The following is a 144,179-nucleotide window of genomic DNA, read 5'->3' on the forward strand; positions in this document are numbered from 1 at the left end:
TCACTTTAACACTCTGTGATGTGTGTAATGTATTTTATTACCCAGATAGATAATCACCCTGTTCTTGATAGAAACTCAGTGCCAAATGAGATGATGGTGACTGGAATCTGGATCCTATGTTTTCCAACCAATTAATTACCAACTCATTTGTAGATAAGTATGAAAATATGTGTGTATTTTTGGATGATTGTTGTAAAAATTGATTTTGATTAAAATTAATTTTAAAATGGTATAATTTATGTTTGGATGTTTTATTATAAAATTAAATTAAAAGTAAAATTTAGTATAAATTTTTTGATTTAACACACAAGATATTCAAAGTTATTTTAACTTAATCAATTTTAAATTCATAATTAATTTTAAAATATTCTATAACCTGTAGAAAAATTGATCTAAAATTACGACCCAAAATTAATTCTCCAATACAAAATCAAATACACATAATAAAAAATCTTGCTAACTTGTTCTAAGAGTGCAGATTAAAAAACTGAAAAATTTATTAAAAATTATATGATAGGATATTTATAATTCATAAAGAAGCATATTTTTATCTATTTTAATAAAAGTAAAAAAAAAAAATCTTCATCTACCTAAGAGAACTGGTTGGTTAACATTTGCATACACCAAAATTAAAATTCCATGTATCGCAAACAAGACAGAAAGATTCTCAAACATACTGTATATAGTTAGATGAAACAGATGTTTTTCTCTTTCCCTTGAACATCGATTTCTGTTGGCCAACCATGTAATAGTCTTGAAAAATACTAAAGTTTATCAAGTTATTTAATCGTTATTAACTTTTTAAATATTTTGAAAGGAGAAAAAATAAGAGAGAAATAAAAGAGTAACAATGAAGAGAGGTGTATTATTGGGAAAAATATGTTTTCCGTCTCTTAAAAATATGAATTAAATTTTTGTCCTATTTTTATCTTTTACCTAAGAAATACTTGACTTTTAATCTTCAAAATGGTTATACTTAATATTTATTGCAGATTATCAAGACAAGAAATGCACTTAGAGGATCAAAATAAAGTATTTCCAAATTAGATAGATAAAAATAGGATAATATTTTTTAGAAGACTAAAACCAAATTTGAAATTTCTTAAGAACAAAAATAATATTTTTATCCTGTATTTGAATAGATAATAATAATAGTAAATAAAAAATATCTTTAGTATTTAATTGAGTAACACAGAAATAAAAAATAATTATACATTATCCTGTAAATAAATTGTTAAAAATATATATACACAAACTTATATTCATAATATTCTTTTGGATTTTATATTGATATTATATGTATCCGTAGGCTGGATTGGTAGAGTAATTTAAGATTTCATTATATTCATTCAAGAAATGATTTATTTAATAGAAGAATTTATATATTTTTTTCTTAAATATAAAATTCTGATCGAGTAAGGATGATCTTACACTCTAAATGAAATTAATTTTTAATTTAATTGATCGAAAAAAATTTGTAACCTCTGAGCAAGACAAAACAAATCTTAATAGATCAAGAATTTCTCCATTTAAATTATTTTAACTTTACCAAATAAATTACATTTTTTACTTCTGCTCTGTGACCATCTACTTTATTACTTTTCACCTTAAACCTAGTAATCTATCAACACGAAAATATTGAGAACGGCAGCTTTTTGAAAAAACAGTGATGCTTGTTAAAAGTAAAGTTAGCAATTAGGAATAAACAAGCAGACATTATCTCGTACTTTGCAAAGTCCAATGGTAATCTTCCATTAATAGGAATTGAAGTGACACGACTAGAAGCTGCATGGAACCAAATTGTTTTTGTGATGGCCCACTAAGAAAATATCGCCCATTGGTATGGGTTTGCTTCGGATTAGGAAAGCGAAGACAAATCCACGAAATCTACGCGTTTCCGCCGAAACGGAAATGAATGCCACCGATTCTGTCATTCTCACTCACTCTTTGTTTTTATTTTATTTTATTGATTCCACGTCCTGTCCCTCTCTTTTGAATCCAAAATCTGCTAATTAAGAGAATAGCCATTTGTAATTATTATACTACTTGTTTATTAATATTGTTTATGAGTTTTTTTCATCAATATTGGTGCATACAATTAGTTATTAAATACTAACAGTTAATGGGTATTTCCCACGTGTAGAATGACTTTTACGAGATTATTTCATTACTTGTGACATTTTTTTAATGGTTGAATGTTGATATATTTTTGAAATACTTATCCCTGGGATTTATTTAAAATACTTGAAGCATATAAGGGTGTAATTAAGAAAATAATGACTAATATTATTTTAAAATTTTAAAACAAAAAATGAATAAGCTAATATATGTTTTCAAAAGTGACATTTTAAAAAACTCAAAATAGTACTAGTATTATACAATAGTTCTGGAAAATGAAACAACGGTTATTAACTGTCAACTGTGTTTTGAACGCGTGGGATGCCATCCAGAAAAGAAGCACAAGTCAAACAAAGCTTGGAAGGTCATTCACTTCTCTTTGTTTTATTAGTCTTTTTTCTCCCTGTTATAAGTCAATCTTATTTTTCTTTTTTGAACTTATACTAATTAATTGACCTATTATTTTCCCATTCTTTGGGCTTGTGTTTTGGGCCAATCTTACAAATTTAATGCATGATCCAGAACCTAAAATTTAAATGAAAATTGGTGTATTAAAATTAGTCTTTATAATTATTTTTAAATATTTAAAATAGTCCAGTCAAAAAGTAAATATTTAAAGGATTTTTTTATAATACTCTTGAATTCTTTTAAGAGTTGTTTAGTTTTCAATTATTAATAATGTTGAATAAAATATAGAGCAACTCGTTAACTGTAAGTAATATTAATTTAGTATTTTTCGTATTATTTATTATCATTATTATTATAGTTTATTTTTATCTGATATTAAAATATTTTAGCTTCTTTATTATTATAGTCAATTTTATGTTAATATTACACTTTTAAATTTTTACTTTTGATAACATGGTATTTATGATTTTTCTTGCATCAAATATTTTATTAATTAATTATCCTTTTAAGATTTTTTTTTCTTCCTTCAAAATCATGTTTTGTATGTCTTTAATATCTTCGTTCTATAGGAAAGTTTATACAGTATAACTTAAACTTGCATTTATTTTTATGTACAGATTTTTCTTGTGATTTTTTCATGCAAAATGTTTTTTATTAAAAAAATCATTTTCTTCTAATTTTTTATGAAAGTTTACTATGATTTTAATAAAAACACAATTATTTCCTTATACTAAACAAATTGTATATAAAATTTTAATATTTTCTATCCATGTGTTCAAATTTTCTTATATAAAAAAACTTAATAAGTCTTACATATTTTTGCCCCTCCAAAAAAATTTATCAAGCTCCACCACTAATTAGGGATGAATGAGTTATCAGTTTATCTAATCAATAATTAATAAAAAGGATTTTGTCATAAATATTAATCAGCATTTTAGCTTGAGGTGAATTGTTTTAAACAATTATAATATTTTAAAGGTTTAATTACCCATTTAATTCATATAATTTCCAAACTTATTTCTTTTAGTCATGAAAATAAATTTTTTAGTTCATAAAATTTACATTTTAATTTTTAAAAGATCTCTATCATTAAATTTTTTTAACTTCGTTAATTAAAAAAATTTAACGATAAAGATTTTTGAGAAATAAGATGTGAACTTCAAAAAGTAAAAAAATTAGTTATTAACTATAGATTAAAAGATATAAATTTAGAAACTATAAAGTATAAATTGATAATTAAACTTATTTTAAATTAAAACTCTTCGGCAAGTAATTATTGAATGGGGGGAGGGGGGACACTAACCACAAAGACCAATAAGAAAAAGCCACTTGAATGAAGTAGCAATAAAGAAACTAGGTCTTGACTGTTTTTTAACATGTGTGTTGTGAAGTTTGAGCAGCAAGCGTGAGGTGTCCATGAACGAAAATGCAAATCCAGTTTGTGAAAACAATGTCATGCAATAAAATAAAACATTGTAGCGTGAGTTGTCTCCTGCTCCATAACACACAAAACTACTTACCAGTCCTAAAGAATCCAGAAAGAATCTAAGGCCAACCCCTTTGACCATGACAAAGGCACACTCCCTCGCTCTCCTTCTCTTCACCTTCCCCTTTCCCTTATCCAATTTCAATTTCAACAAATACTACCCATTTAGGAAACAAAGCCACACGTGTCAAAACCACAGTTCCAGACAAACTAGTCCCTACCCATGCGCCACTTTCAATTCCTTAACCATAGACCATACGCTGGGACGAAACCTCCCACGTCCCCGCCAATTCCGAATTGGCTAAAACCTACCTCAAACTTAGCTGGACACACACAGTGTTGACACTTCCTTCTAGTAACTAAACCTCCATCACCCTCTCCATATATACATCCTTAAACTCACTTTCCCTCCCAAAGCCACAACCACAAACAACGTTAGTTACTACTAACTAGTACGTACCACTTTCTTCTAGTAACTACTAACTACCCCTTTTGCACACCTTGTCTCATTCTCTCATACAACGAAACTTTCGACCAGGTAACATGTTTTCCATCAATCATTTCTCCGCCCCAGATGCGAACTCGCCGGGGTCGGGGTCAGGAACTTCCCGACCGGTACCGGCGCTGTCGGACGAGGATTATTTTCTGGCGGCGAGCAATCCCAAGAAACGCGCCGGGAGGAAGAAGTTCCGGGAGACGCGCCACCCGGTGTACCGCGGCGTGAGGAGGAGGGACTCAGGCAAGTGGGTGTGCGAGGTGCGCGAGCCCAACAAGAAGTCCAGGATTTGGCTCGGGACCTTTCCCACGGCGGAGATGGCGGCGCGTGCGCACGACGTGGCGGCGCTCGCGCTGAGGGGAAGGTCCGCTTGCCTCAACTTCGCCGACTCCGCGTCGCGTCTCCCGGTGCCGGCGACGGCGGAGGCCAGGGACATTCAGAAGGCGGCGGCGGAGGCCGCGGAGGCATTTCGCCCGGGGAAGGATGATGGTGCGGTGGTGGCGACGGCGACGGAGCGTGAAGAAGAAGAAGAAAAGGTTGTACCAGAGTATCTGAGGAACATGGTGCTCATGTCGCCGACGCATTGCTTCGGGAGTGATGAATATGGAAGCGCTGACGTGGAATTCGACGATGCTGAAGTTCGGTTGTGGAGTTACTCCATTTAATTTAACTCAATTATTGGATATTTTTTTTAGTATTTTGGGGAATGAAAAGATTGTTCGTATGCAACTATTTAGAATAGTATCCGTACTTATAATTTTACCAGTACGGATGCTGGTTTCAGGTGTCTAAAATAGATTAGAGTAGAAGGGGCCATCAAAAATATTGGATCAAAAACATGTTAGGTGAGATTTCTTTTTCTTCTTTTTTCTGTATATTTGATCTTTCAAAATAAATATCTGTAATTATTTATTAATTATATTTTTTTTCCAACTTAATGATGCATGTGTCTGATAGGAGAAATAAATTGATAAAAATAATCCATAAACACCTTGTGCTCATATAGACCAAGAGAAAGAAAAAAGCTAGACATATGTAAATGTAATATTAATATAATATTATAATGTCATAAGATAATAGTTGAGAGAAATTAAGAGTTTTAATACTTAATAAAGTGTTTCTGTTGTAACAAATGTACATCTATTACAGTAAATTAATTTGTCACTTATTTGATTATCTTATGTAACAAATAGACATATGTAAATTTAATAGTAATATAATATTATATGTTTGTTTGATGAAATAAGTTTTTTTACAACAAAGCTGTTATGTAACATAGGAGTTTATTTCATTAGTTATAGCGTATTTTAAAATGCTATTTTAATGACATTTTTTTTAAAACAGTACTTCACGTGATGTTTTGACTTCAAAGCTTTTACCTTTTTTTTATCTACACTATTTTAATTTAATAGAATTTCTCCTATATTCCTCTTATATTCAAAAACCAATACCATCCCATACTTTTTTTCTATCATCAAATATCATTTAAATATAATGAACAAAATTATAATATAAATCAATTTATAATATCTCATTTAATTTAAAACGGTGAATGACTTTAAATTTACTATCATATTTTTGATTTAAATGAAATAATTTAAAATGAATCAAAAATATGTAAAGTGATAATTATTTGCAAATTATATATAATTAAGAAACTTTAAATTGTAATCAAGTAACTAAACATATCTTTTAATGTTATTTTATATTGATTAACTAATTTTCCTGCTTTACTAAATACATTTAATTTAGTTAACTAGCGTAACAGATATGAAGCATATTCACTTTTCATGTCACAAGAATTGATCTTCTAAAGTTAAAATTTTAATTTTAAAAAATCAGACTTTCAGTCTGAAGTTTTATCAATTTTGAGCGTTGTAGAAAACATTATATTTGGCATTATCTCAAAGGTTTATCAACACGATGCTATTCTTAATACTGAAAATATAACTGCAACCTCACTATATATATATCATAAAAATCTTATATAAGAAATAAAAATGAAAATAATCAATCTCAATTGTCAAATTAAATAAAAGATCAACATTAAAATATTTTAAATTAGAATCAAAACTTTATTTAACCATAAAATATTTACTAAACAAGAAATCAAATATCTTAAAGATTTATATATATTCAAATTAAAGAGAAAAAATCAACACATATCATCCATATAGAACATGTTTGAATTTCAATTAGGAAAGTTTAAAATCGGAGTCCTTTGTCAACCATAAAAAAAAAGTTAGCAAAATTCTTAGTGAGGACTAAGGATGATCAAACAATTCCCCAAATCCAGAGGCAAAAGATAATTAAAGTTTGTATTGATTTAGCAAAACTAATATTTAGTAAAAGACATGCAATATAGTTTGGCCACAAAAATACCTAGTTCGAACTGTAAATATCCATAATACAAGCATGTAAAGTAAAAAAATTGATCAAACAAGTTCATACTTTGAAGCTAGAGAGTCAGACCAGCCATTTCCCCAAGCAATAACTTAAGGGAATCTAGCTTCTCCTGGTTCTTTTCTCGAATATTTGGCAAAACCTTTTCTTCATAACCTTTAGCATTCATAATCTTCTCTAGTCTTTCTATTTGCCTGCATAGAAAGAAACTCCAGTATTTTAGTTGAGAGCCATTAAGAGAAGAAAAAAAAGACAACAGTTTTTAATAAAATAAAATCGTGTATTCAAATATTTTACGAGCAGCCATTTAAGACTTGAACAACAACAAAGTGAGGTGGCTACATAATAGATAACACAATGGCTAAAAACCAAATTTTTAGGAATATTATTCATAATGAAATCCCTTTTAATAATTTCCTTCAATGTAATGATTTGATCTCTCCTTCTACCTACCCCTTTTCATTGATACCTTAAGACTTGACGTTAAAATGTATTCTAAAAAACAATTGGAGATAAAACATACTTTTTCAGCTCATCTATCTTCTTGATCTTCCCCTCTGCTTCTGCAGAATTAGTTCCTTGAAGCTCTAAATAAACAGAAAGGTTTTCATTTACAACAGCATCAGCATATCCAGATGGAACAGCATCTCTTTCAGTGATTACCTGTGAATCATATAATCATCATTAAAGTGAAAAATATGGCAATTAAGTGGATTGAAAACAGGCTATATGATTAATAACAAAATAGTGAAACAAAATACAAGGGGGATGCATGAGAAGAGAACACAAGCAACCAAGAAACTTACTGTCAAAGAGGATAGATTAGCTAATGTTACAATCTCTAGTTGGTGGCTGTTAATAATCTCAGTAACCACCGGTGCTCGGCAGAGAACAAAAGCTGGTCGCCTAGCAATATATGCATCAATTTTAAAATCAGCATAGCATGTAAAGATTGAATAACAATATTAGATGAGAAGTTAATATTGACAGAAACAGATAAACAAAGTCCTATGCAGAGGTCGTAGTCTCCAAAAATGTTTCATGCTCTGTTTGCTTTGGTTATTTTAGGGTGATTTCTTATGGTCATTTATGCAACTCTAATTTTACTGGAAAATTTTCTCATTTGTCACCACCATCAAAAAGAGAGTTCCAGCTACATTTAGACAAAGCAGAGCAGAAAACCTGAGACTTGTAAAAAAGCAAATGTGGCTAACACATACCTGTCACGACTTTCTTTTGCCAGTGACCTGAGAGACTTAACAGTGGACTCAATAATGTCCATCTCATTCTCCACCCTTTCATTATTCCAGCCCTGAAGTAAAAAATATCATATTATTGAATAGCCAAAGCATGTTAAACACAACACATTATAAAAGCATATGAGGTACCATAAGCTGAGTCATGATCAGTGTTGTTAAATAGCGGTCATGGCAGCACCATGGCCGAATGGCGTGGCAGATTTTTGCCAACTGCCATAGGCAATTTGTGAAGGGAGAACCACCATGGTGGCACCATGAGGCACAATGGCATGTTTATACGGCAAAATTTCAGCCTTCCGCCATGATCCACCATCAATAACACCGGTCATGATTGGCACTTTAAACACACAAAAGGCCTGAATATTACAATATTTTGAAGAGCAAGACTAACCTCTACAGTTGATGGATAATCACATATCATGATAGATTCTGCTCTCTCACATTCCCTGGGTGAAGGAAGGCGCTGCCATAATTCTTCCGTGACAAAAGGCATAAAGGGATGAAGCAATCGAAGGCCATTGTCCAGACAAAACCACAAAGTATCTTGTGCAAAGCGTCTTTTGGAAGCAAACTTAGGATCATTACCAGTAAAGTAAGGCTTAATCACTTCGATAAATACATCACACAATTGATACTGCCACCAAGAATACACAGCAGTGGTAGCTTGTGAGAAATCAAATGATTCAAGTGAATTCACTGTCTTGGATATGGTTTTATTTAACACTGAGAGTATCCACTGGCAGCTAAATGGGAGAACCTCTGGAATCAAATTAGCAGGAGGGATATAATCATCCCCAAGCTTGCTCATAGCAAATCGTACTGCATTCCACAGTTTATTACACCATTGGCGATACCCAACCACCCTTTGAATATCTAGGTTAATTTTGTCAGACTGAAATGAATGAAAACAGCACAATTAAATCACAATAGTTGACATGCTTGGTGAAAAAATCAGCCATATAAACATTGAAAAGAGATTGAAACCTGAGCTGTGTACGAGACCAGTGCAAAACGGAGAGCATCGGCACCACATTCATCAATACCATTTGGAAAGTCCTTCTTCTGACCCTCTAAAGCAGTGGCTAGTTCTCTGGGGTCCAGGTTACCAGCCTCTAACCTCTTATGTAGACCTTCAAGTGATATCCCATTTATCACTTCAATGGGATCAATAACATTCCCTAAGGACTTGGACATCTTGCGTCCATGTGCATCACGAACCATAGGATGCAAATAAATCTGCATAGGATTGTAAGTACATCCATGAGAAGGTCATTGATCAAATTTTCGAAGTTATACATGAGTGCTTGGTTAGCTTTCCTTAAATGATGATTTAATTCTTTACTCTCTCTCTTACAGAGGATCTCTTATATCTCTTTGTAATCTTCATCTGTCTTAATGAATTTTCTTTTAAAAAAAACAAGAAAAAGAAAAATCTTAGGCATGCATGATCAGAATTCACACTTCACATGTGAGAACACCAAGTAACACATTATTCCTTACGCTCAAACAAGGATAAAGTTCTCACAAAATGATCTGCATGAGATAGTAACCTCACCTTCGTAAAAGGCACATCACCACCCAACTTCAATCCTTGCATCACCATTCGGGCAACCCAGAAAAAGAGGATATCATGGCCAGTTTCCAGAACAGAAGTTGGATAGAATGTCTTCAGGTCCTCTGTGTCATCAGGCCATCCCAGCACAGATAATGGGAACAGACCAGAAGAAAACCATGTATCAAGAACGTCAGGATCCTGGCTTAAATGAAACTGCTTTCCATTATACCTCTGGCTAGCCTCTTTCTGAGCTTCCTCTTCATTTTTTGCCACTACCCAATGATCATTATAAGCACCAAATTCCCGAAGAACATCATCCTCCAAAGTGACATACCATGCAGGTATTTGGTGACCCCACCATAGCTGTCGTGAAATGCACCAATCACGTATGTTTTCCAGCCATCTGTAAACAAAATTACCTTCAGTATGACATGGTTATATCATATGATTATAAGAAGAAAAAAAAAGGCACATGAGAAGAAAATTAGATACAGAGCACGCCAAAGAGCCAAGTTCCGACCACAACATGGTGCCATAAATGTAATTTAATGTTCATTACAAGAATTTGCAAAAAGCAAACAAAGATACAAGTACCTCTTCCAATCAGCCAAATATTGTTTTGGAATAATCTCTATCCTTTTGTTTTCCTCATCCACAGCAGCATGAAGAGCTTGTTTTGCCAAATCATTGCAATTGACATACCACTGGGGTTTTATCATGGGCTCCACAACATCATTGCTTCTTGAACAAACCCCAAGGCGCATCTCATTGTTTTCAGATCCTCTATAAAGGTCCTATACAGAAGAGGAAAAAAAATAAAACAAGAAATAGCCGAAATTGCTTGTTTCATCATACACAAACATAAAATATTTCTAAGATAAGAGAGATAAATACTAGTCTAAGGTACTACCCCTTGCAGGAATTTATAAGCTAATGATAGCTAAAAGAAAATCATGTGCAACATATTAAAAATTAAAAATAATGATATAAACTATAATCTTCCCTTCCGGCACCAGAGAAGCAATCACATGTCAGGTCTGGTTCCACAAAAATATAAGTGTACTTTCTAACAGAAGTATTGTAACCTAACATTTGTTATTTCTCATGAAACAAATAATAGTATAACAGCACCTTCTTTTGTAATGCTTCTGCTACTGCCTCTCGAGCTTTAAACCGCAGCATGCCCAAAAAATCAGAGCCACCATTGGAATTTATTTTTCCGTCATCCGTGAAAACATTAATGAATTCAAGGTTGTGACGTTTTCCCACCTCAAAATCATTTGGATCATGGGCAGGTGTAATCTGCAAGGAACAAAGAAAATACCATAATATGTATAATATCACTTGAAAAAGAATTTCAACAGAAATTTTATTCATACATATAGAGAATACCTTAACAGCACCTGTCCCGAACTTTGGATCAACAAGAATAGCATCACAAATTATAGGAAGTTTTCTACCATTAAATGGATGAATAGCATATTTTCCATGAAAATGGCTATATCTGTCATCATTAGGATGTACGGCAATAGCAGTGTCACCAAGCATAGTTTCAATTCTAGTTGTGGCAACAACAATTTCACCTAGGTTCCCTTCCAAAGGATATGCAAACTTTGTTAAAACTCCAAATTCCACTGGTTTGTCATATCCCGGAACCTTTAGTAGACTCCTTTCTTTTATTTCCAAATAATCCACCTGCATGCAGCAAGCAAAGACATTACATATGCAATATAGATACCTCAGATAAGACAATCAAGAACAAGCATTGCATACCTCAATATCAGATATTGCAGTTCGTAAAACACAATCCCAATTCACTAAACGAAGATCCCTGTGAAAAATAACAAATTGAAATATAAATCATGTTGTAAGAGAACTTAAGGAGCACCTAGAGCTTAGTATACAGAATCCCGTCAGCACATTTAATTTAACCTAATTCACCTAGCATTTTTTGCATTAATGTATCTTCATATTTAGAGTCCAACAATTCAACAAAGGATATAGCACATATTTTGTTAAAAATAATAACCTAAGTAAAACTATGATTCAATAGAAACTTCACCGTCAATAAGTATTCAAGTTCACAAGATATATTTCGGTGTGCACTGAGGATTCAAGCACATAAAATCCCAAAAATATAGCTTTTTGACCACTCAATTCTTGTTATCATTTTAGAACCATACATGTGGCAGGTAGTTTATGCAGTAAACTAGTTATAAGACAGTCTTAAAACTAAATTTGCTATGTGTAACTATTATCAGGCATCCTATATTGTTTCCAAATTCCTATAACGCATTAACTAAAGCTTGTCTCCATATTATCAATGATCACTATCAATTTGTTTGAATACAACTAAGAAATTGAAGTCAGTATAAATGAAAAACCTAAAAATCAGTAGCTATGAATAAAAGTATTACATAAAGACAAAACATATTGCAAATGTCCAACCCACCTATAGATAAGGCCTTGTTTGTAAAGCCTTACAAAAGCCTCCGTCACAGCCTTAGATCTTCTTTCATCCATTGTGAAGCACTGGAAACAGAACGTGAGACACAAATAAAAACAAAAGCCATAGTAGGAAATGGCATGAGAAATAACTATCTGAATTGGACAAACTTTGTTTCAATTGTCTTAACTTTGCTGTGAGTTTCTGCCAATGGGTTTAATAAGGGGGCTTCTAGATTGGACATCCCCACCACCACCACCACACCCCAAAAAAATAAAAATAAAACAGAGATATCAACTGATGGACTAAACACAAAACATGTTTCGTATTTACCTCACGAGACCAATCCAAAGAGGCTCCTAATCGGCGTAATTGTTGTAATATTGTGCCCCCATACTTGTGTTTCCACTCCCAAACCTATTTTTGCCAATATTCACCAAAGTAGGTCACAAGAATCAGAATAAACAAATAAAAAGGTGGCAAATTATCAAGAATCTTGACTTCAAAGGTTGTTCTATTAACATACCTCAGAGACAAATTTCTCACGGCCCAGATCATGCCTGGTTAGGTTTTTTTCGCGAAATAGCTTTTTCTCCACAACTACCTGTGTCATAGTGATAATTTACATAATTTAATTCATCTCACACAATAGATATGCTAAAAACAGAAAATGTAGATGTATATTATAAAAAGTATTCCATGGCACATTAGCACTGTAACTAAAAATTGAAATAGGTCTACACTCTACACTTCCATTTAAAGCTAATAATGGTATGACACAATTGCCACATATTGTAGGCATAAAAAATGTCTAAATTGCTCAATGCTGCTGCCTATGTGGCCCTTAAAAGTGTAGCAACAAAACTCTAATTTGTTTCTAGCCATAAATTTGGGATAGAAAGAAATATGACAAAATGGAAAGATAAAAAATGTCATTGTCTCTCAAGCTAAAATTTTACACAAAAATCCCAGTGAGAAAAAACTATTTAAATAAAGCATGGAATTAAATGTGCAGCGGCAATTAAACAACAACAAAGCCCTATCTCACTAGGTTGCATAGGCAATTGAACAAATGGTTTTTAATAATAGAAATACTTCTTAAAAGTTGAATCCAAATGCAAAATAACTTTCCTTTTCTAAAAAAAGTTCTTTTTATCATAAGTTTTATCTAATATCTATATGATCAAATATGTATGCCTAAGTCAAATAACTGGCCCTTCCTCCATCACCCAAGCACAGCATCCACAACAAATGATAAATTACAAAACAGTTATGAACTACACAAAATCTTCTCAATTTAGACATAGAACCTGTGTAGCAATCCCAGCATGATCCATTCCAGGCACCCACAAGGCATTGTATCCAGACATTCTCCGCCATCGAATCATTGTATCCTGCAGGCAATAAATTACATTAGATTAAGTGTTTAGAACAGCTAACCTAAACAGTTACAATGGGGTATAGATATGATACCTCTATTGCGGCTGTTAGAGCATGACCTATATGGAGAGCACCAGTCACATTCGGAGGGGGCAAAACCTAAAATACAGCACAATCAGATTCTCAATAGACAAAAATGGGGAGCAAAATAATGCAACTTTTATATATCATTAGAATTTCTGGTTTGTGCAGCCACTTTGCACATATCTCAAGCAGTGTAATGGCCAAAAAAAAAACAGCATAGCATAAATCTTTTCAAGATTACAGCAAGATCAAGGCACTATATTTCTGTAATTTCAACTGATACCATCAAACAGCAATGTAAATACTATTGAATTTGAGAAATTTCTCAGACTACTAAGATAAATCACTGTAAGATATGGTCCAAAAGATTTCCACATTTTATTAGAAAGATCTCAAATTGAGAAGGATCACTTCCACAGTTTCACTATACAGCAAAAGGTTACTTTACACTCCATATGTAAATCTCCAATTACATCATCCTACTGAGGAAGCAAAATTGCAGTAAAAAACAACTTTGCATAGTATCTGAAACCAACACATATAAGTTCAACAAGCCACTCACAATGACAAAAGGTGGTTTGGAGCTGTTAGCATCTGCCACAAAATACTGTGATTCCTCCCACCACTCATACCACCTACATTATAGCAAACATATAAAAGTTAAGCAATTTCATAAATTTAAAGTGCAATGAGCATAATGATGGAATTAACACCCACGATTTCTCCACGGCAGTTGGACTATATTGCTTGGCCATTTGCCGAGCCATACGCTTCTTCTCACCCGATGGAGTCTCGGGATCAACATAATCTTCAGGATTCTCACCCTCCCCACCACGCTTCACAACTTTCTTTTCACTCTTTTTAGAAGTAGAAGCATTGGATGATTGCTGTGCTTGTTGCTGCCAGCACCAAAAGGAAGAAAGAAAAAATAAGTGGAGATTCTAAACATTATTCACAATATCAAATTGACAAAGACCACATAGGAACAATAAAAAAACACAGCAAAATCAAATCAAATCAAATCAAATGTTGCAATTGTACAGGAAAATCAGGAACCCTAGTCACCTGAGCTTGCTTCTGAAGAAACTTCTCTTTCTTCAATTGCTTCTCTCTAGCCTGAGACAAAGCCACAAAATTGTGACAAGAGAAAGTAAACATCAGCAACTATTGGATAGTATTATAATATTATTCCACCCAAATAAAAGAAACTTGGCAAACGGCAACAGTCTAATAAATCGTTGCAACTAACAAAAGGGCATCAGAAAGCACATTTTTTTCTTGAATCCCATTAATGCAAACCCCGATTAGTAAAACAATAACGATAAGATGATGAAGATGGGAAAACCTTTTCTTCCTTTTTCCTTTTCTTCTCGGGGTCTTCTTCGGGTGTGGGTTGCACTTGCACTTTCTCTTTCTCTTTGTTGTTGGCAGAGGAATCCATTGATGATTTGCAGTGAAGAATGTTCTGCGTATGAAATCTGCGTACCCAAAGCAAAGAACGGTTCTTTTTGAATAGAGAGAGTAAGCAAAGTCAGAATTCCGAAACAAAACTTTAACTGGCGGCTACGACAGATAGCGAGTGCCCTTACCTTAACTGTGTGAAAACCCTCAGAAAACGGGCCTGCTATCTTCATTTGCATACTCGCACACAGCTTGGTTTCGGTTATTTAAAAAAATAATAATAACTAAAATGTTTCAACTTAATTTCTATGGTTAGTGTAAAAAAAATATACTATTAATCAATCAAGATTTATGATAAATATAAATTTTAAGATAATTATCATAAAATTAATAAATTCTAGATATATGATATTATATTTATGATTAAATAATGGTATAAAAATCTTACACAATTGTATATACCATTTACTCAAAATGTTGTATAGAATAAAAAATAAGTAAATTTTCATGTTGTTTGAAGTTTTAAAAAAAATAAAGAAGTTAAAATTTTTTATCCATTTATTTGATTGAATAAAAATGAAAATGTAATTTTATTAAATAATTCTTTCTTTGTATAGAAATAAAATAAGGTAAGGATATTTTGGTTATTATGACAAAATCTCCTGTTTACTCTCATTTTTTCTCTTCAAATTAGATCAGATTAAATGCATGTTGGGATACCCGGCAGAATCAATTCCAGCAGCCAAAATTATGGTGGGTAATTGAACAATCAAAAGCAACAAAGGATTGCTTTAGTGTCACCGTGAAAAAAAAAAATTGATTTTGTGTGATCGCGCTACGTATCCAAACATACCCCAAGATTATGGTCGGACTCAATATTTTCTTTTTTCCTCTTCATTTTTCCACACAATTAGAGAGTTCTTTTTTTTTTTTTTGAGATATATTCTCTCATAGTTAATTCAAACTGTTAGGGTTCGCCTTATAATTACTTCATACGTAGTGTGATAATTTTGAGTCCTTGAAGTTCAAAGAAAATCAGTTAAGGAGCTTGATCGTTCAATCAAGTTTGATCGCCTTATAATGCAAGTTCAATTAATCTCATACTAAACTCAACTCCACGACAAATATGTAGTTGTAAACGGTAAACCCCTTGGCACAACAAATATGTAGTTGTAAACGGTAAACCCCTTGGCACCGGTCTTCTTCGATTCCTTCAGATGAAAAACTATGTAGTGCTACAAGTTGTTTAACAAGAACATGGATATATGCTTCTTTCTCATTATAGTTGTTACACGAGTCCTTTCACACAAGAATAATTTTGTACACAAATAGACAATTATAGGCACATCACTTCACATTTACATAATTATAGCTAGTCTCACCTCATTTTGTGAAAGCTATCACTCATTCTACTACCACATGGTTATGTGAGCAGATGCAAGGCATAGAAATGAGCAACGGGCATTTTGCTTTGAGAATGGCTTGATTTGCCCAGTGGATAGGCATGGTGCTCTTTACTACATATACATATACATATATGCTTCAATGGACTGTACAGTGGACCTCTCATTTCAAGTTAAACTGTTTGTTCCTCACCTCAAAATTGAATCAAAAGTATAATAATTCGACACAATAATTAACAATTCATTTCCAAACATTTTGGAGTACCATCAAGATACAAACTTTACACACCAGGCAGAATTCCTATTACTCGCATTCATGCATGGTAATTAACATGGGAAGCTGAATAAAGAAGAAAGGAACACATTAATAGTGAGCAATTAGAAGCCACCACGTGATTAAACTGACGAGTCCTGAACCACAAACTTGCACCAACCAGACAACATCAACAACAATGTGAATTTGGGAAACACATACAATGTGTTAGGTGAATTTGCATCGGTAAACCAAATTTAATCGCAACATCAGGCTATTCAATTAATCTCTCCAGAAGTTTACCCTTTCAACAGACGAGAGATGATCTTGGTGATGTAGGAAGTTGGGTGCATGATGACCAACGAATGACAGATTCAGTCACCACAAGATCAAGTTGCTCACACTCACCAAGTCCAATTGTCTGGTTTCTCTTGTTGTGGAACCCAAATGCCCCAAGACCAATTGTTCCACCTGCCCTTTTACCCTCTACAGGCTTGCAATCCAACTCTTTAACATCATGTCCAAAGCAAAGGGGAGAATCTGGTTGAAGAAGCAATAATAAACATCAGATTAAAGGTATGAAAAAAATGAAGATAGATTAACTCTAAATGTACCTCCAGCAATTGCATTTACATTTGACGTGTTAGTTAGGCATTCTGAAATACAAACCCTTTGCTCAACAACAGAACTGGAGCTGAGAAATGCAAAGCTAGGCATTGAGGGAATAGTAGAAGAAAATTCCAAATCGGTGGAACCACCTGAGCTTTGAAATGAAAATCCACCCGAAACAGAACAAGGTTTCACTGGTTCCTCAAAAAAGGAAGAAAATGATGATTTGCATGTGAACGTAGGCAATTGAGGACCACATGTAGGAGATTCAGCGCCAAAGCTGATGTCCTTATTCCTGGACATAAACGAGGTAGAGAATGAATTGCTACCAACATCCAACTCTCCACAACCTCTAATTTTATGTTCACTTAGTTGTTCAGGATTTGTTTGGTTGCTTTCCATCCAGTGATGATCTGCAAAGGGAAAGTTCAGTTGAATTTTAGAAAAGAGATTTTTGGGGTCTCATTTGTTTCTTCTTCTTTTGGGTGTTTTGTATTGGACAAGGAAGGGATGCTATATTTTTAGACTAGAACCACTGACTGTCTTAATTAAATCAACATAAGTAGTAATAGCTTATGTGATCATTTAGAACAAGCATGTAACCAAAAGAAGAAGAAAACAAAAAGGCACCATGTTCAGCTAAATACATGACATAAACTGCTCATCATGTTGTAAAAATCAAAATTCTTTATCTTGAGGGTAGTATAATAATAAAACATGGCAAAAGATAAATCTGGGTGTATTTCTGGGTGAGAAATATGGCCAGTATAAAATTCTTTATCTGCCTGAGAAATGTGCTGGGTGATAGCAAAATTAAATCTGAACGTGAGAAGAAGAAACTGGGGGAAAAATCACAGGAAAACAAGATAATAGAAACAACCTTGTTCCTTATGGGGATGATGTGATGAACAAAAAGTTGCATACTAATTTTTTAATACAACAGTTTAGAACAAGCATACCATAAAGGATTGAATAGTATGAATTTCGTACCACAAGACACCCCTTTTAGTTTTAATAATTTTAAGTGTTATAGCACAAATTGATTGGTGAACTGTTTCTCTGTAACAAAGACTAACAGAATAGTCATGCTATAAGTAAGCTAAGCAGAACAAAAATGCACTCCATTACTCCAATATATATATGAGTATATATGTATGTATATGGGATAAGGATCAAATGACACCAAGTGTCAAACTTAGTAAAATATCACTTCCAATAACTTCAATCAAAAGTGAATTTTATCAATATAACCACTAAATTTAAAGTTCTCATAAAGTAGATCAAGTCTACAAAATTTCGCACAATTCAAAATTTAACTGATACTCCATCTCCCCACTTTATTTTAAAATAAAGTAAATAGCTACTTCTGGATTAAATATCTATGAATGCCTGAATTGTGTAAAATTTTATATTATTTTATATACATGATCACAGCAGTAGTATCACATGAATCAATGGTTAGATTGATAAAATTCACTTTTGATAAAAATTTATAGGAGATGTCATTTTACTAAGATCGACGCCTAGTGTAATTTGACCCTATCCCTACATACACACACACACCCCTACACCTACAATTATGAATACGAATCAAATAGCTTCAGTAGATAGGATAGGCATTAACAGCAAAAGAAAAGCAGGTGTAACTTACCCAAAACCTCCTTGGAAGTGAGCCTTTGAGAAGATTCTCTGCAGAGCATTCACATAATCAAATCCTTAGCTGATTCGGAAATGCAATCCAAGGCTCAGGTGGGAACCTCAGGTTAGCAGTCTTAGCAACTTCAAATATTCCTGACTTTGTCTTTCCCCAAAATGGAGGCATCCCACTCAGTAGAATGTAAAGAATAACCCCTGCACTCCAAACATCAGCAGCCTGGTTATATGCACCTGCCAGTACCTCTGGAGCTATATAGAATGGACTCCCAACTAACCCATGCAAACTCTGTCCTGCTTAACCAAACCCCAATTTTGAAGATGAAAACAACATTTTCAGTGGAGCAATGGAAATTGCAAGGAAGATTTAATATCTGCAAAGGAAGCGAAAAAAAGCAAGTACCGGGCTTTATGTAGGTTGCAAGCCCAAAGTCTGCCAATTTAATTGGAGATGAGGAAGATCTAGTTGCCAAGAGAATGTTCTCAGGCTTCAAATCTCTATGAACAACCTCGTTTTCATGACAATACAAAACCATCTGCATGAGATGCCTAAAAAGACCCCTGGCTTCAAATTCAGAAAACCATCCGTGCTTTTCTAACAGATGAAACAACTCTCCTCCAGCACAAAGCTCCATCACTAGATGAACAAAATCCTCTTCTTCATAAACTGCCTTGAGATCTACAACATTTGGGTGCCCAGATAACCTAGTCATTATCTCAATCTCGAGTTTAACACTCTGCCAATCATCTGAAGTAACTAACCTATCTTCTATCTTTAGCAATAGATTTGCAGGCCAAAGCCTCTCCAGTCAGCTTGTTAGAGCATGCTCTTATGACACCAAATTGTCCCCAACCCAACTGCACTCCAAGAACGTATTGATCTTTCAAATTACAGATTTGATTCGTGTCTAATATGGTTTCGGTTAAGCTTGCTACTTTGTAACAATTATATGAAGTTGAATGTCCACTGCCGCTGTTGCTCTTGGCAACAGCCATAACAATGTTCTAATCCCGCTACAAACCCACAAAAATCAGTAGAATATGTTTACCCTAAAAAATCTCTTTCAGAAAGATCTGGTTTGGGAGATAGGGATGATCACTTTGACAAAATAAGATTACTAAACACCAATACCAAATTTGATCTTGTTTACACCGCCATTCACCGAAACCTCACTTCAGGTCAAAATCCCAGAAGGAACTTAACTTGGTTGATAAATATTCGATAAAGACATTTACTACAGCTGTTAGGCACAGAATACCATGAATTTGACAAGTAAAAGACAGAAAAAGCGAAAAATTGACTTAGCCAAGAACACTTCTCCCCTTCCCAAATCAGTTTATCTTCAAAAACAAAGAAAATGAGACTTCTATTGCGAAATAGCTAAATCGCTAATTAAGGTAAACAAAAAAAAAAACTATGTATACACCAAGTAATTACTTCTGAATTAGATCAAAAAGTTAATATAATTAAAGTTTTGAGCTCCCCCAGCTTTAAATTTCATAAAAGACTGAAAACAGATTCTAGCAAATCCCCACAAAATAATTAAACAAAAAAAAAATGAACGGATTAGATTCCTAACAACAAATTTCAATCAGAATGATCAATAAAAACATAAACGACCATTAATAAACTCTAAAGTGACAAAAAAAAATACCCAGAAGGCATGAACAAAAGAAAAAAAAAACTAAAAACAGCACAAACCCATTAAAATTCAGTCGAAACTTGGCAACCCCAGATCAAATAACAGTTGTCAAATTTTAACAATTACCAATAAAAAGTTGAAATTGGAAAACAGAAGCGTGTGCGTGTGTGTGTGTGCGCGTGTGTGTGTGTGTGTGTGTGAGAGAGAGAGAGAGAGGGACCCGAGGAAATGAAGAAAGACAGAAGAGAGGGAATCCGTTGGAGCAGTGGCTCGGGACCCCCAACCCCGACCAAAGCTTTCGCCGAAGCTAAAACCGTTGCTCTCGTTTGTTTGGTTCTGCTCGGTTCTGTCTTTTCAAAATGAGAAGGAGCATTACTCCTTCCTCTGAATTTGGATTATCGTTTTTAATTTGTTGTTTTATCGTTTTTCTTATAAAAAGTAATAAAAAAATATGGTAGAGAAAAACATATAAAGAATAATGTAAATGAACTTTATCAAGTATTTAAATGTGTGTCACATTAGGTACTGGTAGCAAATCATTTCCTGCCTATATACCAAAAAAAGATACTAGCAAATCTTTAATTTTTGCCTAAAATATATAAAAAAAAGTATAGATTTAAAACTGTTTAAAATAATTAGTTTTAATGATAATAAAAATATAATTAAAGTAAACATATAGATGTTTAAAACATTTTATTTAAAAAATTTAAGATTATGTAATTAATAAAATATTATCTTGATGATAATTATAAATATTTACTTATATTTAATGGAAATTAAAATTTAATTATAGTAATTAAGAAAACTAAAGATCTTATTTAATTAAAAAAATTATTTTTAGAGAAATTAAACAAAAAACAAATTATTGACATATTTTAATACAAATTTATAAAATAAGTGTTACAATGTGTGCCCGTATGAAAAGAACTACATATAAAATTTGTGAATATAATTTACCCAATCAACAAAGATTATTTTGGTGGCCATGATATATATGGATGCGTTTATTTAAATTTATTTCTTGAAAACAATACTTATTTTAATAAAATAAATATTTTTTTAGTATGTTTGTTTAAATTGTTTCTGTTTTACAAAAAAGTATTTTTAGCTTATCTTGATAAGTAAATCCTATTTGCTTATTAAAAAAAAATACTCATTTTAATTTTTTTTATTTTAACAAATTAATTTATGATATAAAATATCTACCAATGATCAATTTCTGTTTAAACATTTAACTAGTCATCTTTAATAAAAAAAATTCTTAATTACTTTTTTTTCCATCAAGAGACTCAAAATTGAAACAAGTATGATACTAATATCTGTTAATGGGTCTCCTCTCCCAAACAATTTGTTTCACAATATTGCTTACAAATAAGTCTAACAGATATATTAACTTAAATAGTCATATTAATATAGACAAGACTAATAAAGTCTAGGTCATAAAACATGTAAAAAAAAAACATGATCCACCACACAGATAAATCCTTTTTTTATAGTACACAGATGAACCTATTAGACTTTTTAAGTGACTCAAAGATCTAGAACTAATCTTTTATTTAAACAAGTTAAGTCATGATCTTCTTCATAAATAAATTTGACTTGTCAAACTTATTGCAATTGCAATTTAGATTATAATTAGACGTATTTTTATATCTATCTCTTTTAAGAGAGATTAATTAATCGCTGCATGTACATAAATAAAAGTCGAGCAATGGATCAGGATCTGTATTCCTATCCTAAAAATGGAGCAATGGGTATGTGTTGATTATGTTCCTATATACACGATCTTATCCACTTTTATTTATGGAAAGTCAGATAATATTTACAACTAAGCCATACACCATACAGCTTATAACTGGCGTGACACAAGTGGATATTGCCAGATGAGATACAATTGTCAATTCGATTAATTGGATCAATGCATGGGTGACTCCCAGCAAAGAATGATTCCAAGCCTCATTCAGCAATTAGTAGAAAAGAATTCTCTTCCATGTCGTTTATCGTATGGTACATTAGCTAGCTACATGCCGTGTGAATTGTTTTAGTCTCTGGTTTATATATGCTTCAACTATATCTGAACTCATTCATTGCATGGAGAGAATGTAAGCAAAAATGCTACTTCTAAACGAATAATTTCTTATGGTTAAAAATATAAGTTTAGCTGTTTAGGGGGTTTAGATAACACATTTCTTACATATATCATTTTCTATAACTTTTAAAATAGGGTTTGGGAATTTATCTGAATCCATATTGTGCAATCTCTAATAGTGTTTTTCTTGTTGTTTCTGAAAGAATTTTTCTTCTCTTGCTCCATTTTGAATGTGTCTATATTACATAGAACACTTTCTAATTTGAATATCATTATTTCTTTCTGGCAAAACTCTAAAGCAGAAAGAATTTTTGGAGGGGAGTGAGAAAAGTTGTGAGTTACCTTTTAAATGAAAACTAACTGAGGGAAATTAATTAAATAACTTAACCTCCCTTTCAAATTAACCTTTTATTTCCTTTTCTCTTGTTGATAGAGAAGACAGGCTAGATGTGCTCATTTTCTTGCTAGTATGTACTGGGGCTCATCAAACCCAGTCTATGTTAGTTTGGGATGTTATCCTTCCCTCACCTAGAGTCCTTTCTTCTTAGGAATTATCTAGGTCGAGCCTCTTTTGTAATCTTTTCAGTAAACAAATAAATTAAGAATTTATTTTCAATTGCAAAAATATCTCTTTTATGGAGTGAGAAGAGAGGAAATTAATAATCTTAATAAATCTAAATAACCCTAAAAAAAATCTAAATAACCTCAATAACTTGAATACAATTTTAACTATAACAATCATCACATTAGCTAGGCATTCTTAATTTATTTTAAAGTAATTTCATAATTACATGCTTGAATCATTATCAGATTAAAATAATTTAATATTTTTCCACTTAGCTCATCTGATGACATGAATATTCAAACTATAAATGTGCATCATACATTGAAATTATCAAGTCAGCATCCTTAATTATATATGAAATGATTGGATCATGATGGTTGTAAGTCATCCAACAACTTAATCCCTTTATATGTATAACAAAATCGTTCAACTCTATTATCTTTAATCAATATTGTAATACGTGTTTTTTAAGGTTTCAAGGACAAACTTTGTAATTTCACTAAAGACAATATACAATTTATGTCGTATAATATGAATGACAAATCTTATAATCTTGTAATTGCCAGAAATCACCTTTAGCAATGGTGAACGATGACAAGAGGGATTGCAATAAAGATTTGGTGTGAATAAATATGTGGTAACAAGATTGATCTGGTTGAGAATTATGATTAGAAAAACAGTAATTAAAATTGTGATAAAACATATACTTAATTACATATATAACAGATTATATAATTGTTCAAATATAATATTCTTTTATAGTAAATTTACAAGCATACTTTATGTATTTTTAAAATGCATTCCCCCTTTCTTAAAAGGAGGTAAATTCATTTTTCCAAACTCTTGTTCCTTGTCTTTTTTCTTTTCAGAGATTAAACAACCGTTTCAAATTGCCGTTCAATTGGATGAGAGGAAATCTTTAATTAGGGAAGAACGTATATCTTCAAAACAAATATCATTTGCTCTCTGCACATAAAATTTTGAAAAATAAATTAAATAATAGTCAACAACAAAGTTATTAAAACCTGAACAAATATAATTCAATTCACAAAACAATCTGAATTTGTAAAGAAAAATTAGACTTTAATTCTCATATAATATTCTTTTGAAAAGATATGAAATTTTTTAACTCTTTTTTGAAAAGATATGAAAAATTTTAAATGTGACTGAATTTCAAATAGAATGATTATGGTTATTATTAATAAAAAAAAATTATTAAAAGGATGATGTAAAACCCTATACCTAACACTAATCTCATAGGATATCTAGTTCAGGTTCTAGCTAAACTCTCCTCAAGTTCAACGGCACTTAGCACTAAAAACTAAAAGTACGCATCCTTTTCCCCCAAAGAATCGCCTCTGCTCAGCTACAACTCCTACATCCCTCCTCTCAACAAAAAAAAAAAAAAAACACACACACACACACACAAAAATAACTGTTGTAAACACATATATGATATTTCTAGCTATATATCAAACTTATTACATAGCTATCTTAAGAATTGATGTTTTCTTTGATATTTTAAAGTAATATATAATTCGAGACAGAGAGGGAAAAGAGTGAAAATTAAGTCATCCTGATCCAAAGTTAAAGCATTCTCTCAAGTCTCAACTCTCGAGCTTCAACATAAACTACCAAGACAATTACTCGGATGTCATATAAACGAAGAACTATTTACAACAGCCAATTGTATCCACTTAGTATTGAATGAAAGGTTTGGATAATATGCGTGGAATTCTAAGTTCAAATTTTATTATCATCCTTGTTGCACACTAATATTTTTTACAACAATCAAGCACAAGATCTTTACACTGAATTCGCAGCTAGATGTGCTATCAGTCGACAGTTGAGACAGTTTCATTTTTTACATACAGAAATATCAGTATACCATTGGAGAATCCATGGCTGAACTGAAGTAATCGAAACTGTATATCTTCATAACTTAATTATTCGTCAACGGGTCACAATTCACAAACCCAGTAGTAATAAACTAATAACAATGAAACCCGAAGAAGCGTTATCTACATAACAAGAGATAAATAAGCACAAAAGCTCAAAAACAAAAATTAGGAAGCTAAGCTACCAATTATGAATATATTTTCCTCCTTTTCCTCACTTATATACACTATGATGGTTTCTAGTCAATGTAAAATCTCAAACACAAAACCTCCATGTACCTCTTGAATCGTTTTTTTATTTTTAGTATTGGTGGATGGGGATGATTTTGATGACAAGGCCGGGGAAAACATCATCGGGATCATGGATATGTGGGTTCCGCTCCACGATAAACGGGTCATTGCACATGTCACTGATGGTGTGCAGGGTCTCCCCTTCTCCCACAACGTATATTTCATCACACGGTCGTTGACGGAGGTTGTTCCCTTTTATAGGCTCACCTTCTTCTTCTGCCATGGTGCTTTCCCTTATTGACCCCAACAGTATCATGGCCAGCAATACCATGGCACAGTACCACGATGCTGAATCTGCAGCAGAGGAACCCATGTTCAAGTTAATTATGTTCTATCACAAATGGAATTGAATATGGGTCTGAATAACAAGTACAAGTCTCGACTATATATAGGTATATTATAACAATGTAATGTAATGTGTATGTCTATATTAATTAATTAATTGTGGGTTTAGTTGAAATTTGTGGAGTGGATTAGGGTGTAAATTTCAGCCTCGTGGAAATTTTGGGTTATGTGAAAAAACGGTGTGTGGGAAGGGAAGACTCATTTTTTTATCTGTTTTTTTTTTAACATGCATCATAAGTTTGTTTAGTTTTATAATAATTATATTTGAAAAACTATTTCAAAAGTAATGATTGATTGATTAAAGATATAAACATTTTCTTAAACCCGTTTTTCACTTGTATAATATTATTTTCTAATCTCCCTTCTTTACATCATCTACCATATTAGGTACGTTTCTCTCTATTCGTTTTATTTTATATATAAAAAAAATACTATTGGATAAATATAAATTTAATGTATCATTAATTTTTGTCGTGAGTAAGAGGATGCTAAATTGCGTACACTAGCACTCAGGTAAACTGAATATTTGACGCGTAGGACCTCTCTTTTGTTGCCACCTCCAAGATTCGTTGATCTTAACCTCCCCAGAATCGCTTGGTGTGAATGGTGATGGTGGGTACCGAAAGTGGTTGAAACTTGAACGAGAACATGATATTAAGTTGGATTATACAAATATTAAATATACCTATTTTTCTTCTTTTTTTCGTATTATTTATCATATTTTTTCTTTTCTTTATTTGTCTATTCTTTATAATCCTTACACCCTAAAATAGGGTATACAGATGTCATTTTCCTAAGAAATACTATTAAATTAGGGATCTAGCTAATTATTAATTTATGAAATAACGTTTTCTAAATTAATGTTCAGACGATAGATAATACTTAACATCGGGGCCTAATTAGTTTAGGAAAATAATGGGAGAGGGCTGAATAAAAAATAATAATAACTCCATAGCCATCACCGGTCAATAAAGAACATTCTCGTCTTCAAAGCATTGTTGAGAAGTCATTTTGATACTATTAAGGCATAGTTTAAGACAAATTAACGTCCCTTTGAATGGGTCATTGGAGAATATGTCATAGCCATCCTAGAAAAATAAGATTCTCAGCCCAAACAATGGGAATTAAACATTACTGCATAGGAAATTCTCGATCCAAACAAAGGGATGTTCCAACAATTCCATTAGCACCTAATGCCATTGGAATTCTTGAAGAAGCCCACTCTTTCGGATATAACTCCTTTTCGGTACTGGATTTTTTAAGGTGTAGGTCTCATATTCATTGTATTTTTCTCGTTTTTACTGATCAAATCTAGTGACCGGAAACAATCCAAACCTCACTCCTTAACGTATAAATATAAATAAAAAAGCGTATAGAAGTGGTGAATTATTTTACTTAAAATGTAAATAATATATATATATATATATATATATATATATATATATATATTTAATCTAAATACAAATCGTTATATCATATAAGTTTATTGACTTTTATGTCAATTATATTAAAAATGTGTTATAATCATTCTATACTATATTAATTTTTATACTAACATAATTATTATTCATATAATACTTTTTTAAAGGAAAAAACTTATTAATATATTACTACAATATTATACTATTAACATAAAGTTTCGGTAACTATGATAAAGTTGACTTCAAAATAATAAATTTTAATTATACATAAAGTTGACTTCAAAATATTATATATATATATATATATATATATATATATATATATATATATATATATATTTGTGATCGAGGTTAATTTCAATATACATCGAAATATGTTTAATAGCTTATAATTAGTTTAGATAATTTGTTGTATAAAGTAATTTTATACAGTCATCAAACGATAAATCAACATAATAAATTTATTGATTTTTATAATACTTGTTTTAAAAGTTATATTAATGATTTATGATTACTTCATAATATATATTATGAAGTGCATAATCATTAAATTTATATATTTATTGTGCAAATTAATTTCCTTCATTTTTAACTGTATAAGTTGCCTATGTTAAAAAAATCACAATTAACTAAATCCCTCACATTACTAATGTCAACGAGAACTGGTACGGTGGAAAGTAAGATATAAGTGATTCAAATTGGGTTTAATTTTGTCTAATTTTCAATTCAACCCAAATAAACTTAACTTTCCGTTTTATTTAATTAAAAGAGTACATATTATACACAATCGAATTAAAACATTTGGTAACACTATATAAGATATCATTATTTCTTTTTAAAAAAAATAACAAGCATAACTAAATTAAGAGTTAAGAGAGAACACTAGATAAAATCAATAGAAGATAAAAAATAATGAAAAAACTTTAAACAAATGAATGTTAAAACTGAGCCCCAAAACTGGGTGCAAGACTGAAAACAACTATGCTTTTGGTATCGTTGAAAAGCATTTTTGATGATTTATGGAAATTTGTATTGTAGGAGACGACTTGCTATAAGACCTTGAGGATTGAGGGGTTGGCAGACTTGGAGTAGGAGTTTGGGACAATTTGAACAAGTCATTTGAATTTTGAGTTTATCAATAAATAAATAGCATTAATTAGTTATTTGGCACCGATTTTATTGCGTTTAATGAGCCAAAAGAAAAGATTGATTCTTCCTCGATCACAATTTGTACTTTGAACTTCAGCAGCATATGTTCGGTTGATAAAAAGATCACAGAGACTTTAGTAAGAAGAAAGTACATTATTAGGTTAGATGTGACACTGCAACCTATGATAGGCGGCGCAACGTCTACTTACCAACACACAGAGCATGTGTGGAAGATGTTTTTTTTAAGAAATTATTTTTTATTTGTGATAGTATATGTGGTTGCGGTTAATTTAAGAGAATTTTTTAAATATGCTAATTTAATGTTGTGGGATAGAATTTATTGTTTTGTATCATCCAAATAATAGAGTATTAGTATCTAATATATTCATTCTAATACTGTTTTTATTATTAATTCAAAATTATTAAATATTATAAAATTATGAGAGAGATTATTATTAATTAATAAAGGAAATCTGAAATATTTGTTTTTTAGTTTAATCTGAAATATACGTGAATTCATGTAAAAAAAACATTTGAAATTAAAGTAAATTCATTTAAGGTTTAAATATGTTTTTAATTTGTATAAAATAAATAAAATTTGATTTTGATTTCTATAAAAAAAAATCTTTATTTGTTATCTCTAAATTTAAAAGCACGCACCAGGCTTGCAGATTGTTCTGATCCAAATCAATTAAAACATAAAAGACTTTGCGGTTCCAAAACACCAATATAAGGATTCAAACGAAATATGTAGACCAAAAAGGTTATTCTCATTGTAATTGTTATAGATTATGGATAAAATATATTATAAGTATTTTATTAAAATAACAAACATCAGGAAATATAATAATAAAGTATCATAGAATCTTATTCTCAAAAAAATATATTATAAAATCTAAAAATAACAAATCATATAATAAATGTTAAAAATAAAAATTATCGTTTTATACTAACTTAAATTTAACTCAAGTAATATAATTAAGTTCTTTTAGAAAATAAGGAAAGTATGGTTTTCTTAATTTTATATATATTTAACGTTTTTATTTTTATTTTTATTTTGTGATTACTAGAAACATAATATGTATAAAAAGGCATAACTTAAATTCTAGTTAAATTCAAAACTCAACGATAGAGACTAACCTCAATATTAGATACTTGATTATAAAAGTTCACATTTTTTTTTATATACGAACAAAATAATTTATACAAATGCCAGCAAAACGTTTGAATGGGAATAAAAAATACCAGTGTTATATTATATCATTACCAAAGCCATAAAAAATAAATACAAGTTTTTTTAAAATAAGAAAAATATAGAAATAAAAATCATAACTCATTGTATTTAATTCATTACCTAAACATTGAAATAAAAGCATTTACAAAATACATTTTATAAGAAAATCTAAAAAGAAATAGATTTTTTATTCCATTCTTAATAACGAATAATAATATATATTATTAGTAAAAATTAAATATTAATAATTAGAGTGGCACAACGGAAGCATGGTGGACCCATAATTTATCCATTTTTAGTCTTCATAAAATCATAATATTTAATTTTTTAAGGTTTGATTGTGTTTAAACCTATGGTTATAGTTTTCTACGTTAATTATATACATAGGTTGAAATATCTTTTGAAAAAAAAAATATTGCTTAACATCGATGTAACAACAAAGTAACTTTTTTCTTAGTTAAGACTTAGATATAAGAGCAAGATCTGTTTTTATGTGGATCTCCATGACGAAGAATAAGTTATTGTATGAGAATCCTGGAGATTTATGGACATACCTGGAAACAATTATAAAATCTTCAAAACAGAAACACAAGGGAAGAAGAAGGTTGTTGAAGAAAAAAAAACCAAGAGAAAAGGCAAAGAACAAAAAAAATGGACTTACCTAGAGGCCGCCAACAGTCACAGAGGAGGAGGCCACGAAGGGGGAAGGAGGAAAAGAAGAGGCAGAAGAGAAGGAGGAGAAAAAATTAAAAAAAAAAAGAAAGAAGAAAGAAGTGAAGGGATAAATGAAAGGGAACATTTGTGTACACAGTGACTATTAGTGTGTACGTAGTAACGGTCGAAAAATTGGATGAAGAAAGAAGCATGAACGTTAAAAAAAATGCACAGTAACTGTCGAAATTTTTTTACATTATAAATTAGTTCAAACTGTAAAATTGACTTGTCAATTTTTATTTTTCAAATTTAATCTCAGTTAATTTTTTTATTATCAAATTTATTTATTTTTCATTTGTTTAACCCATCTAATCATAAATAAAAATTAAATTTATGTTTATTTTCCTATTTCTTAATATTTATATATATTTTTGGTTCATTTTAATTAAACTTAATTACTTAATTATATTTAATTTATTAAATATTTAAACATTTAAAAGTGAAGTTGAAACCTATTAAAAATTATTTAAAATCCCAAAATGAAATCTACTACTAAAAATGATAGAAATATTAATACTCTTCAATTCTACGTAACATCGTGGAATTCATAAAAAAGTGATCTACAATTCCAATTTAAAATCTATCCTAAAGATATTCTAATTCATTATCCTTAAATGTATCTTACGTAATTTTCGGATTAACCCACCAGTAAACAATGTCTAAAGTAAGTTTAAATTTATTTATTTATTTATTTATTTTAAATACGAGAGTTATATGTTAACATTTTGTCAACACGTACAATCTTTGTATTTTATAAAATTAATAATAAATAAATATTTTTTATTAATGAACCTAAAACATAATCTTTAACTTAGGATTTGAGGATTTGATATCAGAGAATACTTAGCTTTTAGGCAGGTATAGCACTTTGGGATGAATTAACTCATCATGCGCCTGGGCCTCAACTAAAGTTCAGGAACAGTTGATTATTAAAATATTTTTTCCACGGATAATTTAAACACATGCTAAATAAATGTTTTAGTCTTTTTTAAATGAATTATAATATTTTATTTTTAAAAAATATATATAGAGCATAATAGCCTTAAAGAATAAATAAATATATATATATATAGTAATTTTATTATAATTAATTAACTTTAAATGATTACTGTCATAATAAAAAAATATAAACAAAATTATAAATTTGGTCTCTCGTTTTGTCTTTAATTTCATATTTGATCTCTCATTAAAATTATTGACGAACTTTGTCCTCTTATTTTATCAAATCACACAATGTTGATCTCCTAGTCCAGAATTGGGCGTTGACCATTAGCAACTGACATTGATTGACACATGTCAACGTCAGAGAGGTATGTCAAACGGTTCACGATTTTTAACCCAGTAATATTTTTACCCCAACCCTAAATGGTAATATGAGAGTTATGCTTTAGAAATGCTCCCTAAAAATCCAAAATTGGAATCGCAAATCGTAAATGAAATCTCGTGTGCGTGAGGTGTCACTATTGATTGTTCACGGTGGTGTTCGTGTGCGTGAAGTGTCGTTGTTGATTGTTGTAGGAAGGTAAGTTAGGTTATTTTATTGAAGTTTTGTTTATATTATAATGGCAGATAGTTGTGGTCCATTTGTGGGGTTTGTTTGTTGATGTGATCCACAAAGTGTTTTCCAGTGTGAATTTGTGTTGAGGTTTTGGGGTCCACGAGGTGTTTAGTGCTTTTTTTTTGTTGTGGTGGTCCCTTATATCTTCGTTGGTAGTGTGGTCCCGATTTTGTCTTTGACGGGGTGTGTGCTGATTTTTTTTATCAAAAACCCTTCATTGGTTATCGTTTCACCTAGAAACATGAATGATGCTTTTTTTGTAGTGGTGATCCCGATTTTGGCTTTCATTTTTGTTTTGTTCTGAAAACCTTTGGTGGGTGTTGTTTTTATTCATTTTTTGGGCTTTGTTGTTGTTCATGTTTTTTGTAGGCCAATCGAAGAACAAACAGTGAGGTTAAAGATTCACCATGGATGAATGTTTATTTATAATCCATTTACTGTGTATGTCAATGGTCAGATCGTTGAAGAAAAATGGGGTTGGGATGTGGATACTATGTCGTATATTGACTTCACGAAGGTGATTAGCTCTCTCGGGTACAAATCATTCAAGTGCTTATGGTACAGGGACCCCCAAAAAGCACTTTGCACAGGGTTGAAGCCACTTAATTGTGACTTTGATATTTTGCAATTGGCTGAAGATGTTTCTGGCTTTGATGTGGTTGAAGTGTATGTGGATGAGAGAGTGTTTGAAAAATCTGGAAAAAAAAAGTTGAATGATTTTAAGGGAGATGGGGTTGTTGTAATTGATGGAGTGGAGGCTAAAGCAGTTGTGAAGGGTGAAGATGAGGCTGAGGTTCAGGTTGATGAGCAAGGTTTGGTGGAGGTTCAGGTGCAGGGTGAAGATGAGGCTAGTGTTATAGGTTGTTGTTGAGGGTATGATGGAGGATGATGTTGGGGCTGAGGAAGATGATGATGATAACAATGATTGTAGTGAAGTTTCAGATAATGACTTTGAAGAAAGCTCGGATTGGACAGGATGGTTGGACTCTGAGACATTTAGTTAGAGTAGTGACCCCACATTTGATACTAATAAGGTAGACTCAACAAATTGAAGAGTTTATGACTTTCACCATTCTTATAATATTTGTGTTCAATATTAATAGAACTTGAAGAGACAAACAACATCTCCCACCAATGTTGTAACAAAGAAATAAAAGAATGTTTCATGCACAAGTCATACCACATTTGCAGGAATTCAAGGAGGTGACAGTACCAATGAAACACAATAATCACGAATCAGTTAAAGGAGTCGACTAGGAGGACTTGGGCACAAATGGATTATTAGTTTAAGTTTTTAGGATGCAGAACTTATATATTTTGTGGCTCTGTTCAATGCGGCTTTGTAATGCACTCTTTATGTTATTAATTATTCAGTTTATGTTTAAGTAATTGTTTAAAGAGGCTATGTAATGCACTCTTGTGTAATTATGTTTAAGTTTTTAGGATGCAAAACTTATATATTTGGTGGCTCTGTTCTATGAGGCTTTGTAATGCATTCTTTATCTAAGTAATTATTCAGTTTATGCAGAACTTATATGTTTTGTTGTTTAGTTCAAGTTACTGTTTTGTTTAGTACAAAAAACCAATGAAATTTCAGTGAAAACCAACTGTGATAACTACTAACGAAACATAATTTGTCAAATTTCAGTGAAAACAAATTTCAAGTTATTGTTTTGTTACTGCTTTGTTTAGTTCAAGTTACTGTTTATTTGGGCTTTTGGAACTTGCTTTTAACTTATCTGTACAAAAAACCAACTGCACAAACCACTAACGAAACATAATTTGTCAAATTTCAGTGAAAACAAATTTTAAAGATGAATACCAAATCAATACCAAACTTCAGAAGCAATGAAATCTTATTTCATTAACATAATTCAGCAATTACAGTGGGCGTACAAAAAACCAACTTATCACCATTACAATGGGCAGAGTACAAAAAAACCAAATTACCACCAATAAATCACATTCCCCTGCAACAAAATAAAAGCACCAATAAGCAAACACAGACCCAAGAAAAAATCAATCCAATTCCTAAAATTTTTTCCTTCATCTTCATGTCACTGATCTTGGTTTGCAAATCCCTTTTCCCTCAAGCTCAATTCATTAACCTTATTCATCAATGCTACAATGATTCTCTTCTGACGACTCTTGGCAACTGGATCGTGTCACTAAAAATAATTACACCATTTCCTACCTATAACCTACATGCCCAAAATAACCAAAAATAATCAACAAATAAACCATAACATAACCCCCATAATATACATTATTCCTTACCTTGTATAGACCACAACCATAAAAACGCCTCCCTGGATTATCCTCAGTCCACGATATCACCAGTGGAGCCTCTACGTTACACAAACACATCACGCGACTTCAGGCCTCTGAGGTGTACAACGAAGAACTCATTTCCATTGGAACGACGCTGATGATGTGCTTCAGGGGTTTTAGGGATGACACCCAAACATGACGAGACTCTTGCTTCGATAAACCAACCAAGCGATGACGATGAGGCAACGACGACGAGCAGGCAGCGATGCCAAGGAGGCAGCGACGAACAACAAACGAACCTTCGTGAGCTTCGTCTTTGCCACTGGTCGCAGAACATTTTTAGGAATTTCGTGGTAAGAGGCTTTTAGGTTTTAGGGTTACCGTAAAAAAAAAAAAAACTTTCCACACTCAGTTAAAATCGTGAACTGTTTGATGTACCTCTCAAATGTTGACACGTGTTAGTCAACGCCAGTTGCTAACGGTTAACGTCCAATTCTAGACTGGGGGATCAACATTGCGTGATTTGATAAAATAGGAGGACAAAATTCGTCAATAATTTTAACGGGGGACCAAATCCGAAATTGAAAACAAAATGGGTGACTAAATTTACAATTTTGTATAATCTAGAGTGAAAAATAAGAGGAGATACTCTTATTGTATTTTAAATAAAAATAAAAGATCATCTTTGAGACGTTTCTTGCAAAAGTAACAAACAAAACTACACAATCGGGAGTTAATGAAGTACGAATTCACCATGTTGTGCTATCTTGCTTTATTAATTTTGAGTAATGAGGTGGTAGGATAAGGGTTGGTGTTCAGAGTGAATGCATTTCCAGGTGAGATAAGAGAAAAGGAACGAGGCAAAGAAGCGACCTATATTAAGAAATATTAATATACTTAATTTATTATCTATATATGGATACCTCATGATGGGTAGCTGTGTGATAACTCTTTTTGTACATGCAGAGGATATTGGCACTTCTTGTGACATATTTCTTTTGATTAATAATATTAATATTTTGTCGTAAAAAAAATAATCATCTTATAAATTTTTAAATTTGAAATTATTGGATATTTAAATAAATTAAAATACCTTTTAATCTCTTAATTATTTTAATTTTATTTTCTAAAATTTAAAAAGAGACAAAATATTTTTTAGTCTCTAATCTTTAATTTTTAAAATACTTGTTTTTAGTTCCTCCGGTCGATCCTGTTTGCTATTTTAGTCATCGCCGTTGAGAAACTCCGTTATCTGATAAAAGACAATCGTCTATATACAAATCCCATATGATTGAGACTCCCACACACATATATCTCTTTCTATGCTTGCTGAATCAAACAACTGTCACAGTCACAACACTAGATTTACAACGCCCCTTCCTTATGCACACCATTTATTTGTGATTTTGTAAAAACAAAATTCAATCCCGCATCAGAGCTTTTTCGAACCTCTTTTCAACTTCTGATGAGTTTTCATATATCCATAACACCTTCCCTCCAAATATTCGGTCTTCAATATGATTTTATTCAATACCCCACCAATTCATACCTACTCATGTGGAGTTCAGAGGATTGGTGGTGATTGTTTTTTACCTGGAGATCTGTCGGTCACCTAGTACTTACTTGCTTTGAGATAACGGACGTTTTTAACGGGGAGGACTAAAATAACAAACGGAGACAACTAAGACCGCTCGATATTTATTTCGGGAACTAAAAACAATTATTTCAAAAAGATTACAGAGTACTTCATATGTCTTTATTATATCCTTAAAGTTTTACTCCTATAAATAGCCATCTCAATTCACTTGTTTTCTATCCCAAAATCAAGAGAGAAACACATAAAAGAGTGTTAGTGTATTCTCCTATTTTATAGAGAGAAGTGTAGTGCCATATTACAAGAGATGGTGTAATTATTCTTGTATTTAGAGAGAAATTATAATTTTCTTTCACTTATTAAAAATGTTTCCTTTGTCTTATTTATGATTTTTTTCTCTATATTATTTTTCGTTAAAATATTGTGCGTTAATTTGTATATTTTTCACCTCTTATTTTAGTTGCTAATTATTAATTTTGTTACTTTGGTACCCAACATTAGTGAGTCAGCGACTCCAATTTTCTGGTTATAATATAATATTATATAAAAAGGGCTTTGATTCATTGGGAAGACATGGAGATTATTCAAGCTTCTAACGAGGGAAGACAGACGTCAATGGGTTTGGTGTACGAGCAATTTATATGGGCATTTCTTGTTGGGTGCACGTTCATTAGTGTATTATCTCATCCTGATGAAGGTAACGCTTTGTTCTAACTTCTGAAGTACTTATTACTTTTCATTTTCAAAATTTTTATGAAGTTCCATATTATTACAATTTTTTTATTACTTTCTTCAAAGAATTGAAAACAGAAAAAATGAAAACAACTCGGAAGTTTCTTTTGTTTAGTTGATGTGATTAATAGTTAGTCAGGCTTTGGAACTCTTTCTCACAGCATTCATTTTCTTTGATATCTTCATCCAATGTGTCCATGCAGCAGCTCCAAAGTAGACATTTGTAAGAGAAGCAAAATCTGCTCCACAAATCTTAACTTATGACTACATAGTGATTGGTGGAGGAACATGTGGGTGTCCACTAGCAGCAACTCTTTCACAAGGTGCAAGAGTTTTAGTCCTTGAAAGGAGAGGCTCTCCTTACACAAACCCTGAGCAAATCAACATAAAGAACTTTGTGAATTCCCTCGCTGACATAAGCCCTTCATCATTTTCCCAGCCATTCATATCCAGAGATGGTGTCCTCAATTCGCGGGCTCGTGTCCTGGGTGGTGGCTCTGTCGTGAATGCAGGGTTCTATTCAAGGGCTAGCTCCACCTACATAAGAGATTCTGGTTGGAATGAAACTTTGGCTAAGGACTCATATAAATGGGTTGAAGAAAAGGTGGCCTTTGAGCCCCCTATGCTGCAGTGGCAATCAGCAGTGAAGGATGGTTTGCTTGAAGTAGGTGTGTTGCCTTACAGTGGTTTCACTTTTGATCACTTATATGGGACTAAGGTTGGAGGGACAATTTTTGATAAGGAGGGTAACAGGCACACAGCAGCTGATTTGTTAGAGTATGCTGATCCCAAGAGAATTTCTGTTTATCTCCATGCCACAGTGCAGAAGATACTATTTAAGTATAACACAGGTAAGGTCTGTTTAAATAAACTTTTCTATAAATACTTAAAAGAAAAGAAAGAATAGATTGAACCTTTTCTATAAGTTAAAATCAACTTATACACGTATTGATTTTATTCTTATTTTCTTCTTCTATAACTGTTTATGAAAACGTTTGTCAAAATGGGGATTAGATCATTGTTTTGTTATGAACTTTTAGACGCCTAAGACTGATGATAATGTTTTTGATTATTTTGTTTTACAGAAAAAAGAAGGCCACAAGCTTATGGAGTAATTTTCAAAGATGCATTGGGAGTGATGCATAGAGCATACTTAAGCACAAAAGGAAAGAATGAGTTAATCTTATCAGCTGGTGCAATTGGAAGCCCACAGTTGCTGCTGCTGAGTGGGATTGGTCATGCAAACCATCTTGAGGCTCATGGAATAAAAGTGGTTTTGGATCAGCCCTTGGTGGGTCAAGGGATGGCAGATAATCCATTGAATGTTCTAGTGGTTCCTTCCCCGGTGCCTGTTGAAGCCTCTCTTGTCCAAACATTGGGCATCACTAAGTTTGGTAGCTTCATTGAAGCAGCCAGTGGATTGAGCTTGGGCCATTCTTGGTCTGAAAGGCTTCAAGGGATTTTTGAATTTGTGTCAAACCAGGTCAGTATCCCATTTGCTGCTTGCAGCCTCAAATAACTATTTAGGCTTTATATTGAATTTATCATAGTTTGATAAATTTGGTCCAGTTGAATTCACTGGTTGAGGGAAAAAAATCTTAGATTATTATATCCTTACTACTAAGTTCTTTAATTAAATGATGATATATGAGTATTTACTTAGATTTTGTAACTCATTTAATATGAAAGTTATTTATTATTAAAAGTCCATAGTATCATCATTTTAAATGATGATGAAGAAATAAGGTTGATGGGGGTGGTTAAAAAAGAAGAAAAAATGACATGTTTGGTCCTGCTAACAATTAATATTTATCGATAAAAAATTATTTTAAAAAATAATATATGAGTATTCATTTTCAAGGTGTATTATTACAATTTTGATCCCAAATCAAGATTTTCAGATTTTCTGTAATTACAATTGTGACTGCATTAACTAAATTTGTTTATAACTTTTTATCATGTCAAGAGTCACAACAAAAATCACGATTATGACCGTGATCACTATTTAAAATCTTGGTTTATATTATAAATTAATCATCAAAATGATTGGAATAAATAAAAAATGTATAAAAATTCATGCTGATAAGCTTAAATAAGTTACGTATAAGCTTTTCCAAATACCCTTCAACCCCAAAAAGTTCATTCAATATATTTTGTCAAAAATTTCAACACTTGAAATTGGAATATTTACTTACAAAGCTGACTTACTCTGACATTTGTTCTCATTTGAAGTCTGGCCAGCCTTCAACGTTTCCCCCAGAAGCCAAGGAGAGTGTTGCAGAAACCGTTAGATCTTTAGCCAATCCAATTCTCAAAGGAGGAGTCCTACTTGAAAAGATCATAGGACCACGCTCCACGGGTCATTTGGAGCTCATAAACACAAATCCCAATGATAACCCATCAGTTACCTTCAACTATTTTAAGGGTCCAGAAGACTTGAGGAAGTGTGTTGAAGGCATGAAAACCATCATAGATGTGATAAACTCAAGCATTCTCAAAATTCCGCTACCACAACATGCCAGTCCAAGCTCTAATAGACTTGATGTTGCACTTGCCAGTGAACCTGAGGCCTAAACATGCTAATGCTGCCTTTTCTTTAGAACGGTATTGCCTACACACTGTGCTAACAATTTGGCATTACCCTGGGGGGGTGCCCATCTGGAAAAGTTGTTGATCATAATTATAAGGTAATAGGTGTGGAAGCTTTGAGGGTAATTGATGGATCCACTTTTCATGGCTCACCGGGTACAAACCCTCAAGCTACTGTGATGATGCTTGGAAGGTAAGTATTTATTGGCACATATCAATCAATATAGATACTGTATTTGATAATGATAGTAAATTAAAATACATTTATTGTCTTACTCTTTCTTTAATTATTTTCTGTACAACTTTGATACAGGTATATGCGAGAAAAGATTATAAATAAATGATTCTTCCATGGGCAGAAGTGAAGGGATCAATTGAGTGCATACTTTCTGTTGTGTTCCCTGTTTATCTTGTAATATCTGGTTTGTCACATGGACATTTCTTGATTTTCTTCTGAATGCTGTCTGTTTATAAGAGAAAACTTGCACTGTTTTCTTTTGTAGGATAATTCTGTAATTTCCATAATATATTTGCAGTTTGATATAATACAGTTTTGAAGAGATTACTTTTCTTATACTTTTTAGAGTTGACAATGTAATCACATATATTGACTGTTGACAGATTGAATATAAGATAATATAATGAAACTCGAATCAAATCTAACAATGTTTCACAGTCCACTAAAAGTATAATATGTGAAGAGGTAAATAAAATGGAGCTAAACAATTGATATAATTAAAAAATTTGTACCAACTATCTATTAGAGAATTGCATTAATAATGTACTTCAGAGTTATTTAACTCCATTTTATTTGAGTTAGATAACCCTTTTTTTTTCAAAGGACAAACTCAACAATATAAAATGCTAGTTGGACTTAACAAACGTTGAAAGGAAATCATACTGCATACACAGTATTTATAAAGTAACAGAATAAGACATGAGCATATGCATATGCTCGGCAACATTACAAAATGGAAGAAGCATCAAACTTTCACCAACTTTTCCCCAAAAAGCATGTGAAGATAGAGAAAGAGCAAGAATCTGTTGCCCGGAAAGACTACCCTTAAAGGATATTCACAGCATAAGCCTCAAGCATATGCTTTTGAGTTTATTCCATGTCCTGAGCTTAAGTTGAAGAGCTTATAAATTGTAATGTTCATGGAACGTTGTGTGCAGCAGCAACAAGAGCTGAGCTCGCACATGATATAGTGAATAAGCAAAACAGCTATAGGGCTTCTCTTTATTGGCAGGAAATTATCATGACCACTTCATCAGATATCTTGCCAAAGGAGAGTTGCCCTGTTGCTACTTTAGCTTAATATATTGTAATCTTCTGTGCCATGCTATTTTAATTCAAGAGAAGTAGTATGCAAGGGAATGAAACTAGTTGCATTCATATGTTCATCTTCTTCTTCTTTTTTTCCTTTTTTCTTAAATTTTTTTTTCACAACTTGTTTTAAAGGAAGCAAATAATGTGATTTTTCTGACATTACCGTAATTATTTTTATAATTTAAAAGTCTTAATTGAATGTACAAGATTTTTTATTAATAAAAAGTCTTTTGTAATCCTTTAAAATCCTAATACATCCCCTTAGTCAAATAAGATTTTAAACAAGTGAGGTGTGTTAGAAATTAACTTAAAAACCTTGCCAAACACATTTAGTATCAAAGCAGTCAAATTGTTGAAATTATTGATGATCAAGTGAAGACACTCACAATTTCATCCCCTTTTTGGTTTTCAGCTGAAGCAGACCCAGAAATGGATTGGCTGAGAGAGCAGTGAAACAAGATTAATGAATGGGGATTTTCCTTTAAAGTATTTACTGTTGTCTGTTGAAGATACATTCGATAATGTGAAACTGATTTATTGCATACAAAGAAGCAAACAACAAACAGCTTAAGCTCTCAACAAAATGTGTCTTAAACACCCTTAATTCGAGTATTAGAAAAATTAGTCAAATACATTTATTAACATATTATATATATATATATATATATATATATATATATATATACATTATTTATTATTGACTTAAATTTATTAAAAAAAATAAAATCTTGTAAATATTATCTTTTATTTAATAAGTTTCACTCCTAAACGTATAATTTTCAGTAAAATTTAACTAATGATTAAAAGTAATTAGAAAAAAAAATCTGAGCATGTATCTTCCTATACTCTTCTTCCAATAATGAAAACGCATTGAATAGTCAAACGAGACATTTGTGGTCCCACGGCCCATCATAAGTCTTGTGAGTAAATGAGAACCAATTCCAAAGGGGTAACGATATGAAGTTATGACTTATGAACTCATATTTTTTTTAGCTTAAATATGTTTCTATCTTACTGTTATTTTTAATCTTTTAAAATTAAATTAGTTTTTTCAGTTTCTTAATTTTGCAAAATATTTTTAATCCCTCTTACGATAATCACCCATCACAAAGCCTTGTTTATATATATATATATATATATATATATATATATATATATATATATATATATATTTCGTTCATGTAAATATACCAAGTTCAATTCCAGTTCATGTGTCAAATGTCGGTTCACTAAAAATTAAACAGGTGTAACTTCTATTTTTCTTTCTTCTCTTTCTCTCTCCTCCCACACCACCAGCAGCAGCCAGATCTGACCCCCGGCGAACACCCACCTCCGACCTTCATTTCTGGCTATGGTTATACTAGTGGTTATGGTTTATGATCTGCCAGACTTGAAGGATGAGCAGTGTGGTACGGTGGTTTCTTTGGTGGATGATGGTGGGATTTATTCCAAACAGGTGGTGTGCATGTAGGCTGAGGAGGGTCAAAATATTTGTTTGGTTTCGTAAATTGACAAAAATTTCACCAGACCAATTTCAATCTTGATTTGGGGAGTTTGGTTTTTGGACCTGATACTTGTTTTTTTTCTTCTTTTTTTTTTATATTTGTGGGAGTTTTGAACTGAACCCCCACAATTGTATTCTTACAAAAAAAAATTATTTTTTTCCTGCAACTTTATGAGGTTGAAACCCCTCATAAATCCTATTTAAATTTTAAAATAAAAAAAATATCACTTAAGTTGAGACATAATCGAGCCTAATTTTGGATAAAAAAATAATATTATAGTTTTACAAAAACAAAAAACGAATAAATATTTTTTGCAGGAATTAAAACTGAACTTTAATATATTTACATGAATAAAAATATATTTTAAAAAAAGTAAATTTAAACTTGGGGAAAAAAAACCAAATTTAAGAAGATAAGAAACATATTTAAACTTTTTTTATAATGTTTCATTGAGATTACCAAATTTTTTTAACGCACTTTTGTAGTATTGACATTTTTAAAATATTGGCGGCATATTTTCACTTTTTTTTTTTACAGATGCCGTATATATTTCACTCACTCTAAACATACTCTTGACTGTTTATCTTGCATTTCTTCCATATCAAGTCCCAAGTAAAAATAATAATATATATATTATGATTTTCAACGGATATCTCCTAAAATTGAGAAGGAACAAGAATAAGGATTTTAGATGCAATGAGATGGAGTTCATTCTATCATTTATCATTTCATTACAAATTTACAATTTAAACATCCTAAACAACAGAATAATTTAAATTCTATTTTACTTCATTTTATTCCATCATATTTCACTTACAAAAATACTCTCAAGATAAAGCTGTAAGTATTTTTGTAAGTAAACTTTTTGATGAGCTCTCGATTCAACTCCTTAAACTTTTTTCCAAAAAAAAAAGTTAAGATTGAAAACTAACGAGACACTTCAATTTACATTCAAGGGAGTATATATATGTGGTGAGGATATGCTTCATGTTTGTGACATATCATAGGATCAGAAAAGGGTTTCCATTTAAATTTCTAGATCGGTGAACATTGAGTGAGTACTTTTATCAGATCCATTCTAGAAAGCAAAAGAGATTAATGAAGAACAAGGACAAGATGGACGGGCTTATGAAAATGAGCAGCTTCGAGGGTATCCATAGCATAATTCTGAAGCATATGCTAATAGCTCCACTGGATTATACCATTTCTAGAACAGCCTGAGTTGCCTATAAAGTTTAATTACTAAATTCTCCTCCAAAATATCAGTCATAACCAGCAAAAAGATGCATTCATTCAGTGATAAGGCATCCCTTTATTGGCAGGCAATGGTGATTGGTTCAGCAATGCTAGTCAGTCCACGAAGCTATAGTGATTTGACACAGGTGAGTCGCCCTGTTGGCTGCAGAAACCTAAAGAATATTTTTTTAAAAATTACAAAAGTAGAGACATTGATAACAAATTGCGTACAACTCTTTTAAAACTAAAAAGACCTTGTTAAAAAATATATATGTGATGTGCAAGTCCCACCTTCTTGGATGAGCCAATAGCTATATAAGTGCTTGCTTTTGAATCAACCTGTTTCCAACCAAGTACATATGAGTTCAAACTTTACGTTTAAACTCAATCTAGCAAATAATTTGTGAAGTTTCAGCACTTAAGTTTTAACGAATAACATTTGTATATACTTAATATTGTTCTAACTTAATTATCGGTTTTTATTGGTAGAATAGTGTGTGTGTGGGGGGGTGGGGGGGTCTATGTGATGTCTCTTCCATGCAATGCCTAAAATTCGGTGTGCTGGGTCTTTTAGACTTTTACAGTATTATGATCCGGCTTTTGTTGTCAATCATGTTTGTGAGACAAGATGTGAACCATTTTTGAAATGTTACAATATTACAGAGTTCTCTTTTCTGAGCCACATATGGTATAAAAGATAAGGAATCATGCAGGATAACGATGGAAAAAAAATATTTGCCTTAGCTAGCTGTATTGCAAAAAGAGACACAAGTGCAACAAAAAATCAACTTTGCCAAGGAAATCTTGTAGAAGGTCATTAAAATCTATAAACACGGAATATATATGTTTAAATTAAAGGGCGTGACATAAAAATAGATGTCCCAAACTTGCTGAAGTAGGAAAAGCAAACACAAACATAAAAGAAACAATAAGACATGACACAAGAACTTTGATGTCGGTTTCTTTTCTCCACTTCTCTCATTTAAAGTATCAGGAATCTACAAATTTATGAGCCTCAAGCATGAACAAATGTCAGCAAATGAAAGCAGCATTGATGAGTGGATATTGATGGCATAAACCTCAAGCATATGCCTATGTTATATAGTGGTATATTCCTTCTTCTAAGCTATAAAGACTGCTCAAGGCTCAAGTATCTCAAGCAAATCAGAGGCAGTTCAATGTACAAGCTCCTATTCAAGTTGAAAACTGTTTTAGTGAGCAAATCAGCAATAGGGCTCCTCTCTCCTGGCATGTAAACTGTCATTATTTTGGTAGTTTCCTACCAAAAGTTAGTATTAGCAACATGCCAAGGGAGAGTTGCCCTTTGGCTGCTTTAGCTTAATCTCATGGATTGGTAGCAAATAAGAGGGTAATGCAAGGTTAAAGGAATTGCATATCTTTAGCCTAACATCCTTATGAGTTTATTCTTCAGCAGCATTTTCCTAGTGTCATGTAAAAGCTAATAACATGTTATGAAAGATGCTTGAGAATGTAAGTTTCCACTTTCCACCAATGTGTTTTCCGGGGATTTAGCATTCGCCTCATAAACAGTGAGCACTATTTTATTTCTAAACTTGGTTTTTTTTAAGCACAGGATGCTGGCAAAATTAGTAATTATTATTTTTTAAAGAAGTTGAACTAAATGTGTGTGCAATTTGCACATCCTACATTATTTTCACTCGAATTTCTATAACATATTTCATAAATCATTTTTCTTATTTCTTTTCATTACATCCTTTATATTATTTCACATTTTTCTTTCTTCTCTTCCTACGTCTCTTCTTGTTGTAAGATATGTTGTGAAAAAAAAGTATTGGCAAACTAGCTTTACTCATCACTAATATGATAATTTTTAGTGACTAGTCCTAGATATTTTTAAGAGATCTATATATTCAGTTTTATTTGATGATAAAAAAAATGAGTTAAAAAAGCTTTAACATGAATAATCATTTTTGTGTTTTTTTATTTATCGTTGACATGAGTTTATTTAAAAATACACTAAGAAAAATGCTTTATTACGCAATTCAAGAGCAGAAAAAGGCTTGATGGACCGAGTCGTTAGCAGATCATAAATTCTCAAAATAGGTTATAAACACTTAAAAAATATTTCGCTTACTGTTTTAGTTTTTAAATTTAAGGTGTGTATTTTTTTGTCCCTAAATTTTGAAGATTGTATTTTTTTAGTCCCTAATATAATAAATGATAATTTTTAGTTGTCTTAAATTAAATTTTATTTTTTAATCATTTGAATTTGAAAACTGTCATAAAATATTAAAAAAAATTATCACAAAGTACTTAAAAACTGTTATAAAATGTCTAGGGATTAAAAAAAGTAATATATTGTTAATATAATTATTTTAAACTAATGATGTAAACGTATGGATTCTCTGCTTGAAGCGTGTTGCCTTTGCAGCCAAAAAATACAAAAAGAAAAAGAGAGAGGATAAAAAATTGAAGTTAGATAATAGAGAGATGAAACGGCTGTAGAGGTCTAGAGGGACTGTAGAGAGGATGACCACAGAGGATCCAAACTCAAGATACAATGTGTCATATTCATGAACAATTTTATTCATATAAATTATTAATATATATTATCGGTATATCATACTAAATAGTATAATATATTATACTTAGAAAATAAATTATACATTAGTATAAAATATTTTTATTATGTTATTCAATCACAACAATTCCCTTTAAAAATATGCTGATACAAATGTCAAATTTATACTAATAAACATTTTCCTTATTTAATTAGTAGGATTTTTTTAGAAAATAGATTATACAATGACAATTTAAAACAGTTTTAAATACATCTATATTGAATTCTTTATTTATAAGGGCCAAACATTTTTTTATGAGAAAATAAATTATATACTAAAACAATTTTATATTATTATTCAATTATAATTTATTATATATAATAAATTTACTAACTTTTATAATAATTACTTAAAGTTACATTCGTGATAATTTTGTATTAATTTAATGTGTAGTTTTTTTGTTTTACGATGAACGGTGTAGTTTTTATATTGAGGATATATAACCATTAAATTATTGTTTTATATCCCTCATTTGAAAAGCTTAAGAAGATGAGTAGATGATTAATTAATTAAAGTTAACTTTTGGCTTAATAGTCGGAAAACACTTTTGTTTCAATACACGCCTCAATCTTCACTTTATATAGTGTGAGTTAATCATAGTTAACAATAATTAATAGTACAAAGGCCACTTTAATTTGCAATTTATGAGTTCTTTATTTCTCTCTTTTTCAATCAAAATTAGTTAGGCGCTGATCTTAAAAATAACTAGTTTTCCAATTCAACTACCAGATTTTAAAAAACAGTTCCAATTGGGGACTTCAACCCTTCAAAGTGGACTTAACTAGCTACCATGCAGCTCACTTTATGATATTCAAAGAAAAAGAAGAAGATCTTACACAATTTTATTTTACGAACATCAAACGATCTTTTATAGAAACTATTATCAGTTAACACCTTAAAGTATACCTTGAACAGAATTAAAAAAAAGTATACCTTCGAAACGTTTTGAGATTATTTGTTTTGACAGAAGTTTTGAGAAGTTTATGAAGATTAATAGCCTTAACTGTCAATAATTGGACTTTATTTGATTCCTACATTGTCAGTAGCCGAGGAGGGATGGTGAAAAGTAAATAAATATATAAAAATTGTTAGGTGAAGATGAAAAAGTAATTCAAAGTGATTAAGCCACACATAAGGAGAAATTTAAGGGAGTAAGTGAGGAATTAGAAATAAAAAGAAGATGAGTGGTTAGCGGTGAAGATCCCTTATGCTTAGGGAAGCTTGCATTTCGGACAAGTTTAAATGGAGACAGATACCCCCAAACTCATCTTTTTGTTAAAAAAAAAAAAAAAACTAAGTAGAGGATAAACTCACATAACAAGTAGACCTTGCATTCCTAAATCTAAAAATGATGTCATTAAGCCTTTTTTTTTCTCCCCCTCATAACAATTAGTGATTCGTATGAATAATTAAAAGAGTTAAATATATTTTTAGTATATATAATTTAATGATTTTTTTTATTTTTGTTTCTGTGATTTTTTTTATTTTAGTTCTTTTAAAATGTGTTTATTTTATTTTTTATTTTTAAAGTATTTTAAATAACACTTTAAATAGTAAAAAAATCATTATATGAAACACTTTAATAACAAAAAACAAACAAAATATTTTATAATGACTAAAATGGAAAAAAATTATAAAAATAAAAATGAAAAATTCAACCCAATTAAAAAGAGTTTTTTTATCCACAAAAGACAAATTAATATGAATAAAAAGAGTAAATACAAACCTATACCACTTTTTCTTTTTTTCTTGTACTCCTACCTTATCAAAAACAAAAACTACTTTCTCTTATTGAATCTGATGTAATCTCTTGTCACCTTTCCGGTTAAATATCAGATGACTTCAGTTTTTTTTTTAAAAAAAAAAAACACCCAACTTCGATTTCTGCTTTTAAAACCATGTCCTTGATTTGAAATGGCTTCCCATGCATGATCAAGATGCATGTCTTGTGTACATAATTATCCCCATGCGTAAATATGACTCTTTCGACTTTCATAGGCGATAAACGAGCTTAAATGTTGCACTTATTATGTGATGCTGAGAGACAGAAGAAAACTATATCTGCATCTTTCTAAAATTAGGTGTTTATCATAATTCCACCAAACAAAACTACAGAAGGAAACGAAAACACAAAAGAAATGGAATAAAAATAATTTCCAAAAGTAAGCCCAAGCTGTCCCAATGTCGAATATAATGTCCATCTCCATCCATCGTTCAGAGCATTGTTTTTGCAGTACTCTTTAGTCTTTATTTCTTTATTGGTGCAACTACGTGAAACTTTAGTCTTTAGGATATTTTAAAAATAATTTAATGTTTAAACTTCGGTAAACAAAACTCTTTCGCGTGTCGTACAATAACGGGTCTTCTAAAGTGAATAAATTTTATGATCTTTAACACCTGTCTCCATAATTTTCCTGACAAATACATCAATAGTTTCATTTTTTTATATTTTTTATTATATAAAATTAAAAATAAATTATTTATTTTTTGTGTAAACCTTTTGGGTGCAAAGTTATTGTTATTATTTTAGCATCAACCACGTAAATTAATTAGTCTAGAAAGAAAGAAATTTAGTGTCTATTAGTTTCGATTTAGGGTTTGTTCTAGTACGTAAAAAGTCTCACAAAATCGTGAGCTTCAAACTAATATCAAAGTATATAATACCTTTGACAAACATACCCGGGAGAATTGTTTCATATAGAAAATAACTAGTGTTTATCAAAAGTTATTATTACCAAATTATAATGGATACATATATAAAACTATTTAATCCTAGAAGGCAAACCCTTAATTTCGCAACTAATTTTGCACTCTTCTTTTTCCTCGGTTCCCTGCAAAACACACCAAACCTTCTTTGCGCTGTGCCTGCAGCTTTGCCTTTTCTTTTTCGTTAATTGCAGTCACTTTAATGACAGTCAAATTCACCTCTTTTTTGAATAAAAGGTTTTCCTCATCATAAGCTTGCCTCAAATTTTTTATATGGGTTACTGAGCCCAGTCTCCTCACACATTAAGCATCCTTCCACTAGCAAAAACAAACCAATAATATACTGTAAAATTATTTTAATATAGCAAGAGGCGAGTATTCATTGGAATGAAATTATTTCACTTTAACTAATGTCTTGGATTCGAGCTCTAAATATATAATTGTGTTAAAATTTGAAACAAGAGTTTTGTCAACTCATAGATCCAACTGATCAAATAAAATTGTCATCAATGAAACATACATGTGATTCATACCAAAAGAAAAAAAAAAAAACATTTCAATATACTTATGGACAAGTATGTTCACTCAATATATTCAACGGAGAGAAGCATTAATTTATGGAGGTTCATGAGGACAATATCCCACCTCAGCTCAATCTTTGAAGGGCAAGTAATAATGCATCCACAATCATGGAGCTTTTGTTTTGGATTTATTTTGTAACACTTGAACCTTAAGCAAGCATTGTCCGCAAGTACTTAGAAGATTTCTCAAGAGACTTTTCTTTAGGACCTAATCGATAATGCCGGCTTAGAAAACGACCATTCTGTCCTCCACTCACTATTGCTTTCAAGTACCTGGCTCCACCTTTTACTCTCACAAACGTGTTCATTCTTCACCCATATACCAAAGATTTTTGTACGAGATTTTTCATTAGACCAAACTTAACTACTAACCAACTTTCTAGCTGGCAGAACTTGTGTTCTGCAGTATTTGTGCCTATTTAGATAATCAACTTGGTGACCTTCGAGTGTTGCCTAGGTATATCACTAGCATACATAGTCAACAATTTTTTTTTACCATTTTCAGAAAATTAAATTATTGATTCTATATTAAGTACACTACTTGCATATATGCTGTACTAATTGCACTTAACTCATGAAGACCAAAATTAAATTAGCATCATTATTCTTATATTCTATATGCATGTGCAATGATAAATTATTCATCACTTACATTTGATCACTTTCTATGTAAACTCATGTTTTCTGTTATCACGAATAATCACTGGACAAGTTGAATTGACCAAAAGAACAAAAGAATAAGAAATGGAGAGGAGTCACTAGTTAGTACAAGTAAGCAAAATAATTTAATTAGGTGCAACAATAAATGTTATAAACTTTTTCTTTTTTTTCTATAACGTGTTAGGAAATCTCCCAAAGTATACATCACTACCACCATCACGCCTAGATGCAGATTGATTGGCCTGTGGGACACAGTATTATAAGAGGTCAACTTGACAAACCACCCAAGAAATAGTCCAAATTGTGCTACCTGACCTTGTCAATGAGTTCACACAATACCGTATCAGCGACATAATTACAAATAAACCAACACAAACATTCTGTAATTTTCTCTTTGTGTGTTTCTTATAGAGAAATTAAACCATCAGCAAATCCAAGTGTCAAACAGGTATATATAAACAACCAGAATTGTCTGTGAGTGCAAAGAAGCAAAAAAAGATGCAATCACTTGGTCAAAATGAGGCATCTCTAGCATGCCCTCAAGGGTGTTGCCCTACTTCTTTATTGTTCAACCCTCCACCACCACCACCACAATCTCAGAACACAACAGCCAAACCTAGAAACAGTTCTGCAGAGTGTAGACACAGCTTTGCAGCCACAACAGCATCCTCAATCTTCCCAAACACCAAATTCACCAACCATGAGTCCCTTCCTTCTCTGCATGAATCATTCAGTGAGTTCAAGAAAGTGTATCCTCAATACTCCGAGACTGATCAAGTGGACCATGTGAGAGCCAAAGAATATTACCACCTCTCTTTCTCCAACCAATCATGCCTTGACTACATTGGTATTGGCCTCTTCTCCTATTACCAACGCCAACACCACCATGACACCTCAAAAACCCAACTTGCATCTTCTTCAACACCCCAATATTCTGATAATATTCCCTTCTTTAGCATATCCTACAAGACTGGGAATCTGAAGACACTTTTGCTTCATGGGGGGCAGGAATCAGAGTTTGAGTCTGCAATGAGGAGAAGAATAATGAAGTTCCTCAACATTTCTGACAATGACTACTTCATGGTTTTCACAGCAAACAGAACCTCAGCTTTCAAGCTTGTGGCAGACTCATATCCATTCCAATCTAGCAAGAAGCTTCTGACAGTTTATGACTATGAGAGTGAGGCAGTGGAAGCAATGATTAGTTGCTCAGAGAAGAGAGGAGCCAAGGCCATGTCAGCTGAATTCTCATGGCCAAGGCTGAGGATTCGGTCAACAAAACTGAGGAAGATAATTGTTAGCAAGAGGAAGAAGAACAAGAAGAAAAGGGGTCTCTTTGTGTTCCCACTTCACTCCAGGGTAACAGGAGCAAGATATGCTTACCTGTGGATGAGCATAGCTCAGGAGAATGGGTGGCATGTGTTGCTTGATGCTTGTGCATTGGGACCAAAAGACATGGACAGCTTTGGCCTCTCTCTCTTTCAACCTGATTTTCTCATCTGTTCTTTCTACAAGGTCTTTGGAGAAAATCCATCAGGGTTTGGATGCCTTTTTGTCAAGAAATCTGCTATCTCCACTCTTGAATCCTCATCTTGTGCTGGAATTGTGAACCTTGTGCCAGAAAGGTTGCTACTTCAGCCATCAGAGGATAAGCATTCTTCTAAGCAAAAACCATTGTCTATATTACAAGAACAAGAGTTATCTTCCTTGAGTTCTTTCTCTGGTCGGATACAAACCTCACAAGCTATCAAAGTTGAACAAGAATTATCGGAGCTTCAGATCATAGCGGCACCTGCAAAACCAAAAGAAGGTTCTGGAAGTGTGGAAGCAAAAGGACCAGTTGAGAGCCTTCAAAGTAAGAAAGCACAAGATAGTGGTGAGAATGGGGGTTTTAACATTGAGTGCAGGTGTTTGGATCAAGTGGACTCTTTGGGATTGATAATGATCACCAATAGAACGAGGTACCTTATAAATTGGCTGGTGAACTCCATGATGAAGCTGAAGCACCCTAATGCAGAAGGGGTTCCCCTAGTCAAGATTTATGGTCCTAAGGTGAAATTTGATAGGGGACCTGCTTTGGCTTTCAATGTGTTTGATTGGAAAGGTGAAAAGGTTGAGCCTGTCCTTGTACAGAAGCTTGCTGATAGGAACAATATATCTCTCAGCTATGGATTTCTCCATCATATTTGGTTTGCAGATAAGTATGCAGAAGACAAGGGGAAAGTTCTACAGACCAAAGAAGGAAGAGTCCAAGGAGTAACCACCAACAAGAAGAAAGATAGAGATGAGCTAGGAGTAACTGTGGTTACTGCTGCATTAAGCTTCCTGGCTAATTTTGAAGATGTATATAAACTATGGACTTTTGTTGCCAGGTTCCTTGATGCTGATTTTGTGGAGAAGGAGAGATGGAGATACACAGCTCTCAATCAGAAAACAATTGAAGTTTAATACAATAAATTTCACTTCATTCTTCTGGATTGTGGAACGAAGAAGACTCAAGAGTGTGGATTCGGATGAGGATTTCAAGAGGAGAAAATAGTTTACCTATCCAATCATTTTGTTGATTAGTTCATAAGTCATATAGACAATTCAGCAGTCAAATATATTTGATTTTACTTGCTTCTTCTGTTTTGTCCTTGCATACATATTCAGGCAAAGAAATCACAGCTAGAAAATTGAATATACCCTTCTATTTATTCCCAAACTGACAAAAGTGTAAGTTCCAGCACTAGTATATTGAGCAACTATTCTTCAATGATATGTATGTCTATTTAACAAAAATCAAAATAAACAATAGGCGAGGTTGGTTCTACCTCAGTTTTCTTGTCACTACACTGTCTTTGATCGATTATTGATGGCATGGTTACATTTGAGGACCGATAAATCAAATTTATTATGCTGAAGACCAATGACCAAACTAGAACTTGGTAAATTAAATGAATAGTTTGATTATTTGATTATGGTCCTTCACAATTCACAATAGGTACATTTTCTTTTACAAAGAATGCTAAAAGGTATGAAACTCTTTGAAACAACATTCTCGATCTCTAAACAATCTTTTTCTCTCTCCATTCATATATATACCCCTCTTTTGGTTGATAAAGTCGTTCTTAACACTTTCTTTTACGAAAAGTGTATTAAATAGCATTGCTGTTTTTTTACTTATATACCAGACTGTTCACTACAAAAGAATAAAAAGAAAAAAGAAAAAATATCATACATACCCCTCTTTTTATTGATAAAGTCATTCTAATCACTTTCTTTTATTGTATCAAACAGCATTGTTGTTTTCTGACTTACCAAATTGTTCCCAAAAAAAACATAGCCAAAGATGACTGTTTTTCACTGTACTGAAACTAGAGTTTTTTTGTGTGTGTGTGTGAAAATGATATAAGCTGCAGTAACCGAGAAGAATATATCGTATTCGATTGCTCACAAAAAATATGGGTTAAGGATGAAGCCATACTTGTTAACACACGAGGAGGTTTGAGGTTAATGTTGTATTGGTAGTATTGGTGGTTTCCGAAAAATCTTATGGTTAGAATGAACCAATCAAGAAGAAACAAAAGTTTTTTTTTTTTAAAGGCAGTCAAGAAACAAAAGTAAGTCGATGTTATTATTTTATAAACACCGTTACATGTCCTAATGTTCTATTTAAAAGGTTTGAATCAACACCTTATGGCTTGGACACATTGCAATTTGCAAGGGATAGAAATTCAAATAGAGTTTCTTTTTCTTCAATTTATTTAGATTAATTTCTATACTATGTCAAATTTTACACTATCAAAATATAACTTTTAAAATAATTATTATAAAAATCATTAAATTATTATATATAATGATTTCTTATTGATTCACATAGTAAAAATTCTTTATTCTATAATCATACACTAATCTTTCATCCAAATAAGACAACACTGTTCTGTTGGCATATTAAATAGATTTAGAATGCGCACTAGGGTAAACGAGAATTTAATATTAAAAAAAATGAAGCATAAAGCTCGAAGTTGTTTCGTCACTTAAAAACCAAAATAAAAACAACAAATTCTAAATAGTATTCACAATAGCAATCAATAAGGGATTAAGACTGACTTTGATATTTGTGTCTTAACGACTTGACATTGTTACAAGTCTCCCTTTCTTATTCCCATTATTCAAACACGACCTCCACGGAATGCAGCCGAGTAAGGAGTTTATTCAAACAAGTTATTTCTCCACCAAGAAGTTCACATCATTAATGTATTTTATTTTCTCTCACCTACCAATCTGAGGAGGCTCTTAGTCCTTGTTTGATTTCAGTATGAGTAATAGCCATAAAATCATAATATATACATGTAATTGTGAAACCCCTTCTTTTTCAAACCTTTTCAGTCGTAGCGAGACGTTCCGGAAATGACAAATTCTGAAACCCCTTCTTAAATAACTATGTTAGTACTTGGTGTAGGCTTTTTTACACAGATGGATAAATTTTTTAAAACAAATACATGAAGAGATAGATTTTAAAAATATTACTGATATGAGTATGGGATAAGTTATGTTTTAAAACATGATTTCATATAAAAAATCGTGTTTTAAAACATGATTTTACAAAGTCAAATTAAAAAAAATACTAAAATCGTATTTTAAAATACGACTTCAAGTATTATTTTCTTTTTTAAAAAAAGTTATGAAGTCATAATTCAACTTTAGTCTTTTTTAAAAAAAATATTATAAAAGAGTGGAGTTTTAAAAGACTTCAATATTTAAAAAAGAAAAAAAAGGTTGTGATTATAATTGTGTCTTCATAATTTTTTTTAAAAAAAATAATACTTAAATTCGTGTTTTAAAAGATGACTTCAGTATTTTTTTTAAAAAAAAATTGACTTTATCGTATTTTAAAACAAGACTTACTCACTCCTGTAATTTTTTTAAAAAAATTACCCATTTATGTAAAAAACAAAACCCTACTTGGTAAAACAGCTACTTTAATTTACACAACTAATGTAAATAAAGTTTATTCAAGATTTTCTCGCCTTTAAAATTTGAATCTGACTTAGGAAAAAAATTTGGCATGCTCATGGCCCAGGAAGATCTACTAAAATATTAAATATATGGTGGAGATCTTTCGTTACAAAGACGACATGCATTGCATATGAGTTAACGCATTCCATATCTAAACTTATCCAAGTGGCTTATATTTCTCTGTTTCGGTCTCAATGTCAGAGCTTGAGGCACAGTAACTTAACTACTCTCATCAAAGTTCAGCTGACCATGGACCAATCCCTCACAATCATAAACATGAAACTCGGGCCCCTATAAAAGGCAACTACGTATCCACCTTGCTCTTGAATTGCTTCTCAATGCAAAAGCTAATTAGTTTAATTTGGCATAAGGGTAACATACGGTGGTTTCATGTAACTATTATGAACTTCCAAAACGAGTCCAAATCTGACCACTGAGAGAACATAGATAAACAAGTCTAAAATCATTTAGGCTTGTCAGTTTGATCAAGAAAGGGTATTAATATGCCCCTCAAGGTAGATTTGATTGGCAAGGATGTTTAGTAGTACGTAAATTTCCTCACTTTGAGGATGGCTATTGTCTCCAACTAAAAATTCATGACTCATACCATCCACCCTTATGATGCTAGAACCTGGAGCCTTGCTTATTCCTTTTTGCTTCATCAGTCTCCTAACACTTCTCACTTCAGCCCATTTCTTGTTAGTTGCATACAGATTAGAAAGAAGCACATATATTCCACTATCTTGGAATTCAACATTCGGAAGTGATTTCAACATTTCTTGGGTGAATCCAACATTCCCATACGTATTGCGGGAACTCAAAAGAGCTCCTAGGATCTGCACATCAGGGGGCATAGGCATTGTCTTTATTAACTCCACAGCTTCCCCTACCAGTCCAGCCCTGCAGAGCAAATCAACCATGCATCCATAGTGTTCTAAACAGGGAGAGAGGTTGTAGAGAGGACTTGTCATCTCATTGAAATACTTGCGGCCTTCATCAACCAAACCATTATGGCAGCAAGCTGTAAAAACAGCTAGAAATGTCACCTCATTAGGCCTTGTGCCAGACTCAACCAAATCTTCAAATTGTTTCAATGCTTCCTTCCCGTATCCATTTATTGCTAGACCACCTATATAGGCATTCCAAGTGCGGATATTCTTAGAAGGCATTCCATTGAAGATACGCTGTGCCATATCTATGCAACCACATTTTGCATACATGTCAACCAATGTCGTTCCTATATGAACATCCCACTTGATACGGTGGCAATCAATGTATTCATGGACCCATCTGCCACAATCAAGAAGCCCAAGACTGGCACAAGCAGAAAGCACACTAGTCAGTATAACCCCATCAGGCTCAAAACCTGAGGCCTGCATTTGACTGAACAAGTCCAGTGATTCCCTGGGAGACTGGCACTGCACTAATCCGCCTATCATACTAGTCCATGAAATAATATCCTTTTCAGGCATCTCATCAAACATTTTTCTTGCATCAGTCACAGAGTCACACTTCATATACATATCCAACACAGCATTGCATACCACCAACTCCTCCCCATACAGACATTTGAAAACCAACCCATGAATTCCCTTCCCCAGATTTAAACGACCCAATTTCCCACAGGCTCCAAGTATGCTAACAAAGGTTCCCACATTAGGCTCCACATTCATTCTCAAAAACAACGAAATGGCCTCATTAAACAACCCAGTCTTCACATACCCAGATATCAAACCAGTCCAAGAGACCACATCTCTCACAAGCATGTCCTCAAACACCTTGCCAGCACCAACATTGTCCCCACAAATGCTATAAACATGGACAAGAGTGTTTTGCACATAAATATCACACCACAATCCAGTCTTAACAGACACTGAATGAAACTGTCTAACCTCTCCAATCCCAGAAAACTTAGCACAAGATTTCAAAACTGCTGGAAAAGTGTACACATCAGGCACAAAACCATTCCTAACAGTCCATCTATAAATCAGGATTGCAAGCCAGGGTAACTGGCCCGAGGCATAACCTGAAATCAACAAATTGCAAGGGAAAGAGCTCAAGCTCCAATCAAATTGCTTCAGGAAATTGCAAGGGTAATGAACATCAGTGATATGTTTTCCCAAAAAGTTTGCAGCTTTGGTGACAACCAAATCATTAGTAACAAGGGCAGAAGTCAAAAGATGCGCATGGATTTGCTTGAAGGATCTCAAGTCGTTGCATTTGTGAATCAAATCCAAGAGAACCCATTTCAGAGATTGCCCAGCCTTATTCATGCTAATGATCAATGTTCAAAAATCCATGCAAAATCTTTCACTTGTCTAGTGGTGAAGAGGGAAGGAACGGGAGAATAATCATGGATTCGAATCTTTTACTGATAAAAAGTAACCCTATTAACAATTAATGTTTGTCAATAAAAAGAAATTGTGAACATTCATTGTCACGCTTATTGGCACGTCTATTGAACCGAACGAGTTTCCTATGTTCATCTTCTTCATAATTCCACTCTACCAAAATGGTATACTTTTTTAAAAAATATTGGTTTAACTATTAATTTCATTCTATGCTTGTCCGCTTTTTGTTGTGCGTTGCACCTGCATTTTAAAACTCTTTTACGAAAAAAAAATTATACGAAGATAAAAAAAATTGTAAGAATTTTATTATAAGAGATTTAAAAGTTTTTTTTTATGTTGTCGCTGAACGAGTGTATGATAATTTTATAAGTTTAATGATTATGCATTCATCTAAAAAATGATTATCTACTGATGGTATAATTTTATATTATGATTTAATTATTATAAAAATATAAATTTATTATAGTCTATAGATGATAAATTGTGATTAGATAATAAATTATTTTATTTTATTTTATATTGTTAGTGTATATATAACTTTTTTTCTTCTGATTTTATACTAATTGTTTTATAAGATTTTCTTACACAATGTATAATGTCAATCAAATAGTGCATGGATTATTTTCTCAAAATCTTTACATTTATAATACAAAATTTAAATTCTTTTTTTTGCAATATACTTTAAATGATTTATAACTGGTTAACATTATATAAATGTAATGCGATAAATTTGTTAATATTTATAAAAAAATGAAGAAATGTTAACTTTCATGATAATTGATTTAAAATTAGGATAGTTATTTTAAATATCTTATACCTCTATAATTACAATACATGCAAATTCTCTAAAAGTTTATCTCTATTTTGTTTCCAAAATCCATCTCCCATATGGTTGGATTTCCTGATGTTTGATTTATATAACCGGATTAGCAAGATAAGTGTTACTAAATACAATCACCTCCCATGCAAACAGTGAATTGGGATGCGAACTAGAAGAAGTTGATAAAAGAGGTTACGAGAACAGTGGTGGGTTTGGCAGAAAAAAAGTCAAAGATTACTTATTTCATGATTGGATTAAATTTGAAGGGTTCAAAATTATTTTTTTTCTAAAACAACAAATTTTTCCTTCTCATTTTTTTTATATCTGTGGAGTACTAAACACGGGTTACTAGTATTTGTTGAGAAATTTAATTACCTTTAATAAGATTTTTTCTTCTAATTATATCCTTTTTATCCATCCACATTTTTTTTTATTCATCCATAATATTTAAACTCAACTTTATTTAATGGGATCCACGGAATCTAGATCACTCCATTGGTTCATTCTCATTTTATACCGTGGAACATGTAATTTTACATTAAAATTTACAAACATACTTTTGTCATTAAAATAAAATACTATGAGTTATTTTAAATTTAATTATATATTTATAAAATTATTACTTTTAATTATATATTATTGTTATATTTTAAAATAACCAATTCTTAAAAATATAAATTTTAACATAATTTATATAATTTATAAATCCTTTTACTTCATCATCTCCCGCGAAACTCATTTCTAATTCCCTCCATTTCCATTTTTTTTATAATAGCCTCCATTATCATTAAAATTAAAATCATGTTTGCTCAATTGTCATTTAAAGCTTCCCTACGATTATAAAATAAATAAGTAATATTTATCGTTTCTTAAAATAATGAAACAATTGTCGTCTTGAATATATTATATTTAATTTCTTATAAAATAAAAGAATAAATTTTGAATATATTAAATTTCTTATAATTATATATTCAATCATGAAACAATTAATTACCATCTTGATTTCTTAATTTATGAACATATTGCATCATTTTTGTTTCATTTCCTTTCAAATGATAAAGTTTCAAATTTTAGTTATTTCTTTGCATAATCTATGGAATCAATAAGAGTAAAAAAACGATATATTTTTATTAATGGTTAATATTTAATACAAAAATAATAAATCTTGTAATTGTAATTAATTGAAAATTAATATGCAATTGCTATATTATGGAATATTAAATTTACTAATGCTAAAAATATTAATTTAATAAATTATTTGTTATATTTAAAATAAATAAAAAAACTTATTTGTTCTCTCTATATAGATGGATAGCCAATGTCAGAAAATGGTCTCCTTTGTTAAAGTTTGCCGAAATTCCAAATTTGAGGTTTTTATATTTTCACAAATTCTTTGTTTTGTATTTTTATAAAGTTTGCTACATTTCTTTCCTTATTTCTTGCATAAAAGGTTTTTGTTAGAGTTATGGCACCAAAATTTGCATTCATTTTAAATTTACTTCTTAGAAGGATTGATTCTTGTAATTTGTCTTGAATATTATCAGAATTTAAGAATTCAAATGATATCAGTACTACTTAGTTGTTTCTACTGGATGAAAATATCATCTTAAATTCAAATATTGTATTTATTATGCAACATTTTCTCATTTATATTCGACTAGCATGTGTTTATGTTTATGTGTAGAGTGATTTATGTGTAGAGTGATCGATACAATTCATGCATCTAAAAAAAATAGCAACAATTTTCAAAAATTACTTGAAGAATGAAAAACTTACTTGATTCAAAATTTGATGGTGTCTAAAAATGATCCAAAGCTCAAGTTTATAAATAATAAATACATGCTGATTTTCCTACTTAACATTGTTTGTCCAGATATTGAGATTAAGGAAATTTCATGTTATCATTTTGTTTTTACGTTTTTTACAAACATTCTTACTTCAAATGATGAAGATCTTATGGTTGGTGAGCTCTTTGTGCATTTAAACCTTAAACAAATATTTTTCATATCAAGTATTTTTTATATTTTATCTTTTATTTTATTTGTAGATGTAATTGGTCACATGATTGAGAAAAATGATATAAAGGAAATTGGAAAAAATGGAAAGAAAAACATTCATTGAAATTGTACTGCATGATTTATAGGATATTTTTAATACAGTTGTTATCTCAATTCAAAATGGTTTTTACAAATTATTTATACTTATTTATCTAACACATTTCCTAGAAAAAAATGTTAATCTCTTATGTTGTCACCATGCAACAACCTTTAGGTAAGGAGAGTCAACTAATCATTTCATTGTGATATTGTAACTATGCAAATTGAACATGAAACTACAAGAAACACAATAAAACGGAGAGTTGAATAGTGTGTATCAAAGATATTTTTTTGTTTTTGCAATAACACATATAGTATAGATAATACAAAGATAAGCATCGGCCGTCCACCGAAAGTAAACAGATTATGTAATGAAGAATAAAGTGGTCATCCGGTGACAAATAAAAGATTCTTAAAATAATTTTTCAAATAGGCATTTGGTGTGTAAAGTGATGTTAGAAAACGTAATCAGTATACTCTATAAAACAAATGAAAAGAAGTAAAAACACTTGGTTTATATTGATTCGTTCAACCTGAACTACGTCAAGTTTTCCTTTACTCACAGGTAAAAGGTTTCACTAATCAATTACTAATTACAAACAAGTATTTTTACCCGTCATTCTTGGCTTTACAGGTATTCTTAGTACTATTTCTGATATTTTCTTAGACTCCCCCTGAATCTAAGAATTCAAGTATTTTTTAACACTAAATCACTTTTGACTTTCACTAACGAAAATTTGTTTGAAAACAAGTATTTTTAACACTCAAATAGTGAATATACAATTAAGCACAAATACAAACTACTTTGTTTTGCAAAGGATAACAATGTAAAACTTGTTGTGTGAACAACAAAGTTTCTCTTCAAATATTTTTCGCACTCTTGTTCCTTCTTTTTCTCGTATTTCATCAGATGTTTCATTGAGAGAAACATCTTTTTATAAATTTGAGTTAGATATCCATTGTGGGATTCGTGTTGCTATCTTTATAGAACTATTGTCTCAGAGGAATTGATCGACGTATCAAGCTCTAAATGATGAAGTAACAATTAATTTTACCGAACACTTATAATTTAATAAACAAACTTTTTAACTTTTAACTAATTTTTTTAGTAGATTCTGTCAGACATAGCCAACTAAAAAAATATATCGTCAACTAAAAAATACTAAAAATGAATGAAATAAACTGATCCATCATTTGTCCTATTATATTATTAAACAATATTATAATCCATGTTTAAAAATGCTAAAAAAGGAATGAAATAGTTGATTAAGAATAAAAAATCTAAAAATATAATAAAAAACTGTTATTAAGAATAAAATTTCTAAAAATATAATTATTTATATTTAATAGAATAATAATTAAATATAACTATAGTAGAATGAATAATAAGATAAAATATATATACGTAATAAAATAATATTAATTTGAATTAAAAATTAGATTGATCTGCGAACATTTTAATAGTATTAAAGCTGACATTAATATTAATAAATAAAATTTAATATGCATAAGGAAGGCATTAGAAAGTTTTATATACATTAATGTCATTATTACATATGTATTAATTTATTATTATTATTAGTCCAGTCAACTTTTTTATATTATCATTAGTATATATATTAATGTTAACATTAATGATATTATTATATATTTATTAATTCATCATAATTAGTATACATTTATTAATTCTAACTTTAATATTACTAATATGTAAGAAATATATACTAACTTATTAATTGATATATTTATAAATTTATATTTATTAATATTAATTTTTAAAATAATAGTATATATAACACTAATATTGTTTATTTAGTATTGGTAAGTATATATGTTTAAAAGATAAGATAGTATCAATTTTTTGATATTTTAAATATACATATATATATATATATATATATATATATATATATATATATATATAATTTTTTGGTCTTCGTTAATATGTTCATAAAATATATTAGATTACATTTTAGTCATTTATTTTTAAAAGTTTTGTTGAATTTAGTCCTTTTCACTAATTTAAAATTAACGATGTTAAAATTTTTAACATGATAACAATTAAAAACCACCACAAAACAATAGTTTTGGGGTTGGATGTTTTCTTAATCTGTTAATCAATTAAGTGGTAATTTTTAAACATCACAATAATATTTAAAAATTATAAAATTAAAAGTCCCTTTGCAAGAATGTTAAATTTTTTGTGCTCGATTTATCTCATACAATTCCATGAATCTTAAAAATTGATTAAGGTGTTTTTTATATGGACACATTCCAATCAAAATGACTTATATGTTACTAACAAAGGAGACCTAAATAATAGAATTGAGCGAGTCATGTTGAACCTATGTTGTAAAAAACATCTCACCCAAAAACATTTTTTGAATATGTTGCTTGTATGTGAGAAGTGTTTTAAATCCCTTAATAAATTGTTTGGAATTTGAGCTCAAAACATAGATCAAAATAAATTGATTTTCGTAGAATCTATGACGTAAAAATCCTAATATTTGATTCTCACAAATGCTTCAATGAAATTATTTGATTTTGACTATATTGATCAAAACATATAAGATAGTTCTCTTAATAAATTTTAAGAATCATGGAATCTTACAAGAGAAGTCAGGTACGGAAATTTTGACGTTATTTGTACAACGATTATTTTTTTTTATCATTTTTAAACATTATTTTTGTGGTTAAAAATATACTTAGATTTATAAAAACTATATTAAAAGATAAAATTATATAAATAATTTCAAATAATGATTATTTTTTAGTTATACATTTGTGAGATTCTAAGTTGGAGGTTGTTTTAGTTGAAGTAGAGATAACCGTACATAAGAGGGGGAGAATAAGTCACCTCTACATCGGTTTTAATATTTGTTTTTTGTTTTTCTTCTCACCTTCTTCATTTTCCTATTATATCCTCTTAATTGAATATTACAGTTGCACGAATATGGACGTACAAAATAATCAAGGAACAAAGATGTCTAAGTAAAAAAAATAAAAAATAAAAACAATTACTAAAATTGCATATTACAGTTGCACGAATATGGACATACAAAATAATCAAGGAACAGAGATGTCTAAGGAAAATTTTTTTTTTACTAAAAGACATATCCCCTTATATAATTGTATACATGATAAGGAAACATCATTTTATTCATATTATTACAACTAAAAGCAATTTAAAGCTTTTTGTGTGACGGCTAAGGAACATTTGGATTACTAGTAGGATGAAACAAAGTGGGGTACAAATCTTTTGGTAACATATCAACATTCAATTTTGTATGAGTAGATGCATAAGGTGGATCTGGAGTTTCTCCTCTACTAGGTCCAGATGGAGGAACAGGCCCTTTAGGTAACATACCAAATTTCAAACTTTTAGGAAAAGGATATGGGGTTTTTCCTCTACTAGGCCCAGATGAAGGAATAGACCCTTTAGATAATATACCAAAATTCAAATCACTCCGAATTTTCACAGAAGAACAAGAAACACACAAACATATTACTAATGACAATATGAAATTTACCCTCAACATATTTTCTCTCGTTTTCATGTTCATATTGTTCACTTTTCTCTGGCTAACTCTTTTTGTTGCTATTGTTCAAAGGATTGACCCTTTAAATAGCCACACTAATTGTTCAAAGGATTGACTCTTTCATGTTCAAGTTTTTTTTTTTTTAATATAATTGTGACATATACTAAATAATAAGGGATGTATTCCAACAAGCTGGATTTATTTGATTTTGTTTATTAGTTGTAAACTTTTTATTGGTTGTGTATAAGGAAAAGGTGTTGGATTTTTGTCCAACTAAGAATTTCTCTAAAAAGTTTCTATGTACATTAATGTTATTATTACATATGTATTAATTTACTATTATTAATTTATTATTATTAGTCCAGTCAAATTTTTTATATTATTAATAGTATTTATATTAATATTAATATTAATTATATTATTATATATTTATTAATTCATTATAATTAGTATACATTTATTGATTCTAATTTTATATTGTTTATTTAGTATTAGTAAATTATGTTAAAAAGATAAGATAGTATCAATTGTTTTGATATTTTAATTTTTTCATTTTTTGTCTTTGTTAATATGTTTATATTATATTTTAGTCATTTATTTTTAAAGTTTGGTTCAATATAGTCCTTTTCACTAATTTAAAATTAACGATGTTACTATTTTTAACATGATAACAGTTAAAAACCACCGCATAAGAATAGTTATGGGCTTGAATATTTTCTTATTGGCTTAATCAATAGAGTGGTAATTTTTAACCGTCATAATTATAAAATTGAGAATCCCTTGTAAAGAATGTTAAATTTTTGGTGCTCAATTTATCTCATACAACTCTATGAATCATAAAATTGATTAAGGTGTTTTTGTATATCAACACGTTCGAGCCAAAATGACTTAAATTTTGCAAACAAAAGATGCCTAAATCATTTAATTGAGCGGATCATGTTGAACCTGTGTTGCAAAAGACAAGTTTCTCCATTGTAAAAATAATTTTTGAATACGTTGCTTGCGTGTGGGAAGTGTTTTAAATCCCTTAATCAATTGCTTAGAATTTGAGCTCAAAATAAATTAATTTTTGTAGAATCCATGACATAAAAATACTATTATTTGATTCTCACAAATGCTTCAATGAATATATTGATCAAAACATATAAGGTAGTTCTTTCAATAAATTTTAAGATTCTTGGAGTCTTACATGAAAAGTTAGGCACAAAAATTTTGACGTTCTTTATAAAGAGATTTTTTTTATAATTTTTAAATATTATTTTGGTGGTTAAAAATATACTTAAATTTATAAAAACTATGTTAAACGATAAAATTATATAAATAATTTCAAATAATAATTAGTTATACGATATTAAAGTATATTTTTGTTTTTTCTATTCATAATAATGTAAAATTTAAAATATTTTATATGATTTAATTAATAAGACTTAATGAACTTTTTAATGCTATTTATTTTATAATTGTTCTTATATGCTTTATAATTTATTAAGACTTCAGATATTTTTATTGGTATTTTTAATTATAATAATTATAGAAATTTGATAGTTGAAAACATGAAATGTAAAAAAAAAAAAAGTATTAATATAGATAAAAAATCACAAACAAAATTAATGAAGTAATAAATTTTTAAAAAAAAAACAGAAAAACCTCACAAGTTAATTTCAGTGAAAAAAATTTATTTGATTTTTTTTTCTGATAGATGTTTCATTTTAGTTTGTTTCATGTCTTTACATATATTTATTAATTTATATAATGTAGTTTTAAATATTAAGAATATTGCACACAAAAAATAATATTGAGCAAAATTTATTGAATATTATTAATATTAATCTTTGAGGACGAATCAGATTATTCTAAAAATATTTTTAAAAGAGTTTTGCTCTTTGTGTTTTTTTAGAGGGTTACTCTTCGTCTTTGACTTTTTTTTTTTTTCAATCTAGTGTTCTAATAAGTAAGTCACTTTAATCGTTAGACTAAAAATGAAGAGTGAAAATTGATAAATTTTTTAGAATTACTCTTGAACAAGTATGTTAATCCCTTCTGGATATTTAAATAATGGGTCAAATATATATGTAGTTCCTTTAAAATTTTCAAAATAATAATTTTGTTCTCATAAAACTTCTCATATTAATTTATTATTTATAAAAATAAAACATATTTTTATTGGTTCTCGATAATAATTCCATTAGACAGTTGATTACAAATGAAATAAAATATTACATGACGATTAAACTCTCTAAAAAATGAAATAAATAATTTTTAGCGGTTAAATATTTTTAAAAATTGAATTTTTTTATCAATTCATAGACGATTTTCTGAGATTAGGAATAAATATAAAATAATAGTGGGATTTGATATCTTCTAAGTGTAGTTGAAAAAATAAAAGGATAAAATAAGTAAACGTGTTAGTCATGTTAAGAATCCATCTCATGAATTTACCATTAAAGACTAACAAACATATTTTATTTTTATAGGGATTAAACTAATAAAAAAATTAATATTTTTCACGTCAAATATATTTTACTCTTAATTAATTTACTTTTATCTTTATATAACAAAATATCATTTTTGAATTCATTTTTTTATTATGAGAAAGATATTATTTTTGATTAAGACTTAAGATATTATATTTATTTTTTCCGTAAACAGAGAAATTTAATTAATGTGTTAGGAATATATTCTTTATTATATTATCTTTAAATTATAAATATTAATAACGAAATACTAATTTATATCTTTTAATCAAATCATGAAATATATTTATATCTTTTAATCAAATGATCAAATAAATCTTAATGAGTAAAAAAATTCACCTTTATATACAATTATGATCCTTGACAAAGGCTAAGGAAGAAGATTTCAATTTAATACCATAAAATAAATAAAAATTAAATAACTTTCTTGTTACCCAGCCAAGAATACGGAAATTTTTTATTTTCTTTTTCTTCATTGACAAATTCGCAAATTGTCATCAATTAGGCACAAAAGTGCAACAGGAACAGTGAAGTCATGGTAGAACCTAGACTCCCTACGTGGCACCATCCCAATGGCCAAATTAACGCGAGGAGTGTATCCAGCCATTGATTCAATTTCACTGTGCAAATAAATACAGAGAACACTGAGCGTGAGGGTCCCTCTCTTCCATACGGATAAGTGGGGCTCTCACCATTGTTAGGGTTTGTTTCTCCCTGCGTTCTTTACTGTCCCAATTTTTATTTTATATTTTTTTTGCATTCACAATTTTTTTTAATTACGAAAACCCCTCTTCCAATTCTGAATTAGCCTCTCTAATCCTTCGCAGCGCCAGAAAACTTCAAACTACAGTCAACGTTTCAAAATCCGCTTCTCTGTTCATCTTCTCCCCACCCCTGCCTAACCGACTATAATTTTTTCATAACCCGCTTCTGTAAAACTCTCAAATTTAAAATCTTTTTCCTCGTTTCTCATCTGGGTCTTCATCATATTTTTTCTGGGTCTCTTATTATTATTATTATTTTCTCGTTCAGGAATGGAAGTCAATCCCACCCACGACGGTGGCGATGACACCTCGGAAACGCCACTGCCGCCAATGGTGGACCCATCTCCGTCTCCGTCTCCGCAAATGAAAGAAGAGGTGATGGACGCGGAGCAAGGCGGTGACGTATCGCTTCCAATGAGCGTTGTTCCGGCGTCGTTGACAGTGTCAACTGAGGCAGCGGCGAAACGATCGTCGAAGGACCGGCACACGAAGGTGGAGGGACGCGGCCGGAGAATCCGTATGCCGGCGACGTGCGCGGCGAGGATCTTTCAGCTGACGCGGGAACTGGGACACAAGTCCGACGGAGAAACAATCCGGTGGTTGCTGGAGCACGCAGAGCCGGCGATCATCGAGGCCACCGGAACCGGCACCATACCGGCGATCGCGGTCTCGGTCGGCGGCACACTCAAGATTCCGACATCCTCGGAAGCGAGAGCCCAGGGAGAAGAAGACACTCCGAAAAAGCGAAGGAGAAGAGCATTAAAGAGCGAATTCATCAACCTGAACGAAAACCAGGTTTCGGTGTCTTCAGGGCTGGCACCAATCGCACAAAGCAGCGCATATGGAAGTGGTGGTGGTGGACTTGTTCCTCTGTGGCATGGTAACGGTGCTGCTGCTGGGCCTTTCTTCGTGTTTCCGAACGCTTCAAACCCACCTCAGTATTGGGCCATTCCGGCAACCGCGGCCCCGTTTTTCAACGTCCAGGCCCGGCCCATTTCGGGGTTCGTTTCCGCCTTGCAGATGCAACATGATAACCACCACCACTCTTTAATAAACGCTGCTGCCTCGGGTTCTGTTAAATCTTCGTCCACTGTGAGTGTCACTAGCAGTGCTGCTTCCACTCAAATGCTCAAGGATTTCTCCTTCGAAATTTATGACAAGAAAGAGCTTCAATTTTTAGGTCAACCACCACAACCCTCTTCATAGCCTTGAACTTTAATACAATATTCAAATACTAGTGTCTATTTTTTGTTTTTTCAATTTTAGTTTTAGACATGTTTGTTTGTAATAGTTAGGAGGATTTAGGGACAAATTATATTGTATTTTAATTGAAACCTTTTAATTTAAGCTGTTGATATTTTTTTTAAAGTAAAATTGTATTTTTGATCAGGTGAAGGCTATGAAGATGACATGTGGCATTTTTTAAGTTAAAATTAGGTAAAATTAAAAGAATGTAACATGTGACCATCAACATCAATATTTACACGATTTTATTATTTAATTCATGAATTAAATTAATGAAATTAAATTTGAAACTGAAGATAATTTAAAAGATTAAAAATGTAATTTTATCTTCTTTTTTTTTTAATGCAGTGTTATTGGGAAAGCGTGGTGAGGTGGTGTGTTGTGGGGTCACGTGAGTTGTGCACGTGTTGTATGGATGGGTGGGGAAAGTGAGGTGGTCCGTGGAGTGTGGTGAGTGGTTGAATGGTGGGTTTAAGCACGTGTACGTATGATTTTGTGGGGCCCGCTCATGGGTGGAAGCAGCCTGGCCCTCTCTACACGTGTCGATTCTGGAGGTACATTGTAGCTCCTCAACACAGTGCGACCTTCTCAAGGTAGGTACTTTTTAATTTGGTACAGGTTTCAGTTTTCGGTGTGAATTAGTTTTATCAATGGAAACTCAAAGATTAATCCTTCTTCAAGTATGATTAAGAATCAAATTCATAATTATAAATTTAAGGAATAAAATTATTTATTAATAATCATATATATTATATTATGTCGGTACAGATTTTTAATTTGACAAATGATATACTTATCTTCAAATTCAAAGAAATTAAATCAAAGGAAATCTATGAAAATAAAAGAAAGAAAAATAAGAAAGAATGATTATTGTGATAAAAAAATAAAAAATAATACTTTTTTCCTGGATAAAAAATATTACCTGAATAATATATTTGAAAGAGATAATGTTACAACATTAACAAATAATAATATTTGAATTATAATTTCATACACTAAGCTTGAATTACAAAAAAGGAAAAGTTAAAATGATGGAGCAAACAAATAATATTGGATTATCGGGCTAAAAACGCCAACTTTAACCGGAGTCATGCCTTTATAGTTTGTTTAGATGAAACAATTTAGCAGGAAATTCATTTTTTCAATAAATTTAAAAATATTCATGATAGAATAACTTGTTTGGATAAAGTATTTAAAAGGAAATTTAATTTTTGATATTTTTATGAATAATTTTGATGGACTAAAATAGTGAGATTTCAAATTCTCTAAAAAAATATAAAATTTGAAATTCTTTTTTCAGAAATGCTCATTATAATTCATGTTATTGCTCGCGACTCTTTCTCGCTCAACACTTGTAATTACGGGTGATCAAAGTTTTTACGCCTGATATTGACATAAGTTATTTTTCACTGATGTTGGCCAGAGTTTTTTCTATCATAATTTTTTTGTATGTGTCAACCAAAATTATTTTTTGTCAATATTGGCTAAGATTTATTTTAGATGATGTTAGTTAAGATTATTTTCTCACTGATGTCAGTCATGGGAATTTTTTGCTAACGTCGACCAAGGATTTTTTTTGCCGTTGCCATCTAGGTTTTTCAATTGATGTTGACCAATGATTTTTTTCGCCAATGTTGGCTAGATTTTTTCTACTGACATCATTCATGACTAACTTTTGAGTAGACAGTTGCTATGGTTTTCCAACCAACATCAGTCAAAGCTATTTTTTAGCCAATATCAGCTAGGGTTATTTTTCAATTGATGTTAGCTAAGGTGTTTTGGCTAATGCCAATTAGATTTTCTTAGCTGACGTCGATTAAGACTTTTTTTTTCTGACATCAGCCAGAGTTATTTCTTAACTACATTAGCTAGGTTTTTTTGTTGATGTTGACTATGGTTTTTCTTCTAACACCAGCTAGGTATTTTTGACCGACATCGGACATGACTATTTTTAGTCGACATCAACTAGGTTCTTACAGTCGACATCCACTAGAATTTTTTCGGTCAACATTAGTTAGAGTTATTTTTTAGCCAGTATCAGTCAAGGCTATTTTTATAGCCGGTGTTGGGTAGGGTTTTTGTCCGACATTTGTTAGGGCTATTTTTTTAGCTAACTTCGACTAGGAATTTTTCGACCAACGTTGACAAATGATGTTTGTCAACCGGCATCGGGTAGGTTCTATTGGTCGGCATCGACCAAACTATTTTTTAGTTAATATTGGGTAGATTTTTTTGTCAATACCTACTAGGATTTTTTAGGTCGACGTTGGCTAAAAATATCCTTGGTCAATGTCGTTCGAAAATACCCTAGTCGATGTCGACCTTAAAAAGCCTAGCCAACATTGACTGAAAAATAGAGTCAACCAACGTTAGCCAAAAAATAGTCCCGGCTGACGTTAGCGGACAAATATTTCCAAAATACTTTGACAAAAAAAATCTTATTTGATGTCGATCGAAAAATAGCCTTGATTAATGTCGGTTTAAAAACATCACTGATTGTGGTAAGACAAAACAATCCTAGTTAAAATTATCAATATTTTGTATTTTTAAATTATTAAAAATTGAAAAATATTTTTTTAATTAATATTTCAAAATTAGATTGTGTTTGTTTTCTATAAAGTTTAATATTAAAATTTCATCTATTTAAAATATAAAATTAAAATTTTGCATATGGAAGAAATTAAATTGCCTTACCTAAACAAAAAATTTAAAATTGAAGAAATTTGAATTGATTTATCCAAACAAGATATTTGAAAAATAAAGAAAATTAAAATTAAAACAATTCAAATTTCTTGAAATTTTAAAATTCTTAAACACAAGGTTAAAGTTTAGTACTTAAAGGCTTATGCCTCAAACTCAACATTTGAACTATCCACTTGATTTTATTGAGTGTTTATGCTGAATTATCAAAAGGTTTAATTTTAAATTTTACCATCAAATTTTTATTATTGTGGATTTTATCATATTTTAATTTTTAAATTTTTATGACTCAATTTTAATAATTTTGCGGATTTTATCATTCAAGTTTATTTCTTTAAGAATTTTATCATTCAACTTTTGTTTTTTTTTTTTGTATTGTATCATCATGTTGATAACAAAATGATATAAAAAGTTATTTTTTAGATGTTTGTGCATCAATGACAAGTATAATTGAAACAAAAAGATATTTTTTTACATTGATTATAATTACAACCAATTTCAAAAGATAACATTTTGATAAATAATTTTTAAAATCACTTAATTTGTTATATAATTTTATAAAATCACTTAGTTTGGTATAAAAGTCTATTAGCGGTTGTAAAATACACAAAAATTAAAAATTGAGTGGTAAAATTTGAAAATATACCTTATCAAAATTGAAAAACAAAACCTGAATTTTTCTTTGAAAGTAATTTATGAACACCTAATATGTTATATGACACCTACCTAGTGAGAGAGTGAAAAGAGAAAAATATATAGATATTACAGGTTATATAATATGATAGAAGAAGAGAGGTAGAAAAAGGACTGATGTTTAATTAGGTATTTAAAAAAGATAAATATCCTTTTATCATTACTTATTTTCTTTAGGTATGATTCTTGAATGGAAAAACTTTAAAATACGATAGCACTGTCATAATCAATTATCTTAAAATACCTGCCAAAACTTTTGGATGTGTAAGCACGCATAGCAGAAGGTACACGTATACTAGCTTTTGAGATTGACTGTAATTTTCATTTTTCGATTTTTTAAAATTTAATCTTTTAATTTCTTATTTTTTTTATTGGAACATTTCATCTTTTATTTTTAAAAAGTTCACCATTTTAATCTTTTATTTTTTTAATTTAGATATTTCATTCTTCGGTTAAAAAATTCAAAATTTTAATCTTTATAATCAATTTCAAACATTGATTTATATATTTTTTAAATGTTAACAAGACAACTATTTATTTATCATATGTGACAAATGTTCTTTTTAAATTATTTAATTATTAATAAACTTAATTTATTAAAAAAAGAAGTTAAAAATACACCATCAACCAGTTTGAAATTAATCAACGAAATTAAAATCACATATCTTTAAAAAATAAAAGACGAAATATCTTAATTAAAAATAAAAAAACTAAAATGGTGAATTTATTAAAAGTAAAATATAAAATATCTCGATTAAAAAATAAAGGCTAAATTCATAAATTTTAAAAAATAAGTAGAAAAAAATTATATTTTAATGTTTAATATTTTAAGTACGCAGCACCACCACAAAAAGTATATTATAATGAATATATTAAAAATAATTTATCAATCTATTTTGATTCATTAAAAAATTATTTTAAATTTTTTTCCATTCATTAACAAATTTTTTTATGTCCAGTAAATTTTATTTAAAAATTTCAATCAATCCATAAACAATTTAACAAAAATCATTCAATCTATCCATTAACAATATTTTTATGGATGAATATCTAATCCATCAATAAAATTATTTTTAAAAATTATATCTTATATTATAATAAATCATTTAATAGAATGTCGCTCATCTCTTCCTTTTTTTTTCTTTTTTCTCTCCGCTCTCTCTAACATTTTTAATAAATTTGAACTTTTTTCACTTAGCTCATATTTTGTGTTCAACATGCTTTTCAAACACACAATTATATTACACTACTTTCTCCGTCCTAAAATAAGTATTATCCTAGGTTATCTTACATAGATAAAAAAAAAATTAATAAATAGATAAAAATAAATAGTATTAATATAAATTAAAAAACTAAAGTGACATTTATTAGAAATATTAGTGAAAAAATCAATTAATGTTACATTAAAAATTTAAATGTGACATATTTTAGAATAATTTTTTCCCAGATGCAACACTAAGATGAAGAAAATATTTGTTTTATCATTTCCATCTTAAAAATAAACCACGCAAACACCATACTCAAAAAAGGCTAAAACATAATACTTTTGACCTATCACCTTTTTTTTATATTAAAGTTTATTTTCATCATTTATCTTTGAAAAGATTCAATTTGACATTTTATCTTGTAAATTTGGATTAATATTGTCCTTCTAAAATAAAGATCGTTTTTGATTTTGGTATAAATTTTTGAACTTTTTTTTTATTGACTCAATATGTGAAACTTTTCCATTAGATTCACCTATATAAAAACTACACATCCTAACTAATGTTTGAACCAAAAGAGAGATAAACATGGAGAAAATTACCTAAAAAATAGTCCCACAAGCTGCAAAAATAAAAAATATAACATTTGTTTTTATAAATTTCATTTACTTAAAGGACTCCCTTTTTTCACATGAATTTTGTCATGTTGACTTTTTTTTTTTGAATAAGGACTTTATAATTTTAGTGTAAGTGAATCTAATGAGACAAGTTTCATGTCTCGAATTAATAAAAAGAAAGTTTAAATTTGCATCTCAAAATTGAAAATGATCATTGTTTTGAAATGATAACATTAATTTAAAGTTAAGAGATAAATGACCAAAATAAATCTTTTAAAAGATTAAATACCAAAACAAATCTTCATTAACCTTTGACTGAAATCCAAGTTAATCACATTAGCGTCTTGCATGTCGAGCTCTCTAAATCTATATACAACATTTTTTACTAATAATCTCACCAAACGAAGAACATGTTAAATACTTTTATGTTTTCAACATATTTAAATATATTTACCTTTTTATTTTCTTTATAAGGGAATTAATAAAAAAATACTGTCAAAAGAAACCACATTACTCATTTTGTTATGAGCATATTATTTATAACTTACTGTTTCGATAACTTCAATATTTCAATTAGTGTTAATAAACTTAGTCTGATCATGACTCAACCAAAGTATTGGGTCATTACTCATTAAATCATTGGTTCAACCAATGAATGGCCGGTCAAACCAGTTGTAATTGTGGTAGAGTGGTTGCTCACTTGCTGTTACTTTAAGTATTCAATAGATCTCAAATTACTAGTATCACATTTATTCTAAATATTTTTTGAAAACCGGTTGAGCTACAAAAATTGACACCGGTTCAGATTAATTATTTAACTTCAACCTGTCTAATATCAGTTTGCATGCATGATTGGCCTAAAATAAAACGCTACCCTACACTACACTGGTTATTTGCCAGTTCACTGGTTGGTACCGTAACCGACCCGAGTTTTTTAACATTGGGTTCAACCAGAAAAATGAACAGTATTCCATTTTCTTCTTTTCTTTTTGGTCCAAACAATATTCTTTTTATTAGTTTTGATTTCCTTTCTAATTACTCAAGTATCAGATTAAGGGGAACTTCCCAAACAATGGTGCCCATTTGTTAGTGCAGAATCTTGCACTATTCTCATCAACTTTACAACTTAACTAAACTAACATGAGAGGCATATACCAATAGAACTTATGAAATAACATGTTACCTAACAACGATGTTTGAGGAAAAGCTTATTCTTAATTACAAGGAATAAAACCTCTAACATCCCCTTAAGGTCTTACTCAGCAATAATCAATGATAAGTACGATAGTAACCCTCTGTTTGTACTTCTGTTGGTAACAGAAGATGTGTGTAGGTGGTTTGATATAGGTCTTAAGGCAGAAGAGAAGGGAGGTCAAAATCTGTACTTCTAGGCTAATATTCCAACTTTTGAAGTACAGTGATTCAAAATTAAGCATTGTGCCAAATCGTACACTTCTATTCTATATATACCTCAATGCATCTTTTCATGAAGTTCTCATCCAAGCCTCATTTTCAAAGTACAATAATTCTGATTTATCAGATGGCCCCTCTGCCAGCAGAAAACATCTTACCAATCATTTTCCTCCTCTTGATAATATTTTCAGTATCCAAAGCTGAACTTCATGCTCATTACTATGACCAAACATGTCCACAAGTGGAAAAAATAATTTCAGAGACTGTTCTCAAAGCTTCTAAGCATGACCCAAAAGTCCCAGCCCGTATCTTGAGAATGTTCTTCCATGACTGTTTCATAAGGGTATGATCTTTCACTCAATAAAATAAAAAACACTAGCATGCATGCACACACAATATTCATACTGATGAATGATTAAAATGGCTTATGTGTGCTTATGTGTAATACTGTAATTGGTATATGATTATTGATTGATGTTCAATGGTAGGGGTGTGATGCCTCAATATTGCTGGACTCAACAGCCACTAACCAAGCTGAGAAAGATGGCCCTCCTAATATCTCAGTTCGATCATTCTATGTGATTGATGAAGCCAAAGCAAAGCTTGAATTGGCTTGCCCACGCACTGTTTCTTGTGCTGATATAATTGCCATTTCAGCTAGCAATGTGGTAGCCATGGTAATATCTAAGTCTCCAAACTGTTTTAGACCTGCTAAAATCTTGGTACTCTTTAGTAGACATATTCGATGATCTCATAAAATATTCCATTGAAAGAATCTAAATCACATGATAGGTTTGGATAATGCCTAAATAAATTCTAGATAAATATTTAAAATTTCTATACACACTGATCACTCATTCCTGAGAATCTTGAATAGCATATAAATTATTATTCAGGATATTTAGTATGTTGGATATTATTATTGATCTCTACATTTCCATAATGATCACTCCATGAAACATTAGCATATCTTGAGGTAAGTGAAAGTAAGTTACTTATTACAATATCAATATTTCTTATTTACTATGACAGTCTGGAGGTCCATATTGGAATGTACTGAAAGGAAGGAAAGATGGAAGAGTATCAAAGGCATCTGATACCATCAACTTACCCGCTCCAACCTCCAATGTGAGCCAACTAATTCAGAGCTTTGCTAAGAGAGGTTTGACAGTTAAAGATTTAGTAACTTTATCTGGAGGTCACACTCTAGGCTTTTCACATTGTTCTTCCTTTGAGGCACGTCTTCGTAATTTTAGTTCATTGCATGACACTGATCCAAGTATGAACACCGAGTTTGCTTTAGACCTAAGAAAGAAATGTCCAAAACCAAACCACAACCATAATGCAGGACAGTTCCTGGACTCAACGGCATCAGTGTTTGACAATGACTATTATAAACAACTGTTGGCTGGAAAAGGTGTGTTTTTTTCAGATCAATCACTTGTTGGTGATCACAGGACTAGATGGTTTGTTGAAGCATTTGTGAAAGACCAGAGCTTGTTCTTCAAAGAGTTTACAGCTTCAATGTTGAAACTTGGAAATTTAAGAGGCTCTAGAAATGGAGAAGTGAGACTTAATTGCAGGATTGTGAATTGAGAGAGACAGAAAATAGAGAGTAATTTGTCCTGATTCTTTTTTTCTGTCACCTCATTTGTTAATTACAATTTTCAAGGCCATCATAAAGATCTTGTTATTACTCATGTTGAAATAAAATTGATTATGCTTATATACTTCATTTTATGAATGGCATCCCTTAATATCACTCAAGAAAAAGATATAAATACTCATAATGTCTGAGTAATGGGAGGTTAATATTATAGTACCAGGCTGCCCTTAATTTTCTGAGTAGGTAGCTGGTTTAGTTAACCTGATTTTCTTACTATATGAGTTTTTCAAAATGACTTCCCTGTTTTGTTTACACATTACATGTAAAAGTAAATTATCTGTTGCATAAATTTTCATACAGAACAAATTACCAACACCAAAAATTAAGATAACACAGATATTTTTACTTTTGAGCAATATGCTAAGTTCTAACAAAGAAAAAGCCTTCAGGACTCAGGAGATGTATATACCAGGATATTTGGTATAAGACATGAACCATTCTTCAGACTTCATGCAAATACTACATCTGAACGAAACACGTACTTGACACCCTTGGTAACATTTCTGGCTTCATGCAACAAACATTTATCTCCATGAAGGTGCAGTAGGGCTGTCCCTTCAGTAGGAGCCACCTGTAAAATCAATATTGTATTATCAACACCCAAAGCATACATTCCAAAATTTGCATTAAGCAAAAATTCACACTCAATTGAAGTGTAAAGGAAATATTACCAACCCATACTTCACTAGAAGAAAATAAATAGTTTACCTCAGCCACAGTTTTGTTTCTTTGACCATAAAACACTGTTTCTCCTCCAACTAAAGGATCAACAGATGAAACTGAGGGATTGCTGGAATCATTTTTGGGCTTTGATTTAAGTTCACCAGGCCCACCACTCAAATACACTAGCAGAGTATAATAAGTGCGTTTTCCATCTCCAAGATCAACACTTTCATCAATATGCCGTCCAAAGCGCTGACCAACCTTGTACCTGAAATGCAAAAGTACATCATCACTATTCACTAGTGAAGACAAATGCATTTAAATTATCAACATTTTTCTCTCAGAACCAAATTTAAAGAGACCAGTGGTGTATTCTGTTCATGAAGAGGATAGCATAAACTAAAAGGAAAATATTTGATGAACATCAAAGTGGGACAACATTTGATGTGTATATAAGAAAACAAATAAAAAGTAAGTGCCGCATATAGATAATTATATATGGTGTCACATGTAGTGTCAATTTTTTGATGCTCCAATGATGGAATACTAAATGAAAATGCAATGTCCAAAGATATAAGCTTTAGCAAACAGAAAAGCTATACTATTACTAACTAACTAGTAACTACATCAGGAGAAAGTTTAGCCTCAGAAAACAAACGAACCTATAGAATCTAATATTTGGATTGAGGCCTACAGCAACCTTTCCTCGAATTTTAATATCAGAAAATAGTTTGCTAAGTCCAGACTCCCAAATAGTATCTGCAAGGACAGGATCATCCACCAACATTCGATCATTATCTCTGAATGCTTCGCCATAAGTTGGACCTAGACTCCCCTGATGAGTAAAACCAATTTCTTCAGCAATTTTAACGAATGCCTTTGATTCAGCGGAGGAGAAAAAATTCTGGACCTAAAACATGAAATAGAGATTAATTAATGAGCACATAAATACATTTAGCAGACACTATTACCTACTTTTGCACTGTTTAATTTGTTTCGGAAAATTAAAATTTCAACAGAATTTGAAGCAATCAAAATCCCATTATCGAGTTAGATATAAAGAAAAAAAGAACTCAAAATTGAAAGAAGAAGGTGGAATTGTAACCGTGAAGAGATCGAAATCTCGGAGGCGGCTAATCTGAAGATTCTTTTTGGGTTTGATGAGAGGCCATTTTGCCGCGGGTTTCTTCGTAGCTCTCTCCTTTGTGTCTCCCATTTTTCTCTTCCTCGTTGGCCTCTCTGTCATTACATGGCCACCAACGTTTCTCTCTCTTTATTCAGTTTATGTTTACCTGTTCGGCCTAATTTCTGTTCAGTTCATGGTACGTAATTTTTGGACGTCATTCGTTGGGCCCGTGCTATTCCCACCTAACGATTTTGCTTTTTCCACCTCAAATTTTCTTTGTATTTTTTGCTTCTCTGCTGGTTTCGAAACAAAGACTCTTAGCATAGGAATTAAATATAGATGATGGGATAACACAAAATATAAATCAATAAAAAACCCCAAGTTTACTCAACTTCAAACCCTACAAATGTAGGGTGGGAAGAACGAACAATACATAAATACTTAAAGAGTAAAGGGTGAACGGAGAAAAGAAGAGATAGATAGTGACTTCCAATATTTTTATTAACAAAAATTAATAAATTAATAATTGTTGATAAAAAAACATTAAAGAGTAAAGTATAGCCTGAAAAACACATAAGAGTTGATAAAAATGGCACCGAAATAGAAGAGCAGAGACAAATGGTGAATTCCAAGAAAGGAAAAACCAAAAAGAACATGGAAGGGATATTGCTTTATTTTCACACCTTTAAACTGAGGGCATAACTTGGGCAATGATAACAACATCATCTCCAGCCCGCTCCCAGTCATTGTTTTATTCCCAAACAAATGAAAAGAATCCAAATTGGGGTTTACGTCAAACGAAGATCCAGTCGGATTATGAACTAAAATTATTTTTCTTAAAATATTTTTTAAGGAATTAAATATAGTTAAATAATGTTATTTTATTAATTTTATGCTATTATATGTACACTTTCTGATCATGCTCATGTGAATTTTTTCAATTTTAGAAAAGAAAAAGTCGATTCTGTCTAATCCCACCCTGTTAAGAAATATAACAAAATAGAAAATAAGAAGTAAAAAAAAAAGAATATTCAATCCTACAAAAGAACAAACAAAGAACATGGTTCCATTCAAATTCTGGCATCCCCTTCAACCTTTGCAATTTCCTTTTAAAATTTAACGCAGGTTATTTTCAAAATTCCATGCTTTTAAGGTTGATTCTTTCTATGATTTCTTTGATTTCAAGTTTTGTTTAGAACGTAAATAAAATTTTCTTCCTCACTCACTTGCATCGTGCTTGTTCTAGTTTCGTTATTCGTTTTCTTCTATCTTCCGTTTAATTACGTTGCTTGCTATATGTCGTTTAATCTAGTCTTTCGTGTTATATTTATGTTTTTTTTTGCGCTAAATATAATCTGTTTATTTTGGTCAATCTATTATTATTACTTAGTCAAAGTATTCTGTTGATCATCGACTTTATTTCCAATTAATTAGTTTACGTACGTTTTGTTGCTTCCATATTACACCCTTCGTTGTTTTTGCCGGTTAGATATGCAACTTGTTAATCAATCATTTTGTCAAGTTATTTTGACAACACGTAATTCCACAATCTGGAAACTTGCAATTTTCCACGGTGACAGTTCGCACTTGTTCCCAAATAGTAAATTTTGACTACAATCTAGAGTATAGATTATTAGTATAAGCATACAGTGATTATATATATTAATAAATTATTTTTCATTAGACAAAAATCATATTGACATGCTTTTGATGTTTAACATTTTTTTAATCATATAACATTCTTTTAGTGTATTAATTATACTATACTATATCTAAATTTTTATTCTTCATATTCTTAAACTTTTTATTCAAATAGCAAAGGAGGAAGTTTTTTTTTAAAAAAAAACAATTTTTGCCTTAAATAGTTACTTTTATTTTGCCAAAACAAGAGAGACAATTAGGTGATGATAAGAAACCCTCAACGAAAATTCGTTTTCCATATTTCTTTTTCTGATCTCGGTTTCAAGTCAACTGTTGGGCTATCGATTCTCTGGGAGGATGACAAAAATGGATGGAATAAGGAAATACCCTTTTCTGTGGTCTGAGTAACAGCTATCATAAATGCCACTTTACTGGAAGTGGGGATCCTTCTAGCTAGGGTTTCTGGAATATTTGCCACTTCTTTCTACCACTCCCTACACTTTCTCTTCTCTTCTTTAACTTTAACCTCAAAATATTTGGTAAGTTTTGCTCTTCTCTATGTTCCTCGACCTATATATGCTGAAAGCCAGAGCTCTTTTATTTAACTTTTCTATGCTCAGATTGGAATGCTTTAATTTTAACCATTTTGGGAGGTCAATATTTCCCACCACATTAATTTATTTAATATGTCTAAAATAATCTAAAACGAATATTTCTCTGTAAGATCCATTTTGGAGCTCGCGGATCAATAATTATTATTTCTGATAAAACTGAATCATTTTTACTCATGTTCTTCTATTGACTATTATTTCCAAGACAGTATCATTCTGAGTTAGATTGTGGGCTTTAACTTTTAACTCTTTCTTGTTTCAAAATCTTACATTTTCCAGCTTTAGAAAGAACACAAATTAAAGGGAAATTCTTCTTGAAGACGTCTCTTGCTAATTTTTGGTAATATTTTGTTCCTTACTCTTTCTGATTTGTTTTTCTTATTTTATCTTGTTCTTCCATCTAGGGCTTGACTAGAAATTTAACCTCTTTATTGGGGGGGTTTATGTCTTCTTGATTATATATGTATATATAGGAGATGGTGAGGGGAAAGGTTCAATTGAAGAAGATTGAGGATACAACAAGCCGTCAAGTGACGTTTTCAAAGCGTCGAAGTGGTCTTCTAAAGAAAGCTTACGAGTTATCCGTTCTTTGTGATGCAGAAGTGGCTGTGATAGTCTTCTCACAGAACGGAAGGCTCTATGAGTTCTCAAGTTCTGAGTACGTTTTCCTTCACTATTCCAATTTTTCTGCTTAATTAAGAAATAGTAATCCAATAGATATATGCTATGATTGCTCAGAGATATTTATGTACCTGTGATACTGATGTGGAAAAAAAGTGTAGATGGGTTGCTTAATTTGCTGGTTCTGTTGGTAAACTTTGTTAATTTAATTTGTTTCCCTACCTTACATTTTTTGGGTTTGTTGCAGTCTGCAGAAAAAATAAACGAGTTTGTGTGACTTCATATATTTGTGAAATTTTCTACTACTATCTGTGACTAAGTTGTATCGATGATGGGCACTATACTAAAAATTCAATAATTTTCCTGCTTAATTTGTAAAGACTAGTCATTCATTGTACTGGGTTTGGTACCCTTTTGAATTCTAGTCAATTAGTCATTTCAATATTTTCAAGTGATGACAAGTCTATTTTGGTGATGTTCTTCTTCCAGAATACACGAGAGTGATCGAGTGCCTGGTTGAATTTGTAGTTCAAAAACTTGGCACTCCAATTTTTGGTTGTTTGTTCCAATTAATAGTTAGCGTTGTTATAGATATGAAAGTATAAAACCAATCTATCAAGTCCAATTCTCTCAAAGCTTAGTTAATTAAGATGTCAGATATCGATGAAGGCTTCAACTACCCCTTAAACAGTTAATGTAGATCACTAGAACCTATGTAGAGTTTGATATGCAGTATCTTATAGGACGATTTGTTGACATAATCTCTTTTACTAAAATCACTTTAAATTTAAATGTTAAAGCAACTTCATTCAACTTAAATTCACATCTAACTACTTAAAGAAACTTCATTCTTACTACTTTTTTGAACCGTGAGACGTGGAAGTTTTTGGCTTTTGTGGAACAAGGTGTGGACATTTTCATCAAGTGCAGTGTGCAGGCATGTGTTTATGTATGTGGTTTTCCTTTTCCAATAAGCAGTGTTGAGAAGAATATAACTTTTTTCCCATCTTGGAAAGAGGGATTTTACCTAGTATTTACGAACAGTTCTATTTCGTGCATTCCGTACATATTTCTTTCTATTTTAATAAGAATTCCGTACACATTTCTTAATTACCCCATTTTTCTAACATGTCAACAGCTTGGTTTTGGGACTATATATATATATAATATATAACAATTATACATAATTTTTGTGTCGAATAAAATCTGGTCGAATAGTAAGTTATATTTTTTTATAAGGAGAAAACCTGTGGGTTTTGTTCCCGTGTTGAATATCATGGTGCTGTGTGGGCCATTAGCATTGATCAATTTGATTTAACACGTAGGATTATGAGAAGTGACGAGAACGGCACAATATATAGATGCTTTGAAAGACAGCAGAAAACTTTCCCATTCTAGGGTTTAACAGTTATGTACTATTTCACCCATCATCACCTGTAGACTGGGCTATAGCAATGCCATCTCCTTATTTCATTCAAGATCAATAATGTGGTCAATCCTATAACTTAATAACTTATACTAATAGGTTTGGTAAAAAAAAAACTTATAACAGTTCAAATTCTTTTTTTTATTTTTTATAATGGAAGCTGGTCATCAAATTCTTAGTATCTGTTTTATTTTTTTCTTACATTAGGATGGATGGATGCATTTATATTGAATAACGTTGCATGAGGATTTAAGTTAAATCCTCTTGCAGCTATTGTTGTAAAAAAAAAGTTGTGAATACATCTTAATCAATTGTATGTGGGTACGTACATCTTTGTTTTCCTTTTGAAATGTCTCAAATCAAAAAGTTAATTAATTTTCAGTACACTGTAGAGTAGACAATATGCGTGGCTAAATTATTACCTTCGGGCTTCGTCATCTAATATAATTTTAAGGATGAATCTTATTTATGAAGAATTTTTTGTGAGATTATTTGTAGAGATTTAAGTTCTGAAATTTCATAGTTGTTTTTCTAATTTTTGTTTATAAGTAGAAAAGATTCCAACCCTTATGCACTTAGTCACTTAGATAACCAACTACACTGATACAAAGATTTTTTTTTCCCATTTCTATACGTATAGATGGAAAATACATACATCCTTTAATCTAATTTTGCTGAGCTAATTAATGATATTTGTCCTACTTCTAAATAATTTTAGCTTTTAAGTATTTTTTGAAATTTTTTATAGACTGCATGTTAACACAATAAAAGTGTGAAAACAAAGTTCAAGAGCCATTTAGGGTATGTTTGTTTTGCTTTTATATTCCTTTTCAACTGATATGTTGATTAATAATAAAATTTTACTGTTTTTACCTTTTTTCTTCGAAATTTTAAAAAAGGAGCTAAAGTAAAAGCAGTGAGACATTTTTATATTATGAATAAAAACTTATCAATTAAAATTTAAAAGAAAAACAGAAAACAAATAAACACATGCCTAATTAATTAGATATCTAGTTATTATCATAATACTTTAACAGCTTAGGTATCGAGAACATATGCCAGCTGATTGAGTTTTACTAGCTAAAACTTACTGTATATACACAGCTCTATATTAATTTTAGAGTATAATTTTGATTCATGAGTGCAAATTTTTTTCAGTATAAACTAAAAAATCAATCTAAATATGACTTAAAAAAATTATTACAAAGAATTAATAATCTTATATCATATATAACAATTGATAAATAAATAATAGTATTAAAAATATTTACACTATAAATATATTTTAATTAAATTCTTAATTTTAACAACAATTTGTTTTAAATATTTCAGCATGACAAAGATTTTGGAACGATACCGTGAACATACCAAAGATGTTCCTGCCAGTAAGTTTGGAGACGATTATATCCAGGTTTTACTCTCATCTTACACATTTAGAACAATCACAAATAAATTGTATATAACTCTAATGTTTTGTTTGTACCAATCATAATGATCCGACCCACGAAGAATGGCTTAATAAATGGGAGATTGAGATAAATGCATGAAGAATTTAGTTCCATTATTAGGGTTTAATTTTTTTTTTTATATTGATCCCAAAATTGACTTGCACTTCATTCGTAAACCAGTTTTCATGTTTTCGAATATGTATTCCTCCATTTTTCTTAGTAGTACTTTTTACAGGTATCTTTCATAACTATTATTGAGAGAAAATGTTAAACATTGGTAGTAAATTTTGATGGAGAGCATCCATTTCTAGATCTTTCAAAGAAAATTCTATGAATTTAAGTACGAGAAAAAACCATAGATATTTAGGCAGTCAATGTTTTTTTTTTCTAGTTTTTAATTTGTTTTTTTTGGCAAGCAAAGTAATAATATTAAGAAATAAAGTATACAGGGTACTCTAACCCATATGCAAAATTCTTACGAGTCTAGATTATAAGGATAAAGAAAAACAAGCTATAGAGTCAATACGCTAATCAGAAAATTAAGGACGAATGAGCACTACCCAACTCAACTTGACCTTGAATCAAGTCTACAATCTGACCTACACGAACTCTAGAGTACCATGTAAAAGTTAAAAGAAAGGAAGCACCCTGAAACACAATATTATTACTCATGAAACACAATATTATTACTCATGAAACACAATATTATTACTCATGATTCTGGCAGTCGGTAGACCATATCACAATACGCCAAATAAGATGTCAAATAGAACACATCTTTTTCCTTCTAGATAAAAAGCTAATATGGACATAAGAGCAGAAATATCACTAGGCAAAACTCCAGTAACAGCCATGCATAGATTGCATTCCAAATTCGTTTTTTCACTAGATAGATCAAACAAAGGTGGTGACTATCTTCCTCAGTGGAGAAACAAAACACACGAGACAATACTTCTCTTTTACACAAATTATCATGAGTTAATAACCTATCTAGAATAATCCTTCAAGACAATGCAAGCAATTTGAGAAGAACAAAACTCTTCTATTTTTTTTTTTTTGAAAAGTGAGTTCCTTAACACCAGTTGAGACTGCTTAAGAATATACAGGATGATTTAATTATCTATAATATTCCTATACGTATCCTTCTTCCAAATCGAGTGGCCCCACAGTAAGGCAAAGCTCAAGATATTACTGGATCTACCAATAGCTCTTTTCCCACACAAATAGACCTCTCATCCACCTCCATAACCAACACCAAGTATTATTGATCCACTCATCCGATCCATTGCGATCACACAGGCATCCTTATAAAAAGATACTTGATAAAAATGAGGGAAGTCATGTACAAGTTTAACATTGTCAACCCAACATGTGTTGGAGTGTAGTTACGAGAAGCCTCCATATAATTTTATAAATAATATAAATAAAAGAAGTTGGTGTAAATTTAGAGACTGTTGTGGACTGTTAACTCGTTGGCAAGTGTACCAAATCGTTAGAAGTAGTAAAGTTCTCGGAAGTCCGAGTGTCGAATCCAAAGGGACTTTGTTTGTACTTAGATTAATGCAAACCCAATTTAAAAGCAAGAGATAAGAAATTAAAATAATAGATAAAGAAAGATAGAAGATAGAGTAAAGAAAAGATAAGATATTTAAAGATAAAATTAGAAGATAAAAGATTGAAAGATCAAAATAGAAGATAAAATATTTAAATTCTGATATGATAAAGATAACTACTTCTACAAAATTGAAATAAAGGAGAAATAAAATTGCTAAAACCAAACAAGTCTAATCAGCCTAGATATATGGATTCAGGATTTGTCTGTTATCAATAACAGTGAACTAATTCTGCCCCACATCTATCCATCTACTTGCCCCTCATGATGACAAGCCTACCTTAATTACCTATCTTCCAAATGCCCTTTGCAAAGACTCAATAACTAAGATGCTTTAAGATTACATTCTAGATGTTTGCTAAAGCAAGGGCATTGAGGCATTAAGTCATGCTAACCCAATGATTTCTTTCTTTAATTGTTCTATTAAGCGTTACCCTCTCCCGAGTGGCTTAACCCTTAAAACCGATTCACGCATTCATTCCTTATCCTTAATTAGGCTTTACCCTCTCCCGAGTGGCCTAAAGACTAACAGAAAACAAAGCCCGAGATGCAGAATAAGCAAGAAAGAAAAGCAGATAAAAGATACTGGAAGAAAAACCCTCTAAAAGATAACCCGATAATTTCCTCCTTTTAGTGTTCTCTTAAGCGTTACCCTCTCCCGAGTGGCCTAACCCTTAAAACAGATTCAAGTATTCATTCCTTACCCCTAATTAGGCTTTACCCTCTCCCGAGTGGACTAAACCCTAACAGAAAACAGGCCCTAGCTAGGGGGTTTGGCATAGAGGAGGGGTGAAAGAAAGGGAGTAAATGAAACCCCTAGGAGAGGGGATTCTGTGGTGGTGTTTTTTTTCCTAAACTGACCCTCTTATTTATAGGTGCAAACTTGGGCTTGGGCTTTTTCTGATTTTCTTCTTTTTTTCCTTTATTTTTGCTCCTTTTTGCTTGTTGTACCTCCCTTTTTCACATCTGCAATCAAAATTCGAAATTAATTAAATCTTTCTAAATTAAAGCATAAATAATTACTAAATAATTAATTCTAAGTTAATTTTAGACTGATTTTCCACTATTAATTCACTATTATTTAATAGTTATCATGGACTATTCTATGTAGGCATAGATGCGATAAACAAAAATAAAATGTCCTTTAGAAGCTTAGCACGACAATAAAATTCACAAACCAATGCACATACCTCTTCCTTAAGAGTGTCCTAGTCTTTGGCTCTTAATCCCGTCGTAGCTCTATATCGCATCCTTGGTCTCTTCAAAAGATAAAGGAGTTATGATGAACTCATTGTCAACTTGAGACAATTGACTGAACTAAACTCCATCAAGTGTAGGTGATAAAGGTCTAAAAAGGAGGCTTGAGGTTACATTAGAGTCAAACAGTAGATTATGAAATTATGTAATTTCTGTATTGTGCCTTATTTGGGATTTTGTGATTTTTACTATGATTTTGGTAATTAGAACCTTAGCTTGGATTGACTCTCCTTAATGTTGGGTCTTCCTAAGCTTCTAGCTTTTAGTTTAATTAGCTTGTTGGGCCATGGGCCTAATTAGTTAGTAAAGGTATAAATAGGATGTTTTAACTCATTGTGGGAACTTCTGGATGAATTAGGCTATCTAAGAGAGTTAGTTCTCTCTTGATTTTGGATTAGAATTTTTCGTTTCTTATTTTGACGAATACTCCTAAACTTATTAATTGAGTTTTGATTGTGACCTCGTTTCTATTTCTCTCTTTGCCTTTTTGATGTTTTTTCACCTTTTTGGCTCCATTTCTTTGATTACTGATGCTGAATTTGAGATTCTAGAAGGGATATTCATCAGTAGGGCAATCAATAACTGATTTACTGTAGATCTTTTGAAAGTGGTCCTTGGCAGTTCTTCGAATTTCATCCATCTCTTCAAACCAATTGTTGCCTGATTTAAGAGCTAAAATTTGATTTTCCGCCTGCGCCTATTCTTGAGACATGTGAAGAAGGTTGCATTTGCATTGCCTTCTTTCAGCCACAACGCTCAACCTTCTATGAAATTAGGCTTTCCTTTATGCTAAACCAGTGCCATAATTCTACCGTAACGTTCCTCATCCAATCTAGGTCTAATGGAGGCAACATTCCTAAAACCACCACTGCATCCAATGAATTAAGCTCATGAAACGCGCCCTGTAGTTATAGTAGAAACATCATCAAAGCTCTTCTTATTTTAGCTTTTCAAATGATCTTTAAAAAGCTTTAGTTTCTCCTCTAAAGCATCAAGCCATGAACCCTTTCCAACCATCCACCTTAATTGCATTCCATGTACTGTCAGTGCATGGCTTGTGGTTTACAGCTTTTTGGACGTAGTGACAAATCAGACAGTCATAAGTTGATACTTGACACGTAACCGTGTGTTGATAATGTTTCAAATGATATTTATTAGCATTTTTATTGTTTTTGTGATAGTAAGTGATATATTACTAGCTTAATCTTTGTCATCTTTTACATGCAGCAACTGAAGTTAGACTCCGCAAGCTTGGCAAAGAAGATTGAGCTTCTAGAACATTCTAAAAGGTAGCTGAGATTATAGTGCTGTTGCCAGATTAGTTGCTTTATTTCATGAATGCTCTTTTAACATCTCTTTGAGCTATATGTATAGCTGATTTTACATTTGAGTTGTTGTCTGAAATGAGCTGCACTGCTGGCACCTACAGTTTTTGCTTCATTATTTGAAATTGAATATATTCTTCTAGGGAGCTTCTGGGACAAAGCGTGAGTTCTTGTTCTTATGATGAACTCAAAGGAATTGAGGAGCAGCTGCAGATAAGTTTGCAAAGAGTCAGGCAGAGAAAAGTAAGTAACAACACTAACAACCTGAGTAGAGATAACAAAAATTAAGTGTCCAAGTCCTTCTAATTAAATTAATGAGGCAGAGATAAAATTGAGAGATTTTGATCTTGTTTATTCAGACTCAACTATATACGGAACAGATTGATCAACTACGATCCCAGGTAACCTAGCTTATCTTCAGATTTTTATTTTTTTTTTTGGAGAAAAGCTTATCTTCAGTGCTATTTACATGGAGATGCTTACTAGTATTATTGAAATCCTTTACGCCTGACACATTTTCCCCACTGAATTTAGGAGAGTAACTTGCTCAAAGAGAATGCCAAATTAAGTGCAATGGTAAGATTCTGATTTTTCCCTGGTTTTGTCCCATATAGTTAATTATCCCAGATCTTTTATCTTCCAAGAAACAAATAATAAGCAGATCCATTTTAGTTTTTATTACGGTTTACTTATGACGTTTTGTTAAGTGATCATAAGCTGAGGCATGCAATTTGACTTACCGTGTGAAAGTTGTAGTAGTTAACTGGTATATTTTTGTTGTGAAAAATTCCTTAAAAATGGATTTTAAAATTGGCAGAAACCGTTATCCACGAAGGTTTTACTTGCATATTTTTTTTGGCAGAAAAATTTGCAGAAAACCTATTTCTTGCAAATTATTATGTAAAATCCGTAGGAGAATTCCCACGTAATACAGAGATTTCTAGCAGTGTAACTACTTAAATACCAGGCCATTATAGGGACTTATAACGATGATAAGATACTTGTTTTAATGAAATTTGGTGATAACTCCTTGTCAGTCCCTGATCTTTCAGATTTAATTCTGACCTTGTATAATTAATTGAGATTACTTCATTTATAATCTAGTCCTTTACTTTATCTATATCTTTGCAATTATGTCAAAATTCATCAAGTTATTCAATTTATCAAAACATGACCCCAACAGTTGTATAACAAATCAGAAGAATTGTAAGTATTGTTATTTATATTGGTAACATGTCACAAACACATCTTACTTACAAACATCTCTTCAGAGAGAATAAACTAAACCTGTCCTATTTTTCTTTCAAGACATTACTTTTTTTAATAACCTGACTTCTTAAAAATAAACAAGTTTCTCTTATTCTCATGATCATCTTATACACACGATTTGCTTCAATTATCCTCCTTTCCGAAAGATTTCTGGGATTCTTCTTCATTCAACCCATGTACACCTTCTCTTACATGGTGTGATAAAAATAATATAAGAGCTGCATGATCCTCTGACAAATAATGGTTACATTACGTAACTGCTCATCACTTTGTCTAAAATGGGAAAATGGAATCTGTACTTGTGGAAAGGGACACTACCTTTCTAAGCTTTTCTTTTTGATGGCAGTGGCAGAGGGCAGAAAAGTCATCCCAGCAGCAATGGCCTAGACACACACAAGCAGAAGCAGAACCCCACTGTTCAAGTAGCCAGAGTTTAGATGTGGATACAGAACTATTTATTGGATTGCCAAAGCAGCAGTGCTGATTATATGTGTATATTAATCTACTAATCATTTTGCAATATGACAAATCTCAATGTTGTCTCACAAAATATATCCTTTCCTTAGTGTAAAATCTCATAAATCTGTATCCTTCTCTAGCTCATATGTCAATTAATAAATGTTCATATAATTCTTTATTATAATCTGGGCTAGTTTGAATAATTGAGATAAATAAGAACATTGCAAAAGACCAAACGTATCACCGTGATGAATTGAGAATGGAGTCTTTTCAGCATTGATCATTCAAAATCTGTATATTTTTTGTTTACTTAATCGTAGTAATGTTCATTAATTCTCTCTCACTCTCTCTAGCTTTGGGATGTGTAAAGCTTCATAACCGAAAAATTTGAAGCTAGTTAGCGTTAGTGATCTGTATTAGTTCTGATCCCTGTGATTAAAAATGGCTTGAGATGAGTTGCATTGCAGAGCTTTTTGGTTCAGGTCCAAACTTTGGTAGAGAAAATGAGACACCGCATGCAAAACACGAGTTGTTAGTTTCCATAACAAAGCTATCTATTGTTCCTATAAGATGATCCAGCTATTCCTATTTCTGGATTCAAGAGAATTTCTTTAAGAAAGTTCATATGCATGTTACTCCTCGGTTTAGTCTACGCTACACCACACCAAATGGAATGTACCGCTACCTCATCAATTACATGAAGTAAAAGTAAATGGATCCATATTTATAACGACTAAAAAGGTATCTATTTATATTTATAATTTTTTTGACAAAAAGAAAACTCATAATATTTCATTCATAATAATAGATTGAATACAAGATTGAATGAAATCAAAGATATGTTGACTAGTATAAAATCTAGACACTCTAGTTAAAACATGAACAACTTGATTAGAAACTTTACATAAAATTTGAGCTAAGATAATATTTATATTTATAGAGATTTAAAAAATTTTAAAATATAAGGTGAGTTAGATAGTTAAAGGAGAAGAAAAGGAGGAAAAAAAAATTAAATGTTGATTTGACAAAAAAAAAAAATGAAGTGAAAGATAGTTCAGGTGGAAGTGCTCGCTTAGCACATTGTTAACTTGCCAAAGAACTAAAGCTACTAATGAAAAAATCATTAGAGATAAAAGAAAAAGATGGAAAATTTTAATAAAAACTAAAAGCACAAATAATTTTAAGAATAGAAGCTAAAAAAAGGGAGAAAGGATATAAATATCAATTTTATACTATTTGTTTGAAAAGAGAAATAGAAAAGTGTTTTTTTATGAGACCCACAAGAAAAATATTTTCTCCTGCAGATTGGCATGAAACGAAGGGGGAGAGCCAGAAAAAAATCTCTCTTCTTTTTATTTGTTAAAAATATAATTAAAATTTTTATAACATACAAAACTAAACAAATGTTAGGAAAAAACAGCCGACTATAAAATTTAATTTTTTTTAGGTCAAATTATATTTTTAATTAATAATAGAATATTTTCCATGGATATTATTTAAAATTTTCAATTTACATAAACAAGCTGAAAAAATTTTCGTTAATCTTATTTTTATTTATTTAAATGACATATTTTTCATTTTATTTAAATATGATATTTTACTCACTAATTCACTTATAAATTATAATCCATTGAAGATTGGAATTTGGAAGCAACCACTGTTGATATCACAATAATAATTCGATCTCTAAACTGGGTCATCCATCTAGATGCCGTGGGGTTTAGGTAAATTTTTTGTTTGGCCCATTTTTAGATATAGAAGTTTACCTTGTCTCTACCAGTTCTCAATTTGGGCTTTGCTTTTCACCTCACCAGGGAACACACTAGGCCGATATCAACTAGGCCCACATGCATGGTACAAGGTAAATTAGTGAGTCTATATATGTATGTGTATGTATGTCCCACTCCTCTATCTCTCATAATTTCTTGGATAATTTTGCATCAAGAAGGAATGGGGCCTCGGCCATTATTTCATTTTATTTCCCATACTCAATCATGGTTGTTTTAAAAGCTTGAAATTTAAAGTGTAACCTTTTTATATATACCCCGACAGTACTATGAGACATATATATTCTCTATCTATAACTTTGTGCTATGTAAATGTCATGCATCAACAATATGTCCTGTTCTCTGGGATCGTTTGCCCCATTAGGACCCTACCCAGCCTTTAATTTAAGTGTTATAGAGCCATAATAGATGCTCCTCTTTCTATATCTATTTTCCCTCCCTTATCACGTTGAAAGTGTTATAGCATGTACCTCTTCCAGGTAGAGGTGTAAAAATTTCCTCTGATCATAGCTAGATACCCTTTGTCTGTTTTGGCCTCACTCGTGTACGTTTTCCATCGTTTCAAAATGCAAGTCTCAAAGTCTTAACTCTTAATAGAAAGAACAAAAAAAATAATATAAAAAACTGAAAATCTGAGAAAATGACCACTTCAATAGAGTATATGGAATTATATGGTAGGCACGCATGCACAAATATTATTGATTCCAATAGAGTATATAAGTAGTATTTTAGAGTTTTCAAACCCCCCCGCGAAAAATGACCACTTCAAATTTTGAAGCAGGATTCTCTCTCTTCAGATGGATATAATATAACAGAATATGGAGCTGAGCCTACGAGGGTCAGGAATGATGTAAGGGTGGAATCTGCCAAGTTTACGTGCTGTGAAACTGAATCTAGCTCTGAAGATGACATCATGTGCTCAATTAAAAAATGTATTTAATAATATATTAAATGTTCGCATTTCATAATGCACAATAATGCAAATTTATAACGGATATATATAACATGTTCGTTTTCAAAATACCAACATCATTGTTTATTTATTGAGACGTTGGTTGAAATTAGTTTAATGCATGAGTCATGTTCTCATGTCAGTCATCATGCCATATCCAACGATTTGAAATTGTGGAAATAGAACGTACAAGATCGTAGTGGTACTAAAGAAGCATCACTATTCATCTCGATATATTCTACGAAATATGTATAGCTAGTACGTTTTTTGGGCCTCACTTGATATCTCCTTATGGAACCAATGAAATACAGAAAATTATATAGAGTGAACTCCCATTATTTTTTTTTCTCCCCCCAGTTGTTGTATTTAAAGACTATTTTTTTTTTCTTAATGAGATTTTGTAGTCATACAAAAGTTGAGAGTGCATGAAATTTCATGAGTCTTTTTGTAAACAAGTTGAGTATATCAGTGTTGTTTAATTTAGAGGTCAGAGATGGAGAAGTTGAGCACCGAGCTTCTTAATTTGCATCTAATTAAGTTTTGAAGCCAGGTACTGGGGACCACCCTAAAACTAGCCTCGTTCGAAAAAGACACCAAATTCACCTTCCCAGCTATGAGAGAATTATAAGAAACTATTTTCGAATCTATATAGGTAATAGAAACATTTGAAAAGCAAGGGCCTGTGGTCCCTTTTACAATCATGATTACCAGTTGTAAGGTCATCCAAAAATCTAAGTGATGTAAGGTTTTACATAACCGTTCTAGGGCCTGACAGTGAGTGGGTAATTTTCTCAGCAGCAATGACTGGCTTAGATACTGTACACAATGTGTTCCTTAAATGAACTAATTAGGATTAGGATTTGATTGTTGTTTCAAACTGGTTTAGGCTCAATATGACTTTACTCTTAGTGTAATAAGGTGACTTTACTCTTTGATATTAGATTTCTAAGATGAGATCATAAACATATCAATTATCACACCTTCAACAAGACACCTTATTATAAAGATATAAAGAACATTGTCCTCCAAAGGCCTTGAATCTCATACCAAAGAATTCCTGTAATTATAGTGATCACTACTGTGTGAATACACATTTTTCAACATATCATTATTCTAGTGAAATATTTACTAACTTAAGTGTACTTTTTGTTAGTACCTGCCTTTTTTCATAGAGTTTCAACCTTATTGGAGAGTTCAGTGTTACCAAGAGACCTAAAAATTTAGCCAAGACCAAGACATCAACTTAGTCCATCTCATACAAATCATTAATTTCCAAAAGTATCTAGAAAAAAATCTTTATTGAATAAAATAAAATTAACCTTGATAATCTTTACCTAAGATATTAGTCCCGTGGGGGGGTTGACATAAAAAAATAAAAAAACTGTCGGCAAACCTGCATACAACATTGTGGGCACATGGTGTACGAAAGTTAAGGGACTCAGGGGGTCCATCTTCATTTCTGTGTCTGAGCTATTATGACCCATTTTAAGTTCAACACGAGTTGATGCAGATATCAATTATGTTTGTAACTGAATTGGATTGGATTGGAGCAGAGTGAAAGGTACTGAGATGATTTAAATGTTCTTGTTGATCCAACAATTAAAAAAAAAAATATTGAATGGCATTGCATTTTGTTAGGTATTGTAAGAGACGCATGGTACATAGACTCGAGAAGAAGCTTAAAAATTATAAGGGGGTCATTTCTGACATCAATGCTCTGCCACAAATTAACTCAGTCAAATCCCTGCTTCTCTTATTGGCGCTGCAAAATGTTATTGCTCTTATGGATTAGGTGCTCCATAATTCATTTCATTGCTTACTTCCATTGCTCACGTACTTACAGAAATCAAAGTACTACCCTTTCTTTTTCATTTTAATTCACATTTTGCTTGTAAAGAATATGACACTCTATTAATTTGGGATTATTGCAAATCAAGAGTAGGCACAGTTACTTGTACGTCAAAATATATAGCATAATTCTAAAATGTATTTTAAAATATTATAATAGTCTCATTAATTCTGATGCCAACCTGTGTTAAATTTTACGTTAATTGAGATTATTCACTCTATATGATTTTAAGGACATACCTACGTTTTGGCCTGGTACAATTAGGAGCCTTGATTACCAAAAATAGGAGGCAGTGCCCTGAATTATTCTATTTTACTGTTCAAATATTGTAACTCCAATCATTTTACACATCTCAACGTCAAACTTTAGTATCGTCCTAGAAGGTAGATTTTTTGTTCTATCCTCCTTTTGGTAGCCGTCAGTCTCCTTGGCTTGCATCCACCCGTTTTAAGGGTATTTTATTACTGCTTGCATAGCTTTGGACTATCCTACATTCGATCTAAGCATTGATCCTTCACTGCACAAAGTAGGATGCCCCAAGCTATATATACAAGCTAAACGCGAATTATAAAAAAATTAATTGAAATTACTATAGTTAACGTGTATTTATAAAAGAATAAAGTGTTATATATATATATATATATATATATATATATATATATATATATATATATATATATATATATATATATATATATATATATATATATATATATATATATATATATATATATATATATATGAGTATGCTTACTGGTATATTAATTTTTCATTTACATAACTTCTTTTATATTTTTATTTTCAAAAACACTGAAATTTAATTTTTATCACCAAACAAATTAATAAATTAACTAACATTAGGTTATTTAGCCTAACTAGTGGTCTCAAGTTCAATTTTTAAGTATGTAGTTATATAAGTAAAATACTTGGAAAGGACACTTTATTACGCATAATAATTTTATCATGCTTCAGCAAGATTGTCTCTTATAAATGATATATGTGATTTATAAAATAAATTAAAAAAAGAATAAATAATATTTCACATACAATATTTGAAAAGCGTAATAAGAAATTAATATTTTTTAAAGAGTATGGGAAACAATTAAAACCTTTTTAAGCATAAATATAGACTTTCTCATTCATCACATTATTTGGTTGTTTTAGTTTAAATAGTAGAATCGAATTTAAGTTTTGAATATACAAGTTAAATAATTGAGAGAGTTTTATTATTTATAATAATTTTACTTAATTCAAACAAAATTATCTCTCATGTAAAATACTTATAGTCTATAAAATAATTGTCTAGAAGAGAAACCATGTGCACCCGTGTAGGAATAATAAGTGATAATTTGGTAGCTAGAAAAACAAATGATAAGTTTTGACAGAATATTTGTAAAATGATGATGTTCATCACCTTTACTACAGTATTTTTACCAAAATTATTTTTTCTACTATAATATTAGTAAAATATTTTTTTTACCATAATATCGGTGTGAAGTATTATTCTTCTTTGTTGATGATAAATCTTGACTTATTAAAAAATTTAATTGATTACTTTTAGTAAAAAATTTCATTCTAATTAATTTTTTTATTTATAAAATAATTCAAGATCTTACTTGAGATTGAATTTCAACCAACATGGTTTATTAACGTGAGTGTGTGAACTTAATTAGTTATAATATGTAATATAACAAAGAAAACCACAATTAGTAGTAGCAATCTTTGTATGCTCATGAACCTTTTGGTACACACATTGAGTTTCAGATTTTGAGATTATAGGAGATGAATCAAACAAGATTGGTCTGCGGCTATCAAATCTGATCATGAAAGCTAGTGGCGTTTAGATCTAAATAATCACAATGTAAGATCATTAGACACGAGGTTGAAAGTTTGCAGGGCAGGGACACCTCTTAATGATGAGAAGTCATATTCCTCCTAGTGTGTTTTGTGTAACTTTTTAAATATTTAGGAGAAAAATAATTAAGAATAGAAAAACCAAGATGAATAATCTAAATAATAATAAAAGAAATGATCACAAAATATTATAAAAATAGATTAAATTAGCTATATTTTCAAATCCAAATTTGGACGGGGATGCATTTCCATCATTTGGCAGAAAAAGAAAATAACAAAACAGAAACAAAACTCAAACCGGCTTATTATAGAGTTTCTTTGTGTTGGAAGAAGATTCTTTCCAATTAGGTTGAACATTCAATTCGAAGGTGTTATCAAAAGGTCAACAGAAACAGATCTGAAAATCATAAATGTTCGGATTGATACTTGATTAGGATATAAATAAGTCGATACGATCATGAGTGGATTCCGTATGCACATCATTATATAATAAAACATATATTTTTGTATTATTTATTATTAAATAAATTTCCATCACCGCCAATAAAAAAAAAAAGAAATTTCATTTAAACTATCTTAATGTAAAATGTTAATAAAGCTATTAATTAATTATATGGATGTTTATCTACATGATAGTTTTGAAACGGCAACATACCAGCAATATATCACAGATTCCTAATGTAGTGACCCTGGATTAATTACCTCAACGAGATATTATTAATGTAAGAATCACACAGCTCACATCGTATCACGAGCTCACTAGGAGAGGATATTAAGAAATTATTACATGATCATGAAGGTTATAATATAATCTCAAATAATTTCTGCATTATACACCTAAAAATTAGTTAGAATCATAAACTCACTTACATCATTTTGGTCCAAAAATTGTGTGGCAGAGATAATTGACGTTAAATATGAAAAAATTAAATTTAGTCTTAAAATATATAAAAATTATAATAAATTAATCACATGAATAATTTAATATAATAAATTAATTTTTAAATTTTATAATTTAATATCAAATTAATTCTAAAATAATATGAATTATAAGATTCCAAAAATTTATATTTTATCATCAAATTGATAGATGAACATTACAATTTAATAATAAAATTATCTCACAAATTTAATCAATTAATCTATTATATTTTTACAAATTCAAAAATTAAACTTAAATTTTCCATTCTCAGCCACCAATTTATCACCATTTTATAATTTTAAAGACAAAAATAAATACTTATCCTAATTCAAAACTATATAAAGATTGCCCTTATAACTGGTTAGAATCATGTACATATATCTACTGCCACAAATGAAAAGAGAGTAACAGACAGAAAGACACACGGTGAGGAACTAGAAAGAGAGGTGCGTGGTCACATCGTCATCTTCCTCAATTCTTAATTCCTTTACCCATCTCAGTTCCCAATAAGCAGCAGAGTTGGTTCTCTTTGGTTTTAGTTCTCTACCAGCAGGCTTGGGAGTGAGTGCGATTAAGATAAGAACATAGAGAGAGAGTGTGTAATATTCTTCTCAAAAGGTTAAAAACTTCACAGATGTAAAAGGAAAAGGAGAAATTTTTAAAAAAGATTAAAAAAGAAAATAGTTGCATTACATCACCACAGATTCAAGTGTACTTTAATTCTTTTCATCAAATGTGACCGTTTTATGCTTCAAGGATCCGGTTTTTTCGCTTCTTCCCACAAGCCTTTTTTTAGATTATCTTGCCAAGACCTCAAACACTGCACAAACAAACAGTGTGTGTTGCGTCTGAGACCGCTGGCTAGCTACTTATTATATATGTCATTTTCATTATGATTTTATCACTTTGACAAGCCCCTTTACTTTACACAACACCTTCCTTCTTTCGAAACCTTTCAGCAAAGGGCATAAATTTACCAATTATGGGCAAGGAGTGGCATTGGAGTGGAAGGTCCTCCAAGAGAGGTGGAGGTGCTGAAACAGAAATCCCTTCCGGTTGCATGTGTGCAATGTTTCAGGCCTTTGATTTTCATCCTTTTCACTTTTCCATTAACCAGCAACAATCCTCTATCAAGTCTCGCACCCCAGAAGACCACACTGTCCTCAAAGGTACATTATCAATTCTCTCTATACTCCTTTTTATTGTCCAAAATAACCACTTTTCAACAACTCTTGAATAATTTATGGTTTTGTATAATTCAGGAGCAGAAGCACCAAGGAGTAGCTTGGAGTCGGAAACTGGTACTACAGTGTCATCGATTTCAAAAGAAGAAAATTTTAAAATACCAGTAAGTTAATTAACATGCACCCTTTCTTTCACAGTACCTCCTCCAATTTTTCACCAATTTTTATGAGTTTCACATACTTCTATTTGGGTTTGTTTATTCTATAAAGTGAGTACTGATGATAATAATGATGATTTTGAATGTTTCTTGAAACGCAGAAGAACATTCGAATCAAAACAAGAGGGAGCGGCACAAGATCAAGAACAGAAAGTTTTAGTGATCTTTCTTCAGAAATCAGTGCCTCTCCAGGGACCAAGACACCAACTTTGGTTGCAAGATTGATGGGTCTTGATCTTCTTCCTGATGCACATTCCTCTTCTTCCCCATCCCTTTCCACTCCGAACCTTCACAAACCACGGCAACACATCAAAATAATCAAACATAGAAACAGCACAGGCAGTAACACCTTGCCTGAGACTCCTAGAATGTCCTCTGGAAGAAGATCAGAAGTCGAGCATAGACTCTCTCTCCAAATCAACAAGGAGAACAACACAGTCCCCTTTGAGGATTTTGAGTCTCCTCGGTTTTCATTTTCAAAGAGGAAATATTATGAGAACAGTTGCAGGAGTCCAAGCCATTATGCTAGGCAAATTGTCAAACAAGTGAAAGAAAGTGTGAGCAGAAAGGTTGGATTAGACATCACCAACACTGTCAAGAACAGAGAACACGGAAGAGAAGAATCTGTAGGCCAATTCAAATTCAAGAAAACTCCTAAAACTTCAGTGAATGAATCCAGCCCTGGAAAACACTCAAACTCATCTTACTCCCCAAGGCTCAGCAGATTCATTGATACCAAACACAAACCAAGCACAACGCCACCATCACCAACTACTCCAAAAAACCAAAACACACACTCAATACTAAAACCACCATCACCAACTACTTCAAAAAATCAAAACCCACACTCAATACTAAAGCCACCATCACCTCCTCCAGTAGTCAACATTGAAACACAGCTTTCAAGAGTTTTAACAAAGCCAAAGCCTCAAGCATTGCCTGAGAATGATTGGCAGAACCAAAAATCAGCCACAAAAGGCAAGAACACTAGCAGTGGAAAGTTGAGTTCCCGGGTCAACAAGCCTCCACAGACATCAATCAGAAACAAGCAAGAAGAGTCATTTATTACTCGTCCTCCATCAGCCACTAAAGCCAATGACATCAAAACCAAAAGCAAGAGAACTCATCCACTTTCAAGCAATCTTCTTAATAACCTCAACACGGTTCCAAATCTTCTCCCTGTCAAGACAAGACCTTCTCCTCAAAAACAGGTACCCTTTAATTAAGTTTCACAATACAAGTCTTTCTTCTTCCACAATCAATTCTGACTTGAAAGAACACGTTAATTATTGAGTTTTGTTAGTTGAATGTCTCATTTAACATCGTATCAAGTAGCAACTTTTAATATACACAAAACATATAATATTTTAATAAGTAAGATTATAAAATAAATACAGATAACTTTTTTTAAATGTTCATGACTTTTATTTTCAAACATCCACATATGATTATTCGGAGCTCATTCTCTCTATTGATTATTTTCAATCACCTCAAATTCTTTTTTTTATCTTTATTTCTATATTTAATTTTTTTTCTTAATGTTTATCATATTTTGGTTGAACCAAATATCTCTTAACCGAGAATCAAAGATTAATCTATGAAAACATTGATCCCGTGTTTGGTAAATGAGACATTAGGGGAAAGGATAAATGAAAATAATTTAAGATGATGAGAGGAGGAAAAATAAAGTAAATTTTTTTTAAAAAAATGATAAAATCTAGTATATTATTTTTTTTAAAAAAAATGATAAAATCTAGTATATTATTTTTTTTTCTATTTTTCTCTTTGTCTCTTTAAGAAATATCTTTTAATTTAAGTTTTTTTTCACTTATTTTTATTCATCGAAAATCCTCATACATTTAAAGGATTGATAATTTTTAATGTTTATCTCTAAATTTTATTTCAATGGTATTTTTAAATGAAAGTATTGATAATTAAAAAAAATGTATCACATTTTTTTAAACGTTCATTATAAATTTAAAATACGATTTATATAATGAAAAATATTAATTTATTAAGAATTTTATCTATATAAAAGTAGATACTTGTATATAAGATATAAAAAAATGTTGATCTCATTTCTTCCCTGTTTCTGTCTGATTCTGACCACTTGGTTTTATTTTTTGCGTGTGTGTTACGGTAAAAAAAAAAACAGTCACAGGTACGTGATGGTGATGATGATGCTCGAGATGCAAAACGCAGCGCACAGTTATTTAGTAGTTCGGGCCTTTCGTACAAACAAGAAGCGCCACGACCACACTCACCCCGAGGAGGAACCACCAGCAGCGATGACGACAAATCTCACGGCACCTCCGCCACCACCACCGGCGCAGACGACGACGACGAAGGACCAGAATATCAGTACATCACAACCATCCTAACCCGTAGTACTACCACCACTGGGCCCCACAACAGCAACCTACCCCACCTCCAGTTTCAGTGGTTCTCTCCGACACACCCCTTGGACCCTTCCGTATTTCACCGTCTCGAGCACTACACAACATCCAATTCCTTTGTTTCCTTCCCCAGCGACAACAAAGATTGCATCTTTAAGCGGAAACAACATCTGGGTCCGCGCTGCAACCGTAGATTACTGTTCGATTTGGTCGATGAGTTGCTGTCGGAGATTCTTGTTCGGCCGAGGCGTTACAAAGGGGCGTTGTTGGAGACAGTGTGGGAGAGGGTTCGGAGTTTCCCACGTGCGAAGTGCGAGGTTTTGGAGGATATTGATGCGTTGATTGAGATGGAAGAGATGAAGAAAGATGAGGAAGGGGAAGGGTTGGTGAAGGAGATTGAGAGGAGCATGTTTGAGACGTTGGTGCATGAAACGTTTACCGTTATGGTTGGTGGCGTGGATACGAAGGGAAAGTGTTAAGTGGGTGTCACATGGGAAAATGGTTCACGTGATGCCATGGATCCCTCATCCAAGCCGTGAAACGGGAGGGGAGGCACGTGGTTTTGTAAAACTCATTATTTTCTTGCAGAGGTTTTCCATGCCCTCTCTCTCTTGTAAAATTCCTTCTTTCTTGTTAATATTTAGTTTATATCTTGAGGAAATTTAACCAAGGTAGTGGATTTTCATTTTGCTTTACTTTTTTTGTTAATAGTGTTTAGTTGCTATTTTTTTTACAAGAAGGAATTGAATATGTTAACACATCTTATTTAACCAAGTTAAACTTAAACTTCCTTGATGGTGTTGTTAATTAGTTGCTATATTTCTGCTTCCCCAACTTTTCACACCTAAATTCATGAAAAATGACTCTCGAGTCTCGACTAAAGTGAGCAGTCTATTAATTTAAATAATCTTTTCATTTTTAACGAATATCTTTTTAAATGGAATAATGACATAAATATTCTTCTAAAAAATAATGATATATAGATATTTTTTATATATCAATTACCTTATTATTTTTTTTTTATTTTTTATCTATTTTTTCCTTTTCATATTATAACATTTATCATTTTTCTATTTTTCCTAAAAGCTATGGTAAAAGAAAAAAAATCATATCCAATGATCATGATTTATAAGAAACATGAATTTTGGGAATTATGATTTGTAAGAATAATTAAAATTTATTTGGTTGATCATATAAATATTATTGTGAGTATTTATACACATTTTTTAAAAATCAAAGATTTTTCATGTTTGATTTTAATAATATTGCTCTTATTTGTTTTACTCACAAAAAATCCTTATAGAGAAATAAATTCAATAAGATCCATTTATATATGCACAACTTTATTATTTAATTTTTTTAATATTTTTATTTATCATATAGTTTTTATTATTATTTAAATTAAATTTAGTGTTTTTAAATAAGAAAAACTCATGAAAATGTTTTGTTTGACTTAACAAGTGTGTTTATTTACTTCTATGCATCATTGAGTGCAATAATAATTATAAAGTTATCAGGTATCAATCTAGTTGGATCTGTCCCCCTACTATTGTTATATACTTTGCCTCACATTTCATTATTAAAAAAAATAATTTTTTTTTATAATTTAGAAAAGTTAGAGCTTATTGAATTGTCATGATCCACATATTTCCAAAAAAAAAAAAATTCACGATAATCAAATAAGAAATAATATCAAAATTGATCATCACATATAATTTATTAAATATATATTTAATTTTAAAAATATAATAATTAAATTTAAGAATAATGAAATTATAAATTTTAATTTTATTTCTTATTCAAATTATTTAGCATAACTAGTTTTAATCAAAATAATCTATATAAATAACATGTAAAAAACTATAGGAAAATAACATTTAAAAATAATTTATTTCAACATTTTTTTTTAAATTAAATAATATTTTTTTTTGAAAAATGATTCAATCACATTATAGGTTTAGATAAGTATTGCAAAAATATTTTTCATGAATTTTAAAATTACAAGTATGTTGGTCTGATTTTTAATAATTTTCTGTTTAACTTTAACATTACAAAAATTTCCATGCTCTCTACAGTATAATTTTGTTATAATTTCTACAAAATATTTCCTTAATGTTGCAAACATAATATTAGTTGATTTGTTAATTGAAAGCTTGATTTTTAAAGAATTAAAATTTAAAAATAATTTAAAAAGTATAATTACACTCGATAAATTTTAAAAATTAAAACAATATATTTTATAAAAAAATAATTTTATTTTTTTAAATTACAACATTAAAATGATAAATTACTTTTGTTAATATTTTTATTCTTAATCTTAATTACTTAGAAATTTATTTAAAAAAATTATGTAATAGTATTAAATGAGATTATAAGGGTAAGTTGATATTTTTACTGATTAAAACTTTACCTCAATCTGTTAAAATTTGAGGGGGCGTTTACTTAGAATTTTGTTTTCTGTTTTCACTTTTTGATTATAAAATTATCGATCACTTTATTTTTATTTTGTTTCATGTTTTTAAAGATTTGTACAGGAAGTGGATAAAACAAAAAAAAAATATTTTCATTTCATGTCAATTTTTATAGTGTAAGAACCTATTTTGGATTTTTAAATTATTTTTTATGGGACTCATGAGGTTATATAAGATGTAAAATTTTTTGTTAAGATTTGATAGACAAGAGTTGTTGAGTTCAATAATTTAACTAAAAAACCTCTATTAAAGGAACTCTAATATATAATATATATATATATATATATATATATATATAAAAATTAAGATATTTGAGTCATATATATATATATATATAGTTATATTAAATATTTAGATAATATTTTATTATTCATAATGATCTTTTGTAACCTAATGAACAAAATTATTTTCGATGAAAAATAATGTAATCCAGAACAAAATTCAAATATTATATATTCATTAAAATTGAAGAATTTGAATACTTTGGATAAAGTATTAGATTTAACTTCATAGTGTATATACACAAAAATCTATTCTTTCTTACCATCATGTTCCAAATAAATTATCATTTTTCCTTTATTTAAAAACATTTTTTTTATTTTGTAAAGATCGATTTGTACACAGGCACCGGTTTTTTTTTTATTTAAAAAAAACATAGATATAAAGTGGATGGAACAATAGTTTAGTGGGCAGATACTGTTATCGTACCTACAATGAAAAAAAAAGGGGAAGATTATAAAAAGGATGCATCGCTTTTTGAACAAGGATAAAAAGGTGGAATATGCTCAGAGAATCATATTCTCTTTTGTTCTTGCTTCATGGAAGTTAGAGATTGTAATCTAGAGGGCAAGCTTACAATTATTTATAAAAAAAATAAAATTAAAAGGAGATTTTGCATGAAAACGTTCGTGAACTTCAATGCAAGCATTTATCCTTTTCTTTTTTGTAAACAAAAAGTTAAATATATATGAATAGAAAAAAAGTTAAATGCTGAAAAAGAAACCCAAAACAATGAACTTTTTCTTTCCAATGTTAAAGAACTTCCGTCCAAGAGCTGGAGTTAATTATCATATAAGCAAAGGATCCTACTTTTTTAGTTTTTTATCAAACCAAAACTTAAGAAAATAGATACTTTTCGAGTCATAATTTAGACAAAAGACATGGAGTTTTTTTTTTGGGCAAGTTTTTTTTTTCTTTTAATATAATGGGTCTCACTTAATACTTACAATAATATTCTTAATGGATATGATGCACAATGGTTGACAAAAATATATAAGGAATAATTCGATTCTGATATATGAAAGAATATTTATATATTAATAAGAAATATCAATCTCTTATTAAGAGATTACTGATAATATATATTTTTATTGATAGACATTAAAGATAAGTATTAGATATTTACAATAACATGCAACTTTTCCACTAATAAAAAATTAGTATATATCTAACTCTTAACTAAGGAATATCCTAATTAAGTTTAACGAAAAAAATTGTGAAGTACTAACGTATAATATGGCAGCTGAAACCTAAACTATTACTATTAGCCCAAACAAAATAAGCGGGAAATTCAAACAAGAATACATTAAATACTTAATTAATAGGTGACATGTGGAATTAACCATATTGTCTGATCGTAAATGGTGGACACAAGTGAAGAGACTGAGACTGGAGATGGCTGACCGGTGTCCAATTTAATGTTTACCTGTTTAGAGTAACACATGGTTCGCTAATAGATCTGTTTCTTTCTGCGTGTCCTTCAAGGGTTTGTGATCTAAGTTGGTGATTGCAATTTTGCTTTGTTTGGTGTATGGTAGGGTACTGCAATATTATCAATTGTTTTCTCAACATGAACTGAAACTTTGCTGAGATGATGATGATTGTGAATTCAATAATAATGAGTCATTGATTGGGAGAAAAGACTCAGATAGGGAAAGCTGACAACAATGTAACACAAAAAAAGAAAGAAAAGTGCATTAGCCAAACTTTTTGTTAAGGGCAAATGCATTTCAATTATCACTCTATCAGTGCTGAATTTTTTAACACACTGGCTCCCAGACAAAAAAATTAAAAGGAAAAGGGCTTATGAGGGGAAAAGGGAATCTTTCCAAGTTTTTCGAAAACACAAATTGCAACACAACATATGGCAAATCTGATTTTATTCTGTTTCAGTAAGGTAATGCAACTTATAAATGTGTACGAATTGTTCATGAAGCTATCTATAAAGTTTAAGCAACCTTACTTCAGAACATCACATATTGTTCTGCTATTGCCAAAGTAGCTTTACCCGTAGTAGAACATAAAGTTTTAGAGTATGAATTTATAATACTCATATGATATTACATTCTCCAACAATCATTAATGTTGATGAGTTAATTAGATCAGTTCCAATATTGTTTTGGATCACAAAAATTCAAATTACAATGACCAATGAACTAATTGCCAATCTTTAAAATAATCCATCCTTAATTAATTAGTTCGTACAAATACCACAACCATAGAAGCATGAGACTTCTTCCATCACTCCCTCCCACTGACAATAATGTAAAAATTAAACTAAAATTATTAAATACACCGTTAAAATTAAATAATTCAAACATATGGTAGAAATAAAATTAGGTTAAATTAAATTTTATAAAGTGTAAGTCTGACTTTAATTTCCTAATAAAATACTATTTACTAACCTATTTATACGGTAAATGGCTCGTGTTAGTCCTAATATAATACTGACTTAATTTCCTAATCTCAAGTTGTACTTTATGGACCTAAGGAATGGCAATGACATTCTTTCTGATATTGTCTTTTAGATATTTTTTATTCGTTGAAATATATTGAAAATTACTAATTTTAATATGTTTTGTTTTTTATTTAATGTAAATCAGAAAAGAAAAACAATAATTATAAAACAAAACCTACCAAAATTAATAATTTTTAATAAATTTAACCAATCATGAAGAAAATATATGAAAAAGAGTGTATATTGCTAGTCTTCTTCTATGTTTCATTATTCTCCCATCACAAAATAAGTGTAATATATATTTGACTTTTTAATGTAACATTAATTTTTTTTTCAATATTCCTAATAAATGTCATTTTAATTTTTTAATCTAATATTAATATTACTCTCTTTAACCTGTTTAATGAAGTTAGTATTACTGTGGAAGTATTATTTTAAGACTTAATTTCTTCGCCTATAGTGTCTTTCAACTTTTTACTCTATTGTAGACATCAGCTCTTGTGTTGCTAGTTGCTATATGACTTTTGTAGCTTTGTTTTTGTGACCAGTCTAATCACTTGTGGTTTCAGCCGAGCTATTTAATAAAATTGATAAAATTATAAATTTGATCTTTCAATTTATTTTTAGTTTCGGATTTAATTTCTCATTAATTTAATTCATGAATTTGGTCCTTTTATTTTTAAAAAATTGTGTAATATTGATCCTCTGGTCACAATTGAACATTCATGTTTTGATTGGATGTCAACTCTATGAAAGATGAAATATATTGTTGTTTTTATTAACCCATTAGAACACGATACGTGACAGTAATGTGACACGTGATAGTCAACATCACTTGTTAACGGTCAACGTCCAATTGTGGTATGGGGAACCAACATTGCACAATTTTACAAAATAGGAGGATCAAATTCGTGAATTAAATTACTGGAAGACCAAATCTAAAATTGAAGATAAACTGGGATATCAAAAATGCAATTTTGCCAATAAAATTCTTTTCGGCTGTTAAAAAAATTGTCGACAACAGTTCAAAATAATAATAAGGTCTAAGAAAAACAACTTGAGATTATTTTCGATCCCGTGAAAACCTGTTAAGTTAAAAAGTTATATTAAAAGACACTAGTAAAAAATGTTAAAAACTAAAATGAGTTTTTTTTTTTTTTACTGAAAAGTTAGTTAAAACTATAAGATTATAGTATCAATTTTGAAAGAAGAAAAAAATTGAGAAGGATATCTTGAAAGCGGTATAAATTGATCAAATGTTGCGGATTCAGTCAGTAGAAAAATAGAAGTTAATATGTGAAATAATAAGTTGTTAATTTTCTACTCAGTTAGTAGTTTACTACAAATAGAGGTACCATCTTCAAATAACTCTTTGTAGCAGGACTCTGTTGTTACAATTAGAGTATGATAATGATGGTCATGGTTGCAGCAGGTGCAGCCTGACACTGAGTCCTAACACAGTACTTGGAGCCAGACGATCTTAATAGCACGAAGCAGAGTAGAAATACGGAGTTATTTTTTTTTTTTCTGAGAACCTAAACACAGTGGAAATGTAGATGCTATAAAGTTAAAAAGCCATGCCCCACCACTACTTGGTACTTGCCAGAACTGCAGAGCTATTTCCATCTCTTTATTCTTTTTCATTGTAGATGAGTAGATATCTCATCATAAAAATGATGCTTAGTTGGTAATTTCAGCTTCGTCACAAATGCTACTAATGCCACTCATCTTTTTTCAATAGTATATATATGTTTAATTTACTGTATATGCGAGAATACTCATTCTTTTCCATATATATATAGGGCATGTAATAGAATGAATATTCACGTCTGTTATAACTAGCTAGATGGTTTGAACCTTGAATCAGTTGGGATTATTTTATTTTATCCACGTTTCCTTTGAGACTAGCTAGCTTCTCAGATATGTTATTATTTGATGGTTTGGACGTTGGATCTTTTTTAACTAAGAAAGCTAGATGGCGGGAAAAGTTTCACTTGATGCTCTTTAAGACTTGTGTTAGTTTAGGTAAACATTAATTTATGTAAACAAATCTTCATTAGTTTTCTAAGAAAACAAAAGAAATAAAATGTTTATTTTCTTGAAAATTGTTTTCTAGCATGCAACATAAAAAAAATGCAGTGCACTTACTTAAGAATCATTATGTTCCAAAGATTGTGTAATTGTGCTGCTCGTTCAAAAGTATGGTTAATTAGTTAATTATATTTATTTATCAACTTATATACTTGATCAAAAGGAGTTATAACTTATAAGATTGGTTTAATGATTAAAGGGAAAAAAATATCATAGATTTAAATATCTTTCACTAACATTTTAATAAAACTAACAAATAACTGATAAAAAAATTACTCGACCGAATATTGCTCTATTGGAGAGATATAACAAGCAAACACTCGATCCCACCTTCCCAAACTCATCCATGAGCATGTCCTTATCCATGTCGGGATAAGAAAATTGATGCTCAATATCCTGCCCACTGGGAATTGGAGAAACCTACCCATGTACCCCACCCCTTCATCTTGTAATTTTATATTTGTAATTTACACAAATTATATATCAAATATTTTTTGAATCAAATAATGCATAAAAGTGAATGATAGTAAATTTAATATAAAAAATCAAATTATACTACTAATATAAGTATATAATTAAGTTAAAATTTATAAATTGATTGATACTATATAATTTAATTATTATTAGAATAAGTTCAAGAGTCAAGACAGATATTTACATCACTAAGTAAACTAATCCCTACCGTTTCATTTACATGTTGAGAAAAACCTAATCCTAATCATGTTCAAATCTGATATTTCCAAAGTTAGGTCAGACTGAGACAAATATCGGTAGGTATGAATTTTGTTTTAAACCCTGCCAGCAGCCAGCAAACAAAAAATTTGGATCTGGCATAAACACTCTTGCCGCGCCCAAGAACAATGCAGGATAATAATGGATGAGTTAATAATGGTGTCTATGAAGTATTTGCTTTTTAGTTGAAAATTCTCAAACCACGGTTTTGCACAAAAGCTGAAATGACAATTTTTTTGTCTCGTGAATATTTGAGATCTTTCAAATGAAAAACCAATTATACACATTATGGGGTTACATACGAAATTCGTGATAGGGTATTGTTCAATGATTTGTTACGTTATTGAAGGTTGAAAATTTCAATTTTTTATTTTATAATCATTTTATTTTTATTAAATTATATAGTCTTACTAGTTATCATTATATGAACATTTCTTATTTTGAATTGCAAGGAATTTTGTATAAAACTTATATGTAGCCTCTCATAAAAGTCTCAAAGTTTATCTAAATAGATTAGTTTATATTTGATTAATTTTTTCTTGAATTTTTTTTTATTTTTAAATTATAAATACCGTCTTATGCTATTTAGGACTTTTGACGACGTAATTATAAAATAAGATTTTCGTTTTATCAGAAGGCATTAGAATTCTACGAAAAGTACATTCTCTATTTTAAATTTGATTCGTTCAAAACGAAAGGTGTACACTTTTAGATAATACTGTAAAGTACTTTGATCTTAAACATGGATAATAACGAATGTAAGTATAATTCCAAATTATTTAAATTAATCGATCTCAGATTATTTTTTTTAAAAAAGAATAAAACTTATAAGAGGTTTCTTGAGTATTTTTGGTATTGTTCTTTAATTAGAGTTTAGTTTTACTACAGTAACCTATGTTGACTTTTAATGTAAACCTTTAAAATCCAAGTTAGAATCATGGGTTATGTGAAAATATAGAGATCAAAGACGAAGCATGGAATCCATGCTATTCATGAAACATCTCTCCCTCAAACTTACGACAACATCGAAGTGTGCACTTAAGAGGGACAAGAGCAGAGTAAAGACAACAAAAAACCAGGTATTACTCTTGGCTTGTCTACCACATTTGTCACTCATGGTGATGCACAAACTATCTGTATGTTTGGATCTGCATTTCGGAAAAATGGTTCCACGTCTGGCCAGAAACCACTATCAGTGACTTCTGCGTCTTTTTGACACTTAACATGAAAATTCCAAAATACCTGAGTTAAGAGTGTCCAAATATACACGATATTCTAAGGGAGCAGCTGCATTTGGAAGTTGGCAGGATCGATTTTTTTTTTTATAACAAAAATTAGAGGTGGATTTACTTAAATGAATTGTAACCATAATCTTCTGTCCATTGTTAGTTGTTACTATCTGTTTAGATTTCATACTTTATTTTCTAAGTCGGTAAAGTGTATAGTACAATCCGATTTTTTTTTTCTAAAAAAAAACCTACAAAACTAGAAGAAAATTGAAAATTGTTTGATTGGATTTAAAAAAAAAAATTAATTAAAATATACTGTGACTAAGCTCAGTTTGCATAGGAAATACACAGCCATCAAGTTCAGGGGGTGAATCACTATGATTAATATTTTTTTATATTCAGAATCACTATGATTAATATGTGATGAATATATTATAAATTTGAAATTCAAGGATAATTAATAGTTCCGTAACTATTTAAATAATATTTAATAGTCTATATATTATTTTTTAAAAAAAGAAACATTTTTTTAGAGTGAGAAGAATAAATGTTAATCCTTAAATTTTATTATAAATAGGCATGATACATGACAGAAACCTATGTGTGGCTTACTTGGACCTGGGCCCAACAATTGATCTCCACTGACCCATTTACATCTCTCAGCCCAAGATTTCTATCAATACAAGTCATGAGTTTTTTAAAAAGTAGGTGACTTTCAATGTTGCTAATTTAAAATGAGTCAATGATTGTATGTCCTAAATTTATTTACTTCATTTTCATAAAAATATTTTTTCACTATTTTGTATAGGCTAAATTATAATTTTAAACTTCCTAATTTTTCAAATCCTTAGTTTTGGTCCCTAGAAAAAATAATAATAAAAAATTATTAATAATCCTAATTCTCTATAACATTGTAATTCTACTCTTATATGTAAATACCTCTTTTACCTCCCGTGCCGCACACAACTTCAGGTTAGGGTTAATAATCTTTTATTTAAGTTTTTTAATGATTAATAATTACATTTAATTCATAATTTAATATATTTTATAATCACAATTATTAGTTAATAATTTATCAAGTGAAGCAAAATTATCAATTTATAAAACTAAGAGAATCAAATGTTACAATTAAAAATCAAGGAGAACAAAATCATGAATTTAAAAAATTAAGAAGACTAAAATTACAATTTAGCATGTAGTATATACATCCCATATATGCGGTTATCGATCAGGTCAAAAATCTTGACTAGTGTGAGAAAAAGAAAATATTTAATTACAATCATCGGATTAAAATTGAAAGTTCAGATGGTGCATTTAATAATAAATCCAACGTGACTTTCTTCATTTCAAATTAAAGATCAGGTGATATTTTCAAAAAACTAGTCTGCCTCAACCAACTGTCACAGAAATACTCCTTTGGGGAAAGAAGATTACACTTCCAAGTTAATGGGTTACAACTTACAAGAACATAGGACCGAAGGACATATATACCTTGCACAGAAATTATGGACTTCTCACCTAAAATGAATTTAATGCAATAATATCTTACTATAGTATCCTCAGGTTCTGCCATCTACATCGAAGCCAGCCCCAGTCCAGTCAGGAGTTGAAGATCTACCCTTGGCCACAGCACCAATTCCCTTTCCTTTTGGTTGGAAGTTGACTTTCTTTTTACTTCTGCCTTCGCCTTCATTATGAGGCTGCTGATTAGGCCCATTTGTTACTGCAACTTTCTGACCATTACTTTGGTTGGGAATACTCTCGGTTGATCCCTCATTTGATTCCTTGGCATTGGGAACAGAGGAACCAGGTTGGGGTGTACTATTCTGAGAAGAAGCTCCTGATCTCCCATCCTAATATAATTCAAGCGCACGATTTTTACATTTACTGGTGCAGCATAAAGATCAGAAGATGCATATGCAAAAGCATATATTGTGCACGAGACTGTCTAAATGTAGCATCAACAAAATAATGAAACCGTGAAAAAGGCAATATTTTCAGAAGAGAAGTCAGAAAGTGCAAGCAGGTTCCCATTTCTCCTACAACGCATATCCCAATCCCAAAAATTTCAATTCCAAGTTATTCTAGATGAAGCTCAGGACATATAGTTAGAAGTTCTAGAAAACAGTTGATTCATTAATAAGGTCACTAAGCAGTATATTCACCTGAAAATTAGGGGCGTACCTTAGAAGCTACCACTAACTAGATAGATCTAATAATGATGAATACAGTGAGAAAAACATACATGATAAAGATTAGTTGATGGGCGAGTTGGATTCAAAGCTTCCAATCTTCTTTTTAATTCCTCCAGCCTAGCAAACTGAGAGTTACTGCTTTCTTGAACCTATATAAAATCGTCAGTGTCAAACAACTAGCTAAACAGTAGAGCATATTATGTCTTCATTTAACACTATTTACCAGATTACTCAAGTCTTCACATAACTTTTGCTTTAATGCTTCCTCATCTCTTACTACTTTGGATGCTGATTCCCACACCTACAGCACAAACAATTAAGATGTCAACTACTTCCTCCATCCCTAATTATAAGAGTCTTTCAACTAATTCACACCTCTTAAGAAAAATAGTTATCGCATTAAATTTGTCAATTATTTGTATTTTGATTCCAAAATTATCCCTTTCTTCTTTCTCTCTATCCACTTACTTGTTTTTCATTAATGTTTGGAAAGAGAATAATTAAGTAAAGATATATAGAAAAAAAATAATTAATGCATCTAGAAATTAGAAAAGTGTCTTATAAAAAGGAACAAACAATTTTTTTAAAAGAATCTTATAATTAGGGATAGAAAGAGTATATATGAGAAGGTACTAAGCATACCAATTGATATAGTAGATCAACTGATTAAAATTATCTACACTCATACATATCCATATCACTAACCTTCTAAACAGTATTTACTTTAGTGCATTCAACTTGTTAATTTAATCATAAAACAAAACTAAGAGCAAAAGAAAAAGTAAAAAGAATAACAGTCAATTCTTATGTTGTTAACACAAATAATGGTTCAGACTTCAGAGATCTTATAAAATAAACTCTTCTGTTTTCAACAGATACAGAAACAGAAAGAGCGAAAACCATTTATGAAAAACTAAGTATAAATTTCTTTTATTTGCTACGATCAAATTAGTTTTTTTTTTCTCTCAAAAATTTACTTGCACTTGCTGGGTAAAGTGCTTAAATAATGTTATCTCCAAGATCATTACTGAGTAAGAAACTAATATATCTCCAATGCACTGTTTTAACTTTTAACCCTAGAAGCCTATTCAGTACACTATATAGAATATTAAAGTGACAGAGTGACAGAGTAACAGACCTTCTGTGCCTGTTCTTCCTTTAGCTTGGCCACCCGGATTCTTTCTGTTGATTCCTCTATTTTCTTCCTCAAATGTTCAAGAGCTTAAAGTATGCATCATGTATAAAAATTAAAGCAAAGTCATTTCACTATAAAAATCAGGGAAGAACAACCTTTTCAATTTTATGCCAGAAAGGGCGACAATAACATGTAGAAACCTGCTTTTTTCGGCCCAGCTGTTAGTTTCATCTCCAGTGAAAGATTTGCAAGCTCACGCTCCACATCACGAATTTTAGAATAGTTTTCTTGAATGTATCTGAAAATAATAATAGCATGAGGTCTAGATGATCGAGTCCAGTTACTTATTTGTCTACATAAAGTATTCAGTGGCAATCGGCAATAAATAAAGGCCTCATTCAATCTTTAAAGTTTCCCAGTCATCACACCATGCAATAGTGGAGAAAAGGGATCAGAGGACATTCAAAACCACCCAAGATCTTATATTTATCAACACTACAAGACAGCAAATTTGCTTTTTTTCCTATTATTCACATTTCACAAGCTTAATCGCTAAAATCCCAAATGTATGGTATATCCAAACTAGATGTTAGTTCTATAATAGAGAAATTAACTATGATTTCTCTTTCTCGATCTCAACCTATTTATTGGCTTTAAACACAATATGTTAGATTTCATCTTAAAACCAATTGGCATTAAGTGAAGTTGTCCAACAGATATAGACGAGGTCCCAAGGTCAGAACCTGCTCTGATACCATGTTAGATTTCATCTTAAAACCAATTGGCATTAAGTGAAGTTGCCCAACAGATATATAAGCCGCACTCCAAGGATTGAGGCAGCCGATGTGGGACTTGGGTATTTCCCAATACAATATACTATACTAAATTACAAGTTCAGTAATCAGTACAATGCAATCACATTTTTTTTAAAAGAAAAAAAGTATTATATGCATCAGTCCTGCCACCACAAACCATATAGCACATCATCAAAATGGATTAAGCATTACCATCTGCGAAACATTGCAATGAATTCCATTCATTTTAACACTGCCTATTCGCCTTTAATTCCTTCTGCTAGCAACATATTACCACTTCTTCAAGATTTATGAATGTCGCATTTCACAAAATAATGATATTGCTTTATTCCTTCATCAACCCAACTGAATCTCTCACAAGTCACAAGTTACAACCATTGACCTAAAACCACCCACTCTACCATCCCAATTTAAGAACATTCCAGTCTTTTCCTAGGTTCTAGCTTAGTAGATATCAAAATCAACTCTACATCTTCCACAGCAATTGGTTACTTGATATTGCACGGAGAATTGTGTAAATTTATTGTAAAATCTCCAATTTCTCCCAAAACTCTCCATAAGCACATAAAAATAGAACACAGAAAATCCTAAATCATCAAATTCAATTTCGACGTGGGAATAAAATAAACTAAATCCAAACAATGCTGGCTCAAAGCAGAGAACAAAGTCATTGCCAGATCCGAATGAAGAGAAATAGAGAGAGAAGTTACTTCTGCAATTGAAGCTGTTCTGCTTCGATGATCTGAAACGAGAAGAAGAAAAAAAACAATGAAAATAAAAATAAAAAATCAATCCAGTAACGACAAAGCGAAACGAAAACGGCAACGGAGAGAACGAACCTTCTCGGTGTAGCCGATGACGGGAGCTTCTTTAGCGAGACCATCGGGTCCGATCTCAGGGAGAAGCGAAGGGTTCGAAGCCATTTCGGAATCCGATCACTCGCATTCTACAACTCAATCGAGTGCCGCCGCAAGCGCCGCCGCCGCCCGGTTCGAGAAAAAAAGCGGTTTGAAGAACCCAATGCGGAAAATGGTCTGAGTGAGAGTGACGCTGTTACAGTTAGCAGTTATCGTGGATGGATGATTCAATCTTTTTTTACTCGTTTCCACGTGCTTCACACGTTAGCCAGTCACAAATTCACGCAGAAAGTTTATATTATTTCCTTTTTAAAAAAATGGCCACATTGATTTTTTTTTTATTAAAATTTGGTAGTGATTTCAAGCTTTTATCTCGATAAAACAATTCTTTTATAAATAATGATACTAACATTATGATCAAAATTTGTTCACTTTAAATTTTCTAATCTAAACAATTAATTTTAATTACAGTTCAACGAGACTCCTTGGCAAAAACGGAAATTAGTTTAGTTAATTACTACCTAGTTGACGCCAATGCAATTGCACCTGCCGACCGCACCAGCTCGCAGAGTTCTCAACGTTTTAAAAATTAGACCAGTTATTGATAATTTTGTTAAGGCACTTAATTATAGTTTATTGCTTTAATGTCTCACCAAAATAAGTTTATTAACTTTAATGATAATTAAATTATCATATAATATATTAAACAATTAATATAAAAATCGCGTTATCTATCTTTAAATAGTAACAATTTTACATGCACACTTTTATTTATCTCAAAAAATATTTTTGACCTAATTAAAAAAAACAGTTCAAACCTATTATTTGCCACTATTTATTACTTGTTTTGAACTAATTCATGACTTATTTTTCATCCATTTTTTGAATTATTCATATTGTTGACGTACCAGATTCACCAAATTTTTAGTTAAACGGACTAATTTAGTCTGATTTTTAAGTACTATAGAGTTAATCAAACCATCACATAATACATGTTAGCTGAAAATCTTTCTGTCGAAAGCAATTATAACTTAGAAAACATAATGAACTTCACATCATTCAAGCAGTGTGATGCTCATTTTTATTTTTTTTGGAAGAAGTGTGATCCTCGTTAAAACAAGTCATTAACATTTTTTTCATTCTATTAACAATTTACAATACCTTGGATGTTAAGAATAGTCTCACATCGGGTAATTCATGAACATGATAAGTGCTTATATAACCCACCCCCTTAAGAACCGGTTTTTAAGGGGACCTTTCGGATGCCTTTGCTGCACTATAAAATTTAATATTGGATTCATTAAAGCTCTTAGATCTTCAACATTTCAACCAAAACGTAAAATTGTGTGCTCAATGCTACAAGACATTGCATGAGAGAGCAATGCAAATTGAATTGATTATATATAAGGAAAATACAGCCCCAAAGATAAAGAAGATACATGAATCTCAGCAAGACCCAAGCTATAGGTTAAAAACAAATATTACATTTGATGATCAAAGAACTAACTGTGAGTGCTGATGTTATGTTGCAGCGAATTGAAGAACAGCTTCTTTTGTAGGTAATGCAGGAATTGCCCCTCTTTCTGTTACCGTGATCGCACCGCATACATTGGCAAAATATAGAGCTTTTCGGAGATGCTCCTCATTCTATCACGCAAAATAAATGCATAAACTCTCATAAGCGATGAAGACAACATATCAAACTATTGACTGAAACCAACTGTTCTAGTTTCTTGGAAAATATAGAGAATTCAATCCAATAATTATAATTGAATACCAAGAAAGAGACTGGAAAACAAGATTAATAAAGACAAAAAAAAAATAAAGATTAGAAGCATATATTTAGCTGTTATCTCCTCAATTTACATTTACTGATTTAGTAAATCTATTTGCATTTACTGATTTCCGATACCAGTGATAAAAGTCTCTCCAACTTTCTCTTTTCTAAACATTATTCATTCATCAACGTCTGAATTCAGGATAATAAGTGAAAATTTGGAGAGGAATAAGCAAAGGAATGAACACACAGCAAAGAGTACGTACTATATCAGAACTTTCTATGAACTGTAATACACTGGAACATGATGAACAACTCAACGTCATGATTGATCCATAATGCAGTGTCAGGACAGGAGAATTTAATCGACAAATAGACTGTGTAAAAATTTCTGAATTACCTGGAAAAGGCTTTGATCGGAAGCTAAGCTATAGATAATCCCACTAACAAATGCATCACCAGCACCAGTTGTGTCTACGGGTTTAACTTCAACACCAGCAACCCTGCCCTTAAATTCCTGCACAGAAATTAGGCAACCACCATTAGCTTAAAACTGAGCATTCAGAAGAGACAAAAGAAAAAAATGTGAAATGATTGAACATCAAAGAAAACCTAGTATCAGATTTGCATTCAACAAATTATAACTTATAACCATCAATTCAGCTCACTCATTAGAGTAACAAATGTTTATACAAGAACATGCTGGCACAGACAACAAAGAAAATGATGAAATGAGGGACAACACCACCAATTAGACAATTGGCATCACAGTCAAATTACTTCAATACCTTGGTGTAATATCTACAACCTTCTGACCCTTCAGTAACTATTAAAAGCTTGAGATTAGGGTGAAAAAGCTTATTTAATACAACATTATCATCATAAGGATCATCACCACCAGTCAAAAATGTAATCTCTTCCTCACTTATCTGCATAAACATAAAAAAATACCACATCAGGTTTACTAAGGGGAAAATGATTGAATGCTCATTTTCAAAATAAAACAAGAGGAAAAACAACAAAATTAAATGTGAATTGGAATTTATAAAGTAGATCATATAAAAGCCACATATAATATACCTTTATGATATCAGCTTGATCCCATATACTCATTATGCCATCCCTAGCAGCCTCAGCTGATGGCCATAGTGCCAATCTCAAATTTGGATCATATGAAAGAATGCAACCAGATTCTTTAGCAAATCTCATAGCAGCAAGATGAGCAGACTTGCATGGCTCATCAATCAAGCTGATGGAACCATAATGGAAAATTTTAGCCTGCAATCAATATCATGAGTATCTGGACTTAAACCAAAGCTCTTAGGTTAAATTTTTATAAATACAGACAGAAATTCAAAACACCTTCTTTATGAGATTTTCATCAAGTTCTGACTCTTGAAGTAGCATATCAGCACTAGGATTTCGGAAAAACAAGAACTCGCGCTCACCATCAGCTCTAAGTGTAACAAAAGCTAACGCAGTTCTTGCATTAGGGTCAAACTTCATGCCAGATGTCTCAACATTGTTCTTCTTTAAAATATCAACCAACATATACCCAAATTCATCTGCTCCAACCTAAACTTCGGATAACAAGGAATTAAGTTATAATTATCTTATTGAGATTAATTTCACATAACATATAACACTTGACATGGATAGAGAAATACACCTTGCCTACAAAGGCAGATGAACCCCCAAGCCTAGAGATTCCAACAGCCACATTGGCAGGAGCACCACCAGGAGCTTTCTTGAAAGCAGGTGCTTCAGCTAGTGACACTCCACACACTGTTGGCACAAAGTCTATTAAAATTTCACCAAAGCAAACAACCAGCGCACTTTTTCCAATACAGTCTTCTTTGGTGAGATTGTCTGATTTACCTGCACCAATGGAGTAGCTAGGTTACCAGCATGAACTAAGTAAAAATAAATAAATAAAATTGGACATAGGATGACTTCTATTAGTGTATTTGTATGTGGATAGAAGAATCATTTCACATGTGTATCATGACATCCAAATTGGCTAAATTGATATTCCATCTTCTGCTGTGAGCTCTCTGTACAAGATCCATAAAGATAAAAGTATAGGTAAATATTACTTGAATATATACCGATAATAACCTTCAAAGAATTGGCAATGAGCCAAGGCATCTTGTTTCACACATTCAATTCAATAGCCTAAGAGTTAGCTCAGTGCATGGTAAATTTGTTAAGAATAATAATAGCAGTGCTTTGATTTAATATTTGTAATTACTTGAATTTATATTTTGGTATTACCTAGTATAAATATATGTAAAAAATAAAATAAAAATTCGTTTAGTTACAAATTTGAAACTAGTTGAGGTTAAAAAGCTCTTCCATGACCTTGAACCGAATTAGCCAAGAAAATGGCCTCAATTTTTCAATGAGTTCTGCTCCCCAATTCAGTGTCAACAAATATGCTCGGTTTAAATCAGACACAGATCCTAGACACAAAAAAAGAAGAAAAAAAAGACTTATAAATAAAAACTAAATAATCACCCAAGCAATCAGATCTTCACATCAACCACCGTATAGCACACTGCAGAAATGCCTAATATGACTTATGACGACAAGAGCGATTAACATAAAGACAAAACAAAAATAATCTCCAATCTGATTCAGCAAAAGAAATCCAATAAAAGCAAGAACCCAACACCACAAAAATCTCAAAGATGCAATCTTTAGCTCAATAAACACAGTTTCAACGCACATAATAAACAAACCCCTCAACCGAACAAGTAATGTACAACGTAAAATGGAACACCCCAGAAAAGAAAATGCGGGCAGCGAAAGAGAGAGAGAGAGAGGGAGGAAACCTGAGGAGGTAAAGTGGGCCATGAGGGCAAAGAGGTGTGTGATTGAATTGAAACCAAGAAACAGAGTATGGTAAATGCAGAGCCAGAAGAAAAAGGAAATGTGTTTTGGTGGAAGTTAATAGTAGTTTATACGGGTAAGAGAAGAGAGGGAACGCAATGAACTGAATGAAGAGAGAAATCGTTTGGAGTTTGATTTATAAAAGCATGGAGATTTGTATTGTTCTGTTTAAAAGAAATGTTATATGCTATGGTGTGGTGTGGTATCTGACCATATGGAACACCACGACGACAAACTTTATTTTCTTTTTAAAATAAGATGTTTTTTTAAGAAAATATTAATGAATAAATAGTATATGTATTGATAATAAAATAAATTACACTGTAATGTAATCATCATCTAAATCATAATTTTTATATATAATTTTTTTATAATTATAGTGAAAGTCATATTAATGAAACTTTATTTTCTATTTTGTATTAATTAAAACAATACATCTTTTCTATCTAAATACTTGTTAAAAAATTAAGAAAATGTTTTTATATTATTTGCCTATGGCTTGAGCAAGATTGTAATATCTATACTACGATATTAATCAAACCAAAAAGATTTTTTAATGTTATTTAACTATATCTTAAGAGAAGTCGATAAATTAACTACCCTTATCTAAACATAATCAGTCAATTTTTAAGGCCTAACATTCTCTGCCTTGCATTTCAGGAATTCCGAAGAATATTTATAAAGAAGTAGAAGGAGGAATCATATTTTGTATAAGAATCAATTATATTATATACAACCCTTTTTTTTTTTGAAAGGGTATTATATATAACCTTAAAACTATTGTATACCCAACTACTCATAAGCTTCTAGTTACGGTATACATGTTAGAGATAATTACAAATGTTAACATACTTAATAATACATTTCCTTAACACATTTTGTCAACACAATTTTTATTATTCGTTAAAATTTATTACAAGTTACAAAATTTGTTGAGATTCACTTTCTATTTATTGATTCTCACTTGTATTTTTAAAAAAATTAATAATTTTTAATAAATGATAAAAAATATACTAGAAAGAGTATGTCGAATTATTGTTTATACCTTTAAATATAAATAATTATTTATTAGACTTTTAACAACGCTAAAATCTTTAATGTTGTATTATAATTATTGTTTTCATTAACTAATTTTTCTTATTGAGATAAATAAAAACTACAAATATAATCCCTAAGATCATATTTAAATAATCAATATTAAGAGAAAATGTATATGATTTTTTAATGTGATTATGTGCCAACTAATTATTAATTTTGATATTGTATGACCCAAAATTATAGTTTTCTTTTAAACATTCATTATATATAGAGTTTGTGTGGAGGGGAGGGGGGGGGGGGGATTTCTAATCAAATCGCACCAAACATTTTTGCCAAAGACATTTATTAAGTTATTAATGTGTTAATAAATGAGGTATGGAGACGAAAAAATAACCTTGGCACGAAAATATAATTAAATTATGATAAATTAGGTTAACTTGATTGATAATGTGAGGAAAATTATTGATTGAAGATTTATGGTCAATAATGTATGGAAAATTTAATTAGTGGAGATTTTTCATTGAAGATTATATTTATATGGGTACCCATAAAAAAATATTTATGATGGATAGAATAATTATCCACTTAATGAATAGAAGTAAGGGTTATGAGCAATTAGTTGCATAATTTGATGAAAAAAGGTAAAGGTATAAATACCTTATACCTACCCCCACTACATGTGCACACATTTTTATATATATATATATATATAAAATATATATATATATAAAATATAAATGCATGCATATATAACTATGATTATAATAAAAATTTTTTTTTAAGGAAACCTGATAAAAAAATTATTTATCTACTACCACATACCACATTAAAGTTATGTTCTTTCTATGTTAACTTGTACACTTTTGATGGTTTAATCGTGTTATGCATTAATTATTGTTGCTTAGGCTCAAATAAACCAATAAAGCAAACATGTTAATCCAATCTTAAAAACTCAGCTATAAAATCATAGCCCAACATTTCTCCTGACTCGAGAATTCTCCTTCCATGAGTCAAACCTTGTGCAAATGTGAAGCACGATCATGAACGTAATTTGTTAGTATGAAACACCACGAATCAAGGGATTCGCCTTAGTATTCCCTCTCACGCCTTGGGAAGAAGAAAGCACTATTTTATCTCAATAAAAACCTTATAAGTAAGCCTAATATAAAGTACCAAAAACAAGCCTAATATAATTAAGGTAAAAAACCCTCTCTAATTTTATACCCTGTATTTTTTTCTATAAAATATTGACTTGAACATCAGATTATTTGTAAATATGTCTCTCTAATTGGTTTTGTATGATTAGCACTAGTAGTTTTCGTTTGTCATAGGCTCCCAGTCTCTATGGAAAAAGAAATTACATGGTATGCCAAGACTTCCACGTCAGCTGTGATTCAGCCAATGACAACATGACACATGGCAAGGCAAAACAGCTACCTCTCAGCCCGTCAAGTGTTGATGGAGTCGTGCTGTAACCGTGAAGGAACGAAGTCGTGCTATAAGTCTGTAAATGTTAAGAAAATTAAAAATATGGTATCAATCAATTTAAAATCTCATATAACCATATCATATCTTCTACAAATTTAAAATCTGAAATAATTAATCAATTTACCCACTTATCTTTTGTGATTGTGACTTTGTGTTGTACATAGTGTACCTCTTGCTGTCAGTTATTTCGACTGACAATCTCATTGGGAGGAAGATTCAATTGGACAAAGAGAAACGAGCAAAATGCTTGGTTTGGAGAATTGTTAGGGATTTGAAAGTTTTAAATTTGATAGTATGGTAAATGAAAGATATGCTGTTAATTCAGAATTATAAGATTCTAATTTTCTTATATAACCGCATTAACACTAGGCGGGGATAGAACTATTTTACCTTACCACGTCTCATGTCATCATTGATTCAGACTACCGTATAATTTCTCGTGTGGAAACCCTATATTCCCAAGAATAAAATTTAGCATTAATACCTAGCTACTTTTTACCGAGCCTTCCTCTCTTTGTACTTTAAGCCCTTGTTCGATTTGAATCCAATGAAAACTAATGAAAGCATAAAAGAAACTTAGCAGAAAATGGTTAATAATTGTGATGATCAGATTGCATGGGTGCATAAAACATTAATTTATGTTTGTCATTATCGATAGGGAAGAAACAGCTAATTTGGGTGGCACCATCTGCACCGATCAAGTTGAGGCTACTAAACTAGGGAATAGAAATGTTTTCCCTTGTACTCTTGCAATTGTAGGATTTTTCATTTTTTTTGGTCAGCTGCAATTGTAGAAAAATCGTAAAACCAGTATACATAGAGATAGAAAGATCTGATGTACTCCTAGACTTTACAATTCGAACTAGAGAATTTATAGATATCGTTCATACCTGACAGTTTTGAAGTTTAAAATATATTTTTTAAAGATGAAAATTATTTTTTTTCATAAAAAATAAAAATGCCAATCGGTTTAGTTATTTAAGAAACTAAATTTAAATAAGTTTTTAATTATTTTTAGGATTTCATTTCCATCCCTCAAATTAGTTTATTTTTCTCATTTTGGTCCCTAGTCAAAGGACTTAAATAATAATTAACATAAATTTGGAGATTCTTCTAAAAAAATATAAGTTTGGAGACCAAAATAAAAAATTGAGTTAATTTTAAGGACTTAAATGAATTTTTTTTTTTAGTTTCAGATATTAAGATGACATGCATTGAGATATAAATAACATGATTAACTCAATTTAAATTACACGATATTTTTTTTAAAAGCTTTTTAGGAAATCGATAAAAATAAAACTATTAATTCTCTAAATTAAATATCTTGTATCAAACATACACTAAATTAATCAAAGCTACATCAATGGACGCTTAACGTACTATATAGCTAGAATTTTGAGGCTTGGAACTATATATTTGATGGATACACACACGACCACGAACAATATATTTTAACTCTATGAACATTCAAAGTTGCAATATATTAATATTATGACTGCTTTGGCCTCAACCAGTCCTCGATCGTCTCTATTTCTTTTCCTTTGGAAGCAGTAGTTTGCTCTTGCTGAAGCCGAAACGAACTGCGACAAAAAAATATATCTATATTTTTAAATCAAGCATAGTTAGGCTGTATTGCTAGTCTTTTCATTTCATAATGGAGGAATCCAAAATGATATATATATAGTACTAAAATTATATAAACTTTAATAAATAAATTGTGAGTTCAGTATAATATTAATAAAATTTATATATCATTCTTAATTATAAAGATCAACTTGTATCTATGATCACCTGGATGTGCATGTACTAATTGATAAATTACTGCATTATAAAATCTATTAGGTCAGTCAAGTAGTAAGAAATTTGAGTAATTTGTATGAAATCCTAAACTCCTACTTCATTGCTACAAAATTGTACGTACAAATGCATGCTTGCACAATTTCCGTATGTATTATATGTGCATGCATGACGAATGATCATAATTTACGTATTTAAAAGGTAACAAGACTAAAGAGAAATGAAGTACACACCCTGCTGTTCCATATTCAAACTGATTGACTTGTTTATCTTGCAAAATATGGCCATTAGGAGAACCTTCACAAATCTGGGTACATTTACCTCTTTCCTAGAGCATAAAAGGTTGAAAATGCACAATAAGAAAAGGCCATATCACATAAACTATTCCAATTTTATACTATTCCCCTACTATATATATTGGCATGATTAATTATTTAATAAAAAACCTGAGATTCCAAATGCTTGTTAGCCTGCTCCAGGCTATGCACCTGCCAATACGTAGATAATGAGAATTAATGATGTAATTAATAAGTGTGTCGCATCAAAGAAGAAAAATTAAATTGCAGTTATTTCTGTTTTGATATGCATCATGCAGATAAACAGAAGTTGTATAATATTTTTAATCTAATTAAAATATATTGATAATATAATTTTTTTACGCTACCATCTCTAATTATATATTGTTATGTATAATAAGATTATTAAAATTTTGTAATAAATACTTAAAATTATATTTAAGATTATTTTTATTTAATTAATAATATAAAAAATATCACACTGTACTAAAATTAAATTCTATAACTTATTTGTGTACTGTCTAATTGTCCTATTTCTCTTATCCCATCTTACATATATATATATATATATATATATATATATATTCATTCTTTTTTCCCACAAAATTAAACCAAAAAAGGAAGGGAAGATTTTATTCCTTTGACTTTGATGAAACCAGGGATAAATTAATTATTCACTCATTCCTCTTCCTACTTTTATTTTTCTCTCTATCATATTCCCGTAATTTCTTTTCTGATCGGTAAACATGAGAAGATGCCTCACAGGCTCACAGTACAGAAATTAATAACATTTGATGTAATATAATTTATTGCATACCTTTCCATGTAATTCGTCAATTCGTGATACCAGCTTCTGTGTCTGCAATTAATTAAAAGGCAGGATCATGGCTGTTAGATAATCTATATAGTGTTTTGTGATCAAACGATTAAAATTAAAAATACATTATTGTGTCTCACTTACATAAGATTTTAAGTTTAACCTTCTTTGATTCTCTTTTGAGCGAATTTAGCAGCATGCATATGGTTAGAAATGGGGAATACAAAATAGGTTGAATACAAAAGAAAAGAAAAAAAGGATATAGGCACTGATGGGTACCCAAAAAATGTAAAGAAATTGGAAAGTAGTGGCCAACTAATTTAATTTATATATATAGCACCATTTGGATCAAAGTGAGTTGAAGGAAAATGTAAACTTAATTAATTAAGCTGAATCCTTAAATAGTCTAGTTGCTTATGAAGAGCACTTGTCTCTTTTGTATTTCATATGTTTCAATTAGATTTTATATGCATGTTCATTAATTAGATATACTAAAAATAAGTGTCAATTAGTATACCAGGTGCTTCCGAGCTTGTGCAAGCGTTCTATCCAGTTGTTTCTCTAAACTATGCAATTCTTTCATGCTAAGTGGCTCTAGTTCTTCTCCCAGAAGATTCCTTCAAACAACAAAGAGAAACTAAATAAATTAGTGTGTCCTCTCTCTATATGTAACCAGGACTATGCTCTATCTCATCAGAATCTTTACCTTTGAGTCCGCTGGAGTGACTCATGCTTGACTCTTAATACCAAAAGCTCCTGGTATAAGCACTGCAATGTGCAACGTCATTAAAGAGAAAATTGCTAGAAACAAAATTTTGTAAATAAATTTAAGTAGAATCAATATGCATAGTTATATCATGAGTAACTGGAAATTAGCTTCAAGATTTCTAGTTTTCTTTTTTCTCTATTTTTTCAGAAGACAATAGATATTAATGGAGAATTAATTAAAGGTAGTGCAAACCTGCTCCGATTGATGTTCAGCTACATCGCCAGTCTGAGACATGTTGAAGCAGCATTGACGATACTTCTCAATGATTCTGTTAATGCTGAAAAGAAATATTTTAGTAGTGCGTGACTAAAAGAAATATTTGAACCAATCTGTCCCAGTTTACGTACAGTTTTATATGTAGATTTACAGGGAGACCTAATAATAAAATTATTATATGTATAAATAATCAATCAAGAGTTTTTCAGTTGCTTTCCTATCCTGTTTTAACTATCTTGAAACAAAACATGAATTAATATTGTTGAATCATTATATTATGATTATGAACGGGCCGGATACAAGAAAAAAACCAATATATATACATCCCATTTTTTGGTGTATATATAGGTGCAGGAAAATAGAAAGAACAAATCATATTTTGGTTTTTTTCTATCTTCCTCCGCCTATGTGATATGATAAATATAAAAAATAAAGATAGAAATATGAAGGGAAAAAAAGGATGAAAGTGAGCTAGAAGAGAATATGACAATACTAATATGAAAACTTAATTACAAAATAACCCTTAGTTAAAAAAGAGTAAAAAGAAGAAGGAAGCTGTGTGTGTCTTGTACCTACAGGTAGTGACTACTCTACCCCCTAACAAAAGAGCCTTTACCCCTACATGAATGACCTATACTTATCCTAGTGATTTGGGACTTGAGGAGAAAAAAATTAGCCATAATACTGAAATAGTGATTTTACTGTTAATTTTCTCTATAAACGAAACAATCTAAACCTACTAAAAGCATGCAAAACACCTAATTCAAACAAAGAATTACCACCCTCTAAAGAATATTTTTTAATGTTAACTATTCAAATAATATTAGTTATTTAGTTTTAATTTATAAGAAAATACTTATTCTTAAATAAATAATATAATTCTAACAAGCTGGGTAATCATAGTTTCATTCTAATAAACAAACAAATTAAATCATATTGGACAGTGACATGCACTTGAATATAGTATTTTTTTGGTAAAGCTTGTATACTAGTAATTAGATTTATGAGTAAAATATTATGTCTTAAAAAAAGGGAAACGGTACTGTGTTCTTTTTTTTTAGAATTGAAACGAAGTAAGCGACAAACAGATCTGCACAGCTACCAAGTTATTATATGAGTAAAAAAAATGTTTCTTTTAATAGGAAAATACTATTTCTAGAGCTCCCAATTAACATTCTTTTCATGAAAGTTAAACATGGGGTCTCATAGAAAGTTGATATTTTCTACAAGTGACTAATTAGCATAATACTTTTGTTCTGCTGAAAATAGCATCTATTTTTTAATTCTTAATATGGCAAGAGTAATTGATCGGATGACAAATACCGTGGCATAACAGCATGCATGAAAATTGAGATGGAAAAAAGAAAAGAAAGAAAAACTGAGTATTGCTTTCTTTTAGACGTACGAAAAATTACCCTTCACCAAATTACAATACCCCCGGCCACCTCTATTTAATTCATATAAGATACATAATGTTCGTATATGAATAATGAGAGGATATTATCTTTTCTGTTTTAATGACAAATAAATAAATAAAAAGTGGCAAAAAGAGGGGAAAGGGGGTGGATGAAGAATTGGAAAACCCTAGCTACATCCCAATTAATAGAAGAAAACAATCGGAACCACGCAAATTTCAGAGATTTATTGCCTATATATATATATATATATGTGTGTGTGTGTAATACTAAAAAAACAACCCAAACCAACCAGCAATATATGTTGAAAAATCAAAACCTAGGATTATAATGATAAAAAAGATGAGAGATCGAAGAAAAATACTCAGTGCTACTATACTGAAAAAGCTTGCCACGGCTGGAGAAGATGACGAGAGCGATTTCAGCATCGCATAGAACAGATAGCTCGAAAGCTTTCTTGAGCAAACCATTTCTGCGCTTTGAGAAGGTTACTTGGCGATTGATCTTGTTCTGTATTCTCTCCAGAACCACCTTCCCTCTTCCCATGCTTCAATTCCTCTCTCTGCACCTTGATGTTACTTCTCTCTTTAATTAAATATATTGCAGCATATACTTAATATATAAAGGATATAAAGAAAGAAAGAAAGTCACATGCAAAGCGTAAGAGACAACATATATAATAGTGACCACAACCATTCCACATGCTCCCTCTATTTTCACATTCACCACCCTTTTCTTTTCTCCCTCATATCTTGTCTTGCTATGTCTTGCTATATATTTGATACTCAAGAATAGTAAAATAGAGCTCCATGTATATATTGTAAATAAGTAGTCAGAGTTTAAAAATTTACTAATAAATACAGTTTTAAAATTTTATTATATTATAAATTAAAATACATAACTTAAGCATAATTATATATATTTATATATAAAAGAGAGAGAGTTGCAATTTTTTTTAAAATGTGGTTGAATTTGAACCGTTTAAATAGAAATTGAGCCAGCACTGCATATTTTACCAACTATATCAATTATATGATTGTTTTTACTGCGCCAAATCCAAGTAGAGTCTATGTGGTTGTTGTGAAGACAACATCAAGCAATTATACTGCCTGTGAAGGTAAAATTATGAAAAGAAAACACCGATACACGTGTCGAACAGCGTACATAGGATTTTTACCATAAGCTTCGTTTTCAATCATCATAGCCATCGAAAATTTTCAAGCCATCCTTCCCATTTCTCATTGCGGTTAGTCTACGTCCGTTGTGTGGATTCCCATTTCACAGACACGGGGTCAATTCAATCAAGTCAAGTTTTCAACTTTCTCCTTTATGAAAATTTATAATAATACTGCTATTACATTAGAACTATAATAGGTTATTAATTTCTAGGTCCACTCACAGTTAGCATAGCCACGTTTCAGAATCCCAGTGGCTGTTCTAGTTTCTAACCTAGTTAACCATTCGTTTCTGTCGTGGGAAAAAGACGAGGATTCTTTTGAGTGTCGACACGTTGCATGGAGTCACGGCCCAGAGGTGTTGCAGAGATGGAACACACCTTCATGCCAGGCCAAAATTTAACGGTGCTACTGCGTTTAAACTTTCAACATTATTTTTCGATTGAAATTAAAGTTTGATCTTTATGCACGTAAAACAAAGTTGGACATTAAATCTTAGTGTTAATTACTATTAATAACTTAAAGTGAAATTTAAATAATTTTGATTTGGACTCCCACTTTTATTGTCTGTGTGGGGGGGCCACGGGAAAGTTACTGTTTATTCTGATAATACTCCAGTATTTTAATAAAAAATGGTTGAAATTTAATTTCAGTCTTTGGTCGATATTTTTTATTTCAATTTCGCCTTTTTAAGTTTAAAAAATAAAAAAATTTACTATACTTTTTTTTAAGTGTCTCGTGTCAAAATGATTCCTTTATTAATTTTTTTCGGCTATCAAGCAATAATTTTAACTGGCTTTCTTTCAAGCAATTTTAACTCATGTTAAATGTTTATATGATGTGACATATCTAATAGTCTTTATCATGTATTATCAAGTTGTATTATCAAGTGGACCAAATTAATTTACTACAATTGATAAAAAGAATTAACTTAGTCTAACAAAAAATATATTGGTAGACTAAAATGGAACGTGCATGTCATATATTTAAGGGACTAAATTTAAATAAAAAAAATTAAATGAATTGAAGGATCAAAATTATTTAATAGCCAATAAAAATAACTGTTTATTATTTAAGATTATATTGGGAAATAATTATTCTTTTAAGTTTTAAGGAAACTAGTAAACTAAATTATTTTTCTAAAGTATATTAAATTAATAAATACACATTTTTTTAAGGCAAAAAGATGACGATCATAAAAAAAGGCAAAAAATATGAAACAAAGTCATCACAATAACTAAAGGATTCCAAACAGTTAGCATCTCGGGCACTATCCATCATTTGAAGCACCCCAAACAAATATTATTAACAAAAGACAATAGGATCAACATGTACAAATTAAAAAGTATGGGGGACATTGACCAAACCTATAAAATAGCACATTTGAACCAATAGTAGGGAGCTCAATTTTATTGTTATTGAACTCTGTTGAAATAATACTTGGGATTGAATCACAGTAGCAGAGTCCTGACTGTAGTAATATGAAAGGCAAGTCTATTTACACAAGTATTGTCTTTTCTAATAAATAATTTTAACAAATATTGTACTTTTACTTTATTATTTATTGTGTTATTTAGCTTTTAAATAAATTTATTAATGATTAGATTTTATAAATATAAAAGAAAATTAAAATAAAAAAATGCATTACTTTGCAACTCTGAAATAGCGACTCAAATAGAGACCAAGTGTAATTTTTTTATTTCAGATAATTCAGGAAATTTAGCAACCAAAATGACAACCACTCTATTTTTCCTTAAATAATACATTTTTAATTATTGTGTAGCTACCAACACCGCAATCGACAGCATAAATAATTTAAATGAGAATTAGCGCTGTATTAGAGACAGAGATTTTGATTGCTGTTTTTGTCATAGACAAGAAAAGTGACAAAATGCCAGTGACAACTAATTTATAATAGCGACCGAACAGATATCGACCAAAAAGGATTTCAGTCTCCAAAGGTTTTAGAATTGGATTTTTGGGGATATTACTTTGTTGTTGCTAATTCAGTCAGAATCTAAATAGCTCCGATTATCCAAAATATCGGTTGATTTAGTTTGTCGCTAATGACATTTTTTTTAGTCAACTATTTTTTTTAAGCTATCCAATTGATCCATCTATTTCTAAAATTTTAAGAAACAAAATCAACATTAGTGAAAGCTTTAACCACCCACAGTAAATCACAGTCCATCCACACATTGAACCATCCCTTTTCTTGCCCTAGCTCTGTGGCTTAGATTGTATATATAATGTTGTATAAAATGCATGATGTTTACTAAAAGCAAATTATAATAATAAAAATACATTTGTTACACAAGTAAAAAAATTAAACATAAATACTAATAATAATTGATAAGAAAATAATAATTGTCAGTTTGTCACTTAACTAAAGTTTATTGCAAAAAGTATGATCTCTTTTAAATAACATATTTTCAAGCCTTATGAATAAGAAAAAAGAAAGCTAGAGAACTTTATTTCTTTAAGTTTACTTAACTCTTAACCATAGCTAAATTTAACTATCGATTACTAAGAGCTTAAAAATAAAATCATCACTCTAACTTTTTATTCCTTATTAAAAATTCTATTTTCCCCATCTTGGTAGTGACAAATAATACATTTGATATAAACTGTCTAAAAAATCATTAACTTTAGTGGCCAAAACATTTATATGTAATTTTTAAAAAATCCCTTACGAAAATTTTACTGACGCAAATATATATTCGTAACAAAACTTACATTTTCATCATTAAATTTTATTACTGATAAGTTATTTTCTTGTGCATGAATAATTGACATCACATTTCCATTTGCATGTTTCCCCCTTGTTATTTCAATTTAAAAGTGACATAATATTCATTTCAGTTAGTAAGAATCATATTCATACGTTAAAAATGCTTTGTTGGTGGACTCATATCCAAGTCTCCTAAACTTTTCTCAATCAACTTTTCTTTTTCTCTTCTCAGTAGTTATATCTTTTTTCTTTATTTTTTGTTGGGACTTAAATTTTAATTAGAAAAGTAGAGAATGAGACATATAAAGGCAGGCGTTTCGGTATCTTTCAAGTTTCAACGATTTCATCTTTTTTGGCCAGTCTTCTCTCAAGATCTATTTTTTTGGTTAATTATTTTTTAACCCCTCTACTTTTTTATATTTCAGTTTTTAGTCCCTCAATTATTTTACAACTTTTGATCCTTCATTAATTTTGTCAAGATTTTTTATCCCGTTTAATTTTTTTTGTCTATTTTAAGTTCCTCATTTATTTTTATTGCTTAAAATAAATTTTTATTTTATCAATTTTTAGTCCTTTATTTATTTTATATTTGAGACTAATTTTGAACAATAAAAATAAATGAGGGACTAAAAATAGGTAAAAAAAATTAGAAAGATTAAAAACCTTGAAAAAATATTAATGGAGAATTAAAGATTGTTAAAAAAATTTAAAGGACTAAAAATTATTATATGAAAAGGTTAAAGTACTAAAAATTTAATTAACTTTTTTTATTGATAAAAAAGATCTATTCTTTTTTGTTTTCTTTGACCCAATGAACTAGTTAAAGCCCAAACTGCTTAGCCCTATATATCCTTCTATGTAGCCCATTCTCCAAAGTACCCAGAAGCCCATACCATGCCTCAAATCGATTAGGAAAAAAGCAAACTATAAATGTTAGATATTTGGAGTGCTGGAAAAAAAAAAGAAGTATTGAATTTATGTTGTTATATTTATTTAATCTATTTTTGAAAACATTAAAGGTGATCTGATATATAATGACCGATGTCAATGTTATCAAGCATTCAAATAAAATGCTAAACAGTAAATATCCGATTTTGGGAAAACCGTTAACATGGTTTGGTGGTTGTCTTGTACTTCTATGGTGCTTTGTGATTTGTGAACTGCGGACACAGTGGATCTTGCTAGCTTTATTAGATGTCTCAAATTTAACAATTCAATTTCGTTGCAAACTATCTTCATACTATTTATTGGTTAGTGTCGTAAGATCTTTGGTTATTCGTCAATTAATAATTAAGAAAGCCTAGAAAATATCGAATATTTTATAGTGATTTTCTGTACTAACTACTAAGGAGACCTTTGTGTGATATTCAAATGTTACTACTATATCAGTCTCTGTTTTTAAGTGTCATAAATTTAAGCTTCTGATATGCATTAGTTCATGCGAGAGCAAGCATTTGGTCGTTAAGCTTAAATACTCAAGTATGACGAATCGTTCAATCTTGATATTAACCAAAACGGTAACGTCTGTGAAACAATGAATTTTGGAAACAATTGTTTTGACTTTTTGAGTAATTCTCATTAATTCAAGAGTGATACTGATAGGGTACAACAATATATAACTGTCACATTGTATCGAAAAGAAATATATAACTGTCACACAAGGCTAAAATAATTTAAAATTTGATTCATTTTTTTAATTTCAAACAAATTAAAGTAATTTTCACAACATAATCTTAAATAAAGACCTTTTAAATATATTTTTGTCATGGAAGAAGTTCAGACTACCCTGAATGATCTTAAAATAATAATAATCAGAAAGTCGAATTTATTCTTAATCAAATGATTATTTTTATATTCTAAATATAGTTACGTCTTCACAATTTATTTTAACCAGTATTTTAATTTGCACATTACATTATCATGTTTCTTTTTTATATAAATAAATTTTTTTTAATAGATAAATATTTTTAATATTCACAGTATGTTATAATTAAAATTATAATAAATATATTTGAATATATCAATTATATTCTGAATTTATATTATATCGCACAATGAGGAGCCTTCTAACACTAGAGTACGTTAAAAAAATTTAAATTATAATATAAGATTATTTTTAATTATTAATAATTTTTTTAGAAAAATATTAAAATTTAATTTAAAGATAAAGATAATTTTTAAAAAAATAAGAAAATAAAAATATATACAAAAGGAGTTTAGTTCAAAATGATTGAAAAAATATTATTATTTTGGTTAATCACTGTTGCAATGATAATATGTCCACCCCAAAAGTAAAACAAAGAACACATTTCAAATGTCTGATTAAGAAAATAGTGAGAGTAAAAGTCTTGATATTTAAATTGTGAACTGTAATTTATAATCATAAGTTTAGTTTCCTTTCAATTTCTTTTATATAAATATAGTCAAATTAAAATGTTAGTTAGTAGTAAATCATTTTAAAGTAAAAAAAAATCATTAAATTCGGCAAAATAATAGAAAGAAAGTGACAAGCATGGAGATCGGTGAATTTATTTTTTCCACCTGGCGAGAATCAAGAAAAGATTCGAAATAAATAATTCCTAACCGTTCTTTCTGCAACTGAACCTACGATGTTCAGTAACCTTAATATTTCTAAGCAAAAATCATGGGAAGGGCCAAAAAAGCACTTCACAGTTCACATTCACATGTTGTTGAATCTCAAGATAAGTGTCCCTTCGTACATGTGGCATCTGTGTGTTCCCACAACTGCTCCTATCACAAACACAATTAAGAGAGACTCATAACTCATTGATATAAATCATCACACACACAGCATCAGTGTATTACAAAGAGTGATAGATAGAATACAGCATTTCATTTCTCATCATCAATGGCTTTCTCTTGTAAACTTGACAGCTTCATTCTCTCTGCCTATAAACCCCAAAACTCCATTCTCCCACTTTCAATCCAACCTTCCTCCTTCCTTCCATCTCCTTCTTCTTTGAAGCCTCAGAAGCTTCCCTTCAGAATTCGCTATGGTTCTACCATCAGAGCCACGTCATCATCCTCAACCCCTTCCGCAACCATTGCCGAACCTGAAGGCATTAAGGTTTTCTCTTTCTCTCTTCACCCATTTTTCCTTCTGTAACATAGTTCTAAAATTTAACATTTTTTTTTCTTTTGTTGCAAGATTAAATCGATTCCAACCAAGCCCATTGATGGACAAAAGACTGGAACCAGTGGGCTTCGAAAGAAGGTAGCTGGCATGTGGGGTTTTCGTTTCATTGTTGTTTGTCTAGCAATGGAACACCAATTATTGGAAAGCAATGAAATTGAAGCATCTCATTGCTCATTTTCTGTTTATAGTAACTTTTGTTTGAGTTTCGTGTTTGAAATGGACCAAAGTGATCAATTAGACCCTTCTTTGATTGTCTTTATTCGCAATTTGTTTATGCTTGATCAGAAAGCCTGCAGTGTACGGATATTGTTAAGTGTTGATATGGATTGAGGTGAGGTTATGATTGATGATATATTTATGCTTGAAAATGAAATGAAGTTGTAATGTTGGGTGTGTGTCCTTTTTTTTGTTAATTATATAATTAGGATGCTGTATTGCCGTTTCTCTTCACTCCATTTATACATAATTAGTAACTCATGCTAAGCTCTTTAGTAAATTGCTATACCGGTTTGATAGCTGTGTATTCATATTTTTTCTTTTCATCATTGTTTGAAAGTTAATTACTGACTGGACACATGGAAAGCTATCAGTCAAGGAAAACAGTTATAAGGAAGTATTGACAGGTGTAGCACCATGTTGGGAGTGTGAGAGTAGGATTTTCCTTATAATTAAATTAATTATATGCATATTTTGTTTTGTAGGTGAAAGTGTTTATGCAAGACAATTACCTTGCAAATTGGATCCAGGTCTGTAGAATTCCATGCAACGTATGATTGCGTGATTTATGCATTTTGCTTTTCATGTAAGTGAAAATTCTGTGCATCTGTAGGCTCTGTTTAATTCATTGCCACCGGAGGACTACAAGAATGGTTTGTTGGTGTTGGGAGGTGATGGTCGATACTTTAATCAGGAAGCTGCACAGGTCAACCTTTTTGAATGTGTCACAATAGCAATCAGATTTAAATCTTGTATTTAGAGAATCATTTTGTTTCTGATTTTTGCTGCCATTTTTTGTGCATTGCAGATAATAATCAAAATTGCTGCTGGAAATGGTGTTGGAAAAATTCTGGTTGGAAAGTAATTATCTTAATTTGTTGATTTTTCCAATTAAATTTGCTGTAACCAATGGGAGATAATATGTAAGCTCTACTAGTGAATGACATCATTAGGATAAAACATCTTTGTTGTGCTAGTGTATGAGTTATTGTTCAATTCACAATTACTTCTGTGGAGGTATGAACATTGCAGTCTTCTTAATAGAAATTGAGCCTATTTTTTCTTTCCAATGCAGGGAAGGTATTTTGTCAACACCAGCCGTTTCTGCTGTTATAAGAAAGAGAAAGGCATGCCAGTTAGAGTTTTTCTCCTGGAGTATTTTGACATATAGGGATAACATAACCTTTCCAGCTCACTTGCTCCTTTCTTCTGATTTCCTCAAATTTTAACAGGCAAATGGTGGATTTATTATGAGTGCAAGCCATAATCCTGGCGGACCTGAATATGATTGGGGTATTAAGGTGACTTTATCTTTTTCTAGTTATTCTCATCCATTAAATAGTCATTGATCGATTGAGCAATGACCAATGCTGATAGTTGGTGCTCCTGAAGTTACTGTTTTTTAAACTTTGGTGAGGACATTGGTCGATACTGTGAAAAGCCTACGATTCAGAGGTCACCTTGGTTTTCTTCCTTTTTTTTTTTCTTCTTTTTATCATGGGTTTGTCTATGGGTATTACCCTAAGGGATTGATGATTTTTTTTTTCTACTTCATACGCAAGAATGCAGCTTTATTGAAGCATACTTTTTTCTGTAACATGTTTGTGGTCAATTTTTAAGACTTTATGTGGAAATCTGTCAGTCCGTGTTTCTAATAAATGTGTTTGTTGTTGACTCCAGTTTAATTACAGCAGTGGACAACCTGCACCAGAATCCATCACTGACAAGATTTATGGAAATACCCTGTCGGTAAGTGTTCCATTATTATTCAAGTAAGACTTACTATTCCAATCTTACATTATGTTCTTTAAAATGCTTGACTTGTACCTAGGTTGTCTTTTTGTAGGATGAATAATTTAGTGTAATCTTGACCTTACCATATAATATCATTACAAATTTAGTGTTGTCTTCTCATGAAAGAATTAATTTCTTTTAAGCTGTTACGTACCAAATATCAATCGATGATGATTTGTCTTTTACACCTTGTGGCTAGAGCTTGGGAAAAAGAGTTTGACAATCTTGCTGTACATTTTTGCAAAATCTCTGTTAAGTCCTAAAAGCCTTCATTACAGCATGATATTACACAACATAGTTAACCAGTGACACATTGTAGATCATCTGTATTGTGCATATCTCCATATATAAATTGCTCCTGATTAGATAAGTCAAGCAAACTATAACTTCCAATGCAAAGCGTTGCCAGCATGTAATTAGATAAAATTTCTTTCTGAAGTTTATCTGGAACTCTGATAAAGTTGCCTGAGAGCCGTTCAGACTTGGGTTTGTCTGGTGTGAAGTTTTACTTGATGTCAATGTTCATTTCATCTTTATGTTAAAACTGAACCTGAATATCATCCCTCCAACTCTATACTTTTCTTCTCTCTTAATAAAAAAATTTATCACAAAAGGGAAAAAAAGAGAGGAAGAACTAAAACAAGCAGATTCATTCAGGTAATTTTAGACTGATCATCTGATTAAATTAGGTAGGATATATGAAGAATGCAGAGTATATAATAACCATGATTTATTCAATTTCTTTCAAACACTTTACTGTTACATTTCTTCTGTGCTGTATTATTTTTATGGGGTCCTCTCATTAGAAAGTATATAATAAGTGATATGCACGATTTTTCCTGTTATATTACATTTTCCTCCAGGTTTTTATATATTTCTTTTCTTTATGTCAAATGTTAGTATGTTACAATGTTGAGACTTTTGTTCATATGCAAAATTGCTCTAACGAGCCACTGAAATGGACTACCCTTTTGTACTTTTTTTAAGAGTAAAAATGCATTTTAAACCTACGTGTGAAAAAATGATTTGGAAGGACATTATTAGGAATACAATCTCCCAGAGGAGTAGTCCTTTCTTATCAGTAATAAAGTGTTTTAGATATTGTGGTTAAATGTTTTATGTTGACACAGATCTCTGAGATAAAGATAGCTGACATTCCTGATGTTGATTTATCAAAAGTTGGGGTTACAAATTTTGGAAGCTTCAGTGTGGAAGTAATAGACCCAGTTTCTGACTATCTGGAGCTATTGGAGGTGAAAATAATGTTTGCGTCGTTATAATCTTTTGGTTATCCACCATTATAATCTAATAATCTAATATGATATTTCATGTGAACTGGATCTCAGTGTTGCGATTTTTATTTAATTTATTTATTCGTTTATTATATTCCCTGCAGACAGTATTTGATTTTCAGCTAATCAGAGGTCTTCTTTCACGTCCAGATTTTAGGTAGTCATGTTGTTTTCTAAATATTTCAAATATTGAGTTATATTTTGGATGTTGCTTTGGATTTTGTTCCTTTTAGTGTACTTGTTTATTTTGGTCTTAGAGGGCAAAGTCACTGTACAAATAATAGCTTTTTGTACATGGTTTACTTTGTACCACAGCCCTACTCTAGTACTATATAGTCTCTTCACAGTGACATGAACCAAAAAGGTTTTTCTCCTACTCTCTTTACAATTATAATTTGAGATCCCCCTGTGACAAAATATTTAGTTTTTCCAATTATGCATGTTATTTTTCTTAACAGAGAGTAGGGCTATCCCAACTCAAGGGTCATGGCTAGTTATAACATTTAAGGTTCTATGAGAATCCCACAGTCTCTAAATTTACTGTATTTTTTTTATTATGTCAGGTTTATATTTGATGCCATGCATGCAGTTACTGGTGCTTATGCTAAACCCATCTTCGTTGATAAACTCGGTGCTAGTCTGGTATGGTCCTCCTCCTTTAAACTCTTATAAGCAAACTGAAAAAATTACCTCATCTCTTATTATTTCATGAGAAGAAATACATTACATAGAAAATAACAGGAATGAAATAAAAGTATAATAGTTGACTGAAATCTTCCTTCCAATGAATGGGATGCCTTGATTAATTGATTTCCAACAGCTACTTTAGGGACTGGATACAAATTTGTGTGAAGTTACTGATATTGTTGGATGTTAATTATGTAATATAGGATTCAATTTCAAATGGAATCCCTTTGGAAGATTTTGGACATGGCCATCCTGATCCTAATCTAACGTGAGTTTAGTACTTTATTGTTAACATTTTGTTTTCTTCCATAAGAAAATTATTTTTGATAGTAATGTTTACTGAACAGATATGCGAAGGATCTTGTCAACATTCTGTATGCTGAAAATGGACCTGATTTTGGAGCTGCCAGTGATGGTATGTGAGACCAATGCAGTAGCCAGCTTTTTGTTAATATTTTAGCTATTTTTTTTACACACACATATATATAGTGCTCCTTGGCACAACAGTATTGTTCCTGCCTTGTGACCCAGAGGTCATGGGTCCACATCTTGGAAACGCTAGGTTGTCCTTTTATATGTATAGCTATTAAAGCTTAGTTTACTGACATAGGTATGATCCAGCTGTATGTTTTTGGTACTTACCTTGATTTTATTAGATTGATTGTTGATTAGCAAGATAGAGAAAGTGACTCAATGTCTTAATGTCATTAATTTTTTTTAAAAAAAAATTTGATGTCATTCTTTTTCCCTGTTCTGAAGTAGTAATTCAATTATTTCATTTTGTGTTCAGCTCTTCTGTTTTAAGATGCTTCTGTTTTGATTCATCATGAATATATGTGTGTGTGTATATATATATATATACACACACACACACATATATTCATGATACGTTTTATATTTTTTAAGAAAATCATCTCGATCAGTATTTTTGTCAATGTGGGGCAAGCAACATAACATAGGACAGTGGAATGCTTAGGATTTATACGTGTTTGGTTCAGTTTATTTTGGAAAAATAATCTCTCTTTATTTAGGCTTTAATAGGTTTACTTTAGGTGTTTTTGTTGACAGGTTTTTAAGGGTCACTTGGCTGTTGTGAACAGGACATGTGAATTTGTAATTTTAGGTTAGATGGATTCATAGGAAAATTCATGAAACGATGGGATTTAAAAAAAAAAGTATGCTTAATTCTGTCTATCAAATCTGGTAAGGATTGAAAACTGAAGAAAACATAGATTGAGAAGAAGAAATTGAAGGTTTACCTAGGCTTGCCTATGGTTCGTTGCATCACCACCAAGGGTTTGATTGCACAACACAACCTAGAAGATGACAATTTGCTGCATTGTTCATCAGAAACTTGTAACATTGCAAAAAAATAGGGGATTCAATTGGTGAATTAAATTATAGGAGAGCCAAATTGACAAATAGGGGGATTAAATTTGCAATTAAGCCTAATATATATATATATATATATATATATATATATATATATATATATATATATATAAACAACTTACTACACAATGAAGTAAGAAGTCAAAGACAAAGTTGATATCTGATCAGCTTATTTAACAGAATTGGAAAGTTGTTTGTTAAAGTTAGATCTTGTAGCATTCATCACGATAAAAAAAAAAAAATACAAACAACTTACTACACAATGAAATAAGTCAAAGAGTTCAGGTAGGTCCTATGATTTAGTTTATGTATGACAGACTGAAATAGTGCTCTAAAGAAAATCAAAATAACCTGAAAAAGTAATATTATCTATTTTAATTCCTAATATTTTCTAAGAATTAAAAGCTTTAAAAATGTTTTCAATTATGTTTCTGACAGATTGTGATAAACCAGTACTGAAATTTACTACCTAATTCTAGTCTTTGTTTGGGAAATATAAATGGAATGAATGTGTAAATAAGCAATGTCTTAATGAAAATATCAGTCTACATTTATTTCATTTTTTTTTTATCTCTCTTTCCAATTTTTGTTGAATGTAACCAACAATTAAAATTGAACAGTTATGTTGTATTTGTAGTTCAAGTGTTGACATGATATAACATGTTGATATTGCATTCTATCTTGAAACTCTGCATCCATGTAATATTACACCGTCATTTTTAAGCATTTTATTGCAGAAGATGTGGTTGATGTATGCCAGTGTAACAATGTTTTGTTAGTCTGTGTTTGTTTATTTGATGATGTTCATGTATTTCAATCTTTGTTCAGGGGATGGTGATAGAAATATGATTTTAGGAAGAAGTTTCTTTGTAACTCCTTCAGACTCTGTAGCAGTTATTGCAGCCAATGCAAGAGAAGCGATTCCATACTTCAAGAACGGTGTTAAGGTTGAAATTTGTGCACACATTTAGGTATTCATCATTGTAAAATAGAAGTGAAGTGCCATTATTCTGTATTTTAATTGCAGGGTCTTGCTCGATCAATGCCAACAAGCGGTGCTCTGGACCGTGTTGCTAAAAAATTGAACCTCCCTTTCTTTGAGGCATGCTTTATTTTTTTTACAATTCTTTCTTCTTAAAATATTAATATAAATGAAATAGGCTTCACATATTTTTAGACATAGTTCTCAAATAACAAGAGATGGGCCCTGGATTCAGGTCCCCACTGGTTGGAAATTTTTTGGGAATCTTATGGATGCTGGGAATTTGTCCGTTTGCGGGGAAGAGAGTTTTGGAACAGGTTCTGATCACATTCGTGAGAAAGATGGCATCTGGTAGATTTCTATATGTTTTTTAAATTTAAATTAATTTTTTCAATTATATTTTCTAAGCTAGCCACTTTGATGTATCTTGAAATTATTAGAATTCTCAAAGACGTTAAAATTTGAGATCAGCAACGTCAGCATTCTGCCCATATTATTGCCAAGGAGAGAACTTAAATAAATCTCCTTAGACGTTTGTAATGTTGTTGCCATATAAAACATGTATTACATTTTATGCCTCCACTGGGACAACCTCAATAAGGAAGATCACATAAAAAGTAACACACGTTATATTTTTATTGAGAAGCAGCACCACAAGCATTGAAGAAACTTATCTTAGTTCTGTGTTGTTTAATTGTCTGTTTGATTTGAGTGGTTTCCAATTACAGGGCTGTCTTAGCTTGGCTTTCTATTATTGCACATCGCAACAAAGACAAGAATCCCGGGGAGAAATTGATCTCCGTATCTGACGTTGTGATGGAGCACTGGGCAACTTATGGAAGGAATTTCTTCTCTAGATATGACTACGAGGTAGGTATCATTGCTGCAATTGAAGTTTAGTTTTGTAACCTATTCTGAGATACTAGGTTAAGTGTAATGTTTCTTTATTTTAACAAATCAAGTCGTTATATAGGAATGTGAATCTGAAGGTGCCAATAAGATGATAGAATACCTACGAGATATTTTGTCTAAGAGCAAGCCTGGTGATCAGTATGGTAAGTTATTACAGACACTTTCTTTCAATCTTTTTGATCCTCTCCTGAGTATTTTTGAAGTGTGGAAAGTATTCATCTACAGGAAGTTATGTTCTCCAGTTTGCAGATGATTTTACATACACCGATCCTGTGAGTTTTTACATCGTGTACAATTTTATCATCTCCATTTTGTATTTTTTAATTCAAGATCCAGCAATCATAATTCACATTTTCATTGCAATTGCTTGGTTCTGATCCAATTTATATGTGCAGGTAGATGGAAGTGTGGTATCAAAACAAGGTGTTCGGTTTGTTTTTACAGACGGTTCAAGGATTATATATCGTTTATCAGTATGTGGCATTTGTTTGTTTGTCCACCTTGTCGCTTTCAAAGAAGTTGAATCCATCTTGGAAATCTAGGCGTAAAATTAAATTCATTGCTATCTTTTTTCTTTTTCTTTTTCTTTTTTACAGGGAACTGGTTCTGCAGGGGCTACGGTTAGAGTGTACATTGAACAGTTTGAACCAGATGTCTCTAAACATGATGTTGATGCTCAAATTGCCTTAAAACCATTAATAGGTTATTTTCATTTACCAAGATAAAATGTAATAACATAAAATGACTTTGCTTATTTTCTATGCGCGATTGATTGCTCTTACTATTGTGCAGATTTGGCAATATCCGTGTCAAAGCTCAAAGACTTCACAGGGAGGGAGAAGCCTACAGTCATCACATAATGGACAATTCCACAACCACTTGATCAAGTTGTTATATGTTCCAAGGTGTGCTCTAAGTTGAGTGCATACGCAGGTTGTTTATTGCATGCCTATCCATATCTGAGCTCGCTCGAGTTCGGTCACTTTTGGTTGTTCAAGAATTTTGGAGCGATAGGTCCCCTGTAAAATATGCTACTTATATATTTATGTGCAAAGTATGAAGCACCGACGTGCAACAAAATAATAATAAAAAAGAATAGTTTGCTGCTCTAAGGAGCTAGGCCTTTCAAAGTTTTGTCCAATTTTTTCTAAGTTTAGAAACTGGAGTTACTTCTCATCAAGCAGAATACCAATTTCACGTATGTTCCAAAACTTCTTTCTCTGTTATGATTAGTAGTCCTCTTTGATTCCTGATGTCTCTAGGATGCCAAAAGTATGAATGTTATTGTCAAGAATCTATTTTTTAGCACTTGAGATGAAAGCAGAGACAAGGTCCCTTTAGATTTGAAGGTTGTCCATAGCGATATTGATGTCCATTACTGTTTTCTCGGTGTGATGAATTTGCTTCGTATTCTCAGTGGTTTGTGACAATGACAATTCACTGATTTTCACATAGTTGATCCCAGCAAAAGGAAAAATAAAACTATGCATTTTTGGACGACATGCTTATGAACAGATTAACTATGGTGAGCTCTGAAGTACGTTACTTTCTAGCGAAAGTCAAATGCAAAGCTGATTCCGTAAGACCACTTGTTGGAGGAGCCTTTTGAATTTTGTTGGTATACAAATAAGGACAAAATTTAGATTAAGTTTTATAGGAGTTTTTGGTGTTGGTTTTCAATTAGAATTGAAGTTTTGTTTTGATAAATCTATGTTGATATTTAATGGAAAATAATTTACGAAAATAAAACTTCAATTCTAATTATATTATAAAAAAAAACAACATAAAAAATGCTTGTGTAACTGTATCTAAGTTTTGTCTCATTAATAAAGACAATGAACGACAACAACCTATCATCATTCTAGTAAGTTGTCTTTGGTTTAAGCCTATAGGATTGGTTACATTACATTGAGCACATATTATATAGTGGTTATGCCTTTGAAAGACATGATGAGGTGGTGCCATGTGATGAGACAAGGTTCTCACGTGAACATAGCAATCCCATTGGTCATCCTTGATTTGATGATCTGGTCAGCGTTCCATAACATAAAATTAGCCTATGAGAGCTTATGTGGGAACTGAGTGTACGCATAAGAGCTTCATATCAGCATACCTTCAAAGCCAAAGGTAGTAACTATATTAAGAAATTCTATGTATCCAGTTTACATTTACCTTTTACAGTCAAACTGTTTAGAGTTTACA

General features: G+C 30.9%; 14 protein-coding genes, 2 non-coding genes and 2 pseudogenes across 24 annotated transcripts; 10 read left to right on the forward strand and 8 right to left on the reverse strand.

The window, feature by feature from the left end:
• The first annotated feature begins 4,067 nt into the window (after positions 1 to 4,067).
• On the forward strand, positions 4,068 to 5,446 carry LOC100797582 (dehydration-responsive element-binding protein 1E). The gene has a single exon (XM_003536435.5). It carries the CDS (start codon positions 4,556 to 4,558, stop codon positions 5,171 to 5,173), a length of 618 nt encoding a protein of 205 aa, XP_003536483.1. The 5' UTR covers positions 4,068 to 4,555; the 3' UTR covers positions 5,174 to 5,446.
• A 1,368-nt stretch (positions 5,447 to 6,814) lies between these two features.
• On the reverse strand, positions 6,815 to 15,287 carry LOC100798111 (valine--tRNA ligase, mitochondrial 1). 2 transcript variants are annotated; one of them, XM_003536437.4, is made up of 21 exons: positions 15,225 to 15,287; positions 14,981 to 15,113; positions 14,701 to 14,751; positions 14,353 to 14,534; positions 14,198 to 14,270; positions 13,645 to 13,710; positions 13,482 to 13,565; positions 12,698 to 12,775; positions 12,505 to 12,588; positions 12,178 to 12,257; positions 11,499 to 11,556; positions 11,118 to 11,420; positions 10,857 to 11,027; positions 10,320 to 10,519; positions 9,726 to 10,128; positions 9,155 to 9,406; positions 8,562 to 9,062; positions 8,132 to 8,223; positions 7,718 to 7,817; positions 7,435 to 7,574; positions 6,815 to 7,105 (listed from the first exon to the last, which is right to left on the reverse strand). In XM_003536437.4, the coding sequence occupies exons 2-21, from the start codon at positions 15,074 to 15,076 to the stop codon at positions 6,967 to 6,969; spliced, it is 3,153 nt and encodes a 1,050-aa protein (XP_003536485.1). In that variant the 5' UTR covers positions 15,077 to 15,113; positions 15,225 to 15,287; the 3' UTR covers positions 6,815 to 6,966. The 2 variants fall into 2 exon arrangements, with proteins under 2 accessions (XP_003536485.1, XP_006589565.1); XM_006589502.4 differs by having other exon boundaries at positions 14,981 to 15,139; positions 15,225 to 15,286.
• A 1,372-nt stretch (positions 15,288 to 16,659) lies between these two features.
• Positions 16,660 to 20,992, reverse strand: LOC100799002 (calcium-dependent protein kinase 26-like; annotated as a pseudogene). Its single transcript, XR_136899.5, has 4 exons — positions 19,358 to 20,992; positions 18,953 to 19,248; positions 17,307 to 17,714; positions 16,660 to 17,232 (listed from the first exon to the last, which is right to left on the reverse strand). The product of XR_136899.5 is annotated as a calcium-dependent protein kinase 26-like (transcript).
• A 3,990-nt stretch (positions 20,993 to 24,982) lies between these two features.
• LOC100500258 (uncharacterized) lies at positions 24,983 to 25,800 on the reverse strand. Its single transcript, NM_001248525.2, has one exon. The coding sequence runs from the start codon at positions 25,751 to 25,753 to the stop codon at positions 25,451 to 25,453; it is 303 nt and encodes a 100-aa protein (NP_001235454.1). The 5' UTR covers positions 25,754 to 25,800; the 3' UTR covers positions 24,983 to 25,450.
• Positions 25,801 to 36,950: 11,150 nt separating this feature from the next.
• LOC100814104 (protein HOTHEAD-like) lies at positions 36,951 to 39,515 on the forward strand (annotated as a pseudogene).
• Positions 39,516 to 40,265: 750 nt separating this feature from the next.
• MIR399A (microRNA MIR399a) lies at positions 40,266 to 40,359 on the forward strand. Its single transcript, NR_126647.1, has one exon. It is a non-coding gene; the product is annotated as a microRNA MIR399a (primary transcript).
• A 3,981-nt stretch (positions 40,360 to 44,340) lies between these two features.
• Positions 44,341 to 44,451, forward strand: MIR399M (microRNA MIR399m). Its single transcript, NR_161704.1, has one exon. It is a non-coding gene; the product is annotated as a microRNA MIR399m (primary transcript).
• Positions 44,452 to 49,971: 5,520 nt separating this feature from the next.
• LOC100814630 (uncharacterized) lies at positions 49,972 to 52,372 on the forward strand. Its single transcript, XM_003535581.5, has one exon. It carries the CDS (start codon positions 50,167 to 50,169, stop codon positions 52,114 to 52,116), a length of 1,950 nt encoding a protein of 649 aa, XP_003535629.1. The 5' UTR covers positions 49,972 to 50,166; the 3' UTR covers positions 52,117 to 52,372.
• A 2,366-nt stretch (positions 52,373 to 54,738) lies between these two features.
• On the reverse strand, positions 54,739 to 57,167 carry LOC100815155 (pentatricopeptide repeat-containing protein At4g38010). Its single transcript, XM_003535582.5, has one exon. It carries the CDS (start codon positions 56,940 to 56,942, stop codon positions 55,155 to 55,157), a length of 1,788 nt encoding a protein of 595 aa, XP_003535630.1. The 5' UTR covers positions 56,943 to 57,167; the 3' UTR covers positions 54,739 to 55,154.
• A 9,441-nt stretch (positions 57,168 to 66,608) lies between these two features.
• On the forward strand, positions 66,609 to 75,195 carry LOC100816220 (transcription factor TCP19). 4 transcript variants are annotated; one of them, XM_041005927.1, is made up of 4 exons: positions 66,609 to 66,651; positions 66,982 to 67,893; positions 68,307 to 68,551; positions 75,075 to 75,195. In XM_041005927.1, exons 2-3 carry the CDS (start codon positions 66,984 to 66,986, stop codon positions 68,351 to 68,353), a joined length of 957 nt encoding a protein of 318 aa, XP_040861861.1. In that variant the 5' UTR covers positions 66,609 to 66,651; positions 66,982 to 66,983; the 3' UTR covers positions 68,354 to 68,551; positions 75,075 to 75,195. The 4 variants fall into 4 exon arrangements, with proteins under 4 accessions (XP_040861861.1, XP_040861864.1, XP_040861863.1 ...); XM_041005929.1 differs by lacking the exon at positions 66,609 to 66,651 and adding an exon at positions 66,658 to 66,881; XM_041005930.1 differs by lacking the exons at positions 68,307 to 68,551; positions 75,075 to 75,195 and adding an exon at positions 68,104 to 68,159.
• On the forward strand, positions 73,977 to 76,321 carry LOC100799516 (peroxidase 66). The gene is made up of 3 exons (XM_003536438.5): positions 73,977 to 74,929; positions 75,075 to 75,263; positions 75,619 to 76,321. The coding sequence occupies exons 1-3, from the start codon at positions 74,648 to 74,650 to the stop codon at positions 76,180 to 76,182; spliced, it is 1,035 nt and encodes a 344-aa protein (XP_003536486.2). The 5' UTR covers positions 73,977 to 74,647; the 3' UTR covers positions 76,183 to 76,321.
• A 57-nt stretch (positions 76,322 to 76,378) lies between these two features.
• LOC100526938 (uncharacterized) lies at positions 76,379 to 78,173 on the reverse strand. The gene is made up of 4 exons (NM_001249316.2): positions 78,021 to 78,173; positions 77,578 to 77,825; positions 76,961 to 77,183; positions 76,379 to 76,823 (listed from the first exon to the last, which is right to left on the reverse strand). The coding sequence occupies exons 1-4, from the start codon at positions 78,159 to 78,161 to the stop codon at positions 76,701 to 76,703; spliced, it is 735 nt and encodes a 244-aa protein (NP_001236245.2). The 5' UTR covers positions 78,162 to 78,173; the 3' UTR covers positions 76,379 to 76,700.
• Positions 78,174 to 79,938: 1,765 nt separating this feature from the next.
• On the forward strand, positions 79,939 to 89,967 carry LOC100800580 (MADS-box protein AGL42). Its single transcript, XM_003536440.5, has 9 exons — positions 79,939 to 80,221; positions 80,573 to 80,633; positions 80,767 to 80,951; positions 83,673 to 83,751; positions 87,885 to 87,946; positions 88,126 to 88,225; positions 88,342 to 88,383; positions 88,517 to 88,558; positions 89,598 to 89,967. Exons 3-9 carry the CDS (start codon positions 80,770 to 80,772, stop codon positions 89,733 to 89,735), a joined length of 645 nt encoding a protein of 214 aa, XP_003536488.1. The 5' UTR covers positions 79,939 to 80,221; positions 80,573 to 80,633; positions 80,767 to 80,769; the 3' UTR covers positions 89,736 to 89,967.
• A 7,501-nt stretch (positions 89,968 to 97,468) lies between these two features.
• On the forward strand, positions 97,469 to 101,567 carry LOC102659931 (serine/arginine repetitive matrix protein 2). The gene is made up of 4 exons (XM_006589506.4): positions 97,469 to 98,243; positions 98,337 to 98,422; positions 98,578 to 99,687; positions 100,632 to 101,567. The coding sequence occupies exons 1-4, from the start codon at positions 98,057 to 98,059 to the stop codon at positions 101,349 to 101,351; spliced, it is 2,103 nt and encodes a 700-aa protein (XP_006589569.1). The 5' UTR covers positions 97,469 to 98,056; the 3' UTR covers positions 101,352 to 101,567.
• Positions 101,568 to 111,445: 9,878 nt separating this feature from the next.
• On the reverse strand, positions 111,446 to 115,395 carry LOC100801668 (uncharacterized). The gene is made up of 7 exons (XM_003536442.5): positions 115,117 to 115,395; positions 114,988 to 115,019; positions 113,663 to 113,760; positions 113,466 to 113,548; positions 112,551 to 112,628; positions 112,378 to 112,476; positions 111,446 to 111,985 (listed from the first exon to the last, which is right to left on the reverse strand). The coding sequence occupies exons 1-7, from the start codon at positions 115,198 to 115,200 to the stop codon at positions 111,692 to 111,694; spliced, it is 768 nt and encodes a 255-aa protein (XP_003536490.1). The 5' UTR covers positions 115,201 to 115,395; the 3' UTR covers positions 111,446 to 111,691.
• Positions 115,396 to 116,425: 1,030 nt separating this feature from the next.
• On the reverse strand, positions 116,426 to 119,984 carry LOC100816740 (probable fructokinase-7). Its single transcript, XM_006589507.4, has 7 exons — positions 119,746 to 119,984; positions 118,581 to 118,789; positions 118,274 to 118,486; positions 117,992 to 118,189; positions 117,700 to 117,840; positions 117,312 to 117,428; positions 116,426 to 116,781 (listed from the first exon to the last, which is right to left on the reverse strand). Exons 1-7 carry the CDS (start codon positions 119,765 to 119,767, stop codon positions 116,656 to 116,658), a joined length of 1,026 nt encoding a protein of 341 aa, XP_006589570.1. The 5' UTR covers positions 119,768 to 119,984; the 3' UTR covers positions 116,426 to 116,655.
• A 3,639-nt stretch (positions 119,985 to 123,623) lies between these two features.
• On the reverse strand, positions 123,624 to 128,529 carry LOC100802197 (MADS-box transcription factor 17). 4 transcript variants are annotated; one of them, XM_026124167.2, is made up of 8 exons: positions 128,004 to 128,529; positions 126,201 to 126,276; positions 125,946 to 125,995; positions 125,757 to 125,856; positions 125,240 to 125,281; positions 124,573 to 124,614; positions 124,360 to 124,454; positions 123,624 to 123,909 (listed from the first exon to the last, which is right to left on the reverse strand). In XM_026124167.2, exons 1-8 carry the CDS (start codon positions 128,183 to 128,185, stop codon positions 123,819 to 123,821), a joined length of 678 nt encoding a protein of 225 aa, XP_025979952.1. In that variant the 5' UTR covers positions 128,186 to 128,529; the 3' UTR covers positions 123,624 to 123,818. The 4 variants fall into 4 exon arrangements, with proteins under 4 accessions (XP_025979952.1, XP_006589571.1, XP_006589572.1 ...); XM_006589508.4 differs by having other exon boundaries at positions 125,946 to 126,007; positions 128,004 to 128,522; XM_006589509.4 differs by having other exon boundaries at positions 126,201 to 126,285; positions 128,004 to 128,520.
• Positions 128,530 to 134,226: 5,697 nt separating this feature from the next.
• Positions 134,227 to 143,188, forward strand: LOC100802730 (phosphoglucomutase, chloroplastic). Its single transcript, XM_003536444.5, has 22 exons — positions 134,227 to 134,633; positions 134,715 to 134,780; positions 135,404 to 135,448; positions 135,532 to 135,624; positions 135,727 to 135,779; positions 135,994 to 136,045; positions 136,151 to 136,219; positions 136,599 to 136,667; positions 137,843 to 137,965; positions 138,109 to 138,161; positions 138,568 to 138,646; positions 138,895 to 138,959; positions 139,039 to 139,106; positions 140,912 to 141,030; positions 141,111 to 141,185; positions 141,301 to 141,416; positions 141,794 to 141,935; positions 142,039 to 142,120; positions 142,203 to 142,249; positions 142,373 to 142,450; positions 142,574 to 142,679; positions 142,770 to 143,188. The coding sequence occupies exons 1-22, from the start codon at positions 134,415 to 134,417 to the stop codon at positions 142,835 to 142,837; spliced, it is 1,887 nt and encodes a 628-aa protein (XP_003536492.1). The 5' UTR covers positions 134,227 to 134,414; the 3' UTR covers positions 142,838 to 143,188.
• The last annotated feature ends 991 nt before the right edge of the window (positions 143,189 to 144,179 follow it).

The sequence above is a fragment of the Glycine max genome, chromosome 10, assembly GCF_000004515.6.
Source record: "Glycine max cultivar Williams 82 chromosome 10, Glycine_max_v4.0, whole genome shotgun sequence".
NCBI classification, from domain to species: Eukaryota; Viridiplantae; Streptophyta; class Magnoliopsida; order Fabales; family Fabaceae; genus Glycine; species Glycine max.

Coding starts and splice junctions, on each gene's coding strand:
- LOC100797582 (XM_003536435.5), top strand. CDS start 4,556: ATGTTTTCCATCAATCATTTCTCCGCCCCAGATGCGAACTCGCCGGGG.
- LOC100798111 (XM_006589502.4), bottom strand. CDS start 15,275: ATGCAAATGAAGATAGCAGGCCCGTTTTCTGAGGGTTTTCACACAGTT. Junction 11,028..11,117: donor TCGGGACAGGTGCTGTTAAG/GTATTCTCTATA, acceptor TGTTCCTTGCAG/ATTACACCTGCCCATGATCC. Junction 9,407..9,725: donor GTGATGTGCCTTTTACGAAG/GTGAGGTTACTA, acceptor AATCCTATGCAG/ATTTATTTGCATCCTATGGT.
- LOC100500258 (NM_001248525.2), bottom strand. CDS start 25,753: ATGGGTTCCTCTGCTGCAGATTCAGCATCGTGGTACTGTGCCATGGTA.
- LOC100814630 (XM_003535581.5), top strand. CDS start 50,167: ATGCAATCACTTGGTCAAAATGAGGCATCTCTAGCATGCCCTCAAGGG.
- LOC100815155 (XM_003535582.5), bottom strand. CDS start 56,942: ATGAATAAGGCTGGGCAATCTCTGAAATGGGTTCTCTTGGATTTGATT.
- LOC100816220 (XM_041005927.1), top strand. CDS start 66,984: ATGGAAGTCAATCCCACCCACGACGGTGGCGATGACACCTCGGAAACG. Junction 67,894..68,306: donor GAAAGAGCTTCAATTTTTAG/GTCAACCACCAC, acceptor TTTTTAATGCAG/TGTTATTGGGAAAGCGTGGT.
- LOC100799516 (XM_003536438.5), top strand. CDS start 74,648: ATGCATCTTTTCATGAAGTTCTCATCCAAGCCTCATTTTCAAAGTACA. Junction 74,930..75,074: donor TCCATGACTGTTTCATAAGG/GTATGATCTTTC, acceptor GTTCAATGGTAG/GGGTGTGATGCCTCAATATT. Junction 75,264..75,618: donor CTAGCAATGTGGTAGCCATG/GTAATATCTAAG, acceptor TTACTATGACAG/TCTGGAGGTCCATATTGGAA.
- LOC100526938 (NM_001249316.2), bottom strand. CDS start 78,161: ATGACAGAGAGGCCAACGAGGAAGAGAAAAATGGGAGACACAAAGGAG. Junction 77,184..77,577: donor CCAAATATTAGATTCTATAG/GTTCGTTTGTTT, acceptor TTTGCATTTCAG/GTACAAGGTTGGTCAGCGCT. Junction 76,824..76,960: donor GAAACAAAACTGTGGCTGAG/GTAAACTATTTA, acceptor TTGATTTTACAG/GTGGCTCCTACTGAAGGGAC.
- LOC100800580 (XM_003536440.5), top strand. CDS start 80,770: ATGGTGAGGGGAAAGGTTCAATTGAAGAAGATTGAGGATACAACAAGC. Junction 83,752..87,884: donor TTGGAGACGATTATATCCAG/GTTTTACTCTCA, acceptor TTTTACATGCAG/CAACTGAAGTTAGACTCCGC. Junction 88,226..88,341: donor AAAGAGTCAGGCAGAGAAAA/GTAAGTAACAAC, acceptor TTGTTTATTCAG/ACTCAACTATATACGGAACA.
- LOC102659931 (XM_006589506.4), top strand. CDS start 98,057: ATGGGCAAGGAGTGGCATTGGAGTGGAAGGTCCTCCAAGAGAGGTGGA. Junction 98,423..98,577: donor AAGAAAATTTTAAAATACCA/GTAAGTTAATTA, acceptor CTTGAAACGCAG/AAGAACATTCGAATCAAAAC. Junction 99,688..100,631: donor GACCTTCTCCTCAAAAACAG/GTACCCTTTAAT, acceptor AAAAAAAAACAG/TCACAGGTACGTGATGGTGA.
- LOC100801668 (XM_003536442.5), bottom strand. CDS start 115,200: ATGGCTTCGAACCCTTCGCTTCTCCCTGAGATCGGACCCGATGGTCTC. Junction 113,761..114,987: donor GAACAGCTTCAATTGCAGAA/GTAACTTCTCTC, acceptor TATTATTTTCAG/ATACATTCAAGAAAACTATT. Junction 112,629..113,465: donor AGGAAGAACAGGCACAGAAG/GTCTGTTACTCT, acceptor TTTGTGCTGTAG/GTGTGGGAATCAGCATCCAA.
- LOC100816740 (XM_006589507.4), bottom strand. CDS start 119,767: ATGGCCCACTTTACCTCCTCAG. Junction 118,790..119,745: donor GGCCCACTTTACCTCCTCAG/GTTTCCTCCCTC, acceptor CCATTGGTGCAG/GTAAATCAGACAATCTCACC. Junction 118,190..118,273: donor ATGAAAATCTCATAAAGAAG/GTGTTTTGAATT, acceptor TATTGATTGCAG/GCTAAAATTTTCCATTATGG.
- LOC100802197 (XM_003536443.4), bottom strand. CDS start 128,185: ATGGGAAGAGGGAAGGTGGTTCTGGAGAGAATACAGAACAAGATCAAT. Junction 125,282..125,756: donor CACAAGCTCGGAAGCACCTG/GTATACTAATTG, acceptor AATTAATTGCAG/ACACAGAAGCTGGTATCACG. Junction 123,910..124,359: donor TTTGAATATGGAACAGCAGG/GTGTGTACTTCA, acceptor TTTTTGTCGCAG/TTCGTTTCGGCTTCAGCAAG.
- LOC100802730 (XM_003536444.5), top strand. CDS start 134,415: ATGGCTTTCTCTTGTAAACTTGACAGCTTCATTCTCTCTGCCTATAAA. Junction 134,781..135,403: donor CCAGTGGGCTTCGAAAGAAG/GTAGCTGGCATG, acceptor TTTGTTTTGTAG/GTGAAAGTGTTTATGCAAGA. Junction 141,186..141,300: donor TGAACCTCCCTTTCTTTGAG/GCATGCTTTATT, acceptor CCCTGGATTCAG/GTCCCCACTGGTTGGAAATT.